This window comes from Colossoma macropomum, unplaced genomic scaffold (genome assembly GCF_904425465.1).
Source record: "Colossoma macropomum unplaced genomic scaffold, Colossoma_macropomum, whole genome shotgun sequence".
In the NCBI taxonomy this organism is placed as follows: domain Eukaryota; kingdom Metazoa; phylum Chordata; class Actinopteri; order Characiformes; family Serrasalmidae; genus Colossoma; species Colossoma macropomum.
In genome coordinates, this window is record NW_023494786.1 from 28,415,692 (window position 1) to 28,559,870 (window position 144,179).

General features: G+C 40.8%; 1 protein-coding gene across 1 annotated transcript; it reads right to left on the reverse strand.

Moving 5' to 3' along the window:
• Positions 1 to 339: 339 nt before the first annotated feature.
• kirrel3l (kirre like nephrin family adhesion molecule 3, like) lies at positions 340 to 73,961 on the reverse strand. The gene is made up of 15 exons (XM_036565265.1): positions 73,490 to 73,961; positions 29,262 to 29,414; positions 26,486 to 26,635; positions 24,335 to 24,492; positions 18,073 to 18,223; positions 16,853 to 16,958; positions 15,950 to 16,098; positions 15,069 to 15,196; positions 9,747 to 9,873; positions 9,073 to 9,173; positions 6,193 to 6,391; positions 3,660 to 3,764; positions 3,332 to 3,441; positions 2,617 to 2,706; positions 340 to 2,186 (listed from the first exon to the last, which is right to left on the reverse strand). The coding sequence occupies exons 1-15, from the start codon at positions 73,527 to 73,529 to the stop codon at positions 1,686 to 1,688; spliced, it is 2,268 nt and encodes a 755-aa protein (XP_036421158.1). The 5' UTR covers positions 73,530 to 73,961; the 3' UTR covers positions 340 to 1,685.
• Between the last annotated feature and the right edge of the window lie 70,218 nt (positions 73,962 to 144,179).

Genomic DNA, 144,179 nt, shown 5'->3' on the forward strand with positions numbered 1-144,179 from the left:
TAAGGTCAATAAATCAAATATTTCTCCTGTTGAGATTGTTGTAAGCTTAATTAAAGATTATTTACATTATTTCTAGACATTTCACTTGTTTTAAGTAATTTTATTAAGTAAAATTTTCTCACCATATTAGCAAAAAATGTGCTTGTTTTAGGAAATGTGCCTGAAACCAGCAAAATTACCTGCCAGTATAGTGAGTTAATTTTATTTGATAAAGTTTCCCAAAACACATAAATAATGTCTATTAATAAAATAATCTTATAATAAGTGTACACCAATCTCAAAATGGGAAATATTAGATATATCGACTAGATTTAAGATCATTTCACTTGACAAGATACCATTTTTTGCAGTGAGTGTGAAGAAACCTTTTTTTGGATTAAAGAACCTCCACACATTCTAAAGTTTCTAGGAAGAACCCTTAAATTGGTATAGAACCCCTACATTAAGTCTTCAAAAGTTTCCTCGCACTCACAAGTCTCTTTTCATACTGCTTCGCTCAAAGAACCCTTCATGGCACCTTGTCTTTAGAGCGCAGATTGCCACCAACCAACTAGGCTCAGCCGAGGCACATTTGAAATCAACCCCAAACCCACCCATACAAAAAGGTAATACATTGAAAGTACATTCCAATATATTCTATTTACATTTTGGAATATACTCACAACACATTGCAATATGTTCCATTTTCATATGGGCAGCTGTGTTTTTGGGCAATGGTTACAAAATGACACCCTCTTTCGTTGTCTGGGTTGCATCTTCATTTGAGGTTAATCTCTTTGTTCCACCGAAGTGACAGAAATGTACCCAAAGTGCTGCACGCTTAGCCTTTATTCACTGCATTCGGATTGCCGCTTCTCTTGCCGATCCGGCAAGTTCATTGTATTCTTCAAAAATAGCCCCTCAAGAGCACAAACAAACATGACACAAACAGCAGACGGAAGGCTTCTGAAAAAAAGACCCAGAACTACCACTAGTTCTTTCTTGTCTGGTCTGTTTATCCTTGAATTCCTTTGTTGGAGGGTAGTCCTCATGTCATGGACACACAAATGTGCTTACAATTCCTTCAGCATGCCATCAAGTAAGACATTGTTGTCCATTTTTTTGGATTATTTAAGTTTTAAATTGTAAGTCTGTTCTCTTTTTTTGTCTTTTTTTTCTTTTTCTTTTTTGATTGTGGTCCAGCGAAATGTCACGAAAGTTCTCATTTACAAAGGTTAGTTTCACATTTTCTTGTGAACAGTTCATTTCATTAGTCCCATCACATCATCAACCCCTTCTGAGATCCAGAAGGGGGATCGCTTGTAGCATTCTCATGTGTCTCCTTGCGTAAATGCAACAAGTCGAGTGAAATACAAAGGATGGAATTCGTTCACCAGAAGTTTAGCTAGTAGACGAGGCTAAACACAATTAAATTAGCTTATGCAGTCAAGAGGTGACGGAACAACACAACAGAGCTATACTTTCTCAGAAAGTTTCCTTCAACATCCACATTCAGGTAAGAAGTGACAAACAACCAAGGGACAGCTTTTGACCTCACTGCCCCATTCAAATCGACCCAACAATCTTTCTTTCTGAAAAAGAGTTTGGAGGAGGGAGAATTCCAAGTCAATTCCAATTCCAATTCCAGAGCCTTCTCTGGTTGAACGTGCCATGCCATGGGTAAGTCTCCTTTTCCACTGCTTTGTTCACACGTGAGTCTGCATGCGCTGCTGGGATGGGCGTCCGTAGTCGGACTGCTGTGAGGAAACCTGCGAGGATGCATAGGAGAAGCGGGATGAGCTGGACACTTTGCTGGCTTCGTCCGAGTTCTCGTAGCCATCCACCTTCTCGTAGGAGGCTGGTTTGACATAGCTGGTGAAGGCACGGCCATAAGTGGAGGGAAGGTAGCCGGAGCCTGAATACAGGGGCTCTTGTGGGTAAATGGTGGGTGTGGCCTGCTGCTGTTGCGTTTGTTGCTGTGGTTGTTGCTCGTAGGTGCTGCGTGTTCCTGGGGTGGTGGCGTATCGGTTGGAGAAGTCGTAGATGCGGGTCTGCGCATTGGCCTGCTGGCCATACAGTGGGCTGGGGGAGGGCAGCTGGGATGGTGTGTAAACCGGCCTAGAGTTGGGGACGTACTCAGAGAAGCCACTGCGGGTGATGTGGCGGTCCTCGTGGCCTCTAACGTTGTAGTAGCCATTAGTAGGGTCCTGGGTGGTGAGAGAGGACAGCAATATTATATACCTGTAGTTGCCAGCTTCTTAGCTATGCTAATCTTGTTCCAGTCCTCACTGGCAATTATATTCCGTACATGTACCATATAAGGTCAGTCTGAAAGTTTACAATTATTGACTGTAGTTCATCTGTTTTTGTGCACAAATTGCCAGCCACCATCTACCTAAGGCATCATCGCCATGCCATGAAAAAAAGGTGACTGACATTGTCCATGACAACAGATTGTACACCTATATGGTGGAACTATAAGGTAGGTGCACTTCATTAAGTGGCTAGTGGGCAAAAATACTGAGTGGATTTTTTCATAATCTGCAGCTTTCTGTGTTTTACATATTTTTAACAGATGTTGCACTGAACTTGATGAACTTCGTTGACTACTCTTCTCATTTTTGTAAAGAGTATTACCTTGATATCTGATCTCTCATCATCTTCCTCCTCTAGTAGATCGCTGTGCTCAGTGCGGGACGTCCCTGGAGACTCACTGCTGTTGGGAGCCTGAGAGAGAGAATCACACACGCCTGGGTTACATACTGCTGCGACTGCACTTTCACACTGCAAACCAGCTGAGCTCCGAAAACCTCAGGATGTTCTTATACAATGTGTGACCAAGCATGAAAAAGCCTAAAAAAGCTCAAATGCTGGATAATGTCTTTATATGGGCTAATGTTTTATGATATTCGTACGACTTTGGCAGTACATTGAATTTTTTATTAAGTTTTAACGTTTTGTTTTTTAATTTTTTCTCTTTTAACTGTGTATTTATACCCTTAACAGTAAAGATGCCACAAATGGTTCTTTCAGAGATGCCATAGAAGAACCACTTTTGGCTCCCTAAAGAACCCTTGCCTGAAAAAGAGAACTGTAAGTGTGAAGAACCTTTAAAGGCTCAAAAAAACTATCATGTAATATAAAGAATTTAATGGTTCTTTTCTCTTCTAAAGGTTCTTTAGAAAGGTTTTTTACACTCACACATCATTACAAAAGACGTTATCTAAAGAACCATCCATTGAAAGGTTCTCTTGGGAATCCACAGTGGTTCTTTCATGGAATTGCACAAAGAATCCTTCCTGGCACCTTTTTTTTAATGAGGGTAATCTAAAGGTATTTTAGAGATGCTCACCATCGGCTCCTTCACATCCTCCTCATCGTCATTTCCACGGGCAGCATTGTGGTCACTGTGCACGATTTGCACACGGATGTCGCTCTTGGACAGACGTGTCCCTTTTTTACCTGTGGGCAGAGCAAAGGAGAGAGTGGACAGAGATTAATGAGGAGAACAACTTCACAAAGCGCTCCACAGAGAGGCAGAGGTCAGCGCTTTGCCAGGAAAGTTAGCTGCCCTTATAATTAACCTTCTACTAGTTGGACAGTTTGATTGCCACCCATTCGTGTTCTGAATGCACACATAAAAATGTGCTCACACCCCAACCCCTGACCTTTGACCTCACCTTTGGCTGTGTGGCGGCAGCAGACGGACACCAGGGTGATGACGACGATGAAGACGCAGCCGCCTGCAACTGAAGCACCGATGATGATCAGCATGGGGAGAGCCTCTGTAACATGGAGGGAGTTGCAATACTTATCACACCGTCAATCATAAATACAGGCAAGCAGAGGAATATTTATGAGTGTTTGACAGCTGTGTCAGTGTGTCTGGCAAGTCATGGTGTGCACAGCGCAAAGAGGAAAACTGTATTTCATAGAATCGTAAATTCAAGCTAATGTAGGCAGTAACAGGCACGTTTGATATACTGTTTTCTATTGAAATGGGAAAACAGATATTAGCATGGCTAAAAACAGCCACCTTGAAGCCACAATTTACTTTACCTGTGATTAACAGTGATTATTTTATTACCCAGATTTCTCTATGTTTGTAGCTGTATATAAACTTCCTTTACTTGCTAACTAAATTAGCCTCATAGATCCAGTGTCAAACTAAAGAAGACAGGTTTTTCTGCCAAGCTATTCCCTGTAAGCTTTAACCATTTCTTAAACCCAGTCACACTACAAATGGTGAGCTTATGAAGCTGAAAAATTTAAGAATGATCTTGTTGTTTCATCACGGATGCTTGGGCGCAATATCTAGCAAGCCCTGCCATATTCTCAAGAGGATCCAGAGCAGACTGCCGAGCGCACTTCAAAACCATCCGCCTCAACCACATCTCCGGCCGTGGCTTCACATATAGAAAATCATCCAGTGTGGCGTCCCAGGGCCCAGCGATTGGCTCTAATCTCGGCTGGAAGAGGGGTAACCAGGCCTGACGTGCAGCGAGGCAGCTGACACTAATCTAATTAGAGATTGCGGGAGATAGCACTGCTGCCTGCCTCTCCTGAGACAAGCCTCTTCTGCCTTGATGCAAATTGCTGGCTAGGACCTCATTTTCGGTGTCTCCCACTACAAAGGCCCGCTCCCCACTACCATGTGCTCAACCTTATTTAAGCAAATTCAGGCTCCAGTACCTCTACGTGTGCCGAGCAAAGGCACAGCCAAGCGATACGCTGGGGTACCCATTGGCCCTGAATTAATTGATTCAGGCTCAAAATCTATATCTGTGTTATGGGGCAGATGTATTCATTAAGTACACCATCTCCTGATTAAATGATATTGATTTGCCGGTGTATAATTAAGATAAGCGCACTACTGGAGGGCTTTTCTTTCCTGAGTCTACTTTAGCCAGTTTCCTGCACGCTGGCCGCTGACTCTGAAGAAGGACCTGTCACGATTCATCTAGGATAAGAAGGAAGCCAAAAAGGACCCTTTACTTCACAGGACATAACCCACTAAATGAAACCCTTACATTATCCCCAGATGCTCTGAACAAACTCATCTCATCACAAAACCCTTGGCACCTCTTCAGTTGCATGTCTTGGCATTTTTCTTCTCCCTCTTCAGAGTTGCTTTCGTTTGCATCCCTCCATTACAAATGACCAAAGCCAGGCTTTGGCTTAAAAGCCTGTCTTAAATCGTTGCGTCGTTTCATCCCTCACCCTTTCTCACTCTCCCCTTAGCACAAGAGAAAGTGAAATATTGATCACAAAAAGGAGACTTAAAGCTGTAAATCTGTCTTAGTAACTTTTTTGAGTCAGTCCAGCTGCCACATCTCTCCAGTTGAAGCAGTTGTAGTCTCAGCTTCAGAAGCTCCACACACAGAGGTGTACGGGCCGTCTGATATTTATTGTATGTCAGAATTGCCACTATCAGAATTTTGTTAATTTGACTGGCTATCCGCACCGCCATGTGTGCACACTGCTGTGCACAGGTTTTATCAGTTGGCAAACTTTCGTTTATCAAGCTAAATACTAGCTAGCCAACAGTTGCAAGCAGTTGCCTGCTCTGCACACCATGCCAACCAAGAATTTAAAGTCCCAGGGCTAAGACATCATGTATATTGACTTGGACTAACTGGCCACTTTATTAGGTTCACCTACCTTGCATCTACACTCATTGTCCATTTTATCAAGTCTACTTACCATAGAGATAAACTTTGCAGTTCTACAGTTACAGATCGTAGCCACCTCAGTGGTTTGTATAGTGTAGAGGGTAACACCTATGCTGCAAACTGGGGGTCAGTCCTCCACCTACACTATACCAATAAGAGTCCTTGGGCAAGACTCCTAACACTCCCTTCACCTGCCTGTGTAAAACGCTCAAATTGTAAGTTGCTCTGCATAAGGGCGTCTGCCAAATGCCATAAATGTAGAATGACCAGTAATACCCCCTCAGTGCTGGTCCTAGTGGGTTCTTGGCCATTAATAAACTAGATAGAGTTGCTAACTAATTATGCAGAAAAACAAATTGACTACAATCTATAACTGCAGAACTACACAGTGCACCTATATGATACATGGACCTAAAATGGACGATGAGTATAGAAACAAGGTAGGTATATCTAATAGTGGCCAGTGCACATGTGTTTTGGATATGAGGAAATAGAGCCATAAGTCTGGCTGAAGAGACTACAGCAGTTGAGGAAGCCCCACCTTGTTCTTTGAGGGTGACCAGCGCTGTGCCTGTTCCGAAGCGGTTCCAGGCCGTGCAGTTGTATCGCAGCTGGAAGTCCTGGGCCAGCGTCTCAGACAGGATGAGTGAGGACACGACGCCATGATCGCTGTTGACCGTCTGAACGGAGAAACGTCCAGAAGAGCCGGATGACAAACTCATGTCCCCGAATGTCCACATCTGAGAATGGACAGAACAGTTTTGGACTCCTTTTAAACAGAAGCTTTACAGACATGCACAGCATTCAGTGTTGTAAATTAATAGCTCAGCAAAAAAGCCCAAGTTTTTCCCCTTTTCCCAAATTTAATCAGCCAAGACATGCTTGGTGTCTGAGGTTTGCTTTAGTTCTGCAGTGAAGATACGAGATTAATGTAGCTAACGAGTAATTGAAGCTTATTAAAATTGCACAAACCACACGCCTTAACCATAAGACACTGTTTCAAGTTAAGTAATCTCAAATGAAAGATCTCACATAGACCTGCTTATGTGGTGTCTGACACCATATCACATACTGTTACCAATAAACATGGACAAAAGTGCAGAAGAAATTCAGACACTCTCGTAGCTCCAGTGAAGCAAAGCTTCAGACACCAAGCATGACTTGGCTGATCTAGTATATTTCAGTTGAGAAAGAGAAAGAGAGAGAGAGAGAGAGAGAGAGAGAGAGAGAGAGATGGCGAGCAAGCTGCTCTTTTTCAGCAGGTCAGTGCAGAATCACAGAGGGGGGATGAGGTGTGTTGTGCTTCCTGTGGTCTCCATCAACAGCCTGAGCTAACAATATAACAACCTGCACCCAGACAACAGCACTCATATCTCTCTCTCTCTTGCTCCTTCTCGCTCTCTCACTCACCCCCTCTCTTCTGCTCTTGTTTATCCTCTCTCCTCAACTCTTTCTCTCTCTCTTGTTCTTCTCGCTACTCTTCTTGTTGTGAATCTCGATCATTTATCCTTTTACATCCTTTTTCTTTACCTCTTTTACTCTACGCTTTCTATCTCCCCGTCTTTTCCTCTCTCCCCTTTCTTTCTCTTTCTCTCTTGTTGATCTTGTTGTATGTTCCCATCGTTCATCCTCTTTCACCTCTTCTGTTTCTTCTCTCTCTCATGCTCTCTCTCTCTCTCTCTCTGTTTCTCTGTCTCTCTCTTTCTTTCTGCACCTTAGACCCTAATTATCCAGTGAAGGCCTTGCTCGTGCAGCGGGGGTCACAAGGGTCACCAGAACTGGGCGCTAATTGCAAGAGAGAGAGAGAGAGAGAGAGACAGAGACAGAGAGAGATATATAGAGAGAGGTGTTTAAAGTTTACATAGAGTGGGGGAGGGGAAAGGTGAGATACAGGAGCAGCCTCTTCAACCAACAGCCTCTAATGGGTCTGTGTGTGTGTGTGTGTGTGTGTGTGTATGTGTGTGTTTGTGTGAGATGCACAAACAGAGAGAGAGTGAGAGAGAGAGAGAGAGAGAATCAAGTAAGAAAAGAAGATAGCTCCAGATCTTTGTGGGTGGTCAAGAAGCCTCAGGTATGTTTTACATGTACACAAGGAAAAAAACACCAGAAAAAGTGTGTGTTTGGGGAAAAGCTTGTCAAGAATGATGCTGTTCTGAGTGTAAGACCCCTTTTACACCGGCTTGTTTCATGTCAAATGTATCTGTATTGTAACCTGATGCGATTTTAACCACTAGCATTTAAACTGCAAATGTGTCTCTGGTTGGTCAAATTGAAATCTGGTGTATGGTGCATAATAAGCAACAACCATTAGCCTGTGCTATTCTTTGTATTCCCTGTTCTGTTCAAAAGATGAGTGTCTCCTCAAAAATCACAGTGTTGCAAGGAGTTATTCACTTCCTTACACCATCATCTTGTAAACATTGGTGTAAAGCTGGTGTGAGGAAATGAACAATGCCTCAAAAATCACAGTTTTGCAAGCTGTTATTCATTTCTTTACACCAGCTTTACACCAACACTTACAAGAAGATGACTGTTTAGAATAACTCCCCCCCTGCATTAGTCATAGACCGCCTGCATTAAAATGTAACGTTATTATGAATATGTATAGTATTGTAGTCGGACAGAGAATGATGACGAAACAAAGTAAAGATCACCTGAACTGATGCTTAGGAAAAAAAAACCTTCTTAAAAACATCTCCTTAATATCTCTGCTGTTTCTCCTAGACAACAATAAGTTTAGACTTTTGCTTAAATCTCACCTGCTGCTCAGATATTTCTCCTGAAAAAAGAGTCTCCTCTAGAGTTTTAGTAGAGATCTCAATACGGTCACACATTGTGCTCAGATCTGCCAAGATAATAACACTCATCTTCTTCTGCAGCTAAGCTCTCAATCTCTCCTTTACCTCTTCTGTGTCTCCTTTCTGTCTACTGCTGTTTCTCATTAAGAATTAACGGGGAATCACCAATACGCCTCCTGAGCCATCCAGGAGCGACATTTAAACAATAAAATTCTCCTTTTGTGTTTACTTTAACTACTGAATTCAGAACAGAAACCCCATCAGGAGCTGAACTGAGGGAGCAGTGATGCCTCTGTTTAGTCAGAGCAGTCGAGGGAGAGTTTTTCTCCCGTTATGCAGAACGGCAGAGGGAGGAGTCGCAGAATTGGGAGGGGTTCTGATTGTCGAACATGGCTGCATTTGCGCTTGTATAACTTGGTTAAAATGAGTCTCAGGCGTCCTGAAGAGGTTTGAGTGATCAGATTAGACCTGTTTAAACGGTGCTTTAACAACTGCATTTAATGTGGATAATCTCTACCCTGATGAATTAAATGAACAGGTGTGAACGGGGTCTAAGCACACACACACACACACACACACACACACACACACACACACACACGCATACACACATAAACACTTACGATCTTGTCTGGCGGGGGGCTGCTCCCCACCAAACACTCGAGCTTCCCTTTCGAATGTTTTACAGCCTGCTGAGTGGCATCAGCCGTAATGATGGGGGGACCTGAGAGAGAGAAAAGAGAAATAAGAGAGTTATTACATGATTATTATTATTATTATTATTATTATTAATAATGAGTGGAGTGTGGCAGAGAGAGAAAGAGATAGAGGCAGTAGAGAGAGAAAGATAATGAGGGAGAGAGAGAGATAGATAGAGAAAGACAGAGAGACAGACAGAAGAGAGAGAAAAGAAAGAGAGAATGTAAAAGAGACCAAAAAGTGAGACACTGTTATTATTATTATTATTATTATAATAATAATAATAATAATAGTAATTATAATGGATTGAAACAAGAGTGTGCCAAAAAGAGAAAGAGATAGAGGAAGCAGAAAGAGAGAGAGAGAGAGAGAGAGAGATAGGTGTGTTTTGAGTGCTGCATTGTTAGCACTGAAGTCTGTACTGAACTGTTCAGGATGAACTCCTGAAATAGCTCCTTCAGAAACAGATTCTCTGACATTTACATTCATTTACACTCTATAAATGACTTTAATAAGCAGTTTGGAGCACTGAGTGTGTGTGTGTGTGTGTGTGTGTGTGTGTGTGTGTGTGTGTGTGTGGGTGAGAGAGTTCCTTTACCGTTGACAGTGAGGGTGACGTCTCTTTCGGCGACACCAATCCTGGGCACGATGGCTTTGCAGGTGTACAGCCCAGCGTCTTCCTGAGTAACTGCCTTTAGCTGGAGTGTGTTTCCATTGCTGAGAACCTGCCATTCATGAACACACAGCATCAGTAACACTGCAATGCTCAAAACATGCTGTTCAGTGCCTGGAGCTATGATACATGATGCGTATGAAACAGCTTTAAGAGTGTAATGATCTCAATAAGGCATTAACCCAAATGAACTTTAAAAAAGCGTTCTGTCCTACAACAAGCATTTAATATATAGCATTTAATATTTTATTCATCATGTTATGCAGATACTGTAGCACAGCATTGAATTCCTCAGCCTCATTTGTTTGGCAGAATTCATGATTTTGTTGCTGTTTCTGAATATCCACCTAATAAAGAAGCCTATTTGAAAACACCAGCTGCTTTTTTACACTGTGTGAAGATTACATGATGAATGGACCATTGGGCATTAACTGGAATAAAATCTTGCATCAGTAAATGTTAAAATGTGTTTTTTTCCCCCTTTGGAATTTTCCAATTTAGAAAAGCAAGGTTTTCCTTTGACAACGACAATGTAAATCCCACAAGGCCTTGAAGTATTCATTCATAGGTATTTGGGCCTTTGGGTAATATGTTCTCATAACATAACCCTATTAATTTGACCAGTGCATGGTTTTCAAGGGAAAAATGTCAAGGTTTTCCAGGAAAAAAAAAAAAAAACTTAAATAATTTCAACAATAGTGCTTGACCACTGAACATCATTTGTAGTCTAAAGAGCTAAATCTGTACCAGAAAGACTACCATGTTCTTGTTGCACTATTGATTAACACTGTTGAAGCATACAGAATTCCTCCATATGGACACTCCTTGCATGAATATCATTATCACATCGTCAATATTTCCAGTGCATGTGTACGGGACGATCTCCTGCAAAACCAATACTGTGCTGTTTATTTCAGTCTGTAATGTTCCTGCAGCTCCTGTGAGGCAGCCATAACCATTAGCAGCAGTCATCTATTTCATTACTGGAGCCTCACATTGGAGAAGGCCCACTGCCTTCGATACCGAGGGGACACTTTCGACTTGGAGCTGTAATTCTTTCACCTTAAAGAATGATTCGACCTCTTCCAGTATTCAGTTCATTAAAGAGTGTTTGCACTGCAAAAATACTATCTTAGCGAGTGTACACATCTTAAATGTAGTCAATATATCAACTATGTCGCATTATGAGACTGTCGTAAGAATGTTGTAAGACTATTTAACTTATTTCTAGACATTTTTAACTAGTTTTTAAGCAGTTTTATCTTATGAAAGTGTCTTGTTCCATTGGCAGATCTTGTTACCTGTTTAAAGCATTCAATTTTTTATTATTTCTCAAAACAAGTAAACTAATCTGCCAAAGGAATAAGACATTTTCACTGGATAAAATCACTCAAAACAAGTAAAAATGTACAGAAATAGGTGGAATAAATTTATAGTATTCTTACAACAGTCTCATAATGAGAAATATTAGATTTACTGACTACATTTAAGAAGTTTTCACTTGTTAAGATATTATTTTTTGCAGTGTGTTATATGAAATATGTGCTTCTGAAGTACAGATTTTACCTCCCATAGACTTCCATGGGGCATAGAACAAGAATGGCTCTTAGAAACTCTCATATACTGCTAATGCCGTGGAGTCATTTCTGTAGCATTTGTGCTAATGCAGTGCTTTGCTTAGATTTTTTCAGCCTAGCTGGTAGACCCTTCGAAGCTGCCAGTGTTGTTGTACATATGTGGAGTATTAGCTTTGTGCAGGATTATTATTTATAAAAAAATCATTACACTGTACATGTAAGTACCCTTTGTTTTGTGTTCTCTGCACATTTCAATTTTTTGCAATTCAGTCCGTTGTAGCACGTTAATTCAGAATTTCTGAACCACTGCAATGCAAAAAATGGTACCTTGTTGAATAAAATTATCTTATAGTCAATAAATCTAATATTTCTCCTGTTAAGATTGTTGTAAGATTAATTTAAGATTACTTACCTTATTTCTAGACATTTTTACTTGTTTTAAGTGATTTTATTAAGTTATCTCACTTATATTGGTAGTTAATTTGCTTGTTTTAAGTAATGTGCTTGAAACCGGCAAATTCATCTGCTAAGATAGTGAGATAACTTAATAAAATGACCTAAAACAAGTAAATAATGTCTAGAAATAAGCTAGATAATCTTATAATAAACGCACAAATCTCAAAAATGGGAAATATGAGCTATATCGACTAGATTTCAGATAATTTCAGTTGACAATACCATTTTTTGCAGTGTGGGTCGTGGACAGTGACTTGGCGATACTGTTAAGTTATCGTAATCTGTTAACATTTTAAGTTCAATGACACGTCACACTCAAATATTGCTGTGTTGAAAAGTACACAAAAATGAAATTTTCAAAATAAATAAATAAATAAACACTGATTTACCCCCTAGTTGTAAGACCAAATCTTATAACAATGCACTTCTAATAATAATATACAATTTAGAACCTGGCTGAGACTCAGTGTTGTCTCTCTTGTAGGAAACACAGCTAACTGAATCTAGTGTGGCTAGCATTCTAGCTGCCATGTTAACATGCAATTAATAACTTGATGCTAATTTTTTGGCGATTATAATTCACACAATAACCAGGGGAGGTGATGTTTCTGAGCAGTTTTTATGCTGTAGTTGTAGAAGAGCATTTCAAACCCAAAATTGGATGCCGTTCTATGCCTCATGAAAGCCTAAGGGAGCTAATTTCTGCCGAGTTTCTTACTTCAGAGGCGTGCATTTTAGCATAAAATCTCTCAAAACTGACTGGTCTAATCCTTCAGTTACCATCTAAAGTGCACTACTGTCTCAAAAATGTCTGGACTGGGCATACGCTCTTAAAAATAACTGTGCCAGGAAGGTTCTTTGGAGCGATCTGAAACCTTTCAATTGATAGTTCTTTAAAAAATTGTAATCAAAAGCATCCACTGAAAAGTTCTATGAAGAAACAAAAGAGCTTCTTTTATGGCGCCACTCCAAAGAACCCTTTTTAGCACGTTTTTTGTAGAAGTGTATGTGCTAGCAGTCTCATTTATGCGTTTTCGCCTCGGCTGTGTTAGTAACACGCGCGGCGGTGGCTCGTTAGGCCCCATTGATCATTAGGCACCCCTCCCCTCCCAACCCCGCCAAACTCAGATTAATCCGTTTAGCGCTCCCCTCGATTTTTCATTCGCAGGCACTCATCGAATTAGCCAATTAATCCATATCTCGTGGCGATGAAGTAAACGCGCCGCTCGAGGATTAGATCAGCCCTGCTCTTAGATGGGGCAGAGGGGTGGAGGAGGAAGTGTCGGGGGGAGGGGGGGGGGTTGCTGTAGCATCAAAATTAGCCTATTGCTTCAGCACGGCCCTCTGGCTTTTAAAACTCCGTCTCTTTCTTCCCCCCTTCCTCTCTTGGTCCTTGTTTGCTTTCTCGGGCTCTTTGTGAAATCCGATTAGACAGCATGAGAGTTGTTCCCAGGAGATATTTGGCTGATGTGTGATGCAGAGGGTCTACAGTAGGCTGAAATATACCAGCGCTGGCTGACAATCAGCTCGCTCTCTAAGCCAGTGCGCTCTCGTGAATGGATAATGCCCGAGATGGCAGCGATTCGCCACGCATCCCTCTGATCAAACTTATCTGTGGCAGTACTGGGAGCAGATCAGCTGTGATTAAGCTTAGTGTTTCCTTCTTAAGCTTCGCGTCACGAATCGATACAGATTGTCATTAATACCCAAAATCAGTGTTTACCGATTCTGGTCCTGCCGTCCCGCTGAACTGCACATTTTTGCATTTGCCCTGATCATACGCACTCATATTAATGTCAAGAGGGGCTTATTAATTAGCTGATAAGTTGAGTCAACGTTCAGAGCTGGGAAAGCACCAATATACGCAGTTTTGGGCTCGACCGATATATCATTTGGCCAATAAAATTGGACGATATTATCGTTTAGGGATAATGTCTATTTAACCCTTTTTCACAGTAGCCATAAAATGAATTTCTACCTGTATGTAGCTCCTTCTGTTTGTTTATTTATTTATTTTTTTTTCACTGGCCTGGAAATATGTATGATTTACAAAACTAGAGATCGACTGGATCTTCATCTTTGGAGGATGAACAATCAAGCCAATATTTATAAAAGTGATTTTATTGTGTTAAATGGCTTTTTATTGTAGCAACTGTTTGCATTTGTTTTATCCAGGAAAGAGCAGTGGTGCTTTTCTTTTTGTCTCAGCAGAGCCATCTTTGAGGAACTGCTACAATCAGCATTGCTCCCTAGCGGTTCAACGTACGGCCTAGTTAATTTGATAATAGAGTTATGAGGAAACGGTATGCTATTTGATTATAAATATGTGATTTAATTATGATAATGAAAAATATTTGAGTCCATTTCCATTCTGCCTGTGGAGTGGCCACTAGGGGGCTGCAGAAAGACGGTATATAAGATGTTACATAAAAAAATAAACACATCCAAGGATGTGATATTATTTTAAATAACAACCAAACATGTTACATGAAGGAAGCTCCTCTTCCTTTAGAGTGAATTCATGCTATTTACCTCATTTCAGAATATAAAGTTATTTAGTGGCTTGTTTTGTATGTACACAATCATACGTAAAAGTTTGGGCGCCCCCGAGAAATGACACGGTTTGAAGTGAAAATAAGTGAACACACCCTGTATAGAGAACACCCTAAATATGGCATATTTCTGCTAATTTTAGTGCACAGTTTCTATTTATTCGCTGAGTTTAACATATTGTAAAATCATAAAACATAAAATGTGCCATAACTTCCGCAAAAGCCACATTTTACATTTTATTAATTTCCAATACGTTAAATTCAGCAGATAAACAAACAGTACCTGTGTATTAAAATGTGCAGAGGTGTGTTTTCTGTGGAGGATGTGTTAACTTATTTTCAGTTAGATAACATTTGCACATGACTGTACTATAGGATTAGCTGCTGTTTATTATATTGAATTACTGATGATGAGATCAGTCACTCAGCAGTGTTTAATAAAGACTATTGTAGTCTGTTTCATTTTTTATCTCATTTAAAATCAAATCAGTTGATATTATCGGTTATCGTAACATTTTACTCATTAAAATTGGTATCGGTGATAAAACATATCAGCCAAGTCCTTCTTGAGAACCAGTATTGGGAAACACACCCAAGATCAATCATTCATCAGAGGAACATTGTGAACAGCATTAGAAACATGAGGTAAGAGGGTGGCATACCACACTAGATCCTTGTTTAGTCCAGGCCAGAGTTAGAGGGGGGTTTCCAGTCCAGGCGCAGGTGAACGCAGCATCCATACCTGTGTCCACTGTCAGGGGCTTGGGCTCGGATAACAACCTGGGCCCAACTGGAGCATGAGAGAGAAAGAGAAAAAGAAAAAACAGAGACAATGTGGTAAAAAGTTCTATTGAAACATCTCTACTCACATAAATTAAACACAAAGCATTTCATTACTGTTGCGTAATAAGCGTCTCTAATGAGCGCGTCTCATGAGAACATGAGAGCTTTTGATGTGGTCTGGATATACACATGCATGTATGTATTTGATGGTGCTTCTGACGTGCGTCATCACAACCAAAGTCTATTATGTCTTGCATGACTGCAGCCTTGAGAAGTGAAAGGAACGTGTAACTTTCAGATCAAGCCCATTGAAGGGAATACTTGGACAGGACTTCAAGTACACATGGCAGACTATCTCAATAAACAAAACCATATGCACAGGCTGGGAGTTTTGCAGGTTGTATTGAAGTGATATTCTATAAAGCAGCAGCCAATAAAGCATGAAAAGTGCATAGAAAATGGTAAGACTGCCTTGAATGAAACGCCATTGAATTTAGCAGTAAACACTCTGCCTATGCAACACTCTTCAGCACATCTATGTTTTGACGCTAAGGGTGAATGTTACGTACTGATCCTTCAAAAACAAAACAATCTGTCAATGTAACTTAAAAGAACGCTGGAAGGTTTGCTTTTCAGAGTTTCTATCGGTCCATTCGTTATGGATTCTTCAGCCACTGCAAAAAACATTTTCAAATGGTGCTTAAAAAAAGAAAAGCAGGTTTTCTTGACAGTGATAATTAAAAGCCAGTGCTGTACTTACATTGTACGTCCACCAGTGTGCTGACATTGGTGCTGCCCACAGAGTTGGACACCTCACAGGATACAGGGTCAGTGAAGTAGGAGTGATCGACAGTCACCTCCAGACTGTCCCCATTAGCCTCGGAGATAGGGATGCCGCCTTTGGACCACCTTTTAAGGCAATTTAAAAGGATTCTAATAAGATGCTAGCTCTCTACAACATCATTGGTTTCAAATTCTGAATAAAAGTGTGTAACATCAAACTTAATATCCAAAATTAATATCTAGAATGTTTGCAAATCTGGAGGCCGGAGGCAGGACAATCATATCAGTCTGTAAAGCAGTGTTTAAGACTACTGGAGTCTGTTGAGATCTTTTTAGCATATTGTTGTCAGAACAAAATCTCATATCTCCAAAATGATAACTTTACAGGAGAAGGAGAAAACATACTTTTAATGTAAGTCAATGGAACCAGATGTCTTTCTAAGTCATTCTGGGACATTTCTTTTGGTCTATTCATCAAATTTACACATAATGTAAAGGGCAGTGGGTATTTTTGAATTATGTCAACAGCAGCGATATACAAAATCACATTGGTTGATATTATCGATTATCATAGTATTTAGCTCCTTAGAACTGGTAAACAATACTTGAGAACCAGGGTTGGAAAATATTCCAAAAGGTCAATTGTGGGACAGAGGAACATTGTGGACTACATCTGTACAAATGTATAAATGGCACCATAGTATTACCTGACTAACCTTGTAAGGTCTACCCCTATCACATGCCTGCAATATGCTGAAACAGCCACGAGCCAGACATTGTGAACGTAATCCAATCCTATCTGAGATGTTATCTGCTCTGATGCTCTGCTAAGCTGGGATTATGTGCTGAATGTATTGTTTCTTTTTTTTTTTTGCTTTACCTGTAGCCAGTGATCTCTGGGTTGGCCGAGGCAGAGCAGATGAATAACACTTTAGCTCCCTCCATCACAGTCTGGGGCTGGACGGACAGAGTCACTGAGGGTGGATCTAAAACACGACACCTCTGGGTTACACAGAGCTAATCACACCGTTTTTCAATCCCAAATAATGAAAGCCTATGAATACTCATTAACATCATGCGAACTGTATCTGTAAACAGGGTTCGAATTGTGGCAGAGGTCTTTGGAGGGGGCCTACGCTGGGAAAGTCTAACTATGAGGAGAGGAATTATCACCTGCTATTTTCACAATACATTTTTGTGGAGTTTAACCCTGTAGGTTTTCACAAGCATTACATATCACACTTTTTATCTGCTTGAATATTAATGATTTTTACATTTAGAAGCTGATTACAAGACATACCAATATCCTACCTTTTAAATAGATCATTTAGGTCATAAAAAAGTATGCTTAGTTGTCATTTTGTCAGAAAATTCCAATTTTATTCAAAGTAATGACAGTTTTTTCTCTCTTATGGGAGGTCTGGGACTGCTCAGCCACCCCTCAATTCGAATCCTGTATATAAATCTGTGTGGAGCTGTAATCTCAAATAGACTTGCTTATGTTGTTTCTGGCATTGTATAGCATACTGTTATCTATAAACATGGACAAAAGTACTTATCTAAACACAGCAGCGGCCACCTTGAAGCCTACATTCTGTTTGCATGTTTGTCTATATATCCGTGCAGTCTTGACCAATCATCTACACTTGTGATTAAGGAAAAATGGTGCAAATTTTATTTTCTGCCAAGCAATTGCTTCAGCCGAGGAACTGAATGTGCAGGAACGCACAAAAATGTATAGCATACAAAAGTAGCACTATGGTCTATGATGTTGGAGCTTATTCTTGACCTTGCATTCCACTCAATGCTGGAGAAAAGACATTATTTAGAGCCTGAAATGCTTAAAGTAATCTATTGATTTATCCATCTTATACCGTACTGAATAGTTCCAGCTTTTTCTGCTTTAATACACCCATTTTAGCTTAATAATGGGCTGTTCATGAGCGGATCATTTGGATCAGGTGTGTTGGGATCAGGGAAAACACTAAAATGCAGAGCAGTGGGCCTCCAGGACCAGGGTTGTGAAACACTAGGCTAGACTGAACTAATGGTCCTGAAGTTCGATGCCGTTGTGTTCTGAAGAGCTAAAATGTCACTAACGTTGAACATTGATGGTGACGGAGGTTTGGCGTCCAGCGGGTGCGGCCGGGTTAAGGACTCTGCAGGTGTAGGTTCGTCCAGAGTCGCGGTCCTCAGGCACCATCGGTAACAAACTGACTGCTGTCTCTCTCTTCCCATCCTCCATCAGAGACTGAGGAAAGAAACCAGCCAGGTATTAATACATTTATATAACATACGTTATATATAAATGTTATAATGTGTGGTAATACTGAACATAATGTAATCAATTTTAAATGCAGTGTTGTTTTACTTGTATAACTTTTTTAATGCTCTTAAAAAATTAAGTATGTTAATCAAATAACTATGTGTTTTATTGGAACGCACACTAGCAAATAGGGGTGGGAATCTTTAGGCACCTCACAATTCAATTCGATTACGATTCAGAGGGCTGCGATGCGATTATAAAACGATTATCGATTCATCTTTTTTCTCTGTACAGGATCTCTATCTTCCTACTGTCTAAAAACTTGGTAGTTTTAAAGCAAAGTATTTGTAATGATCCATAATGTAAATGCATTACGGATCACTACAAATACTTTGCTTTAAATATCTAAAATGTCTTTTATTAATAAATCAAATGGAAGTGATGTGGCAAGTGAACTAGAAGGCTCTCATTCAGAGACGCTGCTGCCACTCATCTGCGATAAAATGCGCTGTTACCCTGAAAGTGGTAATGGGTGTCCACGCAGCACGTTACAGCCATCCTGCCCGTTTTCTTTCGTGATCTTATAACTTCGGTTTTGGTCTCGTTGTAGAGAGAGAGTGTGTGTGTGTGTGTGTGTGTGTGTGTGTGTGTGTGTGTGTGTTGTGTTTTCGAGACTGGACGCTGAATCTCGGCTCCAAAGTGTGCAGCATAGCGCGAAAGCCCTGGTTCTGAACGACCCAGAACAGTGAGCAGACAGCAGGTCACATAGCACCAAAGTCTGGCCGCGGACGAAAAAACAGAGATTAAGACGAACATTTGGAGGACTTATTCGCATTTATAAGCAGCGCGGTTGGTTAAATCTGCAATGAGAGACTGTCTTTCTCTAAAAAGTCGAAAATGAACTCGCTTCTCTTTCGAATTTTCCCGTTCCACCTTAAATGGTGCAGCAGTTACATTCGGCGCCTAAGGCAGAATTTAAGGTGGAACGGGAAAATCAGAACGAGAAGCTGGCAAATGAGAAGCGACTTCAGCCTCGTAAAACAGCCGGACGCTGAGACATTTTACAAGAAACTGATCTAGTTTTGAAGAAAGGTTTTCTGGCGGAGATGGGAGGAAAGCGGCTAAAGCTGAAGCTTAAAGCAGAGCGAAGTAAATCTGCGCTCTCGTTTATATTTTTAGCCCATACTACAACATTATCACACACTGAGACATACTGGGCGTTAAATGTTGCGGCTCCTAAGGTGGTCTGATTTTTGTTGAAAGGACAAAATGGCTCTTCTTATCATTTGTGTTGTGACTCCTGACCTAACCTGGCTTTAATGCAGAGGGAGCCGGTCGGATTTCTCACTCATCCCGTTGTGTTTTTGTTATGTGCCGCCACAGACTGTCCGGGCGCTGCACTTCCGCACTTCCAGTTCCGCCCTTTGCGTTCAGTCAACATTACGTTATAAATTAAATATTTAGAAAATCGATTTTTGACATTTGTGAATCGATTCAGAATCGTTCACGTCCGCATCGCGATGCATCTAAGAATCGAGTTTTTCCGCACCCCTACTAGCAAAACTTATTTCTGGGTCAGTAATAATAATACAATAATAATTCATGCCCATTGCTATGATTCATATACTATGGATACGTATTTAAGGTACCTATTTAAGGCCTATTGAAGGCAGTAGCTACAAAAAGGCTAACAAATGGCTTCTATACACAGATAGAAATTTGCTACATAGCTTTTGCATCAACTCATGTTTAATACTACCATAAAAACAGAATTCCTTGAGCACCAGCAATTGTGATCCAATGGTGACATCATGACCCACTGTGATATATCCAAACATGACACATGTATCATAAAGACTATCATATTAGGAGCCACTTGGCAACACCTAGTTTTAATCCTGTCTAAATGAATGTGGATGTATCCTGAGCAGTCTGAGTGCTCAGCAGGATTAGAGCTCCGTTCGCCTGAGCGTGGCAGGTGAGCTCGTGTGTTTTATGATCCTGTTTTGCTGCGAGCACATTTTTTTTCCCAGAGAGCCCTCCATCAGCTCTTCCTGTTTCTCATCATCTTTTAAATCTGTTTATTGTGCACTGCTGGATCGATATGGCTAAGTGGGGCTGTGGTCCGCGCTAAAGTTTAGCTGCCCTCCTGCACTCCTTTAGCTGCACCACCGCTGGCACTCTGGATTTTAAATGAATTATAACCTGTGTTTTGATTCTGACTCACTGTGCTTGTGGCTTTTTCCCATATTGATGTTAACTGTATTAGCACTTTTATTTTAAATTTCATTTTATAGAATCGTACTGCCCCTGTTTTGTCTTAAGGATGCAGGTGGTAACTGCTCTGTGCTGTGTTTTGAGTGCACCTCAGTAAATTGTGAGCAACCTGCAGGTACTTAAGTGTTGAATTTGATCTGTTTTCTTGCGCTGGGTGTAATATATACTTGGATTCTAATTTCTACTTGGACTTTGTTTTTGAAATTTCCTGTACTGAATTGTATTAGGTTTTTAGCACTGGTTGTTTAACCAAAATGAACCACGATGTCACAGTTGGATCCTGGTGTTGTTAACTGTTGTGATGTCACAACCAGATCATGTAGCTGTGAACCACTGTGATGTCACAGTTGTCACAACTGAATCATGACATTGTTAACCAGTGTGATGTCACAGTTTTCACAACTGGATCATGACATTGTTAACCAGTGTGATGTCACAGTTGGATAATGATGTTTAACCATTGTGATGTCACAGTTGGATTATGATGTTGACCATTGTGATGTCACAATTGGATCATGATAGTAACTGCCGTGATGTCACAGTTGGATCATGATGTTAACCACTGTGATGTCACAACTAGATAATAATGATTAACCGTTGTGATGTCGCAGTTGGATCATGTAGTTAACCACTGTGATGTCACAACTGGATCATGATGTTAACCATTGTGATGTCACAGTTGGATCATGATGTTAACCAATGTAATGTCACAAGTGGATCATAATATTCATTCCTGTGACGTCACGAATGGGTCATGATGTTTTTAGCAATTGTGATGTCACAGTTGTATCATGGTGGTAACTATGGTGATGTCACAATTGGATCGTGGCATTCTTAACCAGTGTGATGTCACAACTGGATAATAATGATTAACCATTGTGATGTCACATTTAGATCATGATGTTAACCAATGTGATGTCACAACTGGACCATGATGTTAACCACTGCGTTGTCACAATTGGGCTGTGATGTTAGCCATTATGATATCACAACTGTCATGATGATATTAGCCATTGTAACATCATAATTAAATCATCATGTTGTGTGGTCCATGATGTTATCCACTGCAGTCCAATTCTGACATCACAGTGTATCATGATGTATTGAATCAGAGCAAATGTTTTGCAGTGTGTATCGCATCATGAGTCAGTTGGCAAAAGCAAGACCTGGCTTTAAAAATTTTAATTGTTCTTTGTTGTCTTCTGACCACCAGAGCAACTTCTATTATAAACTATTGAACCTGCACAGGCGGTATTTTGGGTTGAGGTGCGACGGCCGGATGGCTGGGGGGGTCAATCGATGCCCGAGTCACTTCAGCCTTACCTCCGACTCACTCAAAGCATTTTTACGCTAGATTGAATCGCATTGCTCTGTCAACACCCTTCCACTCCATCCCTCTCTCTTCCTTTCTTTTTCCACCATCTCTCAGCAGCTTGTCCTCCCTCACCTCCCCTTTACTTTCTCCTCTCTCCTCCCCTCACTTTCTCATCTGTTCTTCGTCCTCATCCGCCTACCTGTTTTGAAGCCTGTCCTTCTATCGTCCGCCTTCTCCTCCTGTCACAAGCATCTTATTCTTTCTACTTCTTTCCATCTCATCTCACTTTCTTTCCCTCTTTCTTCTTTCTGCCATCTCTGAGCGGCTCATCCTCCCTCACCTCCTCTTTACTCTTCTCCTTTTTGCCGTTCTTTGTCTTCATCTGCCTACCTGTCTCGCTCCCTCTATCATTTTCCTTGTCTTTTCTTTTTTCTCCTACTGTCACAGTTACTCTCTTCCCTACTACTCCATTCCCATTCTCCTCATCCGCCTACCTGTCTCTCTCCCTCTCTCCTATTGTTCACCTTGTGTTTTTTCCTTTTCACCTCCTGTCACTCACCCCTCTCTCTTAAACAGGCATCTTATTCTGTCTTTTTCTTTCCATCTCATCCCGCCATCGCACTTCTCTCTTTCGTCTCCCTTTATCTCTCCTTTTTTTCTTTCTCCCTCTTCCTGCCCTCTTAAATGTGGAGTTTAGTGCCGTTTAGCGTGGTCAGAGAGCATGACAAATGTGACACTTTCATGCCTGCCGCCGGTTCACGCTCTGCCGCGTTCTCCATTGTGTTTCGGCATTGTTGTGGCTGATTTCTCCTCCACCCCCCCCACTCGCTATTTCTCTCTCTTTCCCTCCCTCCCTCGCTCTGTCCCTCTCTCTCTCTCCACAGAAACTCCACTGTATCAAACGCTTATGCCTGTCTGCGCTTCGGCATGCTCCAGTTATGCTAGAGTGCCAGAGCATTGGTGAGAGAGAGGGAGGGGGAGAGAGAGAGAGCGAGACAGAGAGGTGGAATAAGGAGAGAAGAGGTGGATGGGTGCAAGGAGAGAGATGGAGAGTCATTGCAATGGAAAGAAAGATGGAAAAGCTAAAAGAATAACACCTCGGTGACAGAAATGCATGAGAGGTGCAGAGAGAAGAAAGAAAGTGGGCAAGAGAGAGAGAATTTTTGATGTTACATCTTTTTTTGGACACGTTGTGGAGGTGAGAACAGCAGAGAGAGAGAGAGAGAGAGAGAGAGAGAGAGAGAGATGAATCCAGCTGACCCACTGCCTCGCGGATATTCAGCTACTTTAGACTTGCTGTCTATGCATGATACCACTGAGACCACATGCAGTCTGTGACGGGCTGAGTTGGGCCGCGTCTGACCATTATTTCTACAACTAATTAACCGGTCCACTGTTATCTGACCCATCGAACTACAGTACAGTTTCTCTCCCTTTACTGCTGCCATCGTTCAAAGTTTCACATGTGCAGCCAATAATATACATGACTTGAGCCCTCACTCTCAAGCTTTTTAGGATTGGTGAATGTGTTAACATGAACTTTTCATACATTTACTTTAAAATGTAGTACACTTTCCTAAAATATCCCTTCACCTACTGTGACAAGCAGCTAATGTTAACCAGTAACATCAATTACTGGTAACTAACACAAAGAGCTTTACTATGTTCTAGCTAGCTAACATTAAACTAACATTAGGTAGGAGCAACATCAGCTAATAACTAACACGAAGAGCTTTAATATGCACCAGCTAACTAACATTAAGCCAACACCATAGGAGTATCATCAACTATAAGAACTAACATGAAGATTTTCACTATGCATTTGTTAATTACCCTACTAGAAAAACCAGCACAGACCAGCATGGGAGATACCAGCAAAACCAGCATTTGTTGTGTTTTGGATGCTGGTATGCTGGTCAGCAGCAATGGAAGTTGATATGCTGATCAGCACTAAAACCAGCATATGTTGTGTTTTGATGCTGGTATGCTGGTCAACCAGCATGACCATGCTGGGGTGACTTACTAAACCAGCACCAGACCTGACCAACATAAAACAGTGTTTTTTCCAGCAGGGCATGTACTACAACTGACATTAAACTAGAATTAACTGTAAGGTACATCAGCTAATCGTAGCTAACATGAAGAGGTTTACTATGCACTAGCTAACCAACACAAGATAAGATTAACTAAGAATAACATCAGCTATTGGTAACTAACATTAAGGTCTTCACTAGTAAAGTTCACTAAGTAAAGTTAGGCTAATATTAGCTAGGAGTAACCTGGTAATGACACTTATGCTAATGGTAACCTAGATAAACACCTAGCTATCTGCAGTCTCTATGCATCCTGTGTTATATTGAAATATGTTGAGATGATGATGTATACAGTTTGAACATTATGGAGCATTTTTGAAGTAAAAATGCAATGAAAATAAAAATCCACCACTTATAAATATCCAACATAGCTGGCTTTGTTGACGAATCATGAGAAGCCTGCAGCCTCACCTTAGAATAGATGGCAGAGTGCATGACCTCTCCGTCCCGGTACCAGGTGATTTCTGCAGCAGGCTTGGCTCCAGAGGCCCGGCAAGTCAGGTTATGGGGCGTGTGAGCCTTCAACCGCACCACGGGGCCTCCCTCAACAACAGGGTCCGACGGTGGCACTGAGGGAAGAAGAATCAAGCATGAGCATAAACACTGCCAGCTGCTTTTCCTGACAGAAACTGCCAAAATAGACTTAAAATAAAAGCCTGGCAAAAAATCAAACGTGCAGTTTTCCCTTCACTCCAAATGCAGTACATCAAGCGAGAGCAAGTTTACTTCTTTGGTTCTGCACTGGGGCTACAAGGCTAATGTAGCTAACAAGTCATGCACGCTTCTATCTCACCAATTAGCATCATGCAAACTGGTGCTAATTGGTGCAAAAATAGCGTTATGTTAATTTGGAGGCAAAATTAGCATCATGCCTAAATCACCACACTTGCCTCAAACGGTGTTGAGTAATCAAAGCGACTTAGACTTGGCTGGTCTATAAAAATGGCCAAAATGAAGTATGTCACACACCATAAATTGGATTTGCTTTTGGCTAAAATGTTCCTTTAAGCCGCGTCCGTTGTAGGCTGCTTTGTGTGGCCGCGATGATTCAGGGTTGAGACTGCACCGGAGATAGTGTTTCACATGAGGCATTGCCCACCGAGGCCTTTCCTAGTGAACGCCGCTAAAGCATTCATCACTGTTGGCGGATATTTGACCTATATAGAGCGGGGCGGCTTGGTAAATGGGCTGAGAGATTGAGTGAGCCGGGCGTTTTCGGTGGGAGAGGAGGCCAAGTCCTGTGTTTTTGCCCTTTTAACAGGGGCGAGGTTTTGTCATTATGACTCTGTTTACAGATCCTCTCGCGCGGCCCTGTTGCATCGGAATTACTGATTTGTTCATTTATTTGCATGGCGGTGCGCGCGGCCCTCCGGCAAGCAGAGCATGCCACCTTTGATGAAGGCGTCCGTCTAGTGGAGCGCGCACACTCGCATGCTCCGTCCTGCATCCTGCCTTTTTTTTCTCTCCCTCTCTCTCTCGCCGTCTCTCACCAAGCCAATTTCTGTGGCTGTATCAGAATTGTCTGAGGCTCTTTCTGTCGCTCCTGCCACTCGGACACTAATGGAATCCGAGCGCTAGGTGATTTTAATTTCCATGCGGATTCCCTTGACTGCACCCTCGCCCGCTGACTCCTTTGACTGCATCGGATTGCTTTGGTCTCATCCGGCCGCATTGATTTCCCCACACAAGCGTGCACACATACAGACTGTTCCCCGTGCACACGAGTTTCATTTGCTGTTCTCCTGGCAGGGAAGTTTGCCAAGAACACTGCAGCCAAGCCCACACAAAGCCTGTTATCGTTGCTGTGGCTGTCATTTTTCGGCCCTTTCTGTGTGATTTTACCAAGTACACATAGCGTACAGTGGCGTTAGTATGCTGTAATGCGTACAGTAATTGAAACCCTACTGACGCCTTTGCTGTAGTTCCACCGTCTGCCACTGGGTGTCAGTAATGTTACACCGTCTTTAAATCCCTAGTGAATCTCTCTTTAGCACCCCCTCCCAATCTACCCACCCCGCCACTAAATGGCAGTGAATATGTAGATCATTCACATTGCGTTAATGTAAAAGCCGCCCTGCGGTTGACAAATTTTGTGAGTCACTGTAGAATGTGCTAACTGTGCAGACTTTGACTTTTAACCGTCCACGCGAGTCATTTGTGACTGCGGCAATCACATTATCCCGGGCCTTCACAGGCTTGATTATTGGTGGGAGAGTGAGTGAGAGCGAGAGAGAGTATATTTTTTCTTCGCAGGCTCTGTCAAGTCAGTTTTGCTTGGTTAAAAAAATAATAATAATAAAACACTTCTGGGGCATGATTTAAAATTGAGAATAAATTATGAAGTCATGACTTATAGTGAGTGGGGGATGCGAGGAAGTGTTTATGCAGGGAGAAGAAAAGTTGCAGTGTTATACATTTCAGGCAGTATTTAAAACGCTGCTAATGAAATTGGCTACTAGGAGGGATGCTGTAATTTCTCCGCTTCGCTGGGAGAGGTGTACCGCAGAGGGCTCTTCTCTTTCTCTCTTTCGTCTGCCACACGCCCACAGATGATCTGCTTACCCAGAACGGTGAGCTTGGCCCGGTGAGAGCGCAGACCCGCTTGGGTGGCCTGACACTCGTAGACCGCGTCGTCCCCCAGCTCTGCCGATTCGATCACCAAGCTGTGCTCTCCTGATGCCGGATCTCCCAGTAGAGAGTAACGTGCCCAGCCTGGAGGACAACACATACAAACACAAACTGTCAAGCACAGGAACTGGTGAGAACATTGGATGTCAACGGCTGTGTTTACATGCAAAGTTTAAATGCTCACTCTACTCAACAACATGATGGAAAACCTCAGTTTACATGTACACTACAAGCAATCAGATCCAGAATTACTCAGTGTAGATGTTACCATGACAACGAGCATCGCGTGAGTCCAGTCAGAGAGAGATGAGCAGCAGTGAGCAGTGCTTGTGTTTTTAATTGCTTTAAAATGATGTCAGACTCAGGAAAACGTCCTTCACATGCCCTTATTAAAGAAGGCCGAGAGGAAGACGTCGTGTTCTGAGACACATAAGCTGGACGTCCGTCCCACCGCCGTCTTTTAAAGATCAGAGCATAAACTTTGTCTCCTCTACAGACCAATTTCTGCTCCGCCATGTTGAACGTTATAAACTTACGCTATGACGTGACGCACATGATCAGAACATACTTACACATTCCAATTGGGAATATAATCAGATACAGGCGTTTATATGGATACTATTCTTTTTTTAACAGATTATTTACAGGATTACCCACCTCGTTCAATCGGATAGGCATTGTATTCCAAATGGCCTCAATCAAACTAGTTTATTCTGATTGAGGTGTTTACATGGACGTCTTCTACTCCAATTGGGCTATTAGTCGGTTTATTAACAGATTATTAGACTGCATGTAAATATGGCTAGTTAGTTCAGCTGGTTCTTTCTATCTTTGTTTTTTTGACCAGTCATAAAAGGTGAATGGACTGTACTCTTGTTGAGAGGAAGAGGTGTCCTTCAGGTTGAACATGCTATCAGAAACAGAGACCAGCCTCAGTTTAGGTGGAAGGAGCCCTTGAGCAGGTTGAGCTAATTTTACTCAACTTCCCTAAGATAATTACATAAGCTAGCTAGCTAAAATGTAGGTCCACGGACTGTTTATATGAGCAAACACTGCAACATCTATATTAGATAGTTCATAAAATGGTTATAGGTGAATAAAAAAGTTATGGGCAGGACTATGGTCACTTACTTCCCCTATTACGTGAGCCAATAGAGATAAATTGCTCCTCCAAATTAGGGTTCGGCTAAGGAGAAAGGTTAGCTAAAGCCCAGGCACGGCTAATTAGACAGCTAACACACAGAGAAAGCGATCTTAATCCAACTATGTTTTTAAGCATACTTATATAAGGACAATATACCATCTCTAAAACAATGTAATTGTGCGAACAAACTTATGGTTAATGTAAACTAGTCCAGAAACTCATTAGCTAGTGATAATTAGCTCATTATCAGCTTGGTTACCTCCCACCCAAGCTGAGGCTTTGCCCACCCTTGCACTTGTCTTGCACTTGGTTTACTGTTTGTTTGTTATGGACTTAATCAAAATACCACCATTGCTGTGTAGAACATATTCTTGAATCTTAATATACATATATAGTTTATCATTTTGGATGCTTGAGCGATGCTTCACTTGAGTTATCATGTATATCATTGCTTATATTCCATGTGTGAATGGTTGTTGTAAATAATTTGAACAGTACTAACATCATCAAATCCAACTAAATTGTAATACAGAATCAGAATAAAATCAAAAGACTTCCAACCAGACGATCCAATAAAGTAATAACACTCAAAAATGTAATAAACTTTGCCCTGAACTTTACTGAGTTCTACATCTCCAACACCAACAAATGGAGAGTTTGTCTCAGCCGGTGTGTTTTGAGGGACATTAGTGACTTAATGTGGTATATCAGTGGGAGTTCAACTGAAACACACGTGAGACACCTCATGCATGCGGACAGCTGATTACTCTCCATAGAGATGCTATCGTCTGCCCACACAGTGACGTCCCGAGCCACCGGGAAATCGCTTTAAATGTCACCGCACGGCTGAGCGGCAATTGATTCTCCACCTTAGCCGGACCAGACAGCCGAGATGATTAGACAAATTAAACGCTCGTTTGTATTATATGCAGAGTTTGTTTTGCCTTTTCCGCTCATCCACTCAATAAAGCAGCCGCTGAGTGGGAGAACCAATGACATTACTCACACACACTCACACTTCATCTCCCACAGCGAGTGCTAGTTACAATAAGATGCCCTTTACCTACCAGATCTCCAATGAATTTGGTCTCCTGGTCTATAATTGGAAAGATTATGATGACCTGGCTTTTATAAATGGGCTCCTATAGAGCATTATGTACTGAGTCATGTATGTAAACTCCAGATTTCTGTGGCATTTGCAGTCTGGGCCCAGGAATAAAGTCTTTATTATGATGTTGGCCACTTTATTAGAAGACCCTCCCTTGTAGCTCCAACTCACTGGTATACAGTCATAGACTGTAGCTCATCTGTTGAGGCACAGTTTGTGTTAGCCATCCTCTGTCCCTTTATCAGTGGTCATCATCAACAGTCTTTCAACAGTCAGTCAAGTTTCTGACCACAGAGCTGCTTCACCACCTAAATGGTCATATCTGGTCAACAGTGCTGCTGTGGTGAGAAACCAATGAGGAATGGGGTAGAAGGTGGCTGATAAACTGTAGGTCTCTACACCTATACAGTGGAGCTATAAGGTATTATTCACATTATAATGCACTTTGAAGTTCTTACCTGGCAGATCTCTTTCTCCACCAAGTGCTAGCCCATCTTTGGTCCACTGGACCATGCCTCGATATCCCACGATGACACAGGGCAGCGTCACTGACTGACCAGCCACCACTACCTTGTCCTGGGGCTGCTGGGAAAAGTAAGCTGCTTCAGCCACTGTAGGAAGAACAAACAGAAAATAAAAAAAAGATTAATAATCACTTTCAGAAGTTTGCAAAACTTTAGGAAAACATAAGTGAAGCTGTAAACAAAGTTTAAAAATCTAATACGATTTTTACGGAGTAGGTCCAGCAATGCATGGAGCTATGATAAGGAGACTTATTGTACCATTTAAGGTAAAGAACAGTAACTTTTAGCATCATTATTGTTGTGCACTGTGTTGGAGTCCTTCACTCAAGACTAAGGCTAAATGTAGCCCCTATGTTTTCTCAAGGCCAATGCAACCCTTACGTTTTCTTGAGCCTAACGTAACCCCTATGATTTCTCAAGAATAATATAACCCCTATGGTTTCTGGAGAAGAGTATAACCCTGATGTTTCCTCAAGGCTAATGTAACCCCTATGTTTTCTACAGCTGGTATAACCCCTTAAACTCTAAAACTCCATATGTGAGTGGACACTTCAGTTCCTCACTTTAATAACTGAATAAGACTAATAAGACTGCAGTGTAGCTGGTAAAAGCACAAAAGTTAGTCACATGACCTCATTCTTACATATCAAAGTGTTCATTAACATCACAATCCTAGCACTTTTTCTCTTGTCCAGCCTGATTTTTTTCTCTCAGCTGAGCTTGCCTGGCAGCTGGAGCATCATGGGGAAACCTCACCCTCTACCCTAAGCCTGATGGACTATCTGTCATGCTACTTGCTCCAGTGCTTTGAAGTCAGTGATTTTACAGAAGGAGAGAAAAAGGGAGGGCACAGAGCATGTTAGCATGTTAGCGCACAATCAGCAAAAACTGACCCCGATGTATTTGCCCACTGCTCTGTCACCAATACAGCTCAAGACATCAGATAAAAGACCAACATTACTCAAAGAGCAGACCCCAGGTAGACGCTGCCTCTTTACACGGAGAGCTGAAGCACTCAGTGAGAGCAGTGGTCCATACAAAACACAACCTCAAACTCCTCCTCATCTGTCAGGCAAAGCTTTTATCAATAATTACTGTTATCCTTTCAAAGCCAATGGCCAGTTAATATTGCCTTTACTAAGCAATATCGAATATTATTAATGGGTACTTTAACTAACTGGGCTAAATAGTGACTGTTGTCTAGCTAAACAAGGCTAACTTAGCAACTGTTTTCCATCTATACAAAGCTAAGCTAACAAATATTTTCTAGCTATATAAAACTAGGCTAACTTAGCATTTGTTTTCTAGCTGTAAAAAACTAGGCTAAGTTAACAAATGTTTTCCACCTGTATAAACCTAAGCTAACTTAGCAGCTGTTTTCCATCTATACAAAATTAGGCTAAATTAGCAACAGTTTCCACCTATACAAAGCTAGGCTAACTTAGCAACTGTTTTCCACCTATACAAAGCTAGGCTAAGTTAACAAATGTTTTCTACCTATATAAACCTAGGCTAACTTAGCATTCGTTTTCTAGCTATACAAAACTAGACTAACTTAGCAACTGTTTCCAGATGTGCAAAAAACAGGTTAGCTTAGTTACTTTTCAGCTATGAAAACATTAGTCTAAGCTCTCAAGGACTACTCACAGGGGCACGTTAACACATATTCAGTTAATTGAAATATAATTTAATGGAAATTGATCAATTAATCTTTGAACAACTTGCACAGAGATGTCCAGTATTTGCTGTGCCAAAATGCCCGCATGCATGTACTCGAGGACCACTGTGCTTGAGGATACACATAAAGCTGCAAAAGCTTGTCTCACATCAGTGTGAAATGCCACAGTCAGCGGGGGGCTATCTGGTTGACTCTAGCGGGGCTACCGTTGCATCATTCTGCGCTGGCAGAGCGAGAGGACACGTTTCACAACAGTTTGGATTCCTGCACTGGCTGAGGAGTCTGGGTGTCAGCTGTTCATGACTTATTTAACTCTTTTTCCTCCGTCCATATGGTGGGCTGTGCAGACTGACGGAGGGGGGGGAGAGAAGCCCCCGCCAAGCTGAGGAATCCGTCACCATTCCACTAGGGTAGTGTCTGTGTGGGTGTGTGGGGGGGGGCGGCGGGGCTTTTGTAAAAATGGATGTTAAACAATCAAAGCAGTGTTAGGCGTCCCATGAGAGCCATCCGCTGTGGGCAGAAAGAGAGAAAAAGAGAGACAGAGAGAGATGGAGAGAGGGAGGGAGGGAGGGAGAGAGGGAGAGTCCAGCACCTGCTTCTTTACTGCTTCTTGCTGGGCTGGATTTTGCAGCTACTCTCTCTCTCTCTCTCTCTCTCTCTCTCTCTCTCTCTCTTGCATAGACTATCAGTGTGGCTGTTTCCTTGCTGCAAGTTTCTCATCATTGGACCCCCACTGGACTCAAAAAATGGCAAGCAGCCAAAGCAGACTAGAGAGAGAGACTAAAGAGAGAGAGAGAGAGAGAGAGAGAGAGAGAGAGGGAGAGAGAGAGACAAAGAGAGATACATAATAAAGTGAGAGAGAGAGAGAGAGAAATAGAAAGAAGCAAAAGAGAGAGAAAGAAAAGAGACAGAGACAAAGAAAAGATATAGAAAGAAGATAGATAGAGAGAGAGAGAAATAAAAAAAGAGAAAGAAGAGAGAGAAAGAGTGAGAGGGAGATAGAATGAAGAAAGATAGAGATAGAAAGCAGCAAGAGAGAGAGAGAAGAAAAGAGATAGAGACAAATGGAAGAGGTAGAATGAAACGAGAGAGAGAAAAAGAGAAAGAAGAAAGAGAGAGACAAAGGAGACAGAAAGTAGTGAGAGAGAGAGAAAGTAAAAAGGAGAGAAAGAGACAAAAGAAAGATGGGGAAAGAGAGAAAGAGTGAAGCTGGAGCTTTTTGACAGAAATTTCAGAGAGCTGGTGGCGCTGTGTGACAGGAGGGTTATTGGCTATTGGCTCACCCCCCAGTTTTACTCTTCCCCTTCCTCTCTCTCTCTCTCTCTCTCTCTCTCTCTCTTTGTCTATGTGGTTAAATAGTAGACTGGAGGACCCAATGGAGGATAAAGCTGGGGTCTATTCAAGCTGGCCTAAGCCACCCTCTTTTTTCTGGGCCTGGGGTGTTTAAACAGACGAAAGCAAAGGGATGGAGGGATGGGGAGGAGGGTCCGAGGCAGAGAAAAGCAGAAAAGCAGGGCAACATACGGCGGCCAGAGACGCGCTATTGTCCTCCTGTCCCTCGCTTTTAATAGGCCTCTTCATTTCCAATCAATCCTGCTAAATGCAAGTTTAATGGCTTTTCAATAGCAGCTTTCCACCCCCCCCAACCCCCCACCCCCCCTGAGGGACAGCGGGATTTTCTCTGACCCCCCCAACCCTGATCCTCTCTCTCTCTCTCTCTCTCTCTCTCTCACTCAATTATTCTCGCCGCTTTCTTTTTTCCTTTTCTTGCAGTTGAAAAGCTGGGGCTTCTAAGCTTGGCTGACAGTGTTTGGGCCGCACTCAATTATCCACTCCATCGAGAGGGGCTCGGAAAGACCCCCACTAAAACTCACACGCAGATATAGACTCCCCACTCTCTCTCTCTCTCTCTCTCTCTCTCTCTCTCTCTCTCTCTCGGTTTCTCTTCCTTTATTTTTCTACTTTCTTTCTTTCTCGCCTGCTTTCTTTCTTTCTGTCTTCCAGTGTCTTTCCCTTCTCTTTCTTCTTTTTTTCTCTCTCTTTTTCTTTCACTCTATCTTTTTCTATCTCACTCTTTCTCTTTATTTCTCATTCTTCTTCTTATCCTTCTCCTTTCTCTGTCACTCCAGTACTCTCTTTCTCTTTCATCTCCCTTTCATTGTCTTTTTTGTCTTATCCTTCTACTTCCCTCTCATCCTTCTCTTTCTCACTCTCTCTTTTTACTCTCTCTCTCTCTCTGATTCTCTCTCTTTTTCTTTTATTCTATCTTTCTATATCTCACTCTTTCTCTTTCTTTGTCTTATCCTTCTCCTTCTTTCTCTCTCTGTCACTCTCCATTACTTTCTCTTTCATCTCTCTTTCATTGCCTGTTGTCTTATCCTTCTACTTCTCTTATTCTTCTACTTCTCTTATCTTTCTTTCTCCCTCTCTCTGATTTTAGCTGCTACAGATTTCAAGTCTTTTTGAAACTCGTCTTTTCTTTCACAAGTGCTGACTGTCCTCCACAAGAGAGAGAAAGAGAGAGAGAGAGAGAGAGAGAGAAGAATACGGCTGTGGTGGAAGGTCTTATTCCTCAATCCATCTCAAAGGGCTTTTCGAGTGTGTGCGTGTGTGTACAGAAGATCAAAAGAGTGCAGTTTGATGCTTTTTCATAGAGCACTAAACTCCTGCTCTGTTTGAGCTAGCGTTTTTTGAGCCATGCTCTAAAAATGATGTGCGCTTTCTTTCTTTTTTTTTCGTCTTCCTCCTCTCTTCCCCCTTTGCTCCACTTTTATGAGCTATTGAGTCTTTTCATGGTCTCTCTAATTGTGCTGTGCTTTGGGGATTATGGCTTTTGCATTAGTTTCTGTAGGTACTGTATAAGCATCGATTGCAATTAAGGCATGTAGCTCCAGTATCTAAATGTTTACGGCCTGTGATAATTCATCAGAACGGCCTGATCTTTATGGGGAATTCACACTTTCAGACGTTTCCCTTATGAGACATCACTGCGCGGTGTCGATGTGTACACAAGTACACATGTATGCATGTTAAACAGACCTCCAACATGCAGTATATCAAGCCCAGCATGTTGATTCTGCAGCATCACATCAACAAGAAGTTAGTAAATTATAAACAATATACTGCAATTATAATCACTACTTCTGCATTATAAAGCAATCTGGATATTCATTTTATTACAATTTAATTCTAGGACGCACTGATATGGAAACTGTGGGCCTGATAGCTTAATTTTCATGCATATATCTGCCGGTACTGATACTGATACATAAACATTTACAAAATGTAAAAATTAAGGCTACGTCTATGTGGTTTGCATCACAGAGAAATATAACTCCTATTTCTACAGGGTTAAAATGCAGTAAAATGAATCAAATGCAGGTATTTTAGCACAGTAGCCCCGTGTCCCCTGTATATATATTGGAGACTAATACTAATACTAAGACTAATATATTGGAATCATTTAACGCACTTGTCTGAAATAAATCAGCTTCATTTTATTAAAAAATATTGATTCAAACTTTTAGAGAAGTTATATTAAAATATTACATTCAGAACAAAACTTTTCATGTCCATTTCTGTCATTTTTAACTTTTAACATCATTTGTTAAGTACTAAATAAGTACTACCTGCCGTTTACACCGTGTCTAATTTTAATGAAAATCGGACCAACAGAAATTTTTGTTAAATGCTGTTACATTAACTTCCATTATAAGTTAAGAGTTTTTTTCTTTCTCCTGTAAAGTTACTGTACCACCTCTTCTCAATCTATGAATCCCGTCACACACCGCACAGGTATTTATAGCACGATCATCCTCGTGCAACGCCATCTGCAGGAGCCTGAAGTTACTACCACCTTAAACACACAAAGTGACTCATTTTTTGTCTGGGGAGCTTATATTGTCTATACTGCGATAAGTAACAAACCGTAACCCTGTTAAGTAATTAACAATGGTAACTGCTTCGTTTGTTAACTTTCTTCTTGTTACATCTTTCCTTGAGTGCCTTGCTCTCCCTTTGCTGCTGTTGCACTGTGAATTTCCCCATTGTGGGACTTATAAGGATTATTTTATCTTAAGACTTCAGATTTTACACACTTCTCAGTGTAAATTTTAACATTATTTAGTAGTAGATTAAATTTTAAGTCATCTACTAATAAATAATGCCTTACAAATTCGAAATTTGACTGAAAGGCTCATCCTTAGACCCGCAGCTTTGACCTGACTGGTTCTGCTGAATTTCTGAAGCTCACACTGTCCATGGACAACATGTCTCTGAAGAGATGACGTGCTAGTCCTCCAGCCATCAGAGCTCAAAATACTATCACACGTTCTACACTGTATGAAACCAGTTTCAACTGATTTAAAGACCAGGTCATAATATTTCCACAACGAAGACGACTCTGACTCATTTCATCCATGGTGAGCAAGACTACAGACACATAGACTGCACTGGAGACAGATAGAGTGCATTAAGGAAGATGCAGAGAGCATGAAATCTAAGTTGGAATATGCCTTCAGATAAAAACAAATCTACTACATTAGAAACCACTCATTAGAAAACAAACCCATACATACTCTGCATGGGTAAAATCGTCCCGAACCCGGCCTGAAGCTGGATATTTTGTCGGGCCCCATCTTAACCAAGCCACCATGACGCCATGGGCCGAGCCAAAAATGTTAATCCTGTCACACACACACACTCAGGTTCGCACCATAAGCACTGATTCATCGCGCTCCAAAATCTCTTTTCAGAGAAAAGCCCAACAACACGTCTCTGCTGGTTAATGACTCATTTCAAATTGGAATAATTCCTCCTTGCTGAATTAGCCAATTCTTTGACGCTGTGTTAGCAGCTTAATTACATGAGTACGTTCCTGATGGGGAAGAGGAGGATGAAAGAGCGAGAGAAAGACGAGGTGAGAGAGGGAGGGGGCGGAGAGGAGCGGCCTGACATTTTTGGAAATTCTTCAGGTTGTAGAGCTGCACGAAGCTAACCGTGTCTACATAGATAGATAGATAGATAGATAGATAGATAGATCACATGATTTGAAAGTGGTAGTTGGCCTGTACATTGTGACAAAATGTTATGATGAATGGACCAATGAAAATTGTCCAAAATTAGAACAAAATCTTGTTCCATTGGCTTCCATTCAAAGATACAAATGTTTTTGTCCTTCACCTGTAAAGTTACTACTTTTGGGGATAGAAGTTTTGTTCTGACAGCAACAATACGTACATAAAACAATGTAACAGTCTCTACACTGTTAGAAATAAAGATTCTGTACAGGTACATTTTTCGTTCATCAAGGTACAAACAATGTAAATGTTCCCTCAAAGGTACAACAGTGGTTTTAAGGTCCAACTGTGAACCTTAAATAAGTTTTTCCAGGTGAAAAGTTTGTATTTGTACCTTTTCATAACTGAATGTTTTAAAACAGAACAGTGAAATAAAAGCCTGGAGACGAGACGGGGTGTGTGGAGTCAGTACAACTTAGAAAATATCATTTCAGTGGATTATGGTTCAGTTATGTTCCCTGACTAAAGGTACTGAGATGAACCCTTGAGGGTCCCACCCCAGTGACAAGAAGGGCACTGCCCCAGTGACAGTTTCGTATCTTTATTTCTGAGAGTGTAAGTTAAACAATAGCTCATTATGACAGTATATATATTCTGCACAGATGACATGCAGTCATAATAAAGCTTATCTGAAGGGCAGCTTTGAGGAGACTTGATGTGCAGTTGGCTTTTTTCCTGAGAAATGCTCCAATAAATGAGTACAACAACTGAAGAATGGTAGAAATTTCAGGAATCTGGTTGGTGTGGCTTTTAAAGAATGAAACAAGTGAATGAAGGACATTCAGAAGGGGAACGTGAGAATGAAGAGAGTCATCGCTGTGAGGACGGAGGTCTCCCCCAGTATATGTGTGTGTGTGTGTGTGTGTCTTCCCCTCCCCCTAGTAACAAGGTCAAAACACACTTGGCCTGATACACTTTAATCCGGATTTTTCAAAATGGAATATCGTTTCACGGGTCTGGATGGCAGCGGCCGCGCGTGTGTGTGTTTGTGTGTGTGTGTGTGGCGTTTTGCTGTAAATAGGGCAGTCATGCTGTGGGGATGTTTCAGGGCACATTTAGCAGCTACTTTGACTTCTGACTTTGCTTTTTTTGTCACTCAGGCCGAGCTAAGTGCAGCGGGTCCAATTCAAGCATGCTATATTAAAGAGCTTTACTTTTCACTTCCTCTCTCTCTCTCTCTCTCTCTCTCACACACGCACACTCTGTGCTGCTTTAGAGCTCTGAGTAAAGTTACCATGCCCTCGACTCTCTGGTAGCAAAACGAGTGGACAGATGTTAGCAATGATCCCTCTCTGGCTACTGTCACCAGAGACCGCACAGAGAGCCTTGATGGTGTTAAGCGCTGAGTGTGTGTGTATCTTTACTTGTTTTCCTACATTTTCAGGACATTTGTAGCAAACAGGGCTAACCGACGGGACCACCAGAGCTCCTGGCTTTGTCACATGCTGTTTTAAAAAGCTACTTGTTTCATTTTTCACACTGAAAGGACAAAAACGAATGGCTTATTAATTAACGATTTTCATTTCATATGCACATGAAAGGTCACACTCTAATAACATCTTGGGACATTATTTTACAAATAAATAAGTGAAGTAATTAAGCAATTTATTTATGTCATGTAATCAAACTAATGTTAGCATGATGGAACTTTGTTGTCATCGATTCCAAAATGCCTCGTTTCAATTGGCTACGACAACACAGTCCAGCTTAGTAGCGTAACATTTTAACTGGAACATCTCAGCCTTTTAAACACTGTCACTGTCAAACAGACAGAAGCTAAAGCAGGACCAAATAAGGCCTGAATAGTCTGATTTATCTGCTGTCAAGAACAATGAGCAGCCAGTACAAGTCTACAATTAACAGTAGTACCACACATACATTATATGTATATATATATATACATATATACATATGTATATATGTATATATATATATATGTACATATGTATATAAAACACATCAATATTGTCGGAACAAAACCTTGTATCACCAAAATGGTAACTTTACAGGAGAAGGAAAAAACATAGTCTACTTTTAATGTAAGTCAATGGAACCAGACTTTTTCCAAGTAATTTTGGGTCATTTTTGTTGGTCCATTCATCATGAAACGTACACACAATGTAAAGGACAACAGGTATTTCCAAATTATGTCAAAAACTGAAAAAAATGACAAAAATTGAGATATGAGGTTTCTTGTAGGACAGCAGCGATATATGTATATATATATATATATATAATATATATATATATATATATGTATATATATATATATATATACACACACATATATATACATATATATATATATATATATATATATATATATATATATATATATATATGTATGTATATGCTGTAAAAATGTTCTACACCTATCCTTAATCTTAAAAATCATGGTTGTCTGGAAAATGTACAAAAACAAACAACTACACACACACAGTTTGGCCGCCCTGCATGGTGTGAGCTGCAGCTCGGCTGGCGTCAGTGATGCTGACCCTGTGTGAATCGTGGCCTCATATCCATTACGCTCAGCCATCATCCTCTCAGGAAAATGTGCAGCCGCTGCATCCCTCCATCCCTCCATCTCTCCACACAAGAGCTCTCCACTCAACCAGCCACTCCGCTCCACACACTAATAATTCAACAACGCGCACAAAAAGAGCAGCAAATGCCACCCTGGGCCACCCTCGCTTTCACCACCATTGCACCCTCCGGTCCCATCTCAGCAGAGAGAGAGAGAGAGAGATGAGTGAGCACTGAGAAGAAAGGAGTGAGAGAAAATTAACACCAGAAAAAAGAGAGAGGACAAAAACCTAGCTTGGTGGAAATAAGCAGGCTGGGCCGTGTTGGCTAAAAGTGATCCATTGTGTGCGCTTCAGATAAGGCCACTAAACCCAGGCTGTGGAGAGTGAGCTCGATTTCGCACCATGGAATTTTTATGCTTTTGTTTAGTGGTGGAGGGCCCTTTTGTCTCACTCTCATTGTGCAGAGAGTGTGTGTGTATGGTGGAGGGGTGGAGAGTGTGTGATATGAAAGTGTTTGTTAGGCACGAGGCGATATGGCCAGATTTGTGTTGCAGTAAATGGTGTCCAGAACATATTTAAGCAGTTTCAGTTCTATCGCCTCCATCGCAGCCCGTGGTAAACAAAAATGTTTTACTGTATGAACACTTTTCCTTCTGAAGGTCTATGAGATCATTACGGAGCCAAAAAATGATTATTGCTACATGCAAGCTAACACTACTGCACACTGAATTGTATATGACTGGCAGCCTCACCAAAATACCCCAAACACACCAGCAAGCTTGGTCGAATGTGGTGGTTAAGCTGCTTTGGCCGCCTTTAGCTTGAATAGCTCCTTTTGTTTTGGAACAGTGTTGAAGTTCTATAGTAGACATACCTTTCAGTATTATTCATATTTTGACTAATAAGCGACCTCATAATTCAGAGGATACATGTTTGGAGGGATATATGCTGGCCAATATGTTGGGTTTGAAACATTTTACCACAAGACGCAACTACACTGCAGAATTTAATATCTTAGCAGGTGAAAAAACGTCTTAAATGTTGTCAAAAAATCTACAGTTTCTCATTATGAGACTGTTGTAAGAATAATATAAGAATATTCCACCTGTTTCTGTACATTTTTACTTGTTTTGAGTGATTTTATCCAGTGAAAGTGTCTTATTCCATTGGCAGGAGATTTCTTGTTGGACAGCAGCGATATATGTATATATATATATGCATATGCTGTAAAAATGTTCTACACCTATCCTTAATCTTAACAATGAATGGTTGTCTGGAAAATGTACAAAAACAAACAACTACACACACACAGTTTGGCCGCACTGCATGGTGTGAGCTGCAGCTGTACTTGTTTTGAGAAATAACGAAGATAATTTTACTCATTTCAAGAAGTAATGCTTAAAACAAGTGACATGATCTACCAATGAAACAATACATTTTTATAAGATAAAATGGCTTAAAAAGAAGTAAAAATGTCTAGAAATAAGTTAAATAATCTCACAATATTCTTACAACAGTCTCATGAGAAATAGTAGATATATTGAGTACGTTTATGACGTTTACACTCGCTATCAATTTTTCCATTGTAACGTTGTAAAAACGCCATTCATTTGTGTGCATGATGATGTTTCTTAGCCTGTTCATGGTCAATGGCAAAAATCCCACTGAATACAGTTTAAAATGCTACGTTACTGAGCTGGACTGTGTTGTTGTGGCTAATCCATACCAAGCAGGCTGGAAAAACCAATGAATTTGCCTACTATGCTAACATTTTAACTTGGTTGCATGACAATAAACTACATCTGATCTATCCTAACAGTGTGACTTTTCACATACATATAAAATAAAGAGCATTTAAAACCTTTATCCCTAAACATGTCTCCGCTGTCTGAACAAAACCATGTATCTCCATTATTGTCATTTTTCAGTTTTTAACATAATTTGAAAATGGCTATTGTCCTTTACATTATGTGTAAATTTCATGAGGACTGGACCAATGGAAATGGGTCAAAATTACTCAGAAAAACTTCTGGTTCCATTGACTTACATTAAAAGTGGAGCATGTTTTTCCTTTTCCTGTAAAGTTACCATTTTGGAGATATAAGGTTTTGTTCTGACAGCAGTGATATCAATGTTACTAACCTAAAAAGTGACAACATTTAATAATACATTGTATTTTATCATTATTATCAGATTAAATACAAATAAAAAGTATTAATAAAGCCTCATTAGTCAGTCAGGGAGAAGCTAAAGTCTGAGTTTACCTCATTAGTATGAATTGGATTTTTGCCAGCGCTCTGTAAAGCTTGTCCAATGTACATATTTGTGGGCGGAGCTTTAGACAGGACAGTTCACCCCACTGACGTGACCATCCAGTACAATGTTGCCAAACATATTAAAGAGGTTTGTCCTGTTTAAAAAAGCCACCTGCGTCTAAGTCTGTCGTTCAAGGCCTGCACAGATCATCCCTTTCTTTTTCCTCTCTCTTTTGTCCTCTCTCTCTCTCTCTTTCTCTCTTTCCCAGTCTCTCTCCCCCTCCTCTCTCTCTGCCGCTCTCTCCCCCTCTCTCTTTCTAACTGTTATCTCTCCCCTCACATTCCTGTTCTCTTTTCTTCTCCTCTCCCCCCTCTCTTCTCCTCTTTAGCGCTGTTTTTTGTGTCTAAATTGCAGCCTAACAGCTTTTTAAAAGCTGTAGCACCGGAGTTTAATCCTGATAGACTCCCCTTTTCACGCCGCTCTCTTTTGTCAGACTCCTGGCACGGATCGAGACCTTTTTCACCAGCCATTCATCCCCTCGTCTATCCATCTATCCATCAGTCCGTTCATCTGCACCCCCCCCCCACACACCTCCACGCTTGTTTTCTCCCCCTGCATCAATTCTGCACAAGCCTCTTTTTTCAGAGTTATGTAAGGTGTGACCAATTGTTGATTTGCCTTCTCCACGCTCATTTCTGCACTTCTCCCTGTCTTCCACACGCCTCATCCCTCCATCCCTTTGCCTCTTTCGCTCGTTTGCTTTCTTTTCACCCGCTTTTGGCTGTTTCTCTTGTCTACAGGCAGGTAAATTACAGGGGTTTGGTGTCGGCCTGTCAGCGAGGAACAGGGAAAGGAGGATGGAGGGGAGAAAGGAAAGAGGGAAAGTGTTGATTGGAGAGAAGAAAAAACATCACTACACCTACATCACCTGTGGAGGATGGAGATTAGAATACACCAACACACACACACACACATTTTCTAAGCTGAGATTAGAATAAGAAAAGCTAAATAAATGGTCTAGCATTGTTTCACAGAGTGGCCACTTTATTAGAAACATCTTGTACCTATACTTATTGGCCATTTTATCAGAAACACCTCAGCAAAAAGGGTTCCTTTGTTTTTTGTTAGAACCCTTTTTGATGCCATATAGAACTATTTTTTCTAAAGTTTCATTCAAGAAGCATATAAAAAGTCATGGCAACGAACAGTTTAATCAGCCCTCCTGGGATGGGACTATCATAGAACCACCAAAGAACCACCTCTGACCAGACATTATTTGGATAGTGGATCCATTCTGTGGTCAGAAACTGAGCACTAATGAAGGGCTAAAGGATGGCTAACACAAACTGTGGATCAACAGAGGAGCTACAGTCTCTAACTGGACACCGGCAAGGTGGAGCTATAAGAGAAGAGTTTCCAATAAAGTGGCCAAGTGTAGTTTTAAGCAGCATTTCTGACTCACAGTTCAAGGCAGAAGCACAAAGAATGTGCTGACCTTAAGCGAAATGGAGAAACGGACACATATCCCCCACCTTCCCCGAACTATCTCTCTTTCTCTCACTCGTTCGTTCCCACACTGTTCTAATTACATTGTCACACCGTCAGTCACACCGATCGCATCATCAGGCTGCATCATCCACCCTCCCCCGCACCAGACCACACAACCAGGCCTGTGAGTTTTGCCCTGCACTTCTGTGTTTGTTGGTATTCCTATGCATGTATAAGGCGGTGTGCAAAAGTTTGGGCGCCCCTGGTCAAACGACACGTTCTCTACATGGAACTTAAATTTCAGTCCACAGTTTCTATTTATTCGCTAACAACAAGTGCCATAACTTTTGCACGTTTTATTTTTCTCTAATATGTTAAATTCAGCAAATAAGCATTATAACCACGAAAATGTGTAGAAATAGAGGGCATGTTAACTTCTTTTCACTTGGAAAATCAACAAAATATAATTTTATCAGTGGTATTCAAACTTTTGCATGTGACACTATGTCTGTACAACTCCTGTGCGTATGTGTTTGGGTATATTATACACTGCGATTTTATGTACGACTACATTTGTGTGCATGAATCCCACATACAGTGGGGCCCAAAATCTGAGACCGTCCTAAATAATAAGAGATTGTTTCATTTAAGCCTGAAAATGAACATAAATTTTATTTCTAGGTCGCTATTCAAATGTAATGACAGGTGTTGGTGTGTGACTGTGAGTGTATGTCATGTGTCACTGTGTCTGTGTGTGTGTGTTGGTGTGTGAGGCTCATGCTCTCAGCGGGAGGCACACGCTCCTCTATCTGTGGTGACTCTGGTGACTATCAGAACTTCTCCCAGTCTCATTACTCATTTCTCCATCTTCCACTCCAGAGCCGAAGTGGCCTCACTTACAGCCGACTAGAACTGCAGAAAGAACTCGGATGGAGGAAAAAAAAAAGTGGAGGAGTGGAGGAGAGGAGAAGAGAAGGAGGAATGGGGAGGAGGATAAGATTGTCTGTACACATCAGCCAACTGTCTTGACATGATGTTGATTGAGCCAGTCTTGTCATTTCATTCCTGCCTGCCCCCTGGAGCTTCTGTACGAGACTGCTGATGCTTCTCTCTCTCTCTCTCTCTCTCTCTCCCCTCTTTTCTCTTTTTGTATCTCTCTCTTCCTTTCTATCTTTCCATCTTTCTCTCTCTCTTTCTCTCTCTCTCTCTCTCTCTCTCTCTCTCTCTCTCTCTCTGTATATGCTTCTTTTTCTTTTTCTCTTATAATTTCATTTTTTTCTTCTTTCTCTTTCTCCCTCCCTCCCTCTCCCTCTGTCCCCTCTCTCTTTCTCTATCTCTCCATCATTCTCTTTCTCCACCCTTGTATATATCTCCCTTCATTATAATTTAATTTTTTTTCTTTCTCTCTCTCTTTTCTTCTGTCTTTATATATCTCTCTATCTTTCTCTGTTATTCTCCCTCCCCACCTCTCTTTCTCCTACTCTCTCTCTTTCTGTATCTCTCTCTCCTTTCCTATACCTCTCCATCTTTCTCTCTCTTTCTCATTTCTCTCTCTCTCTCTCTCTCTCTCTCTCTCTCTCCCCTGCATATGCCTCTCTCTCTTTCTTATAATTTCATTTTTCTTTTTCTCTCACTCCTTTGCTCTGTCTTTCTATATCAATCTCTATATCTTTCTCTCTCTTTCTCCCTCCCTCTCTCTCACTCTATGTCCGTTCTCTCTTTCTCTATCTCTCCATCTTTCTCTGTCTCCGAACCCTGTATATATCTCTCTTTTATTATTTCATTTTTTTCTTTCTCTCTCCCCTTCCTTCTTTCTCTTCATCTCTCTATCTTTCTCTCCTATTCTCCCTCTCTGGCTTTTCTACTCTCTCTCTCTCTCTCTCTCTCTCTCTCTCTCTCTCTCTCCCTCTCTCTGCTTCAATCAGAGTCTCTCAGTATGATTTACAGTGCTTTTACAACATTAGCTCTAGTGCTCTGTTTACATAAGCGCGTGTGTACGGTTCGCTCCGAGACCCCGAGCATCATCAGCTAGCCGCTCGCCGCGCGTTTAGACTCCTTCGTGCGCCGCGAAGCGAGGAAAGCAAACGAATGAAGAAGACGGAGACAGACAAATAGATAAATAGAAGAATAAATAAATAAATAAATAAATAAATAAACATGCGCCGTTTTCATATTCACACCCGATTCGCTCCTCAGGCGGCGGCATCAGGGTAAACAACGGGCGCGGAAAAAAAAAACACGAGCAACACGATAAATAAGACAACGCGATTAAAAATCCATGAAGACAATGAAAAGATCACGTTAAAACGTGCCTCCTGCTATTCCCTGGGTCGATCGCGCTCCCTCTCAGAGGCATAGGAAATGAAAACAAAGGAATTTGACGCTTAGACTGAGCCACTGGGATGCCAGGCTCAATGCCCTGAGGTGTCAATTAATTTAGTCTGGGGATTTGCGGCCTACACTTTCTAATTGAGCCCAGTGGAGGCCCCTGTGGCACTCCGCAATTGGAAAAAAAAAAGTGCGTTCCATAATTAATCCTTTTCTTCTCCCGCTCTCTCTTTATTATTATTATTTTTTAATGAGGGTGTGATGTTGTAAATGTATGCATCTCATTACAGCAATAGAAGGCTTGCGTCTGCTATTGTTCTAAGCGGCAGCTTTACACCAGCGGAGAAATGAAAGGCAGCGCTAACCTCAGTCGGTATCACCCGCGTTTTTTGAGTCGAGGCTGTGTGTGCGTACGTACCGCGGTGCGCCTTTGAAAATAAAGAGAGACGGGTTCAATGAGCATCTCGTTAAGGTTGTTTAATGTGTGTGCTTTTTAAAGCTTTCGAGGTTAATGCAGAATTGGCTTCAATTCTATTGAAGCTCTCCCACTAATTTGATATGTGTTTTTTTCCCCCCCTGCTCTGCTCTGCGTGTGAGGGAAAGGAAAGGAAGAAAGCGAGTGCATTAGCTTTAAAGGTGGCTTACTTTAAAAGAATTCATATGCGCTCATCATTGCATCTTATGAGTCCCTTTCCTCCCCCTTTTCCTGTTATTTATTCTTCGCCCGCCTCGGAGGCAGCGGCTGAATCCCCATCGAACGATTAAACAAATGACTCCGTCTGTCCAGGGAGGAAAGAATCGGCCGAGACGGCGAGCGGCCTCCTCAGCCGAGAAAAGGCCAACGCAGATGGCCTTCAAGCAGCCCCGAATTAATCAATGTCTGTGGTTTTCTCATCTACCACAATATCTGCTCTTTTTCTTATCAAGGTGTGCCGTGTGGGGAAGGGGAAGGGGAAGAAAACGCAGCTTTAATTAAACACCAACTTTATGCTTTTCATCTGATTGCCCTGGACTCGAAATGCTCTTTTCCAATTACTGATGACTAAGAGCTTCCAGAAGACAAAAAAAGGGACGGTGAGGAGGAAGAACAAAAAAAAAAAATAATAAAAGGAACGTTACCTACCGAGTCGACCTCGATACATCCTGCTTTGTGTAGTGGAAAAGTAGGCAGAAAAAAAAGTAATTTCCTGAAACTCCATTTCTTTAGCGTTGATTAGCGAAGGCGCGTAATTAGGCTGAAATGTGAAGTCAGGCTTTTTTTCCTCCTCTTTTCTTTTCGGATTGCACAGTTTCCTCTAGAAAAATCGGGCCCTGATTAATGAATAAATGATTAATGAGAGAACTAATTAATCAATTAATTATTAAGCAAGCACTCCGAAGAAAAGGAGAGGAAGGATGAGGAGGAGCAGTGTGAAGATAATACATGGTGCCGCTAATGGATGCAGCTGTGTTGTTTGAGAGGCTCAGTTTGCTCACTTTGTTTTCTGAGTGGTCAGGTGGATGTGAGGGAAATGTCAGGTCATGCCTTCGCCATGGACCATGATATGGAGTTAACAAGTCTCTCGCGTTCTCAGCTTTCCTACCTAGCAAGAACTGCTGCTATTCATAACAAACAAAACAAACAAAGCTAGTTTACCAGCTACTTTACAATTTGTCAGTTAGTGAGTCAAATCAGTCAGATTGCATGTCCAATTGTCAGTCAGTCATTCACTGAGTCAGTGAGTCAGTCAGTCTGTACGAATTGCTGTGAGTTAATGTATTGGCTAGGCAATAAAATTGAGTCAATAAGTACGTTAGAGAGTCAATGAGTCACACAGAGTGTTAATAGTGAGTCACTAAGTGAGTCTGTGTCTTGTTTAGTGAGTCAGTCAGTGAGTCAATCAATGAGTCAGTCACTGAGTTGGTCAGTGTATTGATTAATGCGTTCGTTGTTCAATGAATCTGCCAATGAGTCAGTTAGTGTGTCCATTTGTGAGTCAGTCAGTGTGTTGATTTGTAAGTCAGTCAGTGTGGAGGAACTGTTGTGAGTTAATGTATTGGCCAGGCAATAAGTCAGTCTATCAGTTGCTGATTCAGTGAGAAAGTTAGTGAGTCAAGATAGTGAGTCAACGAGTCACTCAGCATGTCGGTTAGGAGTGAGTCAATGATTCAGTCAGTGTGTCAGTTAAGTATCAGTCAATGAGTCAGTCAGTGGTAGTGATTCAGTCGATCAGTCGATTTATGTGCTGGTTAATGAGTTATTCAGTCAGCCAGTCAATGAATGTGTTGGTTAGTGATTCATTCAGTGAATCAGTCAATGAGTCAGTGTGTGTTGAGTCAGTCAGTGTGTCAGTTAAGGAGTCTTTTAATGGGTCATTCAGTGAGTTTGGTGAGTCAGTCAGTCTGTAGGTATTTTAGTTAGTTAGTGAGTCAATGAGTAGGTAAGTGAGTCAATAAGTAGTTCAGTGTGTCCAGTAGTCAGTGAGTCAGTGAATCAGTCAGTCAGTGATTCAATTAGGCTGTTAGTCATTCAACTGACTATTCTTGGGTGGCCCACTGAGCAGTGTGCCAGCAGACCTGTTGAGTCGGTTAGCTTATGCTCACCGTTAACAAACTTTGTTATTGCAGTGATGTAACTACAGCTAGTCTGCTGTAACCCTGAGGTACGGAAGGGGCAAAATCTACTTCCTCCATCCCATCCCTTCCTCCATCTCTTCCCTCCACACCCCCCGACCCCCCTTAACTAGGACACTCCATCAATCTTTGACACAGAGTATGGGCCAGCGTGGCGTGACCGGCGACACTGGAGACGCGGTGGTGCTACCCAGCGCGCCGCGAAGTATGAAATGTGGGCCGTGCCAGTAAGTATGATATACTGTAACATTTTCCAGTCAAGTTTGACCTTTTTCCCTCCTCTGATATTAATCGCTGCAGCGCTAGAATACACGCCTGATCTATTTCTCCCTTAGGAACTCCGTGCACTTTACTCAGCCATCTTTTTCTTTTCCTTTTTCTTGCACTTGTTCTCTCCTCCTGCACTCTCCTCTCTTGCCCGATCCCGCTCGCTGTCTCTCGTGTGCGCACTTATGCTCCGGGATGCATCACGCCCACTGTTATTTTATGATTGGAGTAAGTTTACAGCAGCCTTTATAAAAAAAAAAAGAAAAAAAAAAATCTGCCCTATAAAACCCGACGGCCCCCTGAGAACAGCCCCGGCTTTGGGCTTCTTTTGCGATATCTGGTGTTATATATCTCAGCAGTTTGGCTGTGACATTATTAGCAGAGTCTCTGACCAGTAGGGGCAGGCAAAGAGCTTTGGAGGAAATCTCCAGGGGCTTTTGGAACCAGAAGAGGAGGAAGGAGGAGAAGAAGAAAGAGAAAAAATAAGACAGAGCGGGGGCCTCAAGGCTGTGAGGCGGGATTGTTTGCAGTTAATGTGACGGAAAAGACCAAGCTCAGTCTCTCTAACTATCTTTCTCTTTCTATGTTTCTCTCCCCCTCCTCCCTTTTCTCTCCATCTTCCTGTTGACTGGTCCTGCGCTGGCAGCGTGGAATCGCGGAGCTTTTCCCAGTCCGTATTGGGTGAAAAACCCTTTGTCCTTCCAGTTGGCTTGGCCCATTGACTGCTGCTCTTGGACATATGGTTCCTGTGTGCCGGTCCCAGCCCGGCCTTGCAGAAGAATGCCGTGGGTGGGGATGCATGACCCCCCCCCCACAAAAAAAAACCTCCCCCTTTTACTCCCCCTTTTTAACACCTACCCTGATTCAAGCTTGATGAACTTAAACACTTCATTGTGGGTCTTTTTAGAGTCTATTTTTGCCACCAGCTTTGACAGCTAACAGAGCATAGAGGGGGTGAAGATAATGAGGAGGGCCATGGTGTGAAAAGTGAAAAGGAGGACAGATGTGGATGTTTTCACACATATACACACAAAATACACCCATAAATATACAGTATAAGATGTTATTGTTGTTGCAGCGTCCTTTCCTACACTGTCCCCACCCATTCTGTTCTTTTTATCGCCCTTAGAAAAAACAAATACACATTTTCCCTCCAACATGGTCCCCTCCTCCCTGATCTCTCTCAGTCTTTGTCTCACCATCCCTCCCTCTTTCCCTGTATCCTCTCACACACACATACTGCTCAGCCGGACAGCTGCTCAGGCAGCAGTAATAGATGGACGCTGGGTGGTGGTGCCAGTATCTCTGATGTCCAGGCTCATGCTGGAGTGTCTCAGCGTGTCTCGCTGTGATAAGCCTTTTAATTAAGTGTCTAACAAGGACGTCTAGGGGTATCCGTCGAGGGGACACGGCCGCCCATGTACGAACCCATTAACTAGAGGGTGGCCAAGAGAGATAGAGAGGGAAAGAGAGAGAGAGAGTGTGTTGGAAAATCTCTTGGTTCCACTACACGAGCATAACAACCACAACAACAAGAACAACAAGAGGATACCCAGGACATAATTGACCTATCCCTCTCCATGAGTCCACCTACAAACAAGCTGTTTTGTAGCAATTTTTGGACAAATGTTGACAAAAGTCTCATTTAAGCTAGTGAGAAATTCGACCTTTGCACTTAAAATACAGACATTTAAGGTTTATTATTCATTTAAAATGGGATTTATTGTGTTTATGCATAGAGGCTGAGTGTGGAGAGATTTGTTTCAAGCCTTCTTTCTTAAAAAAATTATCTGCATTATTTCTTGAAACATGTAACTAATATCCACCAATGGAATATGACAATTTCACTACAGAAGATGACTAGAAATGGCTAAAAATACAACACTATATTTCTCATATTGAGAAATATTAGCAACATTGACTAGATTCAACCCTAAATATAAGGAAAAAATATCCGATTCACTTTCCTTGCATAAAATTGACCTGATTATTGAATTCCAATACATTTTTAAATAATAATATGTGCAGGGGTCCTTTTGCTGTATGTTGCCTTGAGGCAACATTGTGCGACAATGGGACGAAACGATGTAGATCCGTGTTCCCTGAAGTGGTGAGACCTGGCTTGTGACTGGCTAAATCCATTCCACTGTTGCACAATGTTGCTTCTAGGCAACAAACATATTTCTGCAAATACGCATAACTAAATAATGATACTGAAGGTTAAAAAGAGGTTTAAAAGTGCCCACTAAGAGACAGTATGACCAAATATACGCTTTTTTACTGACTTACTCAAACTCTGCCCTTTATTGTTAAAGCTGTCAGTGTCCTTAAATATGTATAATGTTATTGTAAAGTGAGGAAATTGTTTGTTGCCCTGAGGCAACATCATGTAATTGAGGTTTAAGATGTTTTCCCTTGCTGGTGTAGAAACTCAACCTAAACTTCAACCTAAACTCAAAAATGTCATTTTTGCCAGTAAGTTTGCAGAATCCGTAAACAGTTGCTACAAAAGAGCGCACTTGCGGGCGGAGCATAGATGGATCGATGTAACGCCTTTCCTGCCATCCTGCCAGTTTTGCAGCTACCAAATATACAAACTTTATTTGCAGGTTCGTATTTGGTTCCCGGGCATCAGCTTCTTAGGCCAATAAACAAGTGAAGCACGATAGGCTCTTAAACCATCAGATGCCACTATTGATCATTAGACGGAGCGGCCAGATAACCTGGAGATTGCCTGCCTGCGGCTCCACGCTGATCCAATACCGGCTTCACAGGATATGGGGTTTGAATCTGAGGAAGTCTAGATCAATCTGTATAGATTGATAACAAGAAGGGAAAAAAGAAGTCCCATTTGGCTTATCCACCCCAGTGGCTGCTTGTGTGCGAGAGAAAGCGAGAGAGAGAGCGAGAATGAAAGAGTGGAGAGGGTTAGAGGGTATCTCCACCGCACAGAAGGAGGGAAAAGTAAGAAGCGAAATGGTGCAGGCGAGACAGCAAAGGAGAAAATATGCTTTCCTCCACTTTCCTCTGCCGATTTCTCTCCCTCTCGTGCTCTTCTGCTGCGCAATCTGTTCCGCCTACACTCGTCCACTCTCCCTTCCTCTATCCCGAAAGAGTGGCCTTGGCGTCCACGTCTTAAAACCACTCAATCTCCTTTCTTGAGGGAGGCTTCTTTTTAAAATCTTAATTAAAACCGACTCCAAAAGCCCATCTCTTCCCGAGGGCAGGCCTGAAATCAGCTTAGAACAATCAGGAGGACGGATTAGGAGACAGGCAAGGAGGAGGGGGAGGGAGAGAGAGAGAGAGAGAGAGAGAGAGGGATGGAAAGGATAGAGAAAGCTCAAGAAAGCAAACAAGCAAAAGAATAGGAATTAGAACACAGAGGGGGCCTCCCCATATACTCTGTGGGAGCGGTGGTCATAGCGTGGGCTCTGACCTCTCGACCCGGAGCTTCTCGCAAGATTAAGCGGCCAACGGAGCTTCTGGACAGGGAAAACACGGTCGGAGAACAATGGCCACAAGGCGTGAAGCATATTGGATTTTAATTAGGAGCCGAAAGAACATGTTGGGGCCATTTGGGGCCGTGTGGGGAAAGAAAAGGCTGTGGGAGCCCCCGGTTCCTCACCACTTGACCAGTCTGGTTCTTTGCTACTTCTTTCCTCACACAGCCCTCATTCTTTCTCTTTTGTGTTGGTTTCTCATTCTTTCACTCCGTCCTCTTGCTTTGCTTTCTCACCGAGCTTCAAACAAGAAAAAAGAAAGAAAAAAAAAGCTCTGGCTCGCTCACATGTGCCTGGTGAGAATGGCAAACAGAGACTTTTCTGCCTTCTCCTCAGAGGGTTATATGACCCCCCCCCCCCCCCGTCTCTTTCCTTGGGTTATTTCTCTCTCGCTCTCCCGCACTCTCTTTTTTAACAAGGTGCGGCCTCTCTTGAGGAGAAGAGCGAGACCGATAAGGTTAAAATGGGCTGAAAAATTGCAGGTGATTATGTGATATTGGACAGATTGAATTTTCTCAATTGAGAGAGATGTAGTTGGGGAGAGGAAAGGAATGGGGTAGAAATGGAAAAAGAGAGACAGAGAGTGAGAGAGAGAGAGCAAGAGAGAGAGAGAGAGAGAGAGGGGACAGAATCATTTGTCAGCAGCGCTGCCAGGAGAGAAGCCACTTGTGCCAATGTGAAGAGGAAAGGGACCAGCCTTATTTTAATGGCCTCTAAACTCGAAGCCAGTGGAAGAGTTTTGCGCTTTTTAAGGGCCTGGGATACAAGCCTGGATCGAGCCACTAATTTGCTAGAGAGGCAGGCCCGTCGATGCTAGATGTGTGAACTTTGCAGGGGCGGATTGTTCTAAGCGCCGCGCTTATTAGACCTTTTGGCTTTTCTCTTTGTACTGTGTGCTTGTCCATACAGCTAGCAGCTAGCCTGCACTGGCGCTAATTATGCCGCTAACTAATGAACACGGAGGGTGGCCTGCCTGCTTTCGAGAGTGCTAACATGACAGAGAGACAAAAAAAATCGGCCAATGCGCACGTACAGATTTGGAGCGCCGCGCGCCTGGTCAGAGACAGGCCATCGTCACCTCCACAGGCAGCAAAAGCGGGTCGTTAATTGGTGTGAAAGCACACACACAGGCTGGCGTTGTGGGTATTCGACGAGGCTAGCTCTTGTTAACACGATACACTAGATCATGGAGAAGTGGAAAGGAGGAGGGGAGGGGAGAGAAAAAGAGGGAAAAAACAGAGAGATAAAGAAAGGCTTGTTTGCTGAGGACAATCGCAGTTCAGTGCTAGCCGTGGTCCGTCCCCTGCCTGGCTTGAAGGAACGGCTAATGGACCTTTCTTCTCCCTCCTCTGTGTCCAAACAGCGGTGGCCTCATCTCTTTTTCCCCCTCATCAGAAGAAAGCCATAGGAAATGTATTAAAGTCCACATTGCTGGGGACAAGCTCAGAGGCCCTCCGGAGGCGGCTCGCTAACCGCCGTTCCTTTTTAACACCATCGCTATACACGGCACTGGCACTTGTGAAAAATTCCCACTTTCTCTTTTTACTCTCACTTTTCTATTTTTTCTCCCCCTCCTGAGCCAAATCTGCTCCTCTTTTACACTTAAGTGAGCTCGTTAATAACATTAGCAAAACAAAAGCGGCTATGTGCCAGGCTGCCACTTCACAGCCCCACAAAGGCGCTGACTTTACCCAAGCTCTTGAAAAAAAAAAAGAAAGGCCTCTAAGCTACAATGCGAGTGACCCTTTTCACACTAATTTTAAACCCTGGCACTTCCCAGCACCCGGTCACTGGGAGTTAGCTAGAGGTGTACGGACGCCTGAAAAGCTAATCGGCTAGCGTGGCGGATCGGTGATCCTCCCTCCGGCTCAGCTGAAAGGAACTCAGGGCTTGCCTGATTGCCCCTCGCTTTGCTGGTCAGCCTGCTTAAGTAGCTTGTGATTGAGTGGACCATTAGGGGATCATCTATCACTACTCTAAGCTAGCTCAGTGAAAGAGCATGTCCGCACACTGGACCCGAACACACGCAAGCACATAGAAGCAATATTACATTAGCCCTTGCACAGTTCAATTACATTAAACGTCATCTGAGTTCATTAGTAGCTTTATTGCTACTCGTACACAATTACGTTACATTATAGCCAATGCTACACTACTTATAGCCTACTTGTCAATCTGCAAAGGATCTGAGAAGCATCTCTCTATTCTTCCTCAAGGCTTTGGCTTTATACAAGCCCAACATGATGTTATTCTTTCAATCCCTTTACATCCCCACCCTGTTTTTCAGAGGTGGTTCATAAATCAGTCTTTTATATCTTCTCAGCATGCTACCTGAAGTCATGAGAAAGCTCAGAGTGTTAGCTTCAGGCTAGCATGCTGAAGTAGAGCATCTCTCTGCCTACTGCTGTTACTGGCATTTCAGAAATGATGAAGAGGAAGTTTCTATGTGTGCCTCTCTCTCTTTCTCTCTCTCTTTCTCTCTCTCTAATGCTCTACCTGCTGGTACCCAGGCTCTATACTTTACATTTTTCATTCCTCATTGACCACTGCACCTCTCTCTCTCTCTCTCTCTCTCTCTCTCTCTCTCTGTCTCCCATTCTCTCTCAGGGGCAGCCGAAACCCAATAGCCCTGCAGTGCACAGAACCTGCAGGAGCTTCCGACAGACACCCAGCCGTTACACTGGAAAAGCTGTTTCAGCCCCATATGGGGGTGAGAGAACGCTCAGTGTGTTGGTAGTGAAACCTGCCGAGGTGAGATATGAGGGAGGCTTCTTCATGGCTGCAGCTTTATGGTGCCTTCATGCCATCCAGCTCACCACTAGGGGCGGGCAATGCCATGATACTGCTACTGTCATCAATAATGATATCATGGGTACTTTCAGCACTCCTAGAACTAAGAACAACTCATTAAATATCATTAAATATAAGCCAATTATAGACAGACTGTAAACAATAACAACAACAGATGTACATTAAATGCATTAAATAGAGGTTCCCATCTACCGAGATGTAGACTGGAACTTGCCCGGGGGATCGTTTGATTCCAGGCGGTGGTGTGCAGGAGGGAGTTAGTAGCTTAACTGCTGAAATCCACTGTTTTATTATTGTGTTTTATTAATGTGATTAATATTATTCATATTATTCATATTACTATGCATTTTTTTTGTTTAAAGATTAGTATTTTAGCTTTGTTTAATAGTGAGTTTAGTGGGGCATGATTAGCATATGTAGGGACGGCACTGAGGCACAACCTTCCTATACTGGTCTGTGAAAACCACTGTAGGCTGCACATCTAATCTAGGCTGTTAAAAATGTTAGGAACCCCAGGCATAAATTATATGCTAAGTGGGTGACAGGATGTCAGCCCATTGTGCTATTATCTCATTATTTTGTCTTTTTATTAAATATTTTCACAAATGCTGAACTACTATTTTGTAGGTGGTTCGCAAACCTCAGAAAAAACTAAATGTCCACATCACCCAACCTTCCTTCCCTCTGCAAAAGAAAATAGACCATTTGCCTCGCCCCTCTTTTCATCTCCTGTCCTGCATGTTTGCTTGCCTTATCTGCAACTGTCTGTTTATCTATATGTCTAATTATGCTGTCTCTCTTATGTAATTAGCTGCTGAATAAATGGCTGTCTGCCGGAGACCCCTCCCCACCTCCTCTCCTCCGCTTCCACATAACAAATTAAAGGAACAATGGGTGCAAATGGGCTCCTGCACCAAAGCGGATGATGGATGAGCCTGGACACTTTCCGAGAGTTCGGCTACCGTCCCTCCCCAGCCGCTGTCTGCAGCTAAAATGCTGCATCCGAAGAAACTTCGAGAGCTCTACTGTGTTAGTTTCAAAACACTTTCATACTCCATGTTTGTCACCTGCCCGTGAGCGTACCTTCCTGTCATCGTGCTAATCAAACGACTTCACTTGCTCTTTGTCTTCTCTATCTGTCTGTTTTTTGTCTCTTTCTCTCTCTGTGTTCCCACTCTTTTTTCCCCCCTGTCTCATCTCTGTCATTATCTCTGAGTGACAACCCAGTCCACACCAGCAACCCACTGCAAGTTTGGCTGGGGGCAGGATTTCAAAGGGAAACATGTAACATCCTGTAAGCAGTGGTTCCTAACTCTGGTCCCGGAGTACCTTCATCCTTTCGTGTTTTATTTGCTCTAACATGTGAGCCCTTTTCACACTTAGAACCTGGTACATTGCTGGCATACCTTTCCTGCTAATGTTCACATCTGTATTTTATGAACAATATTTGCCATGAAAGTCCTGTTGAAGAGGATGTGATGTCCTCTGCATGGATAACCAGCAATCCTTTAATTTGTTAATCAAGTACAAAATAGAGTCCCACAACATTTTTTGGGCCACACTTGTGTTTGTGCAGTAGAAGCCATGTACACATGAGGGTACACTCCTGTGACGTTTTCCACTGGTGCCGATATATTACCCACCTTTCCCAATAATATATTGGCTTCTGTTTACATATGAGCCCTGGGAATTGTATGAGATCTTTTGCTGGATGATTGCTATGTCAATGATAACGGTATTTTAACTCTGCCTCATGTTAACTTAAATCCTTCCTCCTTAATTACCATTAAATTCCTGCATAAAAGCTCATGTGTGAAGAGGGCTACAGACTTCAACTCAGGAAAGGCTTGTTAATTAACTAATTATTCAGATCAGGTGTATTAGAGCTGGGAACACCGAAATATTCAGAGTGGGGAAACTCCAAGACAAGGAATTTTCAACACCTTTGGAGCAGAAACGTGACTGTGACTAAGTAGCTGTGGGCACAAGGGTTCTTCAAAGGTGGGATGGAGGTGAAAGGAAAAGAAGATAAGGAAAGGGTGGGTGTCAATGACCTAAATTTGAGCACAATCCTCTTTCAGACATTGATTTAATGCCTAGGCTTCTCCAGTCAGTTTTCTAAGAATTCCTTTTTGTTCTGAAGTGAGCAACAGCTCTCAGATCCCAACTCTGCACCCAGCAAGAGATGGAAGCATTTCTAATGGACTGTGACTGTTGTGGCACAGAAGCATCATTGCTGTACAGCAAGGCTGAGGTAGCTGTTGGTGTGTGCTTGGGTGTGTGCACATTTTCTTGCTTGCGTTTCCTCCTTGTTCCCCAGGGATCAGCAGGACTTTGGATGCTTTCGTGCCACAACAGTCACAGACCATTAGAAACGCTCCATCTCTTGCTGGGCACAAGGTTTTCATCTCTTGCAGGGCACAAGGTTTGGATCTGTTGGAGCCGTTACACAGAAAGGAATTCTTGGAAATTTAGCTAGGGGCACTGCCTGGCTCTAAATCACTGTCTGAAAGAGGCTTGGGATCAAATTTGAGCCATTGACACCCACCCTCCTTTCTCTTCTTCTATTCACCCGCATCCCACCCTTGAAGAACCTGTGTGTCCACAGCTACTTAGTTACAGCTATGTTTCTGCCCCAAAGGTGTTGAAAATGCCCAGTTTCATTGTCCCTCTAGTATTTCAGCCAGAGTCTACCTCAGCAGCTGGGACTTTGTTGTTCCCCTTCTCCTTTGAGAAGGGAAAAAAATGAAGAGGTTCCTTCACTTTGGTACAAGGGTATCCATTACCTTCTGAGCTAAGCCGTTGGAAGTTAATCTCTTTGACCCCCCTTGCTTCGCTTCTTTTTTTCTGCCTTCTGGTCCACATCTTTCTACACCAGCTATGTCTGGCCACACCGAAAATTGCCATACCTTTAGGTAAATGGTTTCTTGTTTTTTGTTCTCTTTCTCTCTGCTTTCTTTTCCCATCTCTGTTCTTCATCTTTTCGTGACACTCTTTGCTCACTAAAATATCTGAACGCTCCTACACCCACCCAATGTTTTTTTAAAAAATAAATAAATAAAAGAAAGACTCCTGACTGTTCCTCATATCTCCATGGCATTCGATAAAAATTACCATGCTTGGAGTTGGAGAGAGCAGCGGTTAAAGGCTTGATTGATGCGCTTTGACTGACACCCCTCACTTGATAGCAAATTGGCCAGCTTTTCTCGCGGCCTCCCACCACGGCTTTCAAATGTGCGTTGCAACATCCCAGCGATGCGGGAGTGGTGGGGGGGATTAGGAGGGGGTGTCAAGGAAAAGATAGAAGGACAGAAAAAGAATAAAAAAAGATGAAAAAGAGGAGTCTTACATGCTGTACAGTTTCCTTGACTAGAAACCCCAGCTGTCTGAAAACAAAGCGAAAGAGCTTTTCACCTCTGTGTGGTGGAGGAGCCATGGCCAACGTTTGCCTGCAGTGCTGTATATTATGCTTAATGGTTGAATCGCTGGAATAATATTTGCACTCGCATTCCAGCAGGGCTTCCAGGGTGGAGAGCTCTGGCGTCGTGGGAAAAGAGAGAGGGAGTTCAGACGATGATAATAAGGCTCTTCCTTTCAGTATTTCACTGTTTATATACATAGGCTGCCTGTCAAAAGCTTCATGTTCATCAAAGAGTCTTCCTTGGTATGAAGAGCAGGTTCTGCTTACATAATGATTTCAGTTTTCGTTTCCAAACTATTATTAAAAGCACATATTGGTCCACTGCCACTACTGCTGTCACACATTTTACCTGTGATCTAGATAGGCCTGTTATTTTCCTCTGAATAAACCTACTTTCTTTTTAATATGTTTAATACATTATTGTGAGCTAAGAAAGAAAACATGCTAATCTAGATTGAAAACTTTTTGAAGAGCTGGTTGTCCCATAAGTTTTGACAGGCAGTGTAACTGAAGTCTTCAATGCAGTTATATTCAGCAGTCAAGGATAAAGCCCGATACTTACACTATGCAAAAGTTTGGACACAAGTATTTTCCACATTACTGACAAACAATGAAGGCAACAAAACTAATAAAGACATCAAAACTATTAAATAGTTCATATGGATTCACTCCATAAATACTAGCCTTCACCAAACAGGGCTATTTAGACTCTGTCCTCCATCATCATAGCATAACTGATTGGCTGAAATGGGTTAACTAATTGACTTTTAAAATGAAACACAAGGAAATTAAGATGATATAATGACTGTGGTTGCATATTTACATTCTCTAAATTTCCCTTAAGTCCTATACTTCATATGGAATCTCTCCATAAATACTGGCCTTCACCAAATAGGGCTATTTAGACCCTGCCCTCCATGATCATAGCATAACTGATTGGCTGATAACTGGGTTAACTAATTGACTTTTAAAGAGGAACATACAGAAATTAAGATGATATAAGGATTATTGTTCTGTTGAATATTTGTTTTATGAACAACAGTGAAACATTTAAGCATTATTCCTTAACTCAAAATGCATTTAAGCAAAATGGTAAACGCAAATCAGGTGTGTCCCAAGTTTGGACTAATACCATAGACAAGAGTGAGTATTCGAGTTTTAAAGGACTTCTATCATGGAAAACTAAATTTAGATGTAGTGTAGAAACACTGTTAAAAGTTTCAAAACCTCATTCACACCCCAGTCCATATACTCCATTTCTGGAAACTAAGCACTGAAAACGGCCTCGTTTTGACTTTGCCTTTGTGATGTCATGAAAACCAACACATTTGCATTTATCAGCCTCTTAAACCTGCAGCAGTTTAGCCCCGCCCATTCATACTAAAGATATTGACAGATGTAAAGCGATACAAACATCATAAGGGAAAAATGTAGAATATGGACCTTTTTTAAGTAGAAATCAATGTTAAGGAACTGATCAAGGGGCACAACTTGAAAGCAAAACAGTGTGTCTAAATCAGTCCTGGCAGTTTCCTTCTTCCTTTCTCTGAGGCGTGTGTCTTGTATCACTGGGCGATTGTTAATTAGCCAGTCCGGCTTTGACTAATAACTCTGCAAAGGGCAAGTAGCCCTAGTCATGAGAAACTCTTTGCTTAGCCTGTGTATGTTAGCGTGTGTATAACTGCACTCAATGCTTGCAAGCGGATGAATAAATAAATAAATAAATAAATAAATAAATAAATAAACAAACATTCCTTTACAGCCAGCCCTCTGTGCATGATTCATATATGAACGTTCATCTATAATTACAGCAAACTCAACCAAGAGAAAACAAACCAAGTATCTGCAGCAGTACAAACCTTGGCCTATCGAATCTTCACAACATGCCCTGACAGAGGCAGCTATATCTAATATTAAACTAGTAGATAGATAGATAAATAAATAAACAGTGTTCATAGCAGAAATAGGTTTTCCCTCAGCGGAGAATATCCCTCGGCATCAGGGCCATCTTTAATACTGGGTTGAGGGACCCCGGCTTGGGAAGATAACATGAACACAGATATTGCTGCAACATGGAAGATAAATTTCAATTTGCTGTTGCTTTCTGTGTCACGGCAGGAGATATGAAATTCTTGTCTTGGAGGCCTGGAGTTGATTGTAAAACAGAAAAAGCGCTGTACGGCCTGCCATACTGCAGCCCCCCCCAACACCCACCCACCCCCACACACACACACAAACCTGACCGCACTGCCCAGTGTGATGTATGGCTACAGTAAGAGGTGACACTTTTTGGTAACACTTTTGGGCCAAGAAAGAAATGCAAAGTCAAGTGTTTCCAAAAATAGTAGGACTCTGTTTGATAGTGCCTTTCTCCCGAGGCATTGTTTTAATGATTTGATCTAAATTAACCATGCCTGCTTCTAAGCACCTCCCCCCTCCACCCACTCCCCCACCGCCCCTCTGGCAAGCCGGAGAGTAAATCACAGTGCAAATACAGTCCTTAACTCAACATTGGATGCAAATCATTGGGAGATAACATTATCTAACCGCTTATCTTTGGATAGCTCTTGTGAAATGATCAAACGTACACAGTTTTTAGGAACACTTTACTATGGGACTGTAAAAAGGCTGCAAGACACTTATTAAAGCTTGACGACAACCGATATAAACCCACCGAAACATTTATAAAGGTTTATTCCAAAGTTAAGTCGATGTGACATGGAAGGTGACAATTGATTTTGTCTGATATTGGTTTGTCACAACTTTTTTTTAGGGTGAAATGACACATTATAAGAACAGACTTTGTAGCTTAGTGTATATCACAGTGATATAATGCTGAGGAGGTAGCATAGCTCAAATCTTATCAAAGGCAAAATGAGAAAAGCTCACTAAATCACAGTGCAAATACAGTCCTTAACTCAACATTGGACGCAAATCATTATCTAACCACTTATCTTTGGATAGCTCTTGTGAAATGATCAAATTAGGAACACTTTACTCTAAGGCTATAAAAAAGCTACATGACACTTATAAAAGCTTGACGACAAGTGATATAAACCTACAGAAACGTTTATAAAGGTTTATTCCAAAAGACGGCAACTAAGTTAATGTAACATCTATGTCAGGTGACATTGATTTTCTCTGATATTGGCTTGTCACAACATCTTTTGGGGGGTAAAACGACACATTATAACAATAGACTTTGTAGCTTAGTGTATATCACGGTGATATATTGCTGAGGATGTAGCATAGCTTAAATCTTATCAATGACGAAATGGGAAAAGCTTGCTTTTGTTCAACCAGCCTGATTTAGTGGGCTGCATATTATCAGCATTATGTCACTGTTAAACACTCTAAGCTACAAAATCTATGCTGTTTCACGTAAACCTGACATTAAAGTTGGCAAACAGAATTTCTGTTGGTCTATGTCAGTTTTCATGAAGGGCCTATGTAGGTGTTATGTCAAGCTTTATGAACATTGCCCTACAATAGAGTTTCCCAAGTGGCATTTGCATACAAAGGTATGCTACTTAGCTAACACTAGCTGTAGTGGCCATCTTGAAGCATGAATTTTTCCATATTTTTCCATGTTTATAGACATCAGTTGGTCACGCAATGTCGGAAATCACATCACAGCAAGTCTATTAGAGATAACTTAACAACTTCACACACTTTAAGCTGAGTCTGTGATGATTTAGGCATTTAGTTAGCATGATGGTAATCGGGACATGCTAAACCATTACTTGTTAGCGACATTTGCCTAATAGCTCCAGTGGAAACGTGCTAAAGAAGCAAACTTCAAACTGAAAATGTCTTGGCTGACAACTCCTTGGTGTCTTGGGGTGATCAGTGGAATCATAATCTGATATAATGCTAAGCGAGTCCTCTGTTGACTGCTGGCGCTACAAGAACTCAGAACAAGATTCTGCATTTATGAGTCACTCGGAAACCACCGAGGAACAAACTACCCATTTTAATGAAAGTGAGCACACTGACCCACTATGAGATCATATCCCTCGTCTTAGTAGAGGAAGCTCGCACAATTCTCCTTTGTCTTCTCTCCCCGAGCAACAGCAGGGGAAGGATGTGCGAGGACAGAGACGAGGAGAGAGGAAGGCGAGAACAAAAAAAAAAGAGAAAGGAAGAGAAAAGAGGGATGGAGGAGAGGACGGATGGCCCTGTCCCAGGGTGTTGGGGCGGCTGGCGGCGGATCCTCAGAAGCCGGCCATTAGCCACGTGGGCCGCGGTCGCTAGCAGCCGATAACGGGACACAATGCCAAACTCTTTATCTCTGTGTAGCCGCATGGTCCAGCTGATTAGCTTCTCCTCTAATTGTCTTGTTCTCTATCTCCCTGCAGTATTTACCAGTGTGTGAGTGTATTTAAGGGGGTGCTGAGGATGAACGTGGCTAAGGCCCTTGGATTCATTGTTTAATGTTTGAGAAGAAGACTACAGCAATAAGCAAGCTGTGGACAGAGGAAGCTATTGTTGTATAAAACCCAAACCCTTCACCCAACTGCTGTAGATAGTACAATCACTTTTTACACCATTGGAAAATGCCAGCTGCACTTCCATTGTGTGAGTAGTTCATGATGGATGGACCAACAGAAATGGTCTAAGATGAAATTTTGCTATATTAATGTAGATTAAAGTTAGAAACGTTGCCATTTCACAGATACAAGTTTTTGTTTCAACAGCGAGAACACAGCAAAAAATATTTCAACAAGTACAAACATCTTAAATGTAATCAATAAATGTAATATTTCTCACTATGAGACTGTTGCAAGAATATTATAAGATTATTCAACCTGTTTCTGTGCATTTTTACTTGTTTTCAGTGATTTTATCTAGTAAAAGTGTCGTATTCCTTTGGCAGATTAGATTACTTGTTTTGAGAAATAATTTCAATTATTTCAAGAAGAAATGTTTAAAACAAATACAATTATCTGCCAATGGAAGAAGACACTTTTATAAGAGAAACTCACTTAAAACCAAGTAAAAATGTGCAGAAATAAGTTAAATCGTCTTATAATATTCTTACAACAGTCTCATAATGAGAAATAGGAAATAAATTAACTACATTTAAGATGTTTACACTTGCTAAGATATCATTTTTTGTCATGAAGTGTTCGGAGTAACACAGTAGAAAGTAATGCATTACAGTCATGTTGTTACTTTCCATGTAACAAAGTAATTAAATTCTTGTAATCAATGCCATTGCTTGTGTTACTCATATGTCTCTAGAAGAATACTGTTTATTATATGCAATGCATTTAAAACATAAAATGTCCTTGTACATAACTGGTACGTGCATGTACTACTTGCGACAGCTGACCACTTCAATTATGAATGTGAGCAGTGAAAAGTGAGTTTAGGCCGTAAAAACTTGATATGTGACCTGTCGTAGCATCTAATCACGCTAATATCAAACTAATGGATAAAGATTCGCATGCTGAAGAAGACAGAGCTCCAACCTCACGTAAACAGCTCTGTAATGTTAATGTAATGGGCTATTTCTTTCTAAATAAAGTACTGAAAGGACTACTGAGCTTTCCCTTTGGGGGTCTTCAGGTTCTTTACACTTGGTACAGGTTTGTTTGGATTTTAGAGAATAACTTAAAAGTAAAGTAACGAGTGGTGAGATTGCCTTTCCAGTAAGTGATAAATAATCCTCTTACAGTTTGAAAGCAGTAATTAGTGATAGGCAATTGAGGTGCAGGTAGAATAGCAGTAGGGGTCAAATCCCAGAACTGAAAGGGTTTGTGTTTATACCCTTGGGCAAGGCACTCAACCACCCCCCAATGTCCCAGGCAGTGGCAATACTGTGCTACTACCAGACTGAGAAAAGTGAGGCAGCAAAATGACAAATTTCCATAAAGTACACAACATAATTGATCACTTCTTTTTTTGAGTGCTAAGCAACTGTGACTACATCCCGAAATGTGATTATTTCAAAGACGTGTGAACACAAAAATTGGATCTTTGGAATTTGAGGTACATATTCAATACCTTGTGGCTGTACACTCTCAGGGCAGTACACCTCTTGTTACTGAGGTGGGACCCTCAAGGGTACATCTCAGTACCTTTAGTCAGGGAACATAATTGTACCATAATCCACTGAAATGATATTCTCTAAGCTGTACTGACTCCACACACCCCGTCTCGTCTCCAGGCTTTTATTTTATTGCTCTATTTTAAATCATTCGGTTATGAAAAGGTACAAATCTGTACTTTTCACCTGGAAAAACTTATTTAAGGTTCACAATCAGACCTTAAAACCACTGTTGTACCTTTGAGGGAACATTTACATTGTTTGTACCTTGATAAATGAAAAATGTACCTGCACAGAACCTTTATTTCTAACAGTGTAGTGTGAATGATCAGATATGCCAGATCAGATTATCATCTGATGTGTGGATCACGTTAACAGTGGCTAACAATCACAGCTAACTTGATGTATGCAAGACCTGTCAGGACATGTTCACACTAATGACATATGGGCCACTTACAAACATGAATATGAGCAGTTGAGCTAGAATTGAGCAACTTCAGCAACTTAGCCTAACAAAATCTGTGTCATATAAAGGATCTGACAATTCACTTTACCCTATATATGACAACGCATCAGATATTTAGCTCAAATCTGATGTGAAATAATCCAGTTTTGTGTTCACACAGCTTTGAGAAAATGGATCTGTGCCACTTCAAGTCATAGTTGCTCATCTTTGCTGTTCTCTGGAATTGGTTATAAGAGGAAGGAAAAGACATTTCTAACTTTAATGCAAATGAGCTTGTATTCCTTATCATTCCGGACCATTTCTAATGGTTCATTCATCAAGAAACATTCACACAATGTAAAGGCCAGCGGGTGTAAAACATGAAAAACAAATAAAATTGAGTCTCAGTTTTGATATGACAGCGACGCTGTGATGGTCTAAAAGTTATGGCAAGGGAAATGGAGGGGAAAAAAAAGATTCTGGAGCATCTTCTCCACAGGGGGTAGCGCAATACTCAAAGAAAAACTGTTTCCTGACACTTAGAATTACGTCTCCCCGGATGTCCGCATAAGCTAAATGAGACATAACGCGAAGTGGATTTGACTCGAGGCATCAACATGCCTGCTTTACCCTGAATTAGATCCTTCCTCTCCGTTTAGCGTCTCTCCGTTGTCGGAGAGAGAGAGATAAGGGGGCTTTATTTTCAGCATGCTGGAAAAGAGCGCGGCATATCCGCGGCTGATCCCGCACAGATTTGCAGCGTATTCGAAAGCGTCCGTAACACCCAAAGTCAAACCCTGCAACATGCCCAGCATATGTACATGCAGTGTAGCCTGGAGAGGAAAAAAGAGAAATCTCTCTCGATTTGCTCTCCGCTGTAAACAAATCTGACCTTTAAATCCAGCATGTGTGTGTACGTGTGTATGTGTGTGTGTGTGTGTATGTGTGTATGATGTGTGTGTGTGTGTGTGTGTGTGTGTGTGTGTGAGCAGCTACACCGCCGGGCCCATCACACTGGACCCCGTGGAGCACGAGCCAATCAAAGTGCGCCAAAACTCATCCATATCTATGCCATGCGAGTGTCTCCTAAATAATGCAGCAGCTTCCCGCACCAGACCGTTTCTGCTGCATCGGCGCTATTGTGAGCCCTGTGTGTCACGAGCGCGCACACACACACACACATACACTCATCATCGAGCTCGCTCGCCTTCCAACTTTTCCCGTCTTTTTTTCTGCCTCTCCCTCTCTCTCTCTCTCTCTCTCTCTCTCAGTCTCCAGTCTTCGCTTCAGAGAGTGAGATGAGGTGAAGGGGGGGGTATTGAAAGAGAAGAGAGAGACAAAAGGAAAAAGACAAAGAAGGAAGAAGTGGAGATGGAGGTAGAAAAAGAGAAAGAGGTAGAGAGAAAGGGAAGATGAAAATAAGGGGGAATAGAGAAAGAGGAGAGGGAGTGAGTGAGAGAGAGTTAGACAGAAAGGGGGAAATGGAGTGAAATTGAACAGAGAGAGAGAGAGACAGAGGGAAAGAGAGAGAAAGAGAGAGAGAGAGAGAGAAGGAGAGAGAGAGACCAACAAAGAGACAGAGAGGGTGAGAAGAGAAAAATAGGGGGAAGAATGAGAGAGAGAGGGAGAGAGAGAAAGAGAGAGAGAGAGAGAGATAGAGAAAGATAGAGACCAACAATGCGATTGGGAGAGAAGTGGGAGAGAACAGAAAAATAGGGGGAAGAGAGAAAGAGAGAGAAAGAGACAAAAATAGAGAGAGAGAGGGAGGGAGAGAGAGAGAAGAAAGAGAAGGAAACAGAGAGACCAACAAAGAGACAGATAGGCAGAGAACAGAGAAATAGGGGAAAGAAAGGGAGAGAGATACAGAGCGAGAGAGAGAGAGAAAAAGAGAGAGAAGAAAGAGAAAGAAAGGGGTAAAAAAGCAGGGAGAGAGAGAAGCAGGGAGTGAGCAAAAAGTGGGAAGAAGGAGCAGGAGCGACAGAGAGACAGAATAGGAGGGAGAGGGAGAGAGGGAGAGAGAGACAAAGCACTGAAAAAGAAGAGCCCGAGTGAGATAAAGAGGTGAAGAGAGAGAATTCTGTCACGCCTTCCTTTTCTTTGAACACTCACAGAAGCTTGTCTTGATTTACACCCTCCACACCATGTAAACATATGGCCAGTTAACCCGCAGACAGAGCCCCCCCACAGTCCTGCATCCCTTCACAGGGACCTCCGCTCTGCAGCTCATGCATTATGCACACGGCTCCTTAACCAGGCCTCCGGTGCCACAGGGCCAGCCTCCTCTGGCCTTGCTCTCCACTTACAGAGGGGAAAGAACGGATAAACCGTCATTCACTCTGATACAGCGGCCACCAACTACTGTTATGGTTGATGATACTACAGAGAGCAGAACTGTCTCAGTTAGCTTCTCCTGAAAGTGAAGCCCTGACCAATAGGAGAAGACATGAGGGGACATCACTAGAACAACCCTCGCTTTCGGCTTCAACTATCCGGCTGAAGTGAGAGATCCTGCTTTGTGGAACACTAAATCCAGGGGTTCTACCTGAAAGTTAAACTCCAACACACCTGCTCTGACTAACGTGTTATTTCACAGGAAGAAGGTGTTACATCTTCAGGAAGAGGGTGGTGGAGACTGATCTAATGGAACCAACAACTATACAAACACAGGACTCTTTAATCAGCCTTTCTAAACATTTATCTGTATATGTAGCTACTTAGCCTACCAGTCTGTCTTTCTACCAGTCTGTCTGTCTGTCTATCTTTCTTTCCACATGTCTGTCTGTCTACCTGTCTATCTATCCATCTACCTACCATACATACCAATAGACAGACTGATAGATAGATAGATAGATAGATAGATAGATAGATAGATAGATAGATAGATAGATAGATAGATAGATAGATAGATAGATAGATATGTGGAAAGAATGTAGACAGACAGACGGATAGACACACAGACATGCAGAAAGATAGACAGATATCTATCTATCTGTCTATCTGTCTTTGTCTATATAGTGGTCTGTCCGTATATTTGTCTGTCTATCCACCCATCCATCCGTTTTTCTCTCTAACTAAAGGGGTAATCTGAAGCTTAGTAATACGCACACAGTAAAGAAAGAGCAAGAGCAAAAAAGAGAGAGAGAGAGAGAGAGAGAGGAGAGAGAGAGAGAGAGAGAGAGAGAGAGACGGAGCGAGTGAGAGAGCAAGTATGAGCGATGAATTTCCTCTGAACTTTACAAGGTTCAGGACTGCATGGCGACAGGGGCCGAGGCGGAAGGGAAGCGGGGGAAAAAAACGTGTGATCTTTGCACACTTCCTTTGAACTTAGCCCCTACGAGACCGAACAACCCTAAGCTAAAGGTTCCAAAAAAGACTCTCTCGCCCAAGATTACTCAGAATACTGATGCCGGAGTGCAGCGGCGTTCCGCCGGGACGCTGGGGGGACATTCCGAGAAAGCAAATTATGGATGGAGCGCGCTCGGCTTTGGTTCGGGCATACATATGAATGTGTGTGCGGTGTGGAGGAGCCTGTTTTTCTCCCAGCTTTCTGTCATGTTTCCGCCTCAGTCGCTACTAGTTCTAAGCCCCCAGTGTTGTCGGATACCCCCCGAGCGGGTGCATGTATGTGGGGGTGTGCGGCGTATAGAAAGTGAGAGTGAACGGGAGAGCTGGGGGGCTAGTACTTTTGCGTATAGTCAGTCGTGTGTGAGTGCATGAGCGCGAGAGAGCGTGCAAGAAAAAAACTCGCACAGCACTGCGGTGTGTGTGTCCATTAGCCGTGGATGTGGGAGTGTGTGAGTCAACAGCATGGCGCCTGTCAGGGCTCCCAGTGTGCAGCGCTGCTTGTATAGATGTCAGGTGAGATGAGTAGTGGAGGCCATATGGGAGCTTGTGAGAACCTCACTGCTCCTCCTTCAGCAGCTGCTGCCAGTCTGTCAACCAATAGCCTTACCTACCTCCCTCTCCCTCTCGCACACACACACACTTTCACACACACCGTGTTCTCTGATTGGAATCCCATGTGTCAAATCCAATGCTCTGCAGTTTCAGGACTCTAACTACTTTAACTACATTGTTCTTTTAAAGGCCCTTTAAAGGGCCCATGTCCCACATGTTTGTAGGATCTGCTTTTCCTCCACTTATGAGGTTTGTGTGCTTTTAAACACCAAAAAACAGCCAGTAAATGATATATATATATATATATATATATATATATATATTTTCAGTTTTTGACATAATTTGAAAATGCCTGTTTCCCTTTATATTGTGTGTAAATTTCATGATGAATGAACCAAAAGAAATGGCCCAAATTACTTGGAAAGAAGTCCGGTTCCATTGACTTACATTAAAAATAGAGCAAGTTTTTTCCTTCTCCTGCAAAGTTACCTTTTTGGAGAAACGAGAGCTTTTACTGTGCTAATAAGTCTGATATATGTAAATGATGTCAGTTCTGATTGGCTGCTTCCTTTAAAAGCTTTCAGTCCAGGCTGAAACACTTTTTATAACATAAAATGGAAGGCTGAACAGGCAAATATACATAAATATATTGGTTTTTGTGACATCATAAGCACAATTCATTCAAATCAATTCAAAAAAGGCTGTTTTAGCTGATTAGTTTCCATATATAGACAGTTGGACTGGAGAGTAAATGCTGTTTTTGTGACTTCAACAGTGTTTAGACCCACATACTACATTAAACTCTTATTTGACAATTCAATTTTCCATGATATAGGCCCTGTAAACCTCTCGAAAGGGCCAGTATAAGAGCTCACTAAAAGTTCACTACACTGAAAAAAGCAATGCATTGTATTTACATGATTCAAATGTATCCTGTGTGTCAGATCCAGTGCAGTACAGTTTCAAGGCATATGTCCACTCCAATATCCCTTCAGCCACTTAAAGTACCAGTTTATTAATTGTAAGGCTTATTTTACCCAGTATAGTCACTATGAATGAGGCTTCTTTGTAATCTGTGCAGTGCAGTTTAGTTAAGAACTAAAATTTTGGGCCCCCAAACTGGCCCTAAAGAGGTTGATCTGTATATGGGCCCACTGTTCAATTTCATTCTATTCAATTCAATACAATATACTGCATCAATGCAATTTCATCATCCAGTTTGCTTACTTTGTTTTCTGATTGGAATATCAGGTCAGATTCAATCCCTATTAAACTATTTCAAGGCATATTTTCACCTTAGTGCCACTTGAAACCACTTGGCCAGGGCCTGGTCCAAATTTATATTACATATTTCCATGACTTAAGGAACAATTAGCTACTTTGCATTGTAGTCCATGTATGTAATGAATACAATGGTTTAGGATGTAACTGGATGTCTGGGGGGTTTTAAGAGTATAAACCATTTAAAGTGTAAGCGTCAGTGTGGCCACTGTTCAGTTCCTCACTATGTAACTGTACAACTTACATATTGGCCTCATATGTATGCATTATACTGTATTGAGCTGACATGCTTAAAATATAAAGCTGAACCAAACCTTGTATCTCCAAAATGGTAACTTTACAGGAGAAGGAAAAAACCGACTCTACTATTAATGTAAGTCAAAGGAACCAGACGTCTTTCCAAGTCATTTTGGACCTTTTCTGTTTGTCCATTCATCATGAAATTAACATATAATATAAAGGGCAACAGTAATTTTCAAATTATGTCAAAAACTGAAAGATGACATTGTTCCAACATATCGTTTACGATATAAATAAACTTACAGTGCATAAACACAACTGCTGTCATTTTTCTCAGTTTTGGTACTGAATGTGTTGATGTAATGTATCTCCCTCCATTAGAAGCGATCTATGCATTTAATGAAGCGAATTCAATGAACTGTGTTTAAAGTTTAGTGAATTGACGGTGCTTACAGGATAAAAACCCCTTAACTGAATAATACGCTCAGAGTTTAAGGAGATAAGTCTCACTGCAGTCTCCCACACCAACATGTCCAACAACTGTTCAGGCATGCTGCAGTGGAACTCAGTGATAGGCACCAGCCCTAAGGGGGTCTTTTATTATTAATTTAATGTATGGCAAAGAGAATTTTCTGTGTTGAAGTTACTTATTCATTCTTTCCTGCCAGTGTGAGGCCAAAAAAAAGAGAAAACAATCCAGGAGGACTGTGTTGCTGCCCACAGCCACTGCGCGCTGCAGCTTCACTCTGCTCAGAAGCTCCATTTGCAAATTGGCTCAGACATTTGCATGAACATATTAACATTTCTCACTAATATCTCCTTTCCTCCTCGTTTGAGCGTCACATGCATTTATGATCGCACGTTTAAATCTCGCTCCTGCCTTCATTACGGTCAGTACGGGGTAAAGAGAGAGAAGAGAAAAAAAATAGAAAGAACGACAGAAAGAAAGAGAAGAGAAAAAGAGAGAAAGAGACAGAAGGAGAGAGAATGGGAAAGAGAAAAGGAAAAAGAGAGAGTAAGATGGAGAGAGAGAGTGAAGGAGAATGTAACAATGCAAGACAATGGAGAGAAGAGGAAAAAAGAAAGAGAAGGAAAGACAAAAAGAAAGAAGATGAAAGAGAGAGAGGGAAAGAAAGAGAGGAGATAAAAGAGAAAGATAAAGAAAGAGGAGAGAGGAAAAAGACAAAAGGACAGAAGGAGAGAGAAAATGAACATGAGAGAGAGAGAGAGAGAGAGAGAGAATGTAAGATGATGGAGAGAAGAGGAAAAAATAGATAGATAGCGAGAGAGAGAGAGAGAGAGAGAGAGAGAGAGAGAGAGAGAGAGGAGAGGAAAGAGATAAAGAAGGGGAGAGAGAAAAGGAACGAGAGAGTAAGACAGAGAGAGAGAGAGAGAGAGAGAGAGAGAGAGAGAGAGAGAGAGAGAGAGAGAGCGACAGAGAGAGAAAAGGAGCGAGAGAGAAAGAGAGCGAGAGAGAAAGAGAAGAGAAAAAAGAAGGGAAGAGACAGAAGGAGAGAGATAAGAGCAAGAACGAAAGTAAGTGACAGAGAGAGAGAGAGAGAGAGAGAGGGAGAGAGAGAGAGAGAGAGAGAGAACTCAGCGCAACATTTTAGAGACGCGTTTTGCGTGTCCTCAGCCTTTGTCTCACGCTGATATGGAGCGCGCGCGTTAATAATACAGCTAATAAGTAAATAAATAAACAAAATGAATAAAAGATTTTCCAAGAGGCGCGCGGCGGAAAAACAACAACGCTACACAAAAAAATGGGCCACGAGATGGAACGAAATTCACCATCTCACAGCTGCGGGCACTAAAGACCGAGCTCAGCGCAACAGCGCCGCCCTGCTGGCACAGAACCGCGCGGGGTCGCCGGCGTCCTCAGCCTCAGAGGCAGCAGCGCGCGACCTCAACCGGGCTCTGCGCTATCTGACACGCGCGCACACAGCACGCAATGCAAAGCTCTGCTCTCCCAAAATACAAACAACACAAAAGAAGCAGCTCGCGGGCTGCAGCAGGTCTGAAGGCTTCGAGACAGCCCCCATAAAGACCCCCAAACAGCCCCACAAACACCAACACCCGGAGCGAGTACAAGCCGAAGCATGAATGAGTAAAAGAGTGCCGCGCGGGTATCCCTTAGGACATCTCGCGTTTTCGCGGAGAGCTTCGCACAAGCACACGCTGGCGCGCGCGCACGCACGCACCTCGGCTCGCGCTCGCGCCCCGCCACCGTTTATATTTCTTTAATGCTGTTGCATTATTCTGTTTGAAAGCGATGCAGCGGTGGCCTGTGAAATGATTAAGAGGTGTTTCTCTGCTTCTCTCTCCAGAGCGCTAAAAGCGCGTCTCCTCGAGCTTTTATCGCGCGCTCGCCTGCAGATACCTGCAGAGGTGTTGTGCCTTGACTCGGTCCCCACTTCCTCCCTCATTTTTCATTAAAGACTGGGGTCACTTGGGGGCAAACAAAAGTTAAACGAGGAAAAGTTTCATAAAGTTCACTCAGTCCTGAATAAAACACTTTTACACTGAACTTACCATGCTGAAAAACGGGAACTGGCCTAATTGTCTCAGATACAAAGGTAATAAACTGTCACTGGGGCAGTGCCCCACTTGTCACTGGGGAGGGACCCTCAGGGGTACATCTCAGTACCTTTCAAGGAACATAACTGTCCCATAATCCATTGAAATTATATTTTATAAGCTGTATTGACTCCACACACCCCGTCTCGTCTCCAGGCTTTTTATTTTACTGTTCTGTTTTAAAACATTCGGTTATGAAAAGGTACAAATACGAACTTTTCACCTGGAAAAAAACTTATTTAAGGTACACAATTGGACCTTAAAACCACTGTTGTACCTTTGAGGGAACATTTACAGTGTTCGTACCTTGATGAACAAAAAATGTTCCTGCACAGAACCTTTATTTCCAACAGTGTAGAGACCACTGGTCCTGTAGAACACCCTTATATCCCATTAAGAAACTATCAAATGCAGTTAGAATCAGCCAGTGGTTCACCTGTTAACCTATTATGACCCTTTGCTTTGTGATATCAACCCATTAAAAAGCCAAAACATGTGACAAAGCCTATGGGAACCAGAAGAAACACTTAATGGGTTTTTTATATGGGTTTTTCAGCAGAGTTTGCACATCTCAAGTCCAGTTCATCTCTGCTGGTTGTCGATTGTAGTAAAGGGAGTTGATTTAAACAAGATTTCGTTACATTAAACGCAATTTATGCGATTTGCATGAAAAACCCGTACATCCATTTTTTTGTCAGTTTTTCAGTTTTTGACATGATCTGAAAATCACTGTTGTCCTTTACATTGTGTGTAAATTTCGTAAAGAATGGACCAACAGAAACGGCCCAAAACGACTTGGAAGAAACGTCTGGTTCCATAGACTTACATTAAAAGTAAAATATGTTTTTTCCTTCTCTGTAAAGTTCAATTTTAGAGATACGAGGTTTTGTTCCGACAGCAGCGATAAAATAACTCTTGTTCGTACTTAAAAGTTCTGCATCTCTCTCTGTCTCTCTCTCTCTCTCTCTCTCTCTCTCTCTCTCTCTCCCAAAGTTTCACCCATCAATCTCATCCACTGTCAGTGCTGCACAAACCTGCCTCCGTTCACGGGGAACCTGCTGGATCTGCTCTGGAGCCAAATGTGAACACCCTGAGCCAAACGCACGAGGCACCCAAATACAGCGTCCCAACGGACGAGAACCAAACAGCTGCAAGCCAACACACACAAGAACCATGCGCTATTGTGATGTCCAGCGTTTTTGGCCATTCAGTGCCGTCAAGTCCATTTTCCAGCCATGCACTACTGCAATCTCCACGCTGCAATCTCACATTTTAATCCAAGCTTCATTGTAAAAGCCCAACTTTGGCATCCAACCTCAACCACTTAGCAGGAAATTCTGAAATATATCTGAGAGATGGCACCATCCCCTAACAAAAACCGCTGGCTAAAGCGATCGTTTTCCAGTCCTGCTCCTGAAGCCCCCCGTGTGCCCCACAGTCTACTGCTTTTCCTGCTCCAGCGCCCCTATCTCATCCTCACTAAGGCTTTACTAACGACTCGGTGGGCTGTTTGACGCGTGTTGGGGAAGGAAAAGCAGTAAAACACCCAGCAGCAGCGCTGCGCTGCTAACCTGGCTCTCACGGTGGAGCTGCTTTGACGCTGCAGTGCGTTTTTTCGCTCTGAAAGCCCCAGTTTTGACTGCAGAGCTGCTGCTGTCACTGCTGCCCCGTAAAACACCCCAAAAGACCCCAAAGCTCTCCTTACCTGCTCCCCAAAGGCACAGCGCGATGGCAAACGCCAGCATCTTTCCCAAAGCGTCCCTCCTGCTCGAAAAAAGTCCTCAAAGCTGAAAGCTCTCTGCGCTGGACCAGTCAACTCTCAGAACCTCTCCAGCGGAGAGAAATCAGCGCGCGGCTGAGAGGAAAGTGAAGCGCCAGCTTTCAGTCTCTCCGCGGATCCGGCGCGCGTTCACAGCATCGGGAACGTGGCTTTCTCTCCTCACTCCCAACTTTTCTCCCTCTCCCCTTTTTTTTTCTCCCGGGATAATTTCTCTCCAGTCACTGTCCGAGTTTGGCTCAGTTCATTGCCGATCACTCCGCTCGCGTGTATGTGCGTGTGCGTTCAGCAGTGTGGCGTGTGTATGTGCGCGCGCGCGCGTGTGTTGGCTTCGTTGTGCTGATGCTGAATGAAGCTCTACAGCCGTTTCTGTGAGAGAGCCTCTCTCGTATCCTCCTCCTTCTCCTCCTCCTCCGCCTTCTCCTGCTGCTTCTTTCTCTATCGCGCCTTTATTTTTTTTCCCACCCGCATTCCGCCAGACCCCGCAGTCGTGCGCTAGGATTGGTCCCTGGCGTCCCGACTCTGGCGCTAGGATTGGAAAGCAGTTCGTATTGATAAGCTGTCCACCAATCGGCAAACGGTAGAGCAGGAGGCTGGATAGCGATAGCCAATCCTAGCGTAGGGGGCGGGGCCTGACGGAATGCAGGTGGAAAGAAATGTCCAACGCTTATGGCATGTTACGTTCATTATATTGAGGGCACAAGCTGGATATTGGTCGTTGGGTATCTGGTGGGTTTTGGGGGAAAGCCAATAAGTCAATCAATCAATCAATTAATCAACAAATCAATCAATCAATCAATCAATCAATCAACCAATAAGTCACACAAATAAAAGAAATAAATAAAGGTGGCATTTCTGGTCTCAATCTCGAAAAGATATTGACAGTAATGTGGCAAACGTGGGCTTAGATCCCCATAGAACCATGTTTATTACACTCTTAAAAAAGATGGTTCTTAAAGGTTCTTTCGTAAAGAACATGATTCCATATAGAACCATGAACACTCACAAAAACCCTTTGCATGATGAAATGGTTCTTTACATCATGAAAGCATTCTTTATATTGACAGACAATGTGCTGTAGATGCAAAAAGGGTTCTTCTGTTGTGAGGAAGAAGAACCCTTTTGGGTGCTATATAGAACTCTTTTAAAAAAAAGGTTCTATGTAGAACCATCTACCACACATTCTCCATCTATCTGAAGCACCCTTTTGCGATGCAAGGAACCCTTTAATCACGCAAAGGGTTCTTTGTGTGTCCATGATTCTATATAGAACCATTTATTTACTAAAGAACCCTTGAAGAACCATCTTTTTTAAGAACGTAGGTAATGAAGGATAAAAGAAAACGGGTGATGAAGGGCCTGAGTGAAATCAGCAGGGGTTTTGGGGGGTTTGAGGGGGAAGGGGGTGTAACAGTAGGGGGTGACTTGGGTGAATTGGACAGGGGGCGCTATAACAGTAGGGGGTAATTAGTTATGCCAGACTGTGAATAAATAAACCGGGGCGCAAAATAAACAGGTGTGCTGTTTATTTGGCAGTGGAATTGACTAGAGAGAGAAGAGGGATACCTTTAATCAGGTCTGCATTAAGCTTAATGAGGACAGTAGGCTATTGTTTGCAAGAAATCTTGGAGAAAAGATGTGCAAATGCACCTTATGTTGGGTGTTTTGTGCCTTTCATAAACAAAAGAAAGGAATCATCATGTAAAATATTAGCTGATAACATGTTTTGTGATATTTATTGGGTCTTTTTGTTGTCCTGTTGTGTTGGTTCAGCTCCTGGACTGCTTTAACTGTTGCCCACGTCTCTCACTTTGGAGCTGGCATTTTTGTTTTAGACCAAAAGGATCCACAAAGAGAAGAATAGAGCCTAACAAACTTCACTGCCTATCAGAGATGTTTACAAGTATTCATTCGAGTCTGAGTCAAGTCTTGAGTTTCTGGGGTGCGAGAATTTTAGATGAGTTATTAGCTGCAGGCATTGCATTGTACTAAAGTAAACTCCTACTAAAAACCTGTCAGGTTCGACGTGGATTCAAATAACGAACGCTTCACAGAAGAACCTTCAGTTTGATGGATAGAACTGAAGCACTACATTCAAAGTAAATACAGTGTTTAGAGGATAGAGGCAAAACTAGGCTAGTCTGTTGTTTAAATAGCACATATTGCTGCTATTTAAACAACAGACTAGCCTAAACCTCGTATCTCCATTTTTGTCGTTTTTCAGTTTTTGACATCATTTGAAAATGCCTGTTGTCCTTTATATTGTGTGTAAATTTCATGATGACTGGACCAAAAGAAACGGCCCAAAATTACTTGGACAAGAAGTCTGGTTCCATTGACTTGCATTAAAAATACAGTATGTTTTTCCTTTTCCTGTAAATTTTCCATCTTTCCTTTAAACACTGCATTTGCTGCATATAGTGCTTCATTCTCTCCATCAGACTGAAGGATTTTCTATAATGAAAGGCTCGTTATTTGAAGATCTTTCCAATCTGATGTCACTGCAAGCTGCAGGACAATGTAGGTGCAGTAAAATTGTTAATCTAGATCATGAGTCGACTTGTGAGTCAAGACATAAGAAGTTCCACTGCAGTTCTACTCTGTACTGGAGGAGCTTTTAGACCTGATACATTTTTCCTCGAGTTGTTTCTAGCAGCTACTTTTACTTCTACTTGAGTCATTATTTCACTGAAGCAACATACTGTTCCAGGAGTTCTAGGCTGCTCCACTCATCTCTGGTTCAAACACACCTGATTCAACTCATCAGCTCATCCTCAAGCCCTTCACAAGCTTAAAATTGGGGTCTTAAAGCACTAAAATCTGCATTTCAGGGGCTCCAGGACCAGGACTGGAAACACTGCATTAACAGAAGAGTTCTCTTTCATGTCCTTTTTGTGCTTTGCCGTGTTGATTGCAATCAGCTGGGTGATAGAAGATCAATGCCTTCACCCAGGTGCGAATGACATCAGTCGTGTGTCAGACGGTTGGATATTAAAGCACTTCCACATCACAGGGAGAATGATTTACAGCGTTTAGGACGAGGACTTGTCAAATTGCACACTTGTGCCAACACGCCGGCCTTAGATATTCTGCTATGAGTGTGAATTGGTAGGCGTTTAGTCCGGAATGTTTCTCCTCCCTCATAAATGTTTGGAAAATTTTAATAGTGTATTGAATTTACTTGATTCAAAGATGTAAGTCGTATCCAATTCAGTCAAATTGCCATATTATGGAGCACAATTACTGCATTTCAGTTGTTGGTTGTGGTGGTTTCGGTTGATAATCTACTTCTTATTTGTATAATATATTTTCAAATAAAGTTAATTTTGGGTTATTATGTGTTATTGTCATGATAATGGTTTGAAAGTATTTAACAGGTATGTGCTATATTAACCTTCAACCACACGCATTAAGAGAACAATTAAAAAAACTATATCTGATTAACTTTTCTTGCAGAAAACATGATTATTGAAATATAATACATTTTTAAAATAATAATATGTGAGGGGTCCTTTTGGTGTGTGTTGACTTGAGGCAACATTGTGCGACAATGGGATGAAATGATATAGATCCGTGTTCCCTGAAGTGGTGAGACCTGGCTTGTGACTGGCTAAATCCATTCCACTGTTGCACAATGTTGCTTCTAGGCAACAAACATATTTCTGCAAATTTGCACAACTAAAAATGATACTGAATGTTAAAAAGAGGTTTAAAAGTGCCCACTAAAGGATTGTATGACCAAATACATACTTTCTTGCTGTCTTCCTCAAACTCTGCCCTTTATTGTTAACCCTATCAGTGTCCTTAAATATGTATAATGTTATTGTAAAGTGAGGAAAATGCTTGTTGCCCTGAGGCAACATTGTGCAGTACTGGATTAAACATGATGCTAGCATAAATGTAAACATTGCTTGTGCCCATTAAACTGGCACAAAAAACTAATAGAATCACCTGGAATGAATGATTCTGGCCATTTTGAAGCTGTTTGTGTTTATTTGTTAATCAGTCCATTAAGTAGTGCTTTTGATACCAGTGTTCATGCAGTGCTCTCATCAGTGTTTGTAGCAAAGCTGAAATATTAAAGTACCTTGAATTGTTTGAGCAAGCTGTACTATGTCCATTCATGGCATGTATTTTCTAAGGCAGTTAGCTTTGACAAAATATTTGAGCCACTCATGTTATTTAGGGTTGTAATTTCTTTCAAAGGTTTAATTACATTGACTTCATTACACTCAGTGATAAAATTAACACAGAGTCCCATCAACTGGTTGCTGTCTTCAATGCTTTATATATTATGCAATTAAAAATATATGTAACTATATATATGTGACTTTCCCCAAACCTGCAGGTTTTACAAACTTCTGACTTTTTTAAACTTAGAAAATATCATGGAAACAGATTATCTTCATCATTTTCAGCTTCATTTCACAGTGTTTTACTGTGTTATTGAGATTGAATGCTTCCAAATAAGAAGAACAGGTGATGCAGGTGATGTATATTACCTTTATAGACAGAATGTGAAAACATGGGGTGGCACAGTGACAAAGTGGGTAGCACTGTCGACTCACAGCAGAAGGGCCTGGCAACCAGTTCCCCGGCCTGGCAAGCAGCGTTGCAGCGTTTCAGTGTGGAGTTTGCATGTTCTCTGCATGTCTGAGTGGGTTTCCTCCCATAGTCCAAATACACACAACCAGGTGAATTGGAGATACACCCCTAGGTGTGAATGTGTGTATTTGTGTGTCTGCCCTGTGACTGGTGACCTGTCCAGGGTGTTTCCTGTCTTTCACCCAATGAGTGCTTGGCTTCAGGTCCCCCTAAGACCCAGTAAGATAAGTGGCGTAGTATGTGTGTGTGTTTGTGTGTGTGTGTGTGTGTGTGTGTGTGTGTGTGTGTGTGTGTGTTTAAATGGTTAAGATGTAAAGAAACACATTTAGTGGTTAATGGTTGGTGACATGCTCTGCTATAGAGAAATGTACTGAGTTAAAATTCTTCACAGTGATGGTGATAGGAACCAGACGTCCATCTCTAAAAGCTCCCTCACAGAAATTTATTAGAAATTAATCAAATGGTTATTAATACACTACCTGATCCCTGAGACATTGTTTTACGATAGTTTGGTGATAGTTTTGTTCTAAAACGTCTTGTTAATCCATTTATTTTAATCCATTCATGGCAGAGGGGTACATGCAGGGCATTGTGAGGCAAAATAGTCCCCAAAGGAAATGAATTTTTCAGATTTTCCATTATTTTACCATCATCATCAACATTGCATATAAAAACTCAGAAGACACGTGTAGGTTCTGGTGGCTTTGGATAGTACACGAAATGGCTGTATTTGTGTTGTAGACATGGTGACTCCTGGTTCCTATCACCACCACTGTAAAGAACTCTGAATCTATAAGTTTGCCTACAATGAACCATTTCATACCAAACCATCTGAATGACTTTGTTTACATCACAACGACAAAATATGTTTGTAAAAATCATTGGAATTCCCCTTTTATTTTTTGCTATTTTTAAAAAGCACCAAGGCATACAACCTTTCAGATGCTGCATAGAGCCCTTTCTGCTAAGAATGCCTTTAAAATGTGCTTCATGTCATGAAAAGCAGTTTAACATCTTAACTTAATTCAACAGGAAGCTTATTCAGATATTAAGCCGTTATTATGGCTTATTATTCCGTAATAATTCAGTAATTACTACAATTGAGTCAGTAACTACTATGAAACAAGCCAGTCAGCTATGTAGTTATGGGAGTGAGGGGTTTAGACTGTGGGCCCACATGTAGAACATTAGAATTTAAGTGTTTACTTGGTTTTATTCAAATTGAATGAAGGCTTTGAGTAAAATAAGGCTAAACAATCAACAGCAATAGATAATAGTTTATTTAAACAAAAGAAATGTCAATGGCTCGAATCTGACAAGCACTTTAAATCTACCCATTTTCATGTTTCTTTTTTTTCCAGGTGTTGATTGCAGCCTATGTTGAAGGAAACATGGAGGAAGAAGTTAATTCATTGCAATATACAAGTCAATAACACATCTGTATACGTGAGGCTACAGATTTAAATGCATTAGCGCTCTAACCTCATGTGAGATAGCCGCCTTTAGGAGTTGACTTAGGTGTGTTTAAAGAAAGGAAACACTAATGTATGCATACTGTGGCCCCAGGGACCTGAATTTGACACCGTTGCTCTATAAACATCACAGCTGTGTACTAACTGTTAGCATCCTGCTTAGTAAACAGGAGCGTCTTCAGTGTGAAGTCTACCAGATCGAGGCAGAGTGCAAGCGAGATGTGGGAATGTGGGAATGAATGCTATGTCGGAGTCTGAACCCGTCGGCATCCGTCTTGGCTTGGATAATCCTAGAGTGAATCCTGGAAAAAATAAAAAGTGGGGGGAAAAAAAGCCAGTCATTTCAAGACATAACATCTAGGACGTTTCATCTAGGAAGTCTTTTGAATGCGTAAATTATTAATACGAAAATAAAAGAGGGTTTTTTGGGAATGTTTATTAATAATAAATACCGTTTGATATTTACTAAACTGTTCTGCGGGAGAAGAGAGGCGACAGTAAAGACGTCGTTTGCATGGTAATTGTAAGAAAAGTTATAAATTAGGCATGAGGTGAAGTTATATGGAAATGCGACTCCCCGGGAAATGAGAATATTTTAACAAAATATTATCTCAGTCCCCATTTGACCCGGGGTCAATTAGAAAAGAAACGTCAACGTCGGCAAACGCGGGGGTTGGAAATTAAAATGGGAGCTTCCTCTCCTGTCTAATTTGCAAGGCTGATGCAAAGTTAAAGTGAAACAAGTGTGTTGTCTCGAGATTGCGGCTTAATTTGACAGACAGGACACTGAAGAATTGATTAGGATCTGAGCCTGACAGGCAACCAAAGCAAGGCTACCTGAAAGGCGGCGGCTTCAGCAAGCGAGAGCAGACAGGGCTGTCTTTATTTATCCGAGGGCTGCTGCAGTTCGAGCGCAGACTCATGAGATTATAATGCAATAAATACTAAATTAAAGCCTCTTACTTCAGCCTACAGTGGTGCGTTATAGTTCTAAAATCAGCATGCAATATCTCTCTCATCTGCTGTAAAATTAATATACAATATTCATGAAAGGTCATCTTACTTTATTCAGAGCTCATAAATCAAAGTTAGTGCTTCACAGGTTTTTTTCAAACATTTCAGTGGACACATTATAGCGATTAATCTGACCCCAACTATGATGGGTCTGCAAATGGGTTAATAAAATCAACTACCATATGGTTGATGTCGTAACAAACAGGGATGTTATAGGAGAAGGAAATGCATGCTTTAAGTTTAATGGATGTTATTGTCCCAAGATTTTAATTGAAATCATTTTGAATCATTTCTATTGGACTATTTGTGCAATATTAAGGGAAAGCCCTATGATTAAAGTAATTCATCTCAATGCCTTATTTATGTAGCATTTTTCTTATTTGCTCAAATTTGAACATAACAGGAAATTTTGTTGTCAATTTACAAAGCAGTACATTTTTCAGCTTTTACATCTACATGGGTGGACAAAATAAGCTTCATCAGAGTGTATTTACTACTTCCAGTAAGTCAATAATATTTTTTTCATAGTGCAAAGAAATTTTACATAAAACCTCAACATGAAAATCATGAGATTCCCACACAGAGTGGACACAATTTCCTTTTTTTTCCATTTTTTTTCCCACTTTCCCACATCCAGAGAGAGCAACAGTGCCTGCATGGTCCAACTGATGAATGTACATACCATATACAGTCAACTCAATAATTATTGGCACCCCTGGGTGAACACAATTGTAGGAAATACACAATATATATAATGATTCAAATGTTCTTCAGAATGTTTGGAGAAATTGCATTTTTTTTGCACTGATATAATAGGAATCATTCAACTCTTACAAAAAGATGGTTCTTTAGCAAAGAAAATGGTTCTTCAGATTGATAACGAGTATCCTATATATGGTTCTTTATAGAAACTTTATGAAATGAGTTCTATAAAGCACTTGCATGGGTCTTCTATTGTTACCATGTCAAGCTTGTAACAATGGTGGAACCCTTTTTGATGCCACACACTTGAAAAAGAAGGTTCTTCAAGGGTTCTTTAGTAAAGAAAACGGTTCTATATGGAACTATGAACACTCAAAGAACCCTTTACATTATTAACGGGTTCTTTGCATTGTAAAATGGTCCTTCAGACTGATGGAAAATATCCTATAGATGGTTCTTTATAGAAACTTTTTTAAATGGGTTCTATATAGCACCAAAAACGGTTCTTCTACCATTGTCATGTTAAGCTTGTAACAACAGCAGAACCCTCTTTGGTGCTACACACTTAGAAAGATGGTTCTTCAAGGGTTCTTTTGTAAAGAAAACAGTTCTATATGGAACTATGAACAATCAAAGAACCCTTTGCATGATTAATGGGTTCTTTGCATTGTAAAATGGTTCTTCAGACTGATGGAGAATATCCTATAGATGGTTCTTTATGGAAACATTATAAAATGGGTTCTATAAAGCACCGAAAAGGGTTTTTCTGTTGTTACCATATCAGGCTTGTAACAATGGTGCAATCCTTTTTGTTGCTACACACTTTTAGTAAACAAAATGGTTCTATAGAGAACTATAAACACTCAAAGAACCTTTAGCATGATTAAAACATTGTTTGCATCATAAAGAGTTCATTATATTGCACCACCAATAACACCAAAAAGGGTTCAGCTATTGTTACAGTGTCAAGTCTATAACAATAGAAGAACCCTTTTGGTGCTATCTAGAACCATTTTCAAAAAGATTCTGTATAGAAACATATACAACACATTTTTCATCAATCTGAAATCAATCCATTCCGCCATGCAAAGAACTGATTAATTATGCAAATGTTTATTATTTGAGTGTTCATGGTTTTAATATAGAACCATTTTTCTTACTATACAACCCTTAAGGATCTTTTTAAGAGTGCAGAATATTCTCCATCAATCCGAAGAAACACATTACTATGCAAAGAACCCTTAATCATGCAAAGGGTTCTTTGAGTGGGCATGGTTCTATTTTCTTTACTAAAGAAACCTTGAAGAACCATTTTTTAAAGAGTGTAGAATATTCTCCATCAATCTGAAGAACGTTTTCCAATGCAAAGAACCCTTAATCATGCAAAGGGTTCTTTGAGTGTCCATGGTTCTATTTTCTTTACTCAAGAACCCTTAAGAACCATCTTTTTTAAGAGTGTAGAATATTCTCCATCAATCCAAAGAACTATGTTACAATGCAAAGAACCCTTAATCATGCAAAGAGTTCTTTGTGTTCATGGTTCTATTTTCTTTACTCAAGAACCCTTAAAGAACCATCTTTTTTAAGAGTGTAGAATATTCTCCATCAATCCAAAGAACTATGTTACTATGCAAAGAACCCTTAATCATGCAAAGAGTTCTTTGTGTTCATGGTTCTATTTTCTTTACTCAAGAACCCTTAAAGAACCATCTTTTTTAAGAGTGTAGAATATTCTCCATCAGTCCAAAGAACTATGTTACTATGCAAAGAACCCTTAACCATGCAAAGAGTTCTTGGAGTGTTCATGGTTCTAACCATTTTCTTTACAGAACCCTTGAAGAACCATGTTTAAGAGTGTAAAATGTTCTCCATCAATCTGAAGAACCATTTTACAATGCAAAGAATGCTTTAATCATGCATCTTTATTTGTCGCTGGTCTCCATCAACTTCATTGTTGTGCATGGCCATTTCTTGTTTCCTTGAGTGTAAATATGAGGTTAGGCATATATAAAGTACCTTGTTGTCATTCATCAACATGGGTAAAACCAAAGAGCTGTTAATAAAAAACGATAAGCAAACAACAAGCGACAACATACTCAATACAGGTGCATATTATTGAGAAATGTTACTGAGAAAGACATAAGTACAGCAGCAGTACAGTGAGATTTCTACACTTTTTCCAACTTTTGACGTGACTCTTGAAAGCACACCAAGCCGTTGAGTCTGCTGAGAGCTGGCAGGAGCCCAGGCGCTGGTGCAGGCTTCCTGAAGGGAAGATGTGGATGTGCTCCGTGCTGCTGTGGCCAGAGTTTCTTCACTGTCAGCCCAGCCAAGCGCCCACTCCAACAGTCCAACATCTGCTCCGTCTCTAACTGTATACTCGAGACACTCTTAGACCTACATCCACCATAACTCTGAATACCTACAGTCATAACTCATCTCAGCATACCTGTGCCAGACACGACAGACACACCACACGCAATCCAACTAACATATGGGCAGTTCATATACACACAGACTTGTTTCTAAAGTACTATTCAGATGGGATAAGTTTTCTGCATAAGTGCAAAAAATCTGTCACTAAAACTGTTTGGAACTATTTATCTCAGCTATAAGGTAAAGTGAGTTTTGCATGTAAAAATATTACATAACATTAGAATAGATACAGACAATTAAATATAAATCATGTAATGAGAATGTTTTGTTTTAAAAAGTTATTGATATGGTGAGAAGAATACAGTTAGAAGAACACAGCTTTGGGTCCTGACTTCTTGCTGAACTCCCACCATCGCATGGATTTCTTCAATTCCATCAGTTTAATTTAATGAGGGATTGATTAGGTAAACTAGGGATTGGAAGGTAATTGTAAATAGTAGAATTCCTCAAGGAGAGCTGTGGAAATTGCCCAAATAGGGCAATACTGCCCAAATAGATTGTTTTACACGTAATTGTCTTTTGCACAATACTGTAAATTGTTACCAGAAGGCATTTGCTATGTTTATAACTCGCACTGGATAGGAGATTTGTATATAAATTAGACTGTCTACTGATTTACACATTGCCATTACCTTGTTTAACATGGGGTTAACAAAACAGGGTATCCACACTTTTGCATTGGACTGTATGTAATGAAAGTTTGTACCCTGTGGCTGCCATGTATTGTGCCTCTTTCTAAAAGCAGTCTGGGCAGATACACTATATGGCCAAAAGTATTTGGACACCTGACCATCACATATGAGCTTGTCGGACATCCCATTCTAAAACCATGGACATTAATATGAAGTTCTCTTTGTGGCTATAACAACCTCCACTCATCTGGGAAGCTTTCCACAAGATTTTGGAGTGTGTCTGTGGGAATTTGTGCCCACTCAGTCAAAAGAGTGTTTGTGAGGTCAGGCACTGATGTTGGATGAGAAGGCCTGGCTCGCAATCAATGTTCCGGCTCATCTCAAAGGTGTTCAGTGGGGTTGAGGTCAGGGTTCTGTGCAGGCCACTGGAGTTTGTCCACACCAAACTCACTTTCTGGAGTTCACTTTGTGCACAGGGGCTCAGTCATGCTGGAACAGGAAAGGGTCTTCCTCAAATATCTGACAGAAAGTTTGAAGCATATTTTGTTTAAAATATCTATGTATGCTGTGGCATTAACATCACCTTTCACCTTGGAACTAAGGGGCTCAAACCCTGAAAAACAGCTCCAGCCCATTATTCCTCCTCCACCAAATTTTACTGTTGGCACTATGCATTCTTTTAGGTGGCGTTCTCCTGGCAGCATGACGACCCATTCTACTGCCAGTGTTTGTCGGGGGAGATGTGCTTGCAAGGCTATGTGCTTGATTTTAAACACCTGTTAACAATGAATGTAGCTGAAACACCTGAACTCAATAATTAGAAGGGGTGTCCACACACTTTTGGCCATAAAGTATATATATAAATGTGTTGATTTTTACAAGATCACAAAAACGAAGAAAAATATTTCAAAATGGACCATTTTTGCAGCTCAGTTTCCATACTTAGACTGTTTGTACTGGGTGGTGAAAAGTAGTTTAACAATGTTTTCATAACCACCATTCTTTATTTTTAAAAATGCAAGGTAAAGCTGTTCATAATATGAGTCTTTTAAGAAAAAAATATAAAATTCTTGGCCACTGGATATGTTGAAATTTGGACAGAAGTAACATTAAGTACCATGGTAATATTTACATCACCACGTCTACCCATATTAAACTATTCCTATACAAGTAGTACCTGTCCAAATACTAGACAAATATATACAGTGAAACTGATGCCTTTTTATGAATTTATTCCCAGCACAGAAGTGCTCAACAAGTTCTTAACATATGTAGAGCTTCTCCAGGCCTGTCAGTGAGGGATCCCAGGTGGCTCCTCATGAAGCTGCTTGAGAGAATGCCAAGGCCTCGTTTTAGGACTTTTTTACATGCCCCTGCTAATTTTGACTCACCACTCGAAAATGTGTTGCACTTATGTTAATGACCACTTATAGCACAAAGGCTGGATGGAACAAGAAGAAGCTGATATTTTTAATTAGAATGCACTTTCCTTCAGCTACGTTCGCCTCAGTGAGCCATGCAAACGTAGTAATGCAAACCATTTTTAGAGGTCTGAACATAACAATTTGTAAAGATCTGTCTAGCTGTAAACTTTGATTTAGAAGTATTTTTGTTTTATTAAGTTTTTGTTGTAGTCTGTAACTTGATAACTGAGCTAGCAGAGTAGTGAAGTTATATAAGCAGTCATGCATAAAAGGTGGTGTAGTTTGCTACCTAAAGCCCCTCTTGATCATGGTAAATCGAATGTAATAGGTTTGTATTTATTGCTACTGAACTTCATATGAGCTAATATATCCTTTAACATGACATCAGGGATTCCCCTTTAAGGGGAACAATGCGGCCAGGTTTACGAAAGCATGTCAAAAAGGGTATTAAAATGGGAGGCATTAGCATCTAAAGCTGTACCAGGCCAAAAGGGATGGGGGCAGTCATGGGCTGGAGGTTAGGGAACCAGCCTTGTAACCGGAAGGTCACTGGTTTGATCCCCACGACCTACAGTATGTGACTGAAGTGCCCTTGAGCAAGGCACCTAACCCCCAATTGCTCCCCGGCACCATGGATAGGGCTGCCCACCGCTCCGGGCAAGTGTGCTTACTGCCCCTAGTGTGTGTGTTCACTAGTGTGCACATATGTGGGTGTTTCACTGCATGGATGGGTTAAATGCGGAGGTCTAATTCCTCTGTGTGCAAACACAGTTGTCTGAATTAAATACTACAAGATATGATCATTTTGATTTGTGCTACTTCATATTTTTAATGCCTTTACTGTAATTCTAAAATGTGGAGCATAGAAACAACAGGAGAAACCCTGATATGAGTATGTCCAAAGTTTTGACTTGTGCTATGTATATGAATGACATCATCTCCAGAGGTACGATATCCAAGCCTGACAATGACCATAACAGTTAATGGATCTGATTCACAAAGAGCGGCAAATGTCCAGGAAAGATCGACAGCATGTTGACCATCTTAATATCAAAGTTCCAGTCGTGCCACCCATGAAAACAGCATTTTTGCTGTAATGAAAACCCCTCTAGGGGAAGTATGAAGTGGATATAGTTGCATAAGGGTCAAGGGTATGACCCTGCTGTTGGTGTAGGGACGGCTTAAAACGTCTGTATTACGGAAATGTGACCACTCTGAGCACCTACCCTCTTCTTAAGTTGACGTGGTTGTATTCTTAGCCTGGGGTGTGACAAGTTAATAAATGATCTTGAATTGCAGGGCGTATCAGGTACCGTCGAGAAACATTGTATATCTGCACAGTAAATGTCCTTTTGCTGGAGGATTATGACATTGCGGTGGGAAAAGAGACCAGTATGTCATATTTTTTTTCAATAGCCATCTTGTGCATTAAAGCCGTTCAATATATTTTAAAAGGTATATTTTATATCCATTTTAGCTGTAATGGTTTTTGTTCTGAATATTAGATTTTATGGACATCTTGGAAAAAAAAAATTAGAATGGTTTTCTTCAAATAAGAGTTTCTGTTCATAGTAATGTGCCCCAAGACAGCTTCTACTCACATCACTCCTGAAATGCCTATGAAAAAAGGAACACAGCAGTGTACAAAATAATGAAAACATGAAATACTCATACTTATTGGCCATTTTATCAGAAACGTCTACCATATAGGTGCACCTTATATGTCTGCAGTTCTGACTGTAGCAGTTTTATCAGCCCCTCTCAACCCCATTCATCAGTGGAGAGAGACTACCACGGGACCACCGCTGACCAGGTATTACTCAGGTGTTGGATCATTCTCAGCACAGCAGTGACACTGACATGGCAGTGTTATTTGCGCCGTTAAGACTGTATCAGTCACAGCAGTGTTCCTGGAGTTTTTAGACACATCAGTGTCACTGCTAGAGTGTCCACAACCCAAAAACATCTAGCCAACAGTGGGCCTGTGGTGAGAAACTGACAACTAATTAAGGTCTACAGGATGACTGACTCAAATTGTGCACCAACAGATGAGCTACACTCTTTAACTGTACACCTACAAAATAATGGTGTAATGATTCACTCATTTTCTCGATGCACCTTTTATAATTCCTCCTGATGCAATTGGTTATTGAATTATTTGCATTGGTTAAAAGTACTAAACATAAAATAAATTATGATTTATTAAAAATATAAACATGTTTTAAACAATATGCGTCACATAAACTCCTTGAGCTGAGGGGGAAAGTCATCTAAAGAAAACTATTTAAATGCACTGAATCATTTTTAATGTTAAAAATTGCCTTTGAATTTAACTGAGAACCCGTAAATCATGAATCTAAGGGGTTTGCTGTCAATTCGAAGATTCACAGTCCTACTGCAAAGTGTACTGAAAAAGTAAGCCTAGTAAAGTGGGCTGTAACATTACTGTACTGTTAAACCCACAAGGTTCACTTATACGGTAGGTATTTCAGATAAAATGGCCAATGATTATGAACATTTCATAATGATGTGTGTCATTTAATACACTCTTTAAAAAGTTCTAAACTGTCGCTGGGGCAGTGCCCCTCTTGTCATTGGGGTGGTACCCTCGAGGGTACATCTCAGTACCTTTAGTCAGGGAACATAACTGTACCATAATCCATTGAAATGATATTTTCTAAGTTGTACTGCCTCCACACACCCCGTCTCATCTCCAGGCTTTTATTTTATTGTTCTGTTTTAAAATATTAGGTTATGAAAAGGTACAAATACGTACTTTTCACCCAGAAAAACTTATTTAAGGTTCACAGTTGGACCTTAAAAGCACTGTTGTACCTTGATGAACGAAAAATGTACCTGTACAGAACCTTTATTTCTAACAGTGTAGATTCCCTGTATAGTGAAAATATATTAGACTCTATCATCGCTGTCCAAAGAGAAACATGTACCTTCATTTTTGTTGATTTTGATTTTTCTACATTATTTGAACATGACAGCTGTCCTTTACATTGTGTAAAAATTTCAAGACGAATGGATCAATAGATATGCCTCAAAATCACTTGGAATACAACCCTTTCTACATTAAATTACATTCAAATTTACAAAGGTTTTTGCTTTCTACTGTAAAGTTACTATTTTGGAGATACACCTTCTTCTTTGAACAGTGATGATATTCTATTTATATTTTAGAATATACTGACAATACATCATAGATTTCATTTTCAGAGGGGCAAATAATCAGCATTGGTAACACCTATTATTACCTGTTTTGTTGGATTACTTGTTTGGAGCTGAGGTGGATCAAAAATGTGGGCTGGACTTGGGGGGTTCCATTGGATTGAACAGGATATCTTGGCTCTGCCCAATGCACAACAGATAATACAGTTGTTGAGAAAATACAGTGAGAATGATGCATCATCCTTGAAAACAGCTGGAATCTGTTGCTGTATAACATGAGAAATTTGATACTACAAAACTGAACATACCACTGTGCTCAGTTTCAAATGGAATTTTCTGGTAACTAGATTTTCGTTACTTGAAGTCCAAAGTGAGAGAGAGAAAGAGAGAAAAGGAAGGATAACTCAAGATCTCTCTCTCTCTCTCTCTCTCTCTATATATATATATATATAGAGAGAGAGAGAGAGAGAGAGAGAGACAGAGAGAGAATCCTGAGCGTGTTTGCTGACCCCGACCAGCTGTTGGTGCTGGTCTGGCGTCATCATCAGGGCACGGCTGCTCTCTCTGTAAGTCCAGCGCAGTGTGTCCTGCTCTAATCCCACAGTGAGCACTCCCAGATGGGCCGACAGATTTAGATCAGCCGCTCGGACATGACCAGCTTCAGCAGACCGGAAACATCACTGCCCACTGCCACCCTCAGAGCAGCACACATCTCAGCCAAATGAAATCAATTGCTTAGATTAAAATTATCGTTGCTTGTGTTTTAAAATAGTGTGACTCCCTTTTTAGAATGTTTTCTACACAATATTTCACACAGTGTAACAGCGCCAGCTGAACGTATTGTGTGGATATTTAGTGATGAATGGACCAATAGAAATGGTCCAGAATTGCTTAGAATACAGTCTTCTTGCATTAAAACACATTAAAGGCAAGAACTTTTTCTTTTGCTTCTCCAATAAAATTACTATTCTGAAGATACATTGTTATGACAGCAGTGATGTATGCATAAAGTGGGAGATTATCACTGACAGATATAGACAGATATTGTACGTATGTTTTAAAAATAAATAGTAGTGAAGTTCTTTCTAATGCAACATGTTTTGTTTGTGATCATGTTATTGATCTTCTTGACAGGAGGAAAGGGGTAGGTAAGAAACAAAAATGTTTAAAAATTCAAATGTTCCAGTCTAGTCTTGATGAAGGCCAGCTAGGCTGAAACATTGGCATTTTTGACTTATTGTTGACATGTCTTCATAAATCCAAGACATTTAGAGCTGTGGTTCATGCTTATTAATATGATATGAGCACGCCTTTTCACCTATTGAGGTGCTGTTTTAGTTTTTCGGGTTGAGCACCATAGCCATTATCTGGCTTCTTCTTGGTTGATTGTGCATCCAATTATCTGACTACTTTATTGTTTAAGTCAAAGACAAACAAAACAACAAGCATCAGAACAAATATCACTTAGGCCACGTTCACATTAGCAGGTTAAAGTGGCACAAATCTGATTTTTTGCCCTTATGTGACTCAGATCTGATGTTTTCAGAGCTGTGTGGATGCGCAAATCTGATCTTTTCAAATCTGACGTAAACCACTTTCAAATGTGGTCCTAGATCGGATACGTGTCCGATTCATGGCCTGCGACCTTAATGTGACGCTCGGAATTCATGTGCTTTCTTTCCACTGCGCGTGCGCCATCATTCAGCGTTACCATGGCAGCAGCACTGAATAGACGTTAAAGTCTGTAAACGGTGGAAAAGCAACACATCTAACCTTTTTCTCCTTCGTCTCGCTCTAATAATGAAGCTGAGAGCTGATCAGAGTTAATTATCTTAGCAGCGAAGCTCGTTCTGCTCGTTAGTTTGTGCTGATGATGCATGTGATTCATTCACGTGACGTTACTGAGTAGGATGTGGTCATGCGGGTCATTTCAGGATGCCGGTTCGTTCACATCAATGACAGATTTGAGTCTCTTACCTAAACGAGTGTGAATCATCGTGTCAGAGAGATCAGATTTGAGCAAAGAATCGTATTTGAGCAATGAGGCTTGTAATGTGAGCGTAGCCATAGCGCAGGCAAATGGACCTAGAATTCTTGATTCTTGAGTGGAATCATATGAATTCCCCCATCTACCAATAATTGAATGTTTTGTTTCAAGCAGAAATGTCTTTTTTTTTTTTCAAATATCTCTTTGACCATTTGGTTTTCAGGTACCAAACAAGTGTTCAGCGTATTGTTGTTGTCATAACAAGAAGAGAGGCAAAAAATGTTCTTAACTGTTTATATTGGTCCAGCCTTCGCATGGCAATTACTTTGAAATCAAAATGATAAAAAAAACACTGAAAATGTAGATACAAGGGTTTGTTCTGTGATGATATGTAACACATTCAACATAAATGTTCCTTCTGCAGAAGCTTACCGAATGAATGGTCAAGAATGTGTAAGGCTGCATTAAGAGGAACTAGTGTGAAGAATCAGAAATAGAAAATACATTTGATTTGTTTGGCATCTTCCATATTATTTTATACCCTGAATATCTTTATCTATATTATAAAATGTCTAAACTTTTGACTGGTAATCTCTTCAAACCTACCACGTGTATGTACTATTATTACATCAGATAATAAGCTTTGATATTGTATCATATGTCAGGCTTGGTTTAATCAGAAATGTCTGAACCTTTTCAACATGAGTACAAAATACTTTTGCGCTACAGTGATCTATTTAGAAAAGCTTATTAAATAAGGGTGATTGAAGTCACAGGCAGTAATACAGTACATGCTGCTGGTAGGTCTAATGTGTGGGATGCTAAGTGTTCATCTCACATTTATAACTGCCACATGCTTGAATGAATACACTTGTAACTCATTGGCCTATCCAATTAGAAGTACGGTTATTATTATATCCTATTGATTAAGTCAGGAAGCACTTATTAACATAACCGTTGCTCTAAATCCCTGCAGATTTATCACGTTAATAAAAAGGATGGTGGTTTCCAGATATTTCCACGAGTTGTCAGACCACCTGTACATTCAGAAGCCTGTCCTGTTGAGAGCGACTTACATCAGGCATTATTCAGGATAACAGCAGGTTGTTTGCTCGAGTAATTGAGGTTGCTGCAGGGCAAAACAGCAGGGAAGCCACACCTGGGAGTTCCCTGGCAACCCCATGGCTGTTTAATTACTGGCACAAAGTTGGACCAAAAAAAACGACGGAGTTCCACCTCAAGGGACCCTTTCGAGAGATACGGCTTAAGCATTACATAACACATCATCGCAATGGCAGGCTAATTAAGTTAGCTGTGTTGTCAGGTAGGCCTGCTTTTTAGAGCTAACTTTAGCACTAGTGGTGTGTTCCTAAAGTGTAACACCCCTTGGTTTGGGACACGCTGTTGAAAGGAAAGTCTTTAATAGACTTATGTTGCAGAGACATATATATTTTGAGCAATTTCAGCATTTTCAACAACTTCAGAGAATGTGCAACAAGAAAGCATCTCTCTAGTGTACCGGCTCCCAAGCACATTAGCGACAATAGCTTTCTTGTTTTCTGCTAACTACAGGTGTTTTCTGAAGGGCTTCGGGGCCAAGCTATTTCCACAGGGTTTCAGGGGCTTTGGCCCCAGGCGCCTTGATTGAGGAGAGACGGCCAGACTGCGCGTCCAGCTCTTGCTAACGTTAGCAGTAGCAGCGGGGCTAGCTGGCTGACAGTCAGAGGAATGGGCCGTGACTGGCTGCTTGTTTTGTGCCACGATCCCTCACCACTCACGCCCGCTGAAAAAATAAATACTCCAGCTCGGGGGCTATAAATAATGGATGACTTGTCCGCTGTCACTTTACATCTCGCGTCAATTCCTGGCTCGGCCATTATTAGGGGCCTTCGCTCCCTCTCTCTCACTCTCCCGCTCTCTTTCTCTCACTCTCACACCTTTGTCTTTGTTCTGCTCCGATTGCCCACACACCTCTCCGACAGGTGGGCTGTCAGTCTGTCTCTGATTCGTCATGGGTACCCGCTGATTGCGGTGGGGAAGTAAAGACAACTGTCTTGCTTTTTCTGTTTCTTTCCTTTTTTTCCGGCCCCCGTCTTCCTCTTCTTCCACTTGTTTTTTCTGGACGAGCAGGCAAGGCATGTTTGGTTAAAGGTAAGTGCTTTGGTCTGCGCGGCTGCTCCGGTCCTGCGATTGATAGAGCGCTGCAGGGCCTGTTACTGGCAGCCTGACCCCGTCATGGTGAAGCACTCATCTGGACGGAGTCCCTGCATGCTCCGTCCACAGAAACCCGCCGTGTTAAACATTGAGTGAAGCCTGGTGAAATTTCGCCTCGGGGCCGATGGAGAGAGCACGGCGAGAGACGGGTGAGCGAGAGAGAGAGAGAGACAGAGCCCAGGCCCACCCTTTCAACAGAAGACATCATGGATTATTCACGTTTGCAGCTGCGCTGGTGAGAAAAATTGATGAAGAACAGCTGGCTGGAGCAGGATGTGTGTGGGGGGTTCAGAGATGGCGAAGGCGCTCCACCCTTAGCACATCGAGAGAGGGGCTCAGCTACCATGGAGCCATGCTGTTTCCAAAGAAAACAAGACCAAAGCAGCACAGCTGAAACCAGCTCAAAGCCAAGCCAACTCATCCGGCCAGGCTGCAGGGGAAGCCCTGGGGCAAGATGGCTGGACAGAGTCCATCCGTGGGGGTTGAGTTAAGCCGATGTCAGTAGATTAGACAGAACCTTCAAGATCATGAAGCAAAAGTCCAACAATTCGAAACAGCACAATTTTCACCTTTAATTGATCAGTCAAGGCATGTCTGGCATCTTCTTCTTGGCCTTCCGCCTTTGCAAATGAGATTCTTTGAAGGTTTAGAGAACCTTCACATGACGTAAGGCACAGGTGCCTAATTCTCTCATAAGAAAGATGCTTTGAATAATGCCTTAGAAGACAGAGCCACTTTTAGTTCCCTAAAAAACAAGGTTTGTGAGTGTGAAAGACCTTCAAAAGGTTTGAAGAACTTTCAGATGTTATGTTCTATACCAATTAAAGGGCTTTTCCTAGAATGTTTACATCAGGGGTGACAATCCTGGACCTGGAGATCTACCACTCCAACTCTAATCTAGCACACCTGGTCCAGGCAATGAAGGCCTTCATCTGAATATAAGAGCCATTGTTTGTTGTATCTGAAGTTTACAGTGAGGGAGATCACCATGACCAGGATTGGGCACCCCTGATGTAAAAGGGGCGGGGCTTTCCATAGCAGCACTGAAATTTCAAGTACATTTAGCAGTGTCCAGGCACAACTCTTTACTTAACCCTTTAAGGATGAATGTTGCACCAGCAACACGCTCAGGTCACATTGTGTTTAAACCCAACAACCATTTGAGACATCAACAAACGTCATATTCCACCCTAAACTAGAGATGCAATGATCCGACAACTGAGTGTCATCTCCTTGTGAAACCCCAGGACAGGTCTACACTACGTCTGCACAGTCATCCGTATTGCCTGTCCATTAGATCGGTGTATACAAATTGTTACTGGCCATTTTTTTCTATGCATTTTTTTTCTAGGTTTTGTTTTGTCATCACTTAGTAGTCAGCCAGAGTGTTAAATAGGGGAGTGTGGCGCACAACCTAACACATTTTGGTTTTTGTTGAATAATTATAAATATATTAAAGATGACCCTGCGATGGACTGGCGACCTGTCCAGGGTGTATCCTGCCTTCCGCCCAGTGACAGCTGGGATAGGCTCCAGCACCCCACTGTGACCCAGAAGGATAAACGGTTTAGATGATGGATGGATATTAAAGATGGAATAATCATATTTTTATACAAGCAACATATACATCTCTACTACAAAGGAACAAAAAGAATTTATTTCTAGCTCAGACCGTTCATGTACAATTCAAACGAAAATGATGGGAACTACAATGTTACAGTTTACTCATGGGTGGGTTAATTGTAACAGACAGAGGGGGCTACAAGTTGTAACACTTGTAAAAAAAGTCGGTTGAATTTGTGCAAACAACGTTACTTTAATATAATTCTATGTTGTAAAAAACAAATATATTTTCCAACCGTACTGCATTATGTATTATTTATCTATAAGAAAGACAGGCAGCTCAGTTAATACACACACACACACACACACATATCAAATTACATATGGAAACTGACATGAGAATGTGTGTCAAACAATAACAAATTTATTTTTCGTCCAGTAAAGGTCAGTAAACAAAAACCTCACACATCATAAATATGAAACATCATTTCTGAATAACTACAGCTTTACCAGCTGTTAATGTTAATTTCATTAATATACTTTTATACTGTAAAACCAAAACACTAACATCTGAAAGATACTAACAGAGTAGAAGAAGATCCCTGTTTTCTCTTTTTCATCTTAAAATCTGTGTAAACATACAGAACAAAAAGACAAAATGTATTTATTTGTCTGTTTACTAAAGGTGGCGCAGTTGTAACGCTGTGTAACAACTAACCCCGACAGTACGGAGGCTGTACCTAAGCCTAGCTAGCACCTGCTGCAAGCTTGTTACATGCTTCGAAATGGTGCTACATTGTTGGCAACAAGATGGTGATTAAAGCAACACAAGGTTGGATTTTGTGATTTATACAAACAGCTCAGTAACCGGAAAAAAAAATTGTGTTGAAAAAAATGACGTACATGCCCTGAAAACACTCTTTGGCACAGATCTCTTTAAAACGCTGATGAATCGCTCTGAATTTTGATGGGAGAACGTGGCTAGGAAATGTGGTAATGTGGCCAGAAGCTCATGCTGCCTGACCTTTAACAACGTAAAAAGGCTGTGTCATATTGTACCCTGCGTTAGGTCCCTGCGCTCCCCTATACCTTCAAGCAGATCCAATCAACACAAAGGTTTAGTTTTAGAGACGCTCCCACACTGCATTTTAAACATGACTACCAACATATCCTCGCTGCATTCTAGCAGGTATAACATCTGTGAAAGTCTTCAAAACATTTGACATCAGTCTTTCACAAAACAAGGTTTTCTTTAAGATGGGTGCTGAAAAAGTATAAGTGCTTTTCAAGGGCAGCAATGTGGAGGCTGGAGACACTTGAGAAATGTCAGAGATGTGATGTGGGTCTATACAGCTCCATAGGAATACACATCACCAGTAAGAGCATAAACTCAAAATGTCAACTGACAGAGCTGAGAAGAATGATCATGGACCTGAACGCATAGACAACAGAGGCGTTTAGTGACTTTTAAAAGTTCATAAACAAGTTTACTGTTTGCATTATTCACTCCAATCAGTTCATTCTTTGTGTTTTTGTTTTCATGTTTTCATCATTAATATTGTATATTTATGTTTAATAACTGGTATTGCTGAAAAGCTTGAGTTTGAGCTGCATCAGATGATGCAAAACACTTGTAGATAGTGTACTTTACAGGTACAAATCACAAGATATGCCCAGAAGGCCACTTCTAGACTTAGTCCTTCATAATACAATGATTATCTAGTATAATTATGTTCACATTTGTGTTTTTATATTATGGTTGGCAATTTTGCCACTTTGGTAACTGCATTAAAATGAATGTTTTCACCTTTGTAAGCAAACTGGTCATGCATATTTCATGACTGTAAATGTCTACTGTGACTAAATTTAAATGTGATATTTTGATAAACTATGGCTTTAAAAGGAAACTCCACTGATTTTGCAAAATTACTTAATCATTCAATGGTTTCGATGTAACAGAATCATTCAGAGTGGTTTGGTGTGAAATGTGCCTTTATAGAGAAATTTACCGAGTCAAAGTTTTTCACGTTGTAATACTCGGAACCAGACATCTGCATGTCTACACTACACATTTTACTATTTTATCTCCTATTCAAAATGACCGGTGAGCTTACATGTGTCTTATAAGATTTTAAAAGTCACGCTGTTAAAATAAAATAGCGCTAAAGTAAAAAAAAAAAGTTTTCTTTGGGTACTACTTTTTTCCTTACAACACCCTTCATGTACCTCTCCGCCCTGCATGCCTTTTGTGTTGTTTGGGTTGGTGCCGTTGCGTCACACGGTCAGCAAAACTCATAGCTTATGAGTTCAGTGGAGCTGCGACAGATCACAGTTACACCTTGCTGGTTAATTGTTCAGAATTGTGGTGAACTGCGCTGTACCAGGTTGAAAAAACAAATGGAGAGAATACAGTATGGTGTGTTTGTTCGGTTGCCTTTACGAGTAACAGAAATCTTTCTGTTTTGAAGCTACACACAAATACTGAAGTTGAACAACTCTACAAACTCAACCAAAAACCGATGAAGACGACTCAAGACCAGGGAAAAAATGCAGAGCAGATTTCTTCAAATGCCGTCTGCTAAAGAAAACTGTTGAATGGCTGTAGCACCAGCCGAGTAACAACAAAAGTGCGTTAGCTTGCGCGCATTGATCTCAGTTGAGAATGCTGTTTTGAGAGGAAACATGGCAGTAATCCTGGAGTAAAAGTTTACCCTAAAAATACATTTTAGACCAAAAGTGTCTCAGGTATCAAGCAATGCATTCATAATCATTGTGTGTAATAACTTAACAGGATGTAGCCTTTAGGGCCATTAAATGCTCCGGATGTCTGGTTCCTAGTACTATAATGGTGAACAATTCTGACTCTGTAAATTTCTCGAGAAAGGCACATTTCACACCAGAACACTCTGAATGATTTTGTTTACATCTAAAACATTCAATGTTTGAGTAATTTTGCAAAATCGGTGGAGTTCCCCTTTAACTTTAGTAGTGGCTACATTGAACTAGTAGGATAACCCAGATCTGCACTATGTGGTTCCACATTCTAACGTCACTGAGAGCCAGTCAGGGTGGCCATCAACACATCCAAACACATTTAATCACACACGTATGCAGACGTACACACATAACAGAGACTGGTGGGGGACCAGTGGTTGGTAATGGTGCGTCTGCTTCTCCTCAGTGACAGTGACACAAGTGGAGACATCAGTTCTGCTTAGCTCCACAGACAAACCCCACACAGATCCAGCTCTATTAATAGTTAGTTGGGCTAAGCATGAAGGAAGAAGACAATAGAATAGGTTTGGATGGTGCTGTGGAGAGTTAGTGAGACGCATTTGGATTGGCAACCTACACGCACTGTCGTCCACTGCCAGGTCAAGTCTCCGGGCTCACGACAGGCTGTATGTTTATGTGACGTCGGCTGGATGAAGTGCAAAAGAGAGCTGGGGGAAGGGGATGGGGGGGAGCGATGAAGGAGCCAGTGTGAGGTGGGTTGGTGGGGGGAGGGGGGGTTGTTTTTAAATCAAGGTCTCGCATTGCCACGGTTAATTTTTCATCAGTCTCCTAAATTAAAAATGTGAGCGGTCATCACTTATTTGTCAAGCTGTCTCAGCGCAAAAGGTAGATGTGACAGGGGGGTTTACGTAAGGCTCAGAGAACCGGCGGCCAAGACACGGCTGCGGATCAGGGAGAGGCAGAGAGAGAGAGAAAGAGAGAGAGAGCATTAAGAGGGCATTAAGAGAAAGAAAGAATGAAAACAAGCAGAATGATGAGAGAGAGAAAAAGACAAGACTGAACAAAAACAAATGGCATATATGTATATATATATATTTGTTTGTCTTACTGTGACCTTTCTGACACGTGAAAAGGCTAATGCATGTTTATCTTATGGAAAGACATACGTGACAAAAGACGCATGCATATACTGCACTATATTCTCTCTGTTCATTTTGACTGTAGCAACTGATAAACTACATGTCAAAAATCCTACACTTAAAGGGGAACTCCACTGATTTTGCAAAATTTCTTAATCATTCAATGGTCTTGATGTGAACAAAATCATTCAGGGTGGTTCAGTGTGAAATTCGCCTTTCTAGAGAAATTTACAGTCAGAACTGTTCACCATTATAGTACGGGGAACCAGACGTCTGACACGTTTAATGGCTCTAAAAGCTACATCCTATTAAGTTATTACACAAAATGGATATGAATGCATGGCTTGATACCTGAGACATTGTTTTGTGATAGTTTTGTTATAAAGTTTTGGCCTAAAACGTATTTTTAGTATAATTATCAGCGTGACATTTAAAAACTTATAAGACACATGTAAGTTCACTGCTCACTTTGGATAGCAGATAAAATGATTATATTAGTAGTGTGGACATAACAACGTCTGGCTCCTAGTATTACAATGGTGAATAATTTTTCTCTGTAAATTTCTCTAGAAAGGTGTATTTCACACCGAAGCACTCAATGATTTTTTTTTACATCTAAACCACTGAATGATTCAGTAATTTTGCAAAATCGATGGAGTTCCCCTTAAAACACAGTCCCAGTCAGAGTGAAGAGAAACATCAGCTTAAACACTGAACACAACTACTGCTCACTAGTCTGTCATGTATTTGAGAAAAATACGCATGTTTAAGTGAAGAAAAAGTCTTAAAAGAGTAGCAAAAAATCTAAATCTAAATCTAAAAATCTAATATACATGATTTATCACTTACCCCAGATCAGCCAAGACATCTTTAACATCTGACGTTCGCTCCTTTAGTTCACAAAGGGTGATGCTAGGCTAATATTGCTAACAGACATCGTACTTGGAATGGCACCAATCTCATCTCCATAAATACATAACCAAAACTTCTCTGAACATGAAATGTTTCCAGATCTTACTTTGTTTTGCACAGACAGTGGTTTAGAACACGGTCTGTCTTACTTTAGTCTATAAAAACAAAAATACACTCTTCTGTGTATGTGAACTGTGGGGAACCTCTTGAAGATGACCAAAGATGGGGCTACACGAGTTCCTAAACATGCAGACCCAGTGTAGAGTAACTTGGCAGAGAAGCTAATCTTGTGTGCTCAGAAAATCAAAGCAATGTCCGACATACCTGCGACCTGTCACATATCGGACGTACCTGTCTCTGCTGTGGGCAGTGGAAGCTGTTGATGCCAGCATCGAAGATGGTACAAACTTATCTCTACAGTCAAACTGCAGTCAATGTTTATCAAGCATATTAGCTGCATGGCAGTAGTTAAGCGAGCATAAAATGGACAGTGAAGATGGAGAAAAGGTAAACAAAGCTTACCTTAAATTCATTTCTCATCTGTAGAAATGTATTTGAAATGTCTGCAGATTTTAGAGTATGCCTTTTGCAACCCACCTTGTAATCATCAGGTAAAAAACAGTCCCTGCATACATGGAGATTCTGCATAATACTTCTACTGATCGGCACTCTAATTTGTGCTTCATTGCCAGTTTGCATGAATTGGCATCATTGGGGAATTTACCAGGTGGGAAAATACCAAATACACCTACATTTCGTTATTCTGTTTATTTACAAAATGGAACACAGCACTTTATTTTGGAGGCTTATTGTTATTCAAAATGTAGCTTCTAGCTAAGCGTCTTGCAGTGATGAAGGCTTAGCTATGCTAACAAATTTCATACCTGTGTGGTGATGTTTTGATGTACAATACGCTCCTTGAGGTCAAGTTTGAAAGCAGAAGAATTCTACAAAGCAAGACATTATGTAGGCGATAACATAGTTCCAATTTTGGCTTAAAAGTCTGTCCATGCTGTGTTACTAAATCATCTTAAAAGCTTGTTTGTTTTTGTAGCTTTTGATGGATTTTTGAAGCGAATAAATTAAGAATTTTGTAAGTATTTTCTGAGATGAGACTGGTGACGGTCCAAATCCAGTATTTGTTAGCAATGTTAGCTTCGCATCCCTGTTGTAAACTAAAGAAGCACATGTCAGATATGAAACATGTCTTGGCTGATGGACTGCATCTGAGGTAAGTGATAAATCATGTAAATTTATTTTTTCAAGATATTCCTTTAACAGTGATGTTTAACTAATGGGTTTGCAGTTTTGTAAAATTGTAGATTCATAGTGAATAAACACTCCCACAATGTTTATTGTTTACTGGTTTCATTTTCTGCAAACCTTAAACTTATACTGTAGTTGTTTTTGTTTATTTTGGTATTTGGTCACAATAAAACCTTGTAATCACATTTTTTTTGTGTGTTTCACTTTTACACTACTTGAAAATGCCAGCAGCTCTTTAGAATGTGTAAAGATTTTATGAGCACTAGAAATGTTTGAGAAGTAGAAAGTAGATTGAAGCAAAAATTCCAGAAAACACAGTGCAAAATATTGTACACATCTACAAAGCTAACACATGTCCAACACTCCCAGCATGCTAAGCCACTGAAATAAAACACAGTGCACACAAACTGGGGAGAAATGAGTGAAATGAGCACTACAGGTAGTGTTGCACACCTCAATGTGTAAAATAACTGAAAACATTAGCTTTTATGTAGAAGAAGGTTCTTATTCACTTCACAATTGGATGAAAAAAGGCTTCTTCACTTCACAACAGGGAATAGTGGCATGGCTGGTTGAAGAGACAAACAGATGGATGGATGGACGGACAGACGGACATACAAATAAACAAACAGACTGACCACTGGCAGAGAGAGGCACTAGCTTGATGTGGTATGCTTGCTAAGTTAGCTTTCTCTTGGTGGTTAGCTTTCATTCGATCAATACGTTTTTCTGACTTGACCAGAGAGATACCATGGGGAACACAGTTTTGTTAAAGCTGTGTGGTCAGGACCAGCCAAATCAGCCTTATGATTAGTGAGGATACTGTTTAAGCATAATTTCAGATATACTGCACTTATAAAAGAAATAATATGATAATATGAACAGCAACAGATCAAAGTAAATCATTGAAAAAAAATGCATATGTAAGTATCATTGATTTTCATCTGTTTAATTACCTCTATTTTTGGATGTTTGTAGGGTTTTGTTTGTTATACTGTTGCATCCTCTCACTTTTGGCCTCATGCTGCTCCTCTGGAGGGCGAGGTGGCCGTCTGTTCCCGGGTCAGGAGAGCGACACAAACACTCTCACTGGCCAAGAGACCACTCCCCAGCGGCTTTACGCACACTCCAACAGGTGATGTGCCAGAGCGCTGAGTGATGGCGGAATGGACAGCGTTTGATGGACAAACACACCCACACAAACACACGCACACATGCACATACTCACTGACGAGTGTCTGGCTGCTCAGTGATTGAGCTGCCAAATGTGGGGCTGCTTGGCAACACTACCCCCACTGCGAGGCTGAGAGAGGAGAGATAGATCCAAAAAAAAGCTGTTTTCTGTTTTTCATCACCTGTTCCAAAAGGTCAGCTTAGGGCTTCCGCTTTACAACACTGATTACACAAACACATGCAGAATCTGTTCAACACTCGTCATTTCATCGGGATAACGTCCAGAAAACATTGATCCACAGTCCATTTACACCTTCGGCTGATTGCACCAGCTGTACGTTCAAATGAGGCATTTCGCTGCCGTCTAAACAAAACCTTGTATGTCCATTTTTGCCCTTTTTCAGTTTTTGACATAATTTGAAAAGGATGCTCTTTACATTGTGTGTAAATTTAATGATTATTGGACCCAAAGAAATGACCCAAAATGACTTGGAAAAAAGTCTGGTTTGAAAGTAACGCATGTTTTTTTCCCTTCTCCTGTAAAGTTGCTGTTTTGGAGATGTGAGGTTTTGTTCCAACAACAGTGATTTACAACAGCGATCTATCTATCTATCCAACCACCCATCCATCTATCATTGTATGCAAAAGTTTGGTCACCCTGGCCAAATTTCACATTTCATTGATTTTTAAAGTGAAGTAAACATCAATTTAGAAACATTTTCTGTAAATGTTACTGCACAGTACGTATGTGATAAATTCAGAAAACAGAAAAAAATAATGTTGTATGTGCAAAAGTTTGGACCACCTTCCACTTCCCAGGTCAAAGATTGCATTAGAATTTGTCAGCTGAAGACAATTTATGAACATTTAACTGACATGGGAGTGGTCGTGGAATGTTCTACTGTCATCCTTACTTGCACAAACAAATGATTTGCATAGGAGAGTCATCAGAAGAAAGCCTTATCTGTGACCTCACCACAAAAGTCAATGTCTGAAGTATGCAAAAAAACAAGTTTGTGCTGTAAACAGACAAAGGTACAAAGGCACTTTTTGGCCACAATCACACAATATGTTTATAAAAAAGGAGCAGCAGTTGATGAAAAGAACACCTTGCCACATGTTAAGAATGGGGGGATGGATATACTATGCTTTGGGGTTGCTTGGCATCCAGCAGCACAGAAAATGTGTGGGTAGATGGAGGCAAGGTTTCCATTAAATATTGACAAATTTTGGAAACAAGCTGAAGAAAAAGCTGCTTTCTACATTAGGACAATGATCCAAAACACTCATTCACCTGCCTTCAACATCACTGAAGATATGTGTGGGTGACAATTCCTAAACCAAGAATAGAACATTTCTTAGTTGGTACAAGAAATACTTGCAAACTGTGATTTGTGCCAGTGAAGGTGTTGATAAGCACTGAATTAGTAGGGAGTGCAAACTTTGACATTTATTATTTTAAGGTCATCAGTTATAGTGTGAATTCATATTTGCAGAATGTTATTTTTAATCTGTTTTTGCTGCAGAGATTGTGTTTACTTATTTTTACTTCAAAAATCAACAAAATATGAAAGTTGGCTTCGGCTCAACATGGGAGAAAAAATTAAACTGTAATTGAATGCGTGCCAACATAACAGCAATGAGTTTTCACTCTTCGATGCAGAGTTTCTCCAGATAGTCCAGAGTTCTAGATCCTCTTTTTTGGATTCTCCTCTTCAGCTCACCACCCAGGTGTTCAATAGAGTTCAGGTCAGGGGACTAGGATGTCAAAAGCTTGATTCTGTGGTCATTCAACCATTTTTTTGTGGATTTGGATAAATGCTAGAAGACCAAAACATGACCCACTTTTTGGCAGAGGCAGCCAAATTCTATTAAAAGTCTTCCAGTACTTCGTAAAGTCCATGATGCCATGTAACAGCTCAGTCCCCTTACTTTAACATCACTAAATATATGTGTACACTGCAAAAAATGGCATCTTGTGAAGTGAAAGGATCTTAAATCTAGTCAATATATCTAATATTTCTCATTTTGAGATGGTTGTGCACTAGTCACTTTTCACTTGTTTTAAATAATATAATAAAAATTATCTTACTATGCTGACGGATAATTTTGCTGGTTTCAGGCACATTTCTTAAAACAAGCAAAATTATCTGCCAATATAGTAAGAGTAAGCAAAAAATTGCTCAAAAATGTCTAGAAATAAGGTAAATAATCTTAAGTTTAAAACAATTTCAACAGGAGAAATATTAGATTTATTGGCTATATTTCAGATAATTTTACTTGACAAGACACCATTTTTTGCAGTGTAGATTCTCAAGATCTTTGGAGGTAAAACATCTCAGGTTCTCCACCATATTTCACTGCCAAAAATCCAATCTTAACAAGTGAAAACCTCTTAAATGTATTGTGTACATCTACTATTTCTCAATATGAGACTCATTGTAAGAATATTATAAGATTATTCAACTTGTTTCTGTACACTTTTACTTGTTTTAAGTGATTTTATCTCGTGAAAGTGTCTTATTCCATTGGCAGATTACTTCACTTGTTTTGGGAAATATGAAGATAATTTTGCTTGTTTCAAAAGGTAATGCTTAAAACAAGTACAATGACCTGGAACAAGACACTTTCATTAAATAAAATAGCTTAAAAATAAGTAAAAATGTTTAGAAATAAGTTAAATAATCTTACAATATTCTTACGACAGTCTCGTAATGAGAAATAGTAGATATATGGATTGCATTTAAGATGTTTACACTCGCTAAGATATTATTTTTTGCAGTGTTCGCAGTGGGAATGGGGTCCTTCTGTGTATGACCATCCTTTTTACACCAAACCCACCTTATATGTTTGTTACAAAAAAGCTATTTTTTGTCTCATCTGGCCACAGAACTGGGTTCCATTCAAAGTTCAGTAGCATCTAGAACACTAAGAAGAACTAAAGGGAGAAACTGGCTGGTGACAGGAGCTGTTGTACGCAGCTTTTGTTCGTCTCCTAACAACATAGCTCCATTTGGGCCGAGTTAAGATCACATCACTTGAAGGAACAGATCTATTGGCCCAGCTGCATCTCCAGTGCATCTCAAACCACCTCCTAAAGTGATCTGAGCAATTGGATAGCGATCCATCTCCACTGCATCTCGGTTGCGTTTTCACTTGGCTTTTTCACGATCAGACAGCAATTCGATCAGCCCAAGATGCATGAAGTGGCTAAGTGTAAATACGGCGCAGAGCGCATAGCTGTTAGATGACTGGCGTCAGAGCCTGCAGTTGTCTTGAGGTTCTATAAAAGCCCTCTCTTTGAGGATCTGCTTCTCTATTTAGAAAACATGCCACATTCTGAAGTTGTGTTTCTTCCTCCAGGCTCCCTGAGTGGTGCAGGAAGTCGCTTTAAACCTTCAAAAACAGAGGAGGCGAAATCAGGGTCTAAGCCATCTATGGCATCACAACACATCTTCCCTTTATTAGCACGCATCTGGAACGAATGGCCCGCTAAACAGCTCATGGCAACATGGGTTGGGTCGCGTTACAAAGCAAAGGATGTGCATCTGTTCCTGGGTTTGTCTGAAGGAAAAGAGAGCGAGAGAATAGAGTTCGAGTTTCAGGATGACATTAAAGGTCGCATGCGTTCCAAAAGGAAGGTGCTTCCCATCAGCAGGACTTCCGTCTCTGTTTCTTGACCTCATGGAGCAGGCCAGAGATCGAGCATTTCAGATTTTTTCCAAGTCGCGGTCACACAAGATAACTCCGTCTTCTATTGTTCATCGTCTGACGAAAAGGGAAAGGAATTTTACTGACACTTCATTTTCCTTCAGACATCTGGGAGTCTGCATCACCTCTGTCATCTGTAAAACCATCAAGTGAATTTATGAATATTCTATTTATAATTTCATCTCTTTGGTAAGCAAAGGTTAACTGACGTTTGGCCACACTGGAAATAAATAGTTTACCCAAACTTTTGTGCTTAATCTCTGAAATTTAGACGTTCAGACAATGGAAAAGAAAGACTTAAAGTCATTAAAGATTTAGACATTCTTTTCACACAGTTCTATAACGTTCTACCCCATTTCTGCTGTTCTAGATTGTCCTAACACCGTTCTCACTTACACTGTTCTTAGAATGTCTTCTACTCTTCTACAACATTGTCCCCAATCACATTTTCCTGGAATTTTCTCCCCCATTCACACTGTTCTAGAGTGTTATACCCCATTCACACCAGTCTACAATGTTTTATCCTGTTCACACTGTTCTAGAATGCTTTCCTCATTCAAACAGTTCTAGAATGTTCTCCTTTGTTTACACTGGTCTAAAATTTTCCCCACCATTCACATTGTTCTCCCACTTGGCTAGAATGCTATACCCTATACACATTGTTGCAAAAAGTTCTCATCCTCATTCACACTGTTCTAGAATGTTCTACCATATTCATAGTGTTCTGGAATGTTCTCCAATTCACTCTGTCCTAGAAGGTTCTCTGAAATTCACACTGTCCTAGAATGTTCTCAACTCATTTACACCGTTCTAGAATGTTCTCAACTCATTTACACTGCTCTAGAATGTACTCTACTCATTTACACTGTTCTAAAATGTTCTACCATATTCACAGTGTTATGGAATGTTCTCCAATTCATTCTGTCCTAGAAGGTTCTCTGAAATTCACACTGTCCTAGAATGTTCTCAACTCATTTACACCGTTCTAGAATGTACTCTACTCATTTACACTGTTCTAGAATGTTTTCTCTGATTTCTGCTGTTTTAGAATTTTGTCCCAAACCATATTTTCTGGAATGTTCTCCACCATTCATAATGCTTCTGGAATATTCTCCATTTCACTCTGTCCTAGAAGGTTCTGCAAAATTCACACTGTCCTAGAATGTTCTCCAATCATTTACACTGTTCTAGAATGTTCTCTCCCTTTTCTCCTGTTTTAGAATATTGTCCCCAATCACATTTCTTCTTGAATGTTCTCCCCCATTCACAATGTTCTAAAATGTTTACCCCATTTACACCAATCTAGAATGTTTTATCCTATTCATGCTGTTCTAAAATGTTCTCCTTCATTTACACTGGTCCAAATCCCCCCCACCATTCACATTGTTCTCCCACTTGGCTAGAACACTATATCCTCTTCACACTGTTGTACAAAGGTCTCATCCCCATCCACACTGTTCTAGAATCTTCTACAATATTTACACTGTTCTGGAATATTCTCCATTTCACTCTGTCCTAGATTGTTCTCCACTCATTTACACTGTTCTAAAATGTTCTCCTTCATTTCTGCTGTTCTAGAATACTGCCCTAATTACATTTTTTTCTGGAATGTTGTCCTCCATTTACAGTGTTCTTAAATTTATACCTCATTCACACCAATCAAAAATGTTTTATCCTTTTCAAACTGTTCTAAAATGTTTCCCTGTTCACACAGTTCTAGAATGTTCTCCTTTATTTACACTGGTCTAAAATTTTCTCTTCCATTCACATTGTTCTATTAGAATGTTATACCCTATGCACACTATTGTAGAAAGTTCTTATCCTCATTCACACTGTTCTAGAACCTTCTAGAACATTCACACTGCTGTAGAATGTTCTCCGATTCACTCTGTCCTAGAAGGTTCTCCAAAGTTCACACTGTCCTATAATGCTCTCCACTAATTTACACTGTCCCAAAATGTTCTACAATATTGACACTGTTCTAGAATGTTCCTCCCTATTTCACACTTTTCTAGAATGTTCTCCAAAATTTACACTGTTCTAGAATGTTCTACCATATTCACATTGTCCTGCAATGGTCTTTGTCATTTCACTCTTCATAGACTGTTCTCCTCACTCATACTGCTCTAGAATATTCTACCTATTCACACTGTTCTGGAATGTTCTCCTCATTAACACTGTTCTAGAATGCTCCCACATTTGCATTATTTTAGAACGGTCATTAGAATGTTGCGCTAGGCATTAGAAAGTTGATGGCGTTTGTTGGGTCAGTGTGCTCTGGTTTTAAGACAGTGGTTTCATTTAATCATGCAGTCCTTTGAGAATTTGAGCACATGTAAGAAGTTTTGAGGCACATGTTCTTACTTTCTGTGATCTATCTGCTGTTAGCCATTGTCTTGACGGACGCTGTCTGGCCAAAACGTGGCTAATGAGCTCAAGTCTACAGGGACTGCAGTGCTTTTCCTTTGGCTTTCCTTTCTTCTTAAATGAGTTCCTGTGTTATCAGCAAACTAATAATAGTGTCATACTTCTGCTGTGATTCTCCTTGTGTTTCCTTCCAGGATATCCTTGCTGTGTCTTGCAGATGACTTCAGACACATACACACACACCCCCTCCCACCCCCACATATTATCACTGTTGCCAATAATATGCAGTTGTTAGCTATAAAAGAAATGTCTAGATTCATGAACAGAACTGAAAAAGATTTTGAAATAACTGAGGAAACTGCATTGCCACTATAGAATCAAGAACACTGCTACAGTAGAGTCACTCATTAGAATTCTTTTCAAAAATTCTTTTCAATTTCAAAAGTGAAAAATTAGTGATTAAATCCTTAGCAGGTGACTTAAAAATACTATTAATAATTACAGTATGTTATTAATTTTTGGTAATTATAGCTGTTCCAAATTAAAACTTAAATATTAAATGATATATAAATATCTTCTTGTGTGTAGTTTATAGTATCTCAATCTACTCTTTGCATTATTATTTAGTTTAATGGTAATATGAGTTACTATTAAATGAAATAACAGCAATTATTAACATGATGTGCTTTTCCAAATGGTAGTTTTTAGTATAACCAACTACACACACATACATACACAAGTGGACCGATAGACACAGGCAAAAACACACACTTATAGTATTTTGCAAAAATGTTTAGGCATCCTGAGAAAATTACATTTAAAAAGATGTTAATCTGATCAGTACCTGTTTATTTACCTGCCTACACAATACAATGCCTATATTTAATTAAACGCATATAATAGTAATATGATAAGTGATTTTATGTCTGTCAGTGTTTTTGTTTAACCATTTCCAAACCTTTCCTCATAAAAACCCAGTATCATTTATAATTCATCCAATCCCTGATTTTTCCAATCAGTCCTTCATAAAGTTAAGTCAAGTATGCTGATGAATTTTAATAAATCTATGTGATGACTGGGGATTTCAAGGAGAAGGAAATCAAATTGTTTTCTGCTAACTTGCTCACAACACCTGAAAACTAGAAATTCTTAATTTTTTTTTACGGTATTTATGTTTACTTCTATTTATTCAAGTGAAGTCAAGTTAAAATTTATTTTATGTAGCAATTTTTTACAGCAGACATTGTCACAGAGCAGCTTTACAGAAAAATCCGGGTCCCAGCCCCCCATGAGCATCATCAATGGGAAGAAAAACTCCCTAAAAGAAGAGGAAGAAACCTTGAGAGGAACCAACACTCAAAAGGGCAACCCACCCTCCTCTGGTCAACACTGGATAGCAAACAACAACAGAATAGCAATCCGCTTTATTGAAATATTATCTAAAGTTTTTACTGTACAAAAACAACTATTGTCCATATATACTGTTTTAATAAGTTTGCTTAGGGGTCTAAGACTTTTGCGCAGTATTGAACATGCAAGTTGCTCTTTATAATATGCTAAAAATGTCATGATGACTGGACTGTCATACTCAAAAATCACTTTGAAAACATCTTGTTCCATTAACTTCTATTCAAAGTTAACAATGGTTTTCTTTCTTCTATTAAGTTACCATTTTGGAGATAGAAGCAACAACACACAAACATATAAAGTAAAGCCCCCTGGTTCCCAGTGGTCCTCTGTGGTCTGTGATCAGGTCAGGGCTGTTTTTCCACAGAGACACGCTCCATTTACCACCTTCACTTAATTAAACTCTACACCGCTGAGGTATGTTACACTCAGCCACTGCAACCACCAATAATAAAGGGACCGTCAGCCGCAACAGTGGTCAGACATGGTCATTTTTCTCCCCCACAAACCAGCCTGGGTACACTGAACTCCAGTCCTCAGTGGTAAATATTGGGCATCTGATTTAGTCACATTTGGCTCTGGCTCCATTTCCTGTGGCTTTGAGATTGAGATTTTTCTGTGGCTTTGAGTATCTCTGCTAAAATATGCTAGGAGATAGAAACAGATGTGGTATTCTTTCACTTTAAGACATGCAGAAGTATTTACAGTAAACTATCAACAGATAGTTCACCATAGACATACAGGAAAATTAAGGTTGAATAGGTTCAAATGGACATATATACTCCACCCACAAATGCATTATTTTTTAGGTATCATTGCAAAGTTGAATAACATTTAACCTATTAAGCAACTGTAGTGCAGCTTATGGATATTAGCTGGACTGCATTATAGTTGAAGACAAAGTGGCATGTGTCCAAGGTTTTATTGTAATTCATAGTGAAAACTAAAGCAATCCACAAAAACTGTGCACAAGACAAAGAAAGAACATTTGAAATCAATATACTTAAACTGAAAGAAAACAAAAGTCTAAACAGCATATAGGAAAAATAATATACAAGTAAATCCACAAATCCGGGCTTGTAAAACAAAATTGCCAAATGACTACAAGACAACAAACCACAAGTATAAATACACAACGAACACAAGACAGGTGAGACAGATAATCAGGGGGCAGGAAAGGGGCGGAGCTGGAAACAAAAACAACAACAAAAGCACATGGATAAGGACAGGCGACCGCGTATATCAGGCATGTCGAACTGAGGACCTTCTGGGCCAAAGTGCTGTGGAGATTAGCGTTTACCCTCTGCTAACACTCTGAATTCAATTAATGAAGTCCTTGCTAATTAGCTGATGAGATAAATCAGGTGTGTTTAATGAGGCAGTGCCCTCAGAGCCTTCAAGGTTTTTAATAGAAATATCAACATCAAAATTATCCAATCAATAATTTTCTCCAAGGGTATCTAGGTAGATATCTAGGCCAAGCGAGTGCTCCCATTGGTTAGGCCTTCAAGAGTTGGACCAAAGGCCTTACACTTTAGATTAACCACTAACATAATTAGGAAGTAACAGTGAAATCAACCAATCATGTTTTGATTTACAATTGTGTAAGGCCAATGTTGTGAGGAAAAAACTCATGACTCTAGGCCCTCTGGATGTTCTAGATATACATCACTGACTGTAAATACAAGTGAAAATCTATCCAGGTTTTAAGTAGATGTCAGTAATGGAAAGAGGCGGTAGTAGGGCTAGTAGTAGTCACTGTAAAACTGCAACACACAAGGTAAAATATATGATAATGTCTGTTGCAAGCTTAAAAACTATAATACATTTTATAAATAATGTTTTTTTTTTTGTTTAATCTTTAATGGCCTAAAAAATCCATGTAATGCAGCATTAGCTCTTAGCTTAGTGTTAGCATACTATTAGAAATTCCATTAGTTCACTGCCAGAGATTAGCATTATTGTAGAGATGGGTTTTGTTCTCATTTATTGACCAAGTTTTGACATTTACAGCCTGAAATGAAGGCCAAGCTCTAATAGTCATGGTTCACTACAGCCGAACACAGTGACCTTTCACATATCTGCAAAATAACTACAATTTGTAATTAATACTGCATTCTGAATTTAGGTATTTTGTCATTTGAATTGTGTGTTATGATTTCTCATGAGGTTCAATGAGATTTTTGCCCACATTCTGTACAGCTCTTAGTATCAGTTCCTATGAAAGAATGTGGGCAAAGCATGGATACATGGTCAACTGATATCGATTTTTTTGGTTGTTTAATGACTAAATTAATTCACTCACTTGGTTAGAAGTGGTATTGTTTGATAGAAGAGGACGTACACTATGAAAAAAGAACAGGTAATGAGACATTTTGAAACTTTTTCACAAATTAGAGCAATGTACTGTGATGTATCAACAGATACAGACATACAGCACAAGTCAAGGATGAATGTATTCAAATTGACACTTACATTTTGTGAGTTTCCGTAGTCACTGTTTATTGATTGGGAAGATACTGTGATATTCTTACACTTTGTGAGCGTTTTCACGCAGCAGTGTGCAGGTACAGCACGAACTGAGAACAGCGCTGGAGGCTACGGCCGTTCCACATAATGTGATGTATTAAAGAGCGTGCTCAAATTAAGCGGCAGCCGCGAGCTGAGTCTGGAAAAAAAAAAATATATATATATATATATATATATATATATAAAGTAAGAAAGATCTGTGCCTGGAGCCGAGCAGGAGAGATCAGGCACTTTGATAAACGATCATGTGAAAATGCGCTGACGTGAATAAGTGAATGTTGACCACTCGCTTTAGCAACCTGATTGATGTGAGCGGCCATGGCCCTCAGGGGCCGGGCCAGGCCTAAGAAACTTATCATGAAAGACTTGAGTGCATCAAAAAGAGAATAGAAAAGAAGTGGCCTTGACTTTTCCTCTGATGTGAGGTTAACCCGTTCAAGCAGGGATCACATGTGGATGGTCATAGAACAGCAAATATACATACATGTTCTATATATTGCTGTATCTCCATTTACATTATGTGTAAATTTCATGATGAATAGACTAAAAGAAATGACCCAAAATTACTTGGAAAAAAGTCTGGTTCTATTGACTTACATTAAAAGTAAAGTAGGTTTTTTTTTTCCTTCTCCTGTAAGGTTACCATTTTGGAGATATGAGGTTCTTTTCCGACAACAGCGATATATATGTATATATATATATATATATATATATATAATATATATATATAATATATATATATATAGTTCTACAATTACAGACTGTAGTCCATTTGTTTCTCTGCATACTCTGTTAGCCTCCTTTTACCCTGTTCTTCAGTGGTCAGGACCCTCACGGACCCTCACAGAGCAGGTATTATTTGGGTGGTGGATGTATATATATATATATATATACATGCATACATAATGCCTTGTCAACTAATATCCAGATATTGAAACATTGTTTTTTTCTCCATTTTCAAAATTTTTCTTCAGCCAATAAACAATACTGCTTAATCCACTTAAAAATACAACATGACATGAAAATACTCACATTAGTATGCTAACCAAGTAGGCATAAAATTTTATATCAAACATCAGAAAAAGAACATCGTGAGCACGCATATTGTGCAAAATTTAGACCAAGTGACAGTGGCATGTTAGAACAACTACAGGCTTGCTTGACATAATGCAGGCTGGCAACTTCCATTATTTGACATCTTGCATGGATTCCTCCCAGAAAATAAAAGCCCACAGGGGTGGAAACAAACTATGTCGTGTTGCTCTGGGTTTGCTTACATTCCCATGGCTATGCCACTGTCTCTGAGATGTCCGCTCAGTCCTGAGCGAAGTCAAATTTTTATAGCTTTATTAACCATTGGAATAATGGTCAACCTGACTTTGGTTGATCCCTTATATGACCAAGCAGACCCAAAGTTTTATTACACATTTGCATAACCTAAGAATAGCTCAACCAGTTTGCATTGAAGTCCCTGTAGTTACCGAATAATAAACCTTAGTGTGTAATTAGCCTGAGATTTTAATCAGTTAATCAGAAATAATAATTGTTACAGTCCTAATATTTGCAACTGAGCTGACACCTTGCTTAAAAGCTGTATTCATTTATGAACATCCAAATTGCTGAGAGCACAGAAACAACCCAGTCGTCAGCTGTATTTTAGACGGAATTCTGCATGATCAATAAATGAAAACAGCAGCAACCATAAGTTAATAGCCAGCGTGATCTCAGCTGTGTTTTACCTGTCTGCATTAACAGTGTTTTCTTGCGAATGCGAGGTCACAATGCAGAGGAAAAACAGGGCCTCGTCCACATTTTTTCTGGTCATAGCACAATATCATGTTTCCATATGCAAAAGTAAAGCCAGTTGAGCCCTATCATGAGTTTGAAAAATCAGCCAGTTTATGAGCTTCTGTGGTAAAGGAGGAAAAAAGGCATTGTTCAAGTTGTAATTAAAACAAATGACCTTCGCTGATACATGTATGTGTGAGTGGGTGGATTCACATGTTCAATTAGTGCTATTCTTATCGCAGCGCTATATTATGTTTGCTTATACGGAAGCAAAGGCGAATTCATGACTTTAACAAACTGGCCACTTTATGATCCACTGTGGTAGGAAAGAAGAGGCATTGTTTAAGTCATAATTAAAACAAATGACCTTTGCTGCCATGTGTGTTCGTGTGGGGGTGTGTGTGAGAGTGAGTGTGTGGGTGCATACATTCACCCACATTCCCCAAAACCAAACACGCTAATTACTGCATACCACAGGTTTCCCTTTGTCAACAACTCGTGTGATTCATTAGCGCACTCCGTTTGACCAAGAGACTCCAGGGAGGAGAGAAAAATGGAGGGCGGAGGAGAGACGGAGTTGGTGGTTTGCCCTGTTCACTCAAAGTGAAAAAAAATGATTGATTTACGTGGCGGGGAGATGACATGCCTGGGCCACAGCTGAAACCTGTTAACCCTCAGGTTCAGGCTGGGGTCCTGGAGAGACTTAACTTCTTAAATAGCTTGAAAACACACTTTACATTGTTTTATCAACATGATACCCAATAGTTTTCTTAGTTTATGAGCCCAGCTTAACATAGGCCTTATTTCTTCACACTGGCATTCTCTTTTTCACTCCTGTTTATACTGTATCTTGTATTTTTGATGCCTTTGTTTGGGGAAATATTGCTGCCGCTGCTGTTTCTGTTGCTGTTACTGTGTAATGTTTATGTCACTGGGGTAATACTTTCTGTTACAGTCTCTTTCTAGGTATTAACTTGATAATGATACAGTCTTCAAAGTACTAGGTAATTATTTTGGGCTAACATGATTAAAAAAGATCTCTAAGTAGTAATGAGCCAGTAAAACCATTGTAAGACCCATTGCATCCAGTTTCACTTCTAGGTAAAAGACTGATACATACTATATTAGACTCTTGTGTGTTCAAGTGCCTTTGTTTTGCCTTTTAACCCCTACTTAGACACACACACACATCATCTAAACCACTTATCCTTCTGGGTCACAGTGGGGTGCTGGAGCCTATCCTAGCTGTCATTGGGCAGAAGGCAGAATACACCCTGGACAGGTCGTCAGTCTATCGCAGGCCCCTACTTAGAGAATTTTCCAATTTATTTTTCTACTTAAGTGTGTGATATAACAGAGAAATTAAGTGTGAGTCTTTTTGTATTTATCAAATTGTTACTCCACATAATTATTAAATTGTAATATGTCGCTGTTGTCGGAACAAAACCTTGTATCTCCAAAATGGTAACTTTGCAGGAGATGCAAAAAACCTACTTTACTTTTAATGTAAGTCATTTTGGGCCATTTCTTTCTGTCCGTTCATTGTGAAATTTACACACAATGTAAAGTACAACAAATTATGTCAAAAACTGAAAAATATCAAAAAATGGAGATGCGAGGTTTTGTTCCAACAGCAGCGATATTTTATTATGAACCAGTTAGGATTGTCTGTGTACGTCACCCTGTACTGCGTTACCCAAAATAATTACCTAGTACCTTTGAGAATGTTCCAGACATATTTCCAGTGAATTCCTAAAATCTGTTGGGCAGTTAACACTGTCGTGTGTCACCAGCTACTCAAAGTGTAGCCTTCTACTGCCATGTCCAGACTTGGATTAGCAAGTTATTAACATCCCTTACTGCTGAAATGTTTGGTCGTTCTTCAAAACAACCACATAATGGAATGTGATGCTTTCTTAAAGAGATTTCTAGTGTTTTATTGGTGGGATTTGCACTGTTTGTGACAGAGTTAGCAGAACCACAGGCAGTCAGTACTGCACCAGAGGAGGCATCGAAGAGTGCTGAATCTGGTAGAACTCAAGCCGATCAAGTTCTATTCCTGGGGCGAGGCTGAGCTGAGTCACAGTGAAATGGATCTTGAAGAATAGGAGCACGAGTTCAAGCCCACCATGCATCTGTCTGTGCTTGTTCCTGAGGGGCCCTCTGATTGACAAATGCAAAAACGTCTCTGATTGACATATGCAAAATAACCAACCACAGACAGAATATCTCACTTAATAGCTTCTGAGAGCATTAAAAAATACAAATAAACAAACAAAAAACTGTTGAATACCTTCAATAGATGTGGTGCTGTGAACATGGTTTTCAATCCAGTAATTATTTCGTATATCTTGCCTTGACTATACTGACTGCATGCACAATGAGGTCAAGTGGACAAAGAATCTTCAGGGATCCCACATTGTGAATTGTAGGAATGAAATTAAGAAGAAGAAAGCTTCTGCTGCTAAGAAACAACAAACTTAAGCGCCTACAGTTTGCCAGACATTACTTTAACTTTCAGAGGGACTGTGTTCTGTGGTCAGAAGAGACCAAAATCTTTTTTGGCGTGGACACAAAAATAGACATGCAGAAAGTACCTCATCCCCACAGTGAAGTACGGTGGTGGATCCATGATGTGCTGTTTTCTTTCTAAGGCCCTTTATTTGGATACATGGTATTAAAGACTGTCTTAGCCAGGAAGCTTAAACTGGGCCATAGTTAGGATTTTCCAGCAGGACAGTAATCCAAAGCATGCCTTAAATCAACATAAAAATGTTTCACTGACCACAGAATTAAGGTTTTGTCGTGGCCACCTCCGTCACCTGACCTAAACCCCTTAGAAAACCTGTGGGATGATCTGAAGAGGAGAGCCCACAATGCGAACCTTGGAAGGATGTGGAGAGATTGTCTTTGGAGGAATGGTCTCAGGTCCTTGCCATGTGTTCTCCAGTCTCATTAAGCATTATATTTTTAATAAAAGTTAGATTTTTGTTAACATTTTTAACAAAAGATCAAAAAGATCAACAATACAGAATGATATATATAGGACTATCCATCCTCAGGGCCCTACTGACTTTCATGAGACAGTTTGATAACAATTTGAGCAACAATACTGAACTATCCAAATAAATTAGAACCAGAAAATTCAACAAAACATGAGGGTTAATTCGATGTGCAGTGAACACTCCAGATGAAGAGCTAAACCTGTTGTGACTCAGACGTTGCATTTGGCTCAGGCCAGGCTGCCCAGGGAGAGCCGTCCAGTGTCCCGCAGGGCCACGCACTGAGAGAGGGATGGATGGAGGTCGGAGGAAAAGAGGAGATAATGGAGAGTGACAGGCTCAGGGCTTTCCTTAAGCATCCGTTTGCATAGGTTTAAGTGAGTGTGACATAGGATTATTTCACTCATCAGCCACTCAACACAGATGCCACATGGCACATATGAGCTGGACTCTGTGCTGATGAGCATGCATGCTTGTGTGTATATGTGTGTGTGTGTGTGTGTGTGTGTGTGTGTGTGTGTGTGTGTGTGTGTGAAGGGGGGTTGTACTGTACATTGAATAATTTAATAATGGTTTTAGTACAATGTTTATATGTCTTCCATTTGGAGGCTGTTGATCTGTCAGTGTGTAAATGAGCAATAATAATACTCCCTTTGATTTTGCATGTATGTGCTAAAACTATAAATGTGAGTACTGCCTACTATATTATTATGTCCCATATATAATCAAACATGACAATAATTGCCCTGTAGATTTAATAGTTATACGGCCCCATTTCCAAAAAGGTGGGGACGCCATGCAAAATGTAAATAAAAACAAAATGCAGTGATGTGCAGATCATTTAAACCCTGTATTTCATTGAGAATAGTACAAAGAAAATGTATCAAATGTTGAAACTGAGAAATGTTATTGTTTTTTTAAAAATATATGGCCATTTGAATTTGATGTCAATAACACGTTCCAAATAAGTTAGGACAGGGGCAACAAAAGGCTGGTAAAGTTGTGTAATGCTAAAAAATACACCTGGTGGTTGATTGACAACAGGTCAGTAACATGATTGAGCATAAAAAAGCCTCCCAGAGAGGCTGAGTCTTTCAGAAGTAAAGATGGGGAGGGGTTCACCACTCTGTGAAAGACTGCACAGGCAAATGTACAGTGCAACATTTAAAAAATAACGTCATTGCCAATGTAAAAAAGCAAAGAACCTTTGCTTTTCATCATCTACGGTACACGATATCCTTAAAAGATTCAGAGAATCTGGAGAAATCTCTGTATGCAATGGACAAGGCCAAAAAACAGTATTTGCTGGCCGTGATCTTTGGGCCCTCAGGCGGCACTGCATTAAAAACAGACATGACTCTGTAGTAGAAATCACTGCATGGGCTCAGAAGCACTTCTGGAGACATCCACAAATGCTAATTAAAACTCTAAAATGCATAGAAGAAACCATATATACACAGGATCCAGAAATGCTGCCACCTTCTCTGGGCCCAAGCTTATTTAAAATGGACTGAGAGGAAGTGGAAAAGTGTTCTGTGGTCCGACAAATCGTTTTAAATTTTTTTTGGAAATCATGGGCAATGTGTCCTCCGGGCTAATGACCACTCAACTCGTTATCAGCACACAGTTCAAAAGACAGTATTCATGATGGTATAGTGGTGCCATAGTGGTGTGGGAAAACATATCACTTTCAAAACTACAGCAGTGTTCGCTTACAGAGTGTTGTTAAAAGACGAGGTGATGAAACGCAGTGGTAAACATGCCCCCGTCTCAACTTTTTGGGAATGTGTTGTTGGCATCAAATTCAAAATGAAAAAAAAAAATCAAATTCAAATTCAAAATTCAAAATAACATTTCTTCAACATTTGAAATGTTGTCATTGTACTATTTTCATTTAAATATAATGATTTGCACATCATTGTAATTTGTTTTTATTTACATTTTGCACAGTGTCCCAACTTTTTTTGGAAATGAGCTTGTATTTATAAAATTATATGTATATGTATGGAGTTCAAAAGCTATGATGGTGTGGGGGGCTTTAGTGCAAATGTCACCATTAATGCTGAATGATAAATACAGGTTTTGGAGCAACATATGCTGCCATCCAGATGACGTCTTTTTCAGTGAAGGGCTTGTTTATTTCAGCAAGACAATGTCAAACCACTTTCTTCACGTATTATAACAGCATGGCTCCATAGTAAAAGAGTCCGGGTGCTAAACTGGCCCTTAGTCAAGACTTGTCACCCACTGAAACATTTGAAATGAGAAATATGACAAAGCAATGAAAAATATGACACTCTGAACTGCTGAGCAGCTGAAATATATCAAGCAAGAATGGGAAAACATTTCATTTTCAAACCTACAGCAGTCAGTCTCCTCAGTTCCCAAATGCTTACAGAATGTGCTAAAAGAAGTGATGCAACACAGTGGTAAACATACCCCGTCCCAACTTTTTTAGAACATGTTGCTGGCAAATTCAAAATGGGCATATATTAAAAAAAAACAAAAAAAACAAAACAAAACAAAAAAAACAATAAAATTTCAATTAATCTGTTCAATTAAATATAGAGTTTAAATGATTTGAATATGATTGCATTCTCTTTTTATTTACATTTTACACAGACCCACGAATGCAATTGCCCATAAATGTAATAATAATAATGTCCCATGTGCATCAAATAAGTATTTATATCAGGGCTGCGAGGATGTTTGTTTTTAGTTAGCTGGAAGATTAAGGCCTGTTCACACAAAGTCAGTTTAATCCTGTGAAAAAAAGCCTTTTGTTATAGTAGAACTTCACACCAAGTCCAGCGTGGTTTTTAACACCTTGAGAGTATGGGGAAAAGACAAGAAGAAGAAGAAAAAAATGGAATCCTCTAGTAGTGACATTGAATTTATTATTTTAAGCACTGCATCTAAAAGGTAAATACACAGAGAGCAAAACAAAAAAATGACTGCAAACATTCACTCTGTTGTACTAAGACACTTACAGTTATTCCCCAGCCTTTCAGCTATGGAGCACCACATATTAACTTTTAAAAAAATCCATTTTTCATTCCTATTCCATTCTCTTCCCATGTTTTCAGAGTGCATAGAAAAGATTCTGGCACGTTAAAAAAATGCATCCATTGTTTTTCATTTGTAAAATTCATAGTTGGTGTGAATAGGCCTTAATTTGTATGTCATTTTGTCTCCTTGGCCCTTGGACCACCACAAACATTGTATTTTGACCCCCTGATGACAAACAGTCTGGGTAACTGCCATATCAGTACATGTAATATGTCCTATATGTATTATATACATGTAATTCCCTGTATAAAATGATAATATGCCCCATGTGTATTATGTGCTGTATACATATTTAAATATGTATTTGCAGTAATAATATTTCCCATATATATGTACATATATGTATATGTGTCTACATGAAATAAGAATTTTCTTACCCTGCTTTTTTACACCTAATTTGTTAACTAACGTCCACACTAGAGTGTGGGTTTTTGTGACGTTGTGTCGTTTTCATTTAGTTTGATTGGTTTCACACCACAGAGGTTGAAGGGCACCAAATTATACGAATAGATTTTTCACTCTTTTCTTGGTCAGAAATTTGGCAGGAATACAAGCTCTCTGTTACTTTCATGTTTACCTCCATTAAACAACTATTTGTTATTTTTTTGTTATTTGTTATTTTAACTTTTTCACATTTCATCACAGTACAAAATCCAGATCTATCTTTCACTTATATTCTTGACAGATTGTATGATCACATCCATTATGTGGTATGAAAATAAAGACATTTACATGTCTGGCAACCAGAGCAAAAATAAACCTTAGTTCTCTACTTCTTAATGATCATTTGGTTTAATTAGGCATCAGTTTGAATTCAATCAATCAAGTTGCTGATGTCCAGCCCAGCCAATCCAAAATACTTTCCATATTCCATGTGACAAAATCAAATGCTTCGTTATTGTTTGTTGGCTGTTATTGCTTATTGGCGGCTTTTGCTGTAATAATGCACTGAAAAATTATGCTCTGGTGTTGAGTTTTCTTAATTGGTGCAGACCATCTTAAAAACGCATGCTCACCAGCAGCAAACTGAACCACGGTTCACTTAGAAGCAGATCAAGACCCCACACATTTTGGCAGACCACGGTTCTGTTGTTTGGTCTGCATCAAACAAGGCAGCATTTAGTCCATCTTAACTTGAGTGAACAAAAAGATTTTGCACTTTCAGTTTTAAAAAATTAAACATGGAGCTTTTTAACCCTCTATTCCTTGATGTTGCCTCAGGGCAACAGACATTTTTCTCACTTTACAATAACATTATACATATTTAAGGTACCTAATAGGGTTAACAATAAAGGGCAGAGTTTAAGTAAGTAAAAAAAGTATATATTTGGTCATACTGTCTCTCAGTGGGCACTTTTAAATCTATTTTTTTCAGTATCATTTTTTAGTTATGCAAATTTGCAGAAATATGATTGTTGCCTAGAAGCAACATTGTGTGACAGTGGAATGGATTTAGCCAGTCACAAGCCAGGTCTCACCACTTCAGGGAACACAGATCTATATCATTTTGTCCCATTGTCACACAATGTTGCCTCAAGGCAACACACTCCAAAAGGACTCCTGCAAATGTATTTGAATTCAATAATTGGGTGAATTTTATGCAAGAAAAGTGAATCGAATATATATTTTTTAAATTGCTTTCTTCATGCATACAGTATAGGGTTAAAGTCAGTGTGTATGAGAATGCTCTTTCAGTTTTAAAACTTGAAACATAGAGCTTTTTTAAAGTCCGAGTGTATGTGTTTAACACTGAAAAGTTGGTGTAGGAATCCCAGCCTTTCTCCATTCAGTATCACCTTAACGAGTTTATGCCAGATTTCTCCTCTCTCGTTAATCCTGGTCCGGGCTAATGTGGAGTTATCTGGCCTCCCGTGAGGACCCTGATTAAATCGAGCTTCCGAAAGCCTATGCCTCTCTCTATCTCTCTCTCTCTCTCACCCTGTCCCTCTCTGAGGGGGATAGAGGAAAAGAGGCCCCCGCATCGAGCGGGGAAGTGGCACTGTCGGTAGCCTGTCTGTCACCAGCGATTAGCGGTCAGATCAAAGCCCTGATGCAATCACAGCCCCACCGAGGACCTGCTATTATCAGGCCCAGAGAGAGAGAGCTGCAGCTGAGTGAGTGTGTGTATGTATGTATGTGTGTATAAAGGCGTTGAGGCCGTGGTCCCCAGAAGCTCCACACACTCTCAGTGATCTATGCGAAGACCCCCTGATGCCAGAGCTTTGCTTATCCAAGCTCTCCAGGCTCTCAGCTGCTCAGTACACACCTTTTCTTCTGGCTAATTGGGAGACAATGCAGTGAAGATAGGAAAACGGTAAGCTTCAAATGTCACCCGCAGAGGTTATTAAAGAGGCTGGGCTTTCTGTTGTCGAGCGTCTCTGTGATATGCTAATGCTAATTAATGGTATCTTGTCACGGTGAAATGGGTCGTTCACAATCAACCTGGTCTGACTGCCTGCATTTCACTTAACGTCTCTCAGCCCTGGAGATTGCCAGTTAACATTGTTAACCTTTATGTGGACACAACACAGGGAGACAACGGCTGAGGCCTGGAACAATTGTGTTTGATCAAGGCTCACCCATTGCAAAACCCACTTCCTTTTGTCTCACGAAATGCCAAAATGAAAGAACACGGTCGCCCACCCTTTTCATCTTTTTGAATAAAGGTTTTAACAACATGGCCAGAGTTCCCTTGAAAAGCAGACTGCAGTCTCAGTGGGACCTCATCTGGATAAATAGATGACAAACAAGTAAACAAACTAATAATTTATATAAATAAATGAACGAAGTAACTTTTGGATTCGTTAAAATTACGAGTTGTTATTTATGGTAAACAATCCAATGTTGGAATACATTCAGTTGTGATTTTTGTTTGTTTATTGCTCAGACAACAAAAAAAATGATGTTTACGTATGTTACCAATTAAAAGAAGAAACAAAACATAGTCATTCTTGTCATAGGTTTTCAACAATTCAAGGCCACAATATATTCTATAATGCCACTCTTTTTTTAAAAACAGATACCCTCTTCTTATAGGTTTCTGTTCTTATTTGGGCAAACTCAATAGGTACCTTTTTGCTCCAGATGATGTGAAAAAAGTAGTCTAATTTTCAAGGGTAGCAAACTTGATTCTGATTAGTTTCTTTGAGAAAAAAAGCAGGGCCTCCAATCTTGCTAATCTGACCTACTCTGCTGACACAGCTTCTGGGAGAAAGCTTTGGTCCTTTATTTCAGCACTGCTACTAATACTACTATCTAGCATGTGTCCCTCTGAGAGGGCTGCAGACGGGCAAGTACAGCGCAAATCAAGGCTGTCAATGCTGTTTTCAATGAATGCCAAAAAGCTACAGTGCTGAAAAAGATGAACCAAAGTGGTCCAAAGATATAGCCCTGAGGAACACCGATTAATTGCATCCTATGATTTATTCCTTGGTGTTCACTAAACACACTGAATATCGCATGTGGAGAAATAAAAAAAAAGGAGTGCTTTCATCTCGGCATTCAGAGGTGAGGTACGAATGACTATGTGTGTGTGCAGGCCCCTGACTGGGAGGCCCGGGTCCCGGGCGGTTTCCGTGCAGCTGAAGACAGTGATCACTGTAATCTTCGCCATGGCAGGGGACGAGGCAGCTCACCCAGGGTGTGACATGCCTGTCACTGGAGTCCACGCTTGACAAAGCTCGAGCCTGACAAGTCCCACCGCTGTGAGGCAACTGTCCCTCCTGCTCCACACCCCTTTCCAACACACACACACATACATGCACACGCATTCACAATCACTTTCTTCCTCCTTTAGTCATGGAATAGACTGCATGGCAACCCCCTTCTTCACCTCTCCCCCGCTTTGGGTCCCAATCGGCTGTGGAGAGTGACAAGCTTGCAATGCTTGAAATCCCAGCACTGCCTACCTTTTCCTGAAGTCACAGAAGAGGTATGTGTATGTGTGACTGAAGCACTGTATGTGAGAGATAGTCCTAGAATGTGTCGAGAGGTCCTGTGTGTCCTAGTGCCAGAGGACACAGTGTTGACATTCAATCAGTTGTCTTGTTTACAACATCGTCTCCCTTGGTAAGTCACTTTACACGGCAGTGGAGGCATCTCACGTCCTCTTCCGCTAATGAATCTCATCATTTATGCTGAGGAGTCAAAGTTGCGGGAGGAGAACTGTACACGACGATGACCTCGATACGTCAGGCGCTGTTGTCCCACTCCTCCGCTTTCTTTCTCTGCCGGCTTGTCACAAAGCTGAGACTTTAGGTGTTTTTTTTTGCCTTGTTTTCTTTTTCCTCCTGTGCTTAACTGTTGGGCTTTTTCGCCTCTCTTGGTCAAGCTGCTCATTATGGCCTGTGAGTGGGCTGAACTGGTTCCACCTCGGGCATTCTTTCCTCCCGCATCAGCCTCATTATCCCTCGCTAGTTTCGGCAAAGGGTCAAAGAGTCACGGCCGTCCCTCTGCGATCGCCACGGCAACCGCGTCCCCCCAACCTAACTTGCAGGCAGATGAGCGGCTTTTGGAGGACGCAAAGGCTCGATTTTCCCCTCATCTGCAGGCGAGACGGAGGGAAAAAAAAACGAGAGACAGAGAGCGCCAGAGAGTGAATGAAGAGCAGGGCTGTCAGCAATGATTGATAGACGTGTTTGAGGAGGACCGGGGTGTCTGAGGCGCGGGCCGCATGGATTTTTAAAAGTGCTTGCCCCCACTGGTCACGGCCCTGTTATGTCTTCTTCAGGGTCAGAGACGAAACGAACCAGAGAAAAACAACTTGAACAATGACGCTCAAGAACGCTCCACACGTTCGACAGCGCGCATCAATCAAAGCCGGACCCCAGGCTCAAGTCTATGATAGGACACCTTGATGGCTGGTGCACAGCTTCATAGAACTGTAGAGAAAGTCAGCTTAAAGGTGAATGATTGATATAAAGTAGATGATGACGACTGAACGGTCTCCCTGACTGTTTAGTGGAGGATGTAGTTCAGAGGGTAAATAAGGTCCGTCTAATGCTTGGTGCATAAAATGTCTGATGTTGCTGTAATGATTCAGGTACTCTATTTGGAATTGCAGTGGGCTCTTTTATGTTTGCAGCATCGTCTATAATATATTTAGTCTATATATTAATATGTGCAGAGCCTTTCAAATGGTTTGGATACACAATACTGCAGCCTACCTAGAATAATGTAATGCGTAAATACACAATTTAATAGAAGATATTTATCAAAAGCAGTGGGCGTGAGTGTGAGTTGAGCTCCCCAGCCTGGGAAAAAATCCACTAAATTCTCTTTCAACAAAGCAATTGCCTCTCTCATTTATTTCAATATTGCTATGTCCTGCAGCTATAGCACAAATGGTTTTGATTGTCACAGCTATAGCAAGCTTTTGTCACTACAATAATAAATAGCTGGAGCTTATTTTTGGCTCCTGTCTCTCTTCCCGATGCTCTGGCACTAAGTGCTGCTGCTGCTGTTGAAGAGTCTTGGATCTTGCTAATGCCACTCCCCATAAGCAGACTGAACATAACTGACATTTGGCCTTATGACTCTGAACCAGATAGTTTCCGAGAGCCTTCAACTCTTAGCAATCTTTAAGGCGAGCAAATATAGCAGGCTTCCTTTGGGGTTGTACATTAATGCTACCACGTTCACCCTACGGCTGTGACATTAAATGAGACCAAGCTAATATCTGTGGTCTTCTACTGCTTGTGTGCATGTGTGTACAAGTGTGTGTGACAGGGGAGGCCACAGGGTCCTATCGAGTTCTGTGAATCATCCATAGTCAGCGAACTGGAGCAAGCGGTCAATGAGTCTCTAGACAAAGGCTGCCCTCGCCCGGGCCTGCCCGAGGAAGGAGCGGGGCTGGGTGGGCAGTGGCAAGCAAGAACGCCGGTCCCCTGGAGCTTTGGCCCAGCAGGCCCTGTCCACCTCCTAGTCGGCTCTTAATTGAGTTGCTCGCTCAGCCAGGGGCCGCGGGGGACAACTGGCGTGTCACTTCCGATGATCAACCTAAATTTCAGCCATTGTGGAGGAAAGCTGCCAGATCAACTCAAGCCAGAAGGAGAACATGCTGCAACATTCTCATAATGTGGATGAGTGTGTGTGTGTGTGTGTGTGTGTGTGTGTATGTGTGGGTGTGAGAGGTTAGGCAACTTAGCTTGATGCTAAAGAATATGCAAAGGTGCACCCTTTAGATTCCTTGGAAGAAGAAAATTGGGATACCTCTAGAGAAAGAGAACTGAGCCCTGCCCTTTTTCTCTGAAACTGTATAAATGTCAGTACGTATAATAATTGTGTTTTATGTAGCCATTCTTCAAGATCTGGTTTAGTGAGGGTCAGTTTAGCATTGCCCCGAGAATGGGGCTAGTGGATTCACTCAGATTCCACAAGCTTCATTGCTCTTGGGTGATGGAAAACAGAGCTTGGGGTATCTTTGGAAGAAGAAAATTGGAGTGTCTTTAGAAGAGAATTGGGGTGTCTTTAGAGGAAGAGAGCTAGGGTACCTTTAGAAGAAGAAAATCAGGGTATCTTTGGAAAGAGAGAATTGGGGTGTCTTTAGAAGAGAATTGGGGTGTCTTTAGAGGAAGAGAGCTAGGGTACCTTTAGAAGAAGAAAATCAGGGTATCTTTGGAAAGAGAGAATTGGGGTGTCTTTAGAAGAATAAAACTGGGGTTTAGAAAAATACAATTGGTGTTTAGATCTCTTTTTTAAAAGAAGAGATCTGGTCTGTCTTTAGAAGTATCCGGGTGCCTGTGGAGGAAGGTAACTGGAATGTCCTCGAAGGAAAAGAAAGAGGGTGACTTTAGAAGAACAGAAATGGAGTGTCTTAGGACAAAGAGATCTGGGCTGCCTTTAACCCCTTAAATGACCAGGGATAGAATAAAATAGATCAACCAGTTTACTTTGAAGTAATAAGCCTTAGTATGTAATAAGCCTGACTTGGGGTGTCATTCTAATAAGGGCAGTGGGGTATATTTGGAAGGAGAGAATTGGGGTGTCATTGGAAGAAGTGAATTGGGGTGTCTAAGGAAGAAGAGAATTGGGTTAGCTCAACCAGTTTGCACTGAAGTCCCTGTAGTTACTGAATAATAAGCTCTAGTATGTTATAAGCCTGACTTTGGTTGTCATTCTAAGAAGGCCAGCGGGGTACATTTGGAATGAGAGAATTGGGGGGTATTTAAAGGAAAATATTTGAGATTGGAAAATGATAATAGAGGTATCTTTGTAGGAAAAGAACCATGGTCACTCTCACTTTTGTTCACTCCATAGTGGGAAGACCAGCAGTGTTTATGACCTGGTGATGACTGAAGAACTAATGAAGATGAGTTGTTGGGGTTTCCAGCTTTGGCAATGAACCAAATCAAACAGATCTCTTGGTGAGTATCGGTCTAAGACTGCCTCTCCCCTTTTCTTTCATGAATAGAAGAACTTTGAGATCAAAAAGGACTAAAATGTCTGACCCATCCCTCCTCCTTCCTCTTCCCTCAACCAATCAGTCTGCTCATTTATCGGCACACCAGGAAGCTGTATAAATCACGTCCGACTCCATCGACCAGCGCCTCACTCATGATCAGTAGCTCAGAACAACTCATGGATTTGCTGCTCACTTTGATCAATATCAAGTTATTTAAGAACTTTGAGGGCCTGCCATTGGACAAGCCAGGATAGCTTTAGTGTTTGTTTGTTTGTGTTTTTATTTATTATTATTTTTTATTTTGGTGAAGGGGGGAGGGTGTTAGGGCTGTTGGCTTTGGCAGAGCTTTAGGTTTTGTCTTTCTTACACCTCGTGATGGTCTTCACACTTCTCTTGTTTGGTGTGGAGAGAGAGCAGCAGGCCTGGGTCTTGGCGTGGGGCTGGTGGAGAGATGGGAGGATGAGAGAGAAAGCGCTGCAGCCAGCCAGCAGAAAATAAATACGGATGGTGGAGAGAGAGAGACGAGCGTGGATCATCTGTTTAGCCATCTGCTCGTGCGAGTGTGTGGATGTAGCCACGGTGATGGTTGCTTAGTCCTCGGAGACTGTTGTTTTTTGGGCTTAAGAGTGAGCACAAGTCCTCCAAACATGCACACACACAAACACACACACACATGCATCTCAAGTATGATGTAGTCTGACTGAATGGATGGTGCACTAAAATGTTCACTTTTTAACCTTGCACTTGCAAACCTTATACACACAAAACCACACAGTACTGTGCAAAAGTCAGAGACCTCATTAATTCATTTGATTTCCAGTCATCAGGGTCATTAACTAAGTTATTCATGTTTCAGCATTGGGACAATAAAATGTAGAAAACACATTTAACAGAAAATTACACTGAAAATACAGCAAATAAGTATAATAAGAAGTATTTGATTTGTCCACTCTTTGCCTTTATAACAGCTTCCATTATTTTCATGAGACTTACTCTCAGTTTTTCAAGGAAATCTGCAGGGAAATGTTTTTCTACACCTCCCAAGTTCAGTCTTAGTTGCCTCTCATAATCCAAGCAATGCCAAACACATTCAGTGATGTTGAGGTCTGGACTCCGGGGTGGTCAGTCCATTCTTCTGATAACACAAGCAGCTTTTTTGTTTGATTTGCAAATTCTCTTTTCTCAGCAAGGTTCTTCTTGACAGCTACACATCCTTTCAGACCCACAGCACTGTGTTGTCTCCTCACAGTGGAAAGATGGACAGAAACACCTGTAGATTTCTTATTTTTTTTCAAATCTGGAGCTTGATTTTCTCCTATCTGTCAAAGATGAAAGCTTAAAGTCCAGTTTATCTGATGATGTAAGTTTAGTATTCTGCCAATAATTGCATGGTTGTTAGAAACCCCATTTACTTCAGTTTTGGAAACCCCTGCTTACTTATTGTCCTTAATATTTCCCCTCATGCAAATGGATAATCTTATATACAGTCTCCTCAGAAATCTACTGAAAAATGAATAACTTGTATCTAATGGTAATTTTAACTAGACATTAAACAAATGAAGGATGGTCTCTGATTCTTACGGAGCATTGCTGGTGAGATTCTGTATAAATAAAAATAATACATATTAATGTGCGGGAATGAGATCCTGCTGCATGGCCACGACTTAGTAAGGCATGGGAATGAGATAATTAAGTCGTGGCCACAACTTAGTAAGGTGTGGGAATTTGATCCTAATGCGTGGCTACGACTTAGTAAGGCTTGGGAATGAGATAATTAAGTCGTGGCCACAACTTAGTAAGGTGTGGGAATTTGATCCTAATGCGTGGCTACGACTTAGTAAGGCTTGGGAATGAGATCATGCCTTATTAAGCTGTGTTCAAGCCTTAATCATCTCATTCCCATGCCTTACTAAGTCGTGGCCGTGCATTAGGATCTCATTCCCACACCTTACTAAGTTGTGGCCACAACTTAATTATCTCATTCTCATGCCTGATTAAAGCGTGGCCACACATTATTTTTATTTATACGGGATGTCACCAGCAGGGCTCCATAAATTCTTGCACAGTATATGCATGAAACAATACTCAACCTACCCACCACCCCAACACACAAAAGGTGCTCATGCCCAGATTCTCATGCTCACCTAAATGCCGAAGCACCCCCCGTTGGGCTCCAATACAAAGCCAGGGACTCTATCCGTGTGCGTGTATGTGTGTGCGTGACTCTGCCCTGCATATTTTCCTGAGCAGCTGGCTTGCCTCGGCCATCGGGAGCAGTGGGGAAAGCGGCGTGCCAGGCTGGAATAGAATGGCTGATTGTTCAGTTGGCAGTGTCCTGCAATGTGACGGTCTGTTACTTTCTCTCCAAACGCAACTCTAAATTTGCCGATCTCATGAGGAAGACGACACACACACACACACACACACACAAAACACGCATGCACACTCACACACGGAACACAAAAGAGCGCTCCCTGTCCTCTCTTCAGGGGTGATTTTGCTCCATTGGCCGGTAATAGTGTGAGTGCGCATTTATGAAAAAACACTGGCTGCTGAATAATACATATTCTTTATGGAAGAAGGGGGCCAAACACAGTCAGAGTTTTCAAAATCAATCTTGCTGCATGGATGGAAGCCGCAGAGCAGAGAGAAAATGGCAAACATCTCCGTGCTTGGATGGCTTCATACGCCCATAAATGTATTTTTATAGTGGGACGTTTGTAGCGCGTGCGAGGGGGAGCGACGCCGTGCACGAGCTTGTGCGAGAGGCCCATTTGCTGTGTAGTAATAAAGTCATGCGTACTGGCCGGCCAAGCCCTAATGCTCCACATCGGGGGTCATAAAGCAGTTTTAATTTAATTAGCCACGGTGTTTGACGATCAATAGCTTGTCGATCACAATTTAGTGACCACGGCAACGAGGGACGCGTGATCAAACAGAGGCTGATTGTTTTGCAATTCTAAACAAGAAGGGGAAGGGGTATGTCTTTACTGTTTACATTCTGGGTTTATGACTTAGTTAAATGTCAGGCACAACTCTGGTTGATGAGTAACTCCCATTCGCTTGCACACACACACACGCAGCCACCCACAGGCTAATGGTACATTCTGACTCTTCACTTATCCTCTGGGCTACGACGCTGAAAACTCAAGAGACCACAAACATCGCAGAAGGGAGGGGCAGAGCGGATGACTCAAAAAGGCTCTATTCTGCGCTGTGGTGGACTGTCCATCATGTTCTGAATGAGGAAAAACCTCCAGGGTGAAGGACATTCCACTAAGCTCTTTCTTCTTTTCAAAATGGGTTCTTTATTTTAGTCCTTCTAATGTTTAGACCAGTGGTTCTCAACCCTGCCCTGCACTTTTTAGTGTTTTTCCTGCTCCCAACACACCTGATCCAAATAATCAGCCCATTAAGAAGCTCTTACTCAGTTGAAGTTGGCGCATTGAAGCTAGGAAAGCACTAACATGTTCAGGGCAGTGGGCCTCCAGGACCAGGGTTGAGAAACATTGGTTTAGACGATGCCTAGAAACACCTCTTCTTATATTTTGTTTAATTATCACTCATTCAGTGCTCATTGAAACATGTGAAATCCTGTTGAAAGTGCTGATTCTGAACTTGATATCTTTTTTGACACTGACACTCAGCAAAATGTCAAATCTGTCAATACAAAATGCAAATTGAATGTATAATTAATAAACTACGTAATTAGGTTTCAAGCATTTAAGCATTTTCTGCATAATTCAGTAGTTGAAGTGTAAACTGGTAAACTAAGTGATTTGATGTGAAATGGTTCATTGTAAAGAAACTGCTGGTGATCCTGTCCTGCACTTTGGGTGACAGATGAGCCAGTATGGATCATTTTTGAGTGCAATTTTGTTGGACTCTGGACAGATTTGCACTCAAAACATGCTGATGTGGGAAGGGGTCAGACAGAATTTTGTCAGCCTCAGGTTGGGTTTGGACTCAAAACATAATTCTGTGTGTTGGGTCAGGCTCAGACAGGATATTTTAGGGTTGAATTCAGATTCAAAAATTTCGGGCACAGATTAAAGCTCTAATAGTGAGACCACAACACAAATATAGTCATTTTATTTGATACTCAAATTGACCAGTGAATTTTCTCTGGGGACAGTTATGCCTTAGACTGCCCTACATGAATGACTTGAATAAAACTAAATAAGGTAAAAATACATTTTAGTACAAACTCATCTCAAAACTATTGCAAAACAATGTCTCAGACATCAGGCTGCATATTCATAACCACTTTGTGCAATAATTTTCTGTGAGCGAGTCTGGTTCCTACCACTACCACTGTGAAGAATTCTGGCTTGGTGAGTTTTTCTAGAATGGCATTTTGCATCAAACCGCTTTAAATGACATCTTTATAGTAAATTATGCAGAAATTTTGAAAAGTCAATGGAGTTCCCCTTTATTGACATCATGGTAATTGATGTATGGTGATCATGTATTGATGTAAGAGCGCCTTAAACTAAAGTGACAGGCGTTTATTCCATATATAACAACGTTCTGAAAATAGGACAGATTAATTACACCATAATTGTAAAGTGATAACTTCAAACATGTTTTCCTATATTATCAGTCTGAGGGTGTCTTTCATAGAGCTGTATATTCATAACTACAGTTGTGAATATACAGTAGAATGATATTTCCTTCATAAGACATCTTATTTCATCTTGCGGTTTCAAACATAAGCTTGATTATTGATCCTTATATATGTTTTTTAACGCTTTTGCATCTGTCACAAAGGGACAAAGTGTGTAGGTAGCCTTCAAATGAAGCAAATAAAATGTGACCGACATAATTATGTAAGTACACTTTCTTATTTTATTATTTTTTTTAACACTATTACATTGTGTGAGCATTTCATTGTAAATCAGCTGCTATAAATAGTCCAGAATTACTCATAATAGAATCTTAAACAGTAAATACCAGGTTCTGTTACAACAGAGATGAAATAAATAATTAATTGATGTGACTTAAATCTATAGCAGACTGGCAACAGTGTCTCCAGACTTCAAAAGGTTAAATTATGAGTCAGTAAAGAAAGAAATGGAAGGATGAAAGAAACACAGAGAGAGAGAAAGAACAGAAGCAGTAGTGCTGCCAGGGCTAAGGGGATGTGTCAGTCATCTCAGTCCAAGCAGCTCCAGTGCGTGTCTGGCTGTGTTCTCTTTGATACTGAACGCTTCAGTGTTAAACAAACCTCTGTTCGTAGGCTGCCTTTGCGCTGCTCAGTTCAGAAATCCCTGACATCCCTCGTTTCACAGAAAAGCGAGGGATTTGCCATCTCTCTCCAGCAGAAACGCCACGGCCCTCGTTCGGTTTGAAGCTCTACCAACTGGCGCCAGCCACCATGGTTGTTTTTCTATCCTCCATGCTCTCTCTCTCTCTCTCTTTCTCTCTCCTCTCTCTCTCTCTCTCTCTCTCTCTCTGTTTGTCTCTGTCTCTTTCTGTCTCGCACTCTCTCTCTCCAACGTTTGAAGTAGCTCTGGCGTTCAGCTGCTGAGGAGGAGGACTGTAAAGCATCCTGGCCACGCGTCTGAATCTCCTTGACGGGGCAGCGCCAGGAGGTGCCATGCAAATCTGAACCTGCTGAGTTCCTAAAATCGCCCAGGCTGGAGCCTCTTCATCATGAGCTTTACTCTAAACCATGGGGAACTCGTCGTGTTTAGGTGGAAAAGAGGATCAAATGATGGACTTTAGGGGTGGAAGGTTAATATGGTAATTCAGCAGACCATCAAAAAACCCAATGTTGTCCTTAACCCAAATGTAGTTGACCAACTAAGAAATGTTTTGCTGAAGTTTGCTTCTTTAGTTTTACACTGAAGCTATGAGGCTAATGTAGCTAATAAGCAATGGAAGTTTCAGTAACCCTTTATTTTGAGTGGTCCAGTGTAGATGATTAATAAACTCTTAACACCAGTAACATCAGTATCATCCCAGTAACCAGTAGCACCAGTAACATCCCAGTGAAGTAGCAGTAGTGAAGCATCTGAATACATTGTGGTGAATATCTTAAAGATGTACTGTTGATACATTACTTACATTATGTATGTATCAACAATACATTATGTATTGTTGACATTACATGAAGTAGACCTAATATGGTACTTCTATTAAGCAAAACCTAACCTTACCCAACCTTACACAAAACCTAACCTTAACCTTAATCTCAACCCAAAACCTGATCCTAACCCTCATCCTGGCCCTAATCTTAACCCTAAACTTAACCTCAACCCAAAACCTAATCCTAACCATCTCCCTTGCCCTAATTCTAACCCTAAACTCAACCTCAATCCAAAAGACAATCCTAGCCCTGGCCCTAATCTTAACTCTAACCTCAACCTCAACCTAAAACCTAATCCTAACTCTCACCCTGGCCCTAATCCAAACTCAAACCTTAACCTCAACCTTAAACCTAATCGTAACACACACCCTGGTCCTAATCCTAACCTTAACCTCAACCCAAAACCTAATCCTAACCCTCACCCTGGCCCTAATTTTAACCCTAACCGTAACATCAAAACAAAACCTAATCGTAACCCTCACCCTGACCCTAATCCTAGTCCTAACCTTAACCACCTCCTAATCCAGTGAAGCTCCAGGTACAGAATGGTCTCAGTGTGTCTATAACAGCTGGCTGAGGATGTTGAGATGGTCAGTATTAAACCTGTTACATGTCCAGTTCCTCTCAGGTTAAACACCTACAGATATGAAGTTGGACACCAAATAAAGTGAAAAACAGCTGAATTCAGCAGATTATAAACGAATGTTATTTACACAGTTAATTAAAAGTCTCTTGATAATCTACTGAATGTATTCACTGCTGCTACATCATTGATATGTTGTTGTTGTTACTGAGTCTGTTGAGTGTTTATTTCATCTAAAAAGGACCACTCAAAGTGTCACTGTACTTTCTATACCCCACCGATTAGCATTATGCAAATTTCATGCCCAAGTCATCACACACTTGCCTGGAGCTGTAAATTGTTTAAGGGGCACTCTGGCCAAATAAAAAATGCAACCATTGGTACATCTGTTGTAAACATGCCCACTCTAATGCTACAGTAGTGCTGAGATGGTCTCCTGAGCAGGATTTTCTCTTTTAAAGACTAGGAAAAAACCCTTTTTGGGATGCTGAAGTCTTTAAATCATCAATACAATGAAGAGAATAGATTACTCAAATGACAGCAATGACTCATGAGGTAAACAAGCTAAAAGCTAAAATTAGCTTACCTCATTTTGGCTCCTTTCCTCAGAAAATTGTCTCTGACATCCATTTTGTACTGAATAAAAATAAAATCACTGTTTTATTTATGATTTAGTTCGACAACCGAGGCAGGAGTTATACTAATGCTAGTTTGGATGCATTTATTAGCCTATATATGCTTGGCTAGGCTAGGATTGGTTGACACCACAGGGATTTCCAAAGGTTGCATGACATATTTATGCACTGCATGCTGGGTATTGCAGTGAAAGATGAACAGAAACATGAAAATGATATAAAATCTTAATTCTGTTAAACCATGAGGCTGAAGGACAGTGCTATGCCACATACAACTGAATAATATGACATTTTTAACTCTAGTTTTGGGCCAGACAGAGATAGAAATGCTAACATTGCTACTGTTTTTAACTATGGAACTTATTTTAGTCCATTTTTGTAGACAACAGTAGCAGCAGGCCTATTTGTGTTTCTTAACACATAAGAAAGTAGTTAATAAACTGATGCACTTTAAGGCAAGTGTGCACAATGCTAATTGGTGGGATATAAGCTTCCATTACTTACTAGCTACATTAACCTCTTAATTCTGATGCAGCAAATTTCACCATAATTTCTAGAATTATTTTTTTTGTATTGCTTTAAACCCTAAAAAGGGTCAACATGAGAGAGAGACAGCGAGCATAACATGATGACATAGCATGCTAGCTGTGCTTGTCTGATCACCTACACCAGCATGGCATGCGTGGGGACCAAACAGCCTCACCCTGGGGGGCTTCCCCAGCAGCAACAGCGGCCCTGAGATGCTCTCCAGTGTCCGACGCTGGAGATGGAGTACCGCTCCTGTAAATCAGGACAACATAACAGGCAGTGATTAAAGGCAGGGCCACTGTTCCTCTGAGGACCATAAATAGCCTCTGAGCTGGCTGTGTACACACATACACACAAACATATACACGCTCACAGGTTTGTATTCCTATCTTTTTGAGGTATTTCCATTGCTTTCTCCATGAGAATATGCAAATGCTGCTGTGTTCCAGATTAACCTTAAACTCAGCAACCAAACAAGCAGCTGTGGACTCTTTTACGTATTTGCATAAAAGCTCCACGCTGTAAAGAACGGATGAAAATTTACAGCAAAAATTTGCTGCTTTCTACTGTATTCAGTAAATACAACAGATTACCGTAAAGGTAAAGAGGTGTATGTTGTACGAGATGTATGGAAAGCTTCTTGTCAAAAAGTAAAAATATTACGTTTTAAAGTAATTAGCTCTTATTTGTGAAGCACACAGGGAAAGTGGCAAATAATTAGTCCAGTCTTGGGTCAGTCTGTCTCTGAATTCAGTTTCGATGACCTGGAGGTGGAGCTTCCCAGCACTTTTTGTGGTTTTGTTATCTTTGATTTTTTATTTCCACAGTTCATTTCATGTGAGTGGTCACAACATAATATGTTTGTATACATTTTACCTGTTTCGGTAAACTAGTTAGACAGTTAACTAGTTCATCCTGTTGTGTTACATTAAAACAGACAGGGCTTACTAACAGCTTTGTAGTTTTAATGACTTGATATAAGGTCATGCAACTGATGTAATGTAGTGTTGAGTTGATAAACAGGCTGCAAGAATTTGAAACCACAAGCTAGCCAGACAGACTTGTTGTGTTTCCCAATATTATATTTATAATGTAGCAAAACATGTCAGTACTGCATAAGAATTATACTGTATACCATAATGTAGAGAAACATCAGCACAGCATAACTATTGCTATAATGTAGCAAAACATATGAGGGTCACACTATTTTTATGGTCCCTTATAGATGATCTACAGATGCTTAAATCATTAACAAACTTTCTGGTGATAGTTGATTATCAACAAGATTAGTCTGGGCTAGGTGTAGGTTTTTGTGTTGAAGTTAAGGTCAGGATAAGGATTAGGGTCATCTTTTATTAAATATTTAGTTAAATGTTAGTTAAGGACACACGATGCATTTACAGAGCATCAAAGTACAGTGGACTGTAAAAATAAAGTATTATCCATATTAGTACTCCAGAACTACTATACTGTACTATAATTCTGCAAAATATATTAGTCCTTTAAAACTGCCGTACTATACTACAGCATAGTAAAACATATTAGTGCTACATAACTACTATATTTTCCTATAGTTTAGCAAAATAGATGTTACCACATGACTCCCATACTGTACTATAATGTAGCAAAACCTTTAAGTGATACATGAGTACTACACTTCACTATGATGTAGCAAAATGTATTATTGCTATAAAACTACTATAATGTACTACAATGTAGCAAAATATATTAGTGCCACATAACAACTATACTGTAGCAAAAATTGAATACTGCTTAACTAATATACTGTACTATAATGCAGAATAAACATATGAGTGCATAACTTCTGTACTGTAGTGTAATGTAGCAAAATGTAAGAGCACTATACAACTTCTATACTGTATTATGTAGCAAAACATGAGTACCATACATGTACTATAGTCTAGCAAAGTGTATGAGTACTATATAGGCACTATACTATATTATAGCAAAACATGAGTGGATCATAAGCATTATACTGCACTCGTTTCCTAAAATGTTTTGACGCTGTGTAAAATGTAAATAAAAATAAAACACAATGATGTGCAAATCATTTAAACCCTATTTTTAAATGTAAATAGTATAGAGATAACATATCAAATGTTGAAAGTGAGAAATGTTATTGTTTTATCATATCTCCAGCCATCAGCCTAAAAGATGCTTCTCTTTGGCCTGGGCTGATTACGCTGGAGCAACTATGGCTTGTAATGTATGCAGAATGTGGCTTGCTGAAATAAGCAAGACCTTCCCTGAAAAAGACGTTGTCTGGATGGCAGCATATGTTGCTTCAAAACCTGTATATATTATTCAGAATTAATGATGCCTTCACAAATGTTCACTCACCCTCATACCATCACAGATGCTGGTTTTTGAACTGTGTGCTAATAACAAGCCAGAAGGTCCTTCTCCACTTTAGCCCAGAGGATGTAGCGTCCATGATTTCAAAAAGAGAACTTCAACTTTACATTTGTCAGACTGCTTTTCCATTTCACCTCAGTTCATCTTAAATGAGTTCAGGCCCAGAGAAGGTGGCGGTGTTTCTGGATCCTGTTTCTTCTTTGTATGGAGTTTTAACTTGCGTTTGTGGATACAATGACAGTGTTCACAGACAGTGGTTTTCAGATGTGTTGCTAAAGTAATGCAGTGATTTTCCATTAAAGAACTGTGTCTGTTTTTAATATCATGTGCCGTAGATGATGAAATCGCCAAGTTCTTTTCTATTTTATGTTCAGAAACGTTATTCTTGAATTGTTGCTCTATTTGATGCAGTCTTTCACAGAGTGGTGACCCCTTGCCATCTTTATTTCTGAAAGGTTAAGCCTCTCTGAGATGTTCTTTTTATACCCAATCATGTTACTGGCCTGTTGCCAATTAACCTAGTTAGTTGTGAGATGTTCCGACAGGTGTTTTTGTAGCATTACGCAACTTTACTAGTCTTTTGTTGCCCTGTCCCAACTTTTTAAAATGTCTTGCTGGCATGAAATTCAAAATGGGCAAATATATTAATAAAACAGTACATTTTCTCAGTTTCAACATTTGACGTTTTGTCTATTTTCAGTTAAAAATAGGGTTCAATGATTGCATATTATTGATGCATATCATTGCATTCAATTTTTTTTTTTTTTCATTTTGCACAGCATCCCAACTGTTAGGATGGGGTTTTATAATGCCGCAAAATATGAGTGCTACATTACAGACATGTCTACATTACCTTAAGCATATGACTACTGTAGAATGTAGAGCACATATGAACTGCATATTAGAAATACAGGAGTGAAGAAATGCAACAATAGTTTGTATTTAGAAATATTATAGAAATAATTGTGTTGCACTATTTGTAAATAAACAGTAAATAAATAGTAAATCACTATTGAAATTATTGCCAGTAAGTAACTGCAGTTTTACAGTAAAAGAATTTACAGTCCAGTTTTATTATGAAAAATAGCAAATAAGCAAATAAAACACAGAATATTCATGTTTTCATCAATTCGGCGAGACATCTGGTCCCCAAACCGAGCTAAATACGCACACACGTCCACAAACACACAGGGGATTAATCTCTGAGCTAAAGGCCTTTTCCTAGCGTCACACACACACAGGCTCGCGCTCTGGGGATCCGTTTCGAGGAGGGTGACAGGGTCTGATCATCAGTGAGTGCGATCCTCCCAGAAGCCCCTCCCGTCCGCTATGATAAGCGCTAATCCCTGCTAGCGCAGAACCGTGACCGAGATCAATTAAAGCACAGCAGATAGAGATCAGAACCGCAGCACAGCCATCAGATTAGGGGCGGAGAAGAGGGAAGAAATCAGACACTATCTCTCTCTCCCTCTCTCTCTCTCTCACACACACACCCCAACTATCTCTCACTATCTCTATCCTTTCTCACTACTATCTCCCTCTTCATCACCATCTCTCCCCTCTCTCTATCCAACTCCCCCCCTCTTTTATCTCTCTCCCTCTTCATCTCCCTCTCCATCTCTCTCTTTCCCCTTCTTTCTTTACTTCTTCCTGTATCTTTTTCTTCTTTCTCTCCTTCTCTTTATTTACTACTTTATCTTTCCTTATTGTTTCTTCCTCCCTCTCTCTATTCCTCTCTCTGTCTGTCTTCTTATCTCTCTATCACTTTAGTCTTACTGTTTCCCCTTCTCTTTCTTTCTTTCTTTCTTTCTTTCTTTCCTTCTTTCTCTGTCCTCTTTTCCTTCTTTTTCCTTTTTCTCTCTCCCCCTCTGTTTACCTCTTTTCATAAATCTTTCTTTAAATAAATTCTTTCTTTCTTTCTTTCTTTCTTTCTTTCTTTCTTTCTTTCTTTCTTTCCCACGCTGTTATCTTCCTCTTTCTTTCTATGTCCTTCTGTCTCTCTATTTATATATTTTCATCAGTCTTTTTCTTTCTTTCTTTCTTTCTTTCTTTCTTTCTTTCTTTCTTTCTTTCTTTCTCTTTCCCACACTCTTTTTTTTCTTGTATCCCTCTTTCTTGTGCTCTCTCATTCCATCTGTCTTTATTCTTTCATCTTTCTCTCTCTCTCTGTCTCTCTCTCTCTCTCTCTCTCTCTCTCTCTCTCTCTCTCTGTCTCTCTCTCTCTCCCCTCCTATTTCTCTCACCACTTTCCCCACCAATGTCTCTTCTTGACCACCCTCTTTACTCCCTTTATCTCTCTCTCCATCTCTCTCTCTCTCTCTCTCTCTCTCTCTCTCTCTCTTTCTCTCTCTCTCTCTCTCTCTCTCTCCATTTCTCTCTCACTCTCCCTCTCTCTCTCTCTATCTCCCTCTCTCTCTCTCTCTCTCTCTGTGCTGCAGTCCTCTGCAGAGTTTCATTGGGTGAAGCTGTGAATGGGGGGGGGGGATCGATTCTTGCTGCCTCCTCACAGCCGCAGAAAGACAATAAAGAACAATAACAGTCATCATCGCCGTGCCGCCGGCAGCATATCTCCGGCCATCAGCGCAGTCGTTATCTGCCTGAGAGATGCTCCTCCTCGGCCTGGGCCGATTACGCCGGAGCGGCTATGGCTTTCGGCTTTTGGCCTGAGCGCCAGAGTAATGATTTCAGTTCAGGCTTTTAACTCTCAGCTTTCTACAACGACATAACAAGGCACTTCACGGCATCCACACATGACGGTGTGGATCAAAGACCTGGCCTGTTGGGCCAAAGATACAGGAAAGACTAGAAATGGTCTCCTAGTCACTATTACAGGGGTCAGCTATTTAGCACATTTTGGTGATTTTTGCTCAGATACAGCTGGTTCAACAGTTCAGTGATCATCAGTTAGCTATCAGGTTGAGTAGGTGTGTTTAAGCAGGGAGATGCTGTGCTGGACTCGAGCCCTCCGGGAGCAGAACTGATAACCTCCTACATTACTGCTTCCTACACTGTACAGAACACTATTAAAAGAGCAAATAATTTTGTTCCTTTAATAGTGAACACCCCAACCTACTCCTGATTTATAAACTCACACAGCACCTTATTAGGAACAACTTGCATCTACACTTATCGTCCATTTTATCAGCTCCACTTACTATATAGGTGCACTTTGTAGGTCTACAATTACAGACTGTAGTCCATCTGTTTTTTCTGCGTACTTTCACCCTCTTTCTCAATGGTGAAGACCCCACAAGACCACCACAGAGCAGGTACTATTTGAGTGGTCGATCATTCTCAGCACTGCAGTAACACTGATGTGGTAGTGGTGTGTGAGTGTGTGTTGTGCTGGTCTGAGTGGATCAGACACAGCAGTACTGCTGGAGTTTTTGTCCACTCACTGTCCACTCTATTAGACACTCCTACCTTGTCAGTCCACCTCGTAGATGTAAAGTCAGAGATGATAGCTCATCTGCTGCTACACAGTTTGTGTTGGTCATCCTCTAGTCCTTCATCAGTGGTCACAGGTCGCTGCCCACAGGACGTTGCTGGCTGGATACCTTTGGTTGGTGGACTATTCTCAGTCCAGCAGTGACACTGAGGTGTTTAAAAACTCCAGCAGCACTGCTGTGTCTGATCCACTCAGACCAGCACAACACACACTAACATACCACCACCATGTCAGTGTTACTGCAGTGCTGAGAATGATCCACTACCCAAATAGTACGTGCTCTGTGGAGGGTCCATGGGGGTCCTGATCATTGCAGAACAGGGTAAAAGTATTTTTATATCAAAAAATATGAACAAAATATTCATAGGCATATGTAACCATCCCATGACCCCCCCCCTCAATGTTGTGCACTATGTAGTGAATATGGGATAGTTCAAGACATGAACTCATGAAGTCTTATTCAGCCTCTTTGCGTTAGTCACATGTAACTAACAATACCTATATTCAGTGTGGAGTGGGTCACTTTCCTGCAGCACCAGCTCTTTTGGCACCACTCTGTGAGACCAGAGTGAGAGAGCACAGAGAGAAAGAGAGAGAGAAGGGCAGGACTGCCAAACACTGCTAAATGGATACATTTTAGTTGGACTCTGGTCACTGGTCAAACAGAAAGAAGCAGTTTGAGTTGGTTTGCACACATTAAGTCTGTGCCTTTCCTGTCCCAGGCACTATGATTATGTAGACAGAGTGGAACTGGTCTGTGATGAGACGTCTTGCTCAGATAAAACTGTACACAAACACAGATTTAGAAGAAGAGGCAGAAGAAGTCATGCACTTAAGCTTTTACCAAGCTGAAAGAACTCGACTTGGCTGGCCAAAAGCACAAACGTAACCAGTGATGCATCTGTTATAAGCTACCTTTTCACCTCTTAGGCTTCACCCAGTGAAACTGTAATGCAACTAGTTGCATGTAGTGAGTTGCCTGCAGCATATTTTCCATGCAACTTCACAGTTACACATAACAAGTAGCTGTTCATTATACACACATTCATATATATATATATATATATATATATATATATATATATATATATATATATATATATATACATACACACACACACAAACCTTGTATCTCCCAAATGATAACTTTACAAGAGAAGCAAAAGGCAGTAGAACCAGACTTTTTTTAAAGTTATTTTGGGCCATTTATTTTGGTCCATTCTTCATGTATATATATATATATATATATATATATATATATATATACATATTTACATACATCTTTTATCTGTGTATCTATGGTTCTTTATTATATGTATATGTTTTTGTGTTTGTATATGTTTTTTATCTGTTGTGGGTATGTTAAGCCTTTGACAATTAATGTTTAAGTAGCCATTGTAGTTATGGCCTGCTTGATGTCTCCCTCATCCCATCCTGCACAACAAGTTCATCGAGGAGCACATCCCCTCTTCCCAAATAAGTCTGAACTCTGTGTAAAATTAGAGGGTATCATGAGTGGAGAAAATGAATTGTACTATATAAACCAAGATGCCAACAAAGAAGAATAAATGGTGGCACAAACAGCCATTTTAACAACTATTAGCATTAGCTGGCTAGTTGATGCAGCTTGTTACAGAAACGTAAGCATTGGAAAACTCTGATGTGCTGTCATGGCTGAATGATAAAAGGAAAAACTACATACCTTCCATCAGGATCTCCTTTTCAACTATCCGAAAAACTGGTTCTGCTTTATTTTCTTTTCCACTGCGCCAATGAAATCAGTGGGTTGAAAGTATGATACTCAATGTAATCACGTAATGTGCCTTTTTGATTGGCTGTTTTATGAAATTTATTTCACGAAGTTGAGATGCTTGCATCTGTTGCAAATGAGTTGCTTTACATTATGTAAATAGCTCACACCATCGCTGAAAAACAGGCATCTCCAAAACAGTAACTTTACAGGAGAAGGCAAACACCCTCTTTCCTTTCAATGTAAGTTAATGTAAAGAAATGGATTTAAAGAAAGTGTAAAAAAAGTGTAAAGAAAGTGATTTTTGGAGATTTTCTATTGGTCTGTTCATCATACAATTTTTACATAGCGTAAAGGACAGCTGTTGTGTTAAAATGATGTAGAAAAGTAAACATCAACAAAAATGGAGATACATAGTTTTTCTTTGGACAGCGACAAAATTCAGTTTTATTTCATGTAGGTTTTGCTGTGTAAGGCCAGCCTTACATTGGTAATGGGGTATCTTGAAAGAGGAGGTATATTTGACTACAGTCACTTTGGACCATGTTACTGATTCTCCAGCGTTAAGTTGAATCAATCCTTACAATCTGTTTAGGTGGCTTTCCCAACCAACTGAGCATTGTGTATATATGTGGCTTGGTGGAAGATAAATGAATAAATGAATAAAAACAAAATGTCCAATCAGAGCCCGTGAATTACACTACTTAAGGCCAGGCAACCCTGTAAATCCCCTCTGTATGTTGTAGGGAATGAACACCATGAGAAGTATGGTGACGAGATTGTGGTAGTGAGTGTATGGTGATCAGTGTTAGTACCTTTGCTGGTGAATGTATGTGTGGTGATGAATATGTACATGTAGGTTCAGGCCACCAGCAGCGTATCAGTAGGGAGTATATCAGCTCAGCTCCAGCTCCAGCTCTATCTCTCCAACCTCCAGCACGGCTGTGATTTCAGTCCCTGCAGCAAGCCTCTCTCCGGCTTCCAGGGTCCCTGGTCTTTTATTGGGTACATCAAAAGGACAAGCTGCAAATAGATATAAGCAAGGATATCAAAATACTATTCACGAATTTTATACCTGCATTTCTATTGCGGCGCTTCTGCTGCTCATCACCTCGCTCTCTCCCCGGAGACACACATCCAAGCCGCTGCGGCGGCTTTGAGCGCCGGGGAAACTAAAAAAGAACGACAAAGATAGTCTCACGGATGTGTGTATGTCAGGGGCTTGCTCTCTGAGCTTTTGCCTGGGCTCTCCAAGAGCACTGTTGCCCTGCCTAGTGCACGTCTTTAGCCGCCTCTGTCTTACCCACAGGAAATGAACCATCTGCCATTTCCTGAGCATGTATGGACACGCACCCTCTTATACACACACACTCATATACCCTCACTGTCTTTGCCAACCCCCCCTCCCTCTATCCCTCCCTCCTTCCCCACCCTTTTCAAATCTCCAATCTTGTGTTTCCTCACTCCTGTCGAGCGGGCT

What these genes read in the sequence shown, in the direction of transcription:
- kirrel3l (XM_036565265.1), bottom strand. Translation starts at nt 73,529, where the DNA reads ATGCTGGCGTTTGCCATCGCGCTGTGCCTTTGGGGAGCAG. An exon ending in CACACTGGTGGACGTACAAT is followed by an intron (nt 15,197 to 15,949) that starts GTAAGTACAGCA and finishes CTCATGCTCCAG; the next exon opens with TTGGGCCCAGGTTGTTATCC. An exon ending in CTGCCGCCACACAGCCAAAG is followed by an intron (nt 3,442 to 3,659) that starts GTGAGGTCAAAG and finishes CTCTGCCCACAG; the next exon opens with GTAAAAAAGGGACACGTCTG.